Source organism: Opisthocomus hoazin, chromosome Z, assembly GCF_030867145.1.
Source record: "Opisthocomus hoazin isolate bOpiHoa1 chromosome Z, bOpiHoa1.hap1, whole genome shotgun sequence".
In the NCBI taxonomy this organism is placed as follows: Eukaryota; Metazoa; Chordata; class Aves; order Opisthocomiformes; family Opisthocomidae; genus Opisthocomus; species Opisthocomus hoazin.
In genome coordinates this window covers 74,328,143-74,472,321 of record NC_134454.1, presented here as the reverse complement: position 1 = coordinate 74,472,321, position 144,179 = coordinate 74,328,143, and the positions used below count along the sequence as shown (strand labels likewise).

The window sequence follows — 144,179 nt, the reverse complement described above, 5'->3', positions numbered from 1 at the left end:
CAAGGATCACATCCTCCAAGCTCAGGAGTGATGCATGCCAGCAAATAGGAAATTGGGCAAAAACACCAGGAGGCCTGCGTGGATAAACGAGGAGCTCCTGGACAAAGTCAAACACAAAAAGAAAGCCTACGAGGCTGGAAGCAAGGATGGGCAACCTGGGAGGAAGACAGAGAGATCATCCAAGCAACCAGGGATCAGGTTAGGAAGGCTAAAGACCCGATAGAGTTAAATCTGGCCAGGGATGTCAAGGGGAACAGGTAAAGCGTCTATAGGTATGTGGGTGATAGAAGGAAGACTAGGGAAAATGTGGGCCCTTTCTGGAAGGAAATGGGAGACCTGGTTACCCAGGGTATGCAGAACACTGAGTTACTCAACAACTTCTTTGCCTCAGTCTTCATCAGCAAATGCTCCAGCGACACTGCTCAAGTGGCAGAAGGCAAAGGCAGGGACTGGGAGAATGAAGAACGACCCACTGTAGCAGAAGATCGGGTTCAAGATCATCTAAGGAACCTGAAGATGCACAAGTCCAGGAGACCTGATCAGATGCATCCGCGGGTACTGAGGAAAATAGCAGTTGAAGTTGCTAAGCTACTATCCATCATATTTGAGAAGCTGTGCCAGTCTGTCAAAGTTCCCATTGACTGGAAAAGGGGAAACGTAACTACCATTTTCAAAAAGGGTAAAAAGGAACACCTGGGGAACTACAGGCCAGTCAGTGTCCCCTCTGTGCCTGTCATGGAGCCGATCCTCCTGGAAACTACGCTAAGGCACATGCAAAAAAAAGGAGGCGGCTGGTGACAGCCAGCATGGCTTCACTAAGGGCAAATCATGCCTGAGACATTTGGTGGCCTTTCACAACAAGGTTAGTGCATTGATGAGTAAGAGAAGAGCGACTGACAACAGTCAACAAGGCCAAGTGCGAGGTCCTGCACAAGGGTTGGGGCAATCCCAAGCACAAATACAGGCTGGGTGGAGAATGGATTGAGAGCAGCCCTGAGGAGAAGGACTTAGAGAAGTTGGTTGACAAGAAGCTCAACATGACCCGGCAACGTGCGCTCACAGCGCAGAAAGCCAGCCGTATCCTGGTCTGCATCAAAACAAGTGTGGCCAACAGGCTGAGGGAGGTGATGTGAGATCCCGCCTGGAATACAGTATCCAGCTCTGGAACCCTCAGCAGAGGAAAGACATGGACCTGTTGGAGCCAGTCCAGAGGAAGCCACAAAAATGATCTGAGGGCTGGAACACCTCTCCTATGAGGAAAGGCTGAGAGATTGGGCTCTTCAGCCTGCAGAAGAGAAGGCTCTGGAGCGACCTTACAGCAGCCTTCCAGTACCTGAAGAGGGCCTAGAAAGAAGCCTCCAAGAAACCTGGAGAGCGACTTTTTACAAGGGCTTGTAGTGATAGGATGAGGGGTAATGGCTTTAGCCTGAAAGACAGTAGATTTAGGTTAGATATTAGGAAGAAATTCTTTACTATGAGGGTGGTGAGGCATGGGAACAGGTTGCCCAGAGAAGCTGTGGCTGCCCCATCCCTGGCAGGTTGGATGGGTCTTTGAGCAGCCTGGTCTAGTGGAAGGTGTCCCTGCCCATGGCAGGAAGACTGGAACTAGGTGATCTTTAAGGTCCTTTCCAACCCAAACAATTCTGTGATTCTGCCTGGAGAAGAGAAGGCTTTGGGGGCTCCTCAGACCAGCCTTGTTCTGCCTATGGGCAGGTCACTGAGAAGTTGGACCCAGGCTCTCCGCAGAAGTGCAGGGCAGCAGGGTGAGAGACTGTGGGTGTAAGTTGAAACAGTAGAAGCCCACATTATATACAAAGGGACACCTTTTTGCCCATGGGTACACTTCAGCTTGTAGCAGGTTGCCATGAGAGGCAGTGGGGTCTGCGATCTTGGAGCTTTTCAAGACCGGGCTGGAGAAAGCCCCAAGGCACATGGTCTGACATTGTTGCTGCTGCTGTTTTGAGCATGCAGTTGCACTGGTGACCTCCTGTCATGCCCTCCAGACTGGGTTACCCAAGCCGCTTGGAAGAGTGTCCAGGGACATCTCTGTGCTGTGCTTATTTGTTTAAATTGTGGTGTGCTGAATTTGATAAGCCATGCAGTCTCTTCCAGTCCTATCCATGTAAGAGTTTTATCTATTTGTTCAGTCTATTTTTTAACCCAAGTTTATGATTTGAAACCCTTGCTAGCCCTTTTTCCACTCAATGTCTGACTCATGCTGTGACACACTCATGCCATACTTTTCTATATTTCAAAACTTCTTGTTTTAAGCAACGGTTCACTCTCTTAAGCTAAGAAGCTAACGTAAGATGATTTATCGAGTACTGCAGACAGTCATTCTTTTAATTTTTTTTTTCTGTACACCTCTGAATATCCAACATGGTCTCCCCTTCTTCAGGTGAATCAGTATGAGCAGTCTTTAAAAGTCAACTGGATCCCCGGGCACAACAGGGCTCACACCACATATGCAAGGTTGGTACAGTCTGTACTTGCATTTGTAGTTAGGTCAAGCGCATATTTCCTTCTGCGAATGAATTTGCTCAGTTTGGGGATTATCTCGGTGAGGATTCTGCTGTGCATATCTGCTCTTTGCTGATTTCTCAAATGCATTGTACCTTATTTACAGTCTCCTGCTGTTACCATGCAAACTTTCTGTATAATTGAGTTTGCTCCATGTTTTAGCTCATTGCTTATGTTATGAGCAAGCTGCTGTGCACTGGAGCTCTAGAAACTATAGCTGATGATGGTTTTTCAAATTTCAGGCAACATTTTTTGCCATTATCTTACAAGAAACATTCCAACTCATTAGCCAGTTCATGTGCTTTGAAGATATTTTAAAGCACTCATTTTTCAGTCATGACTTCATAAAGAACAAAGTCAAGTACATGTTACCACTGTTCAAGACTTAAAGCCAGTTATCTTCAGCCACTCAATAAATTACATCAGCTGTCTGGCAAGACTTTTATTCCATAAAGTCATATTGACGAAAGTTAATTATTGTCTTCCTCTAATTCTTTATCAATTAAACTCCTACGATAGATTAGGTAGACTCTACCCAATAGCAGCCAACAGAGGTTCAATGAAAAAGCTGTTTCTCCATTTACAACTAAAGAGCATTGACTCAGGAAAAAGGAAGAAGGAGGGCAGGGAGAACAGAAAAATCAGAAAGCCGGGGGTAAGGCCAAAAGGGCCTTAACCTTTGAGACTGGCTGCATCTTCTTCTTGCCTGCAGAGCAAAAACCTTCACTAAATGTTTGGGCAGAATAAAGAGCAGCAGTGGCAAATGTGTTTCCATGGCAGATGTAAGATGGCTCTTTTTCTGCAGGCTGAATCTCTTACAACTGATTATCTGAATTTGCACTCTTTTGCCTGAGACTGCTATCAAATTAAGCCACCATCTGTCACTCTGATTGCTCCTGCTGAAGTGTGGACAATCTTGCAGCTCTTCCAGTCATCAGGTATTTTCTCAGGCCTCTCCCATAATTTATTTTATAGAGAAAATCAACTGTCTAGAATCTTCCTCAGAAAATCTGTTTCATGGCTTGTGAAAAAGTTCTCTGGCCCTGTTGACTGAAGTGTTTATCCCTTATGTACAGCTTGGTGTGCTTTCTGGTTACTGCTGGCCTGGGAATCATGTCATCATTGTTGTGAAAATACTTCATGTAGTACATCATCTTGCCTTTTTCCAGATATAAAGCAGTAAATGATTATAGAATGGCTGCTACTAATGAGGTAGAGAGAGCTGCTCAGTAAATGCGTTCCCATCTTGCTTTCATTATTTTTTTTTCCTTAAAATGCTTAAATGGAAGTTGCTTTTTTCTTTGCCCTGCCTGCCATGGATTTTTATCTAGCATCGTTAACTTGTCTTCTTACACCTTCCTATACTTTGAGCTAGACATCATATTCATTTTACCTATTCCTCCTTGTTTCATGATTATACATCTAGCTTCTGTCTGGTCTCATTTACCCAATAGGAACTTTTGCTCAAAAAAAAGTTCTCTGCCTTGACTGTAGCTTTTTGACCATCTAAAACTTTTCTTAAAAGAACTATGATATTTATTCTTATTTCTTCTTTTTTGTCTGATCTTTTCTTTCTGAAGTTGCCTAAAACTTTCCTCATATATAGGAAAAGAACTGTCTCCTTTTTATCAGTACTGATGCTAATCCATGAATCTTACCTTACAGGACTCAGCAAGAACTGGAAAGGGTAAAAATTTGAGACTTTGAAAGATTTCTAAGTGAGAATGTAAACAAGGAAACTCTTGGGAGAAGAAAAACAACTTTGTTCAATGATCTTTTAACATTAATTTAAAATTAATGAATACTTACAGAAAGCTTAAAAAAACACCACAGAAACCAGTTAGGAGTCTGAAAGGATGAACAGACAAAGACAGGATCCAGCAGCATGCCAGGTAGCATTCAAGTCAAAGATGTAAATTTCAGAATAGCGACCTGACTAAGATAATAATCTTATTGTCTACATAGATAATCTTCTAATTAGTTTACTGTGTTCAATCTACTCATATAAATCAAACATGCAAAAAAACAACTGAAAAAAGAAAAGCAAACCAACTCGTATGTGGTATAACCAACTTTCAAGCTGCTCTCCAGAGTTTGGTTTTTTTTTTTAATTATTGTTATTTTTGTTATTTGTGCTCTGGACTGTATTTTCAAGTCACTAAAGTGAGCAATGGTGCCTGTGATACATAGTGTAATCCTTCCACCTATATTATGCATGCTTTGTTCCTCTTAACCAGGTTGAAAGCAATGTTTTCAACATCCCAGACATGCGAATCCTCCCACTAGATCTCTGTAATGTCAATTATATTAGATGTCTTCATGTAAATGAGAAAATTCCAATTATTTTTGCTTCTTACTGCAAGTTCTAGCAATTGGGAAGCTATTTCAACTTCTTCTGTCATTGTAGGTCAATTTGTTAATGATTTGCTGAGTTAATGTGTGTTTTACATTTGTTTCCTTTGCATAGTCCCTTATATTTTTAAAGTAATACCTTTCTCACTGCTCTTCTTGCCTCTATTTCCAAAAATTATTGCTGCAACATTGGAGATACTGGTCACCGAGTTTTTGAAACGACTCTTCTGTGTAAGGGTCTGCAAAAACAAAACCTGTCTCACTCTAGTAATATGACTAAAGATGGGTCTCCATTGTTTTTATCCTGTTCCCACATCACTCTTGGGGACAGACAAAATGGAGACAACTTTTTTCTCTCATCTATCTGGTTTTAATTGATATCATATTGATCCCAGGGTGTATCATCATTAGAGGCAGCTGTCTGGACGTCTTTATAATTCTATCCAGTTCCTGCAGTTCAAGAAAAAAGTCAGGAATTGTGCTTTTCTCCTCCAGAGAGGCAGCATGCTCTGTCCTGTTGTTCTTGCGCCATTGAAGAATGGTGTATCATCTCAGTATTGATAATGGTTGTCTATAATTTTGAGATGGCTGAAGTATTTCTCTTGATTGACGCTTACTTCATACTGCACGGATGCCTATCAGGTTATGTCCTGTTTAGCTGAGTCTTGCTTCTTCACAGACAGGTTTCTTGACAGCTGACTTGCCAACGACCCAGTAACCATCTGATGCCTCAGGCTGCATTGAAAGCTGTTTCTCTTTCTCATCTTTGACTTGCAGCCTCCAGTCTGGACTGTACATGAGTACAAGTACTGCAGTATGTAAGAGAACAGTGGCTTTTATCTGGTCTTGTAGAAAGTTCTGAATATCAACAAGAACGTGAAGTGACTTGATTTTGACATTTCAGATAGCTGGTTATTGAAAGGGTCTTTTGATCTGGACCAACATCCATATCTGTCTAGTTTTGTAGAGTGAAAGAGACTTTAAAACTGATCAAGGGCTCAGCTGAAGTTTCCTCAGTTGTATTGCTGAGGAAAAGAAGGTCACAATTTTTTCCTACAGCTTGAGAAACATAAGGTGCCAGTGGGGTTCCCCACACAAAACTGCAGAGCACATCTTTGTTCTTTATGCATATGCAAATACAGGGATGCTAGCAGAGTTAAAAATCAAACTGTATGAGGCTATGGTGATATTTTGTTCTTGCCAGTGCATAAACCAGCGCAAACATGGGTATGAGAAATGTTGGAAGTGCCTATATTTGGACAACATCTGCTAAATACACTTCAGATAAAATACTTCCTTCAGAGGAAGGGACTTGTGCTACGTATTTTGAGTGACAGTCTGTGTCCCCTTTCACACAGCGAAAGCGAGTATGTACACCTGGTGGTGTAACTCTTCTAAACTCTGAGTACCTTCCTCCTGAGCCATGCTGCTGTTCTGCCAGCTTCAGACAAAGTTATCAAAGGTTTTTGGGAAAAAAAAAAAGAAAAGAAAAAAAAAAAGACACAGGAACTCTCTAGGAACATGAAGCTTATCCCTACGTGCTGGTGTGAAGACTTCCTCAGATGCTTGCTTATGAACAGAGCAAGAGGCAGCCTCTGCCCCGTCTGGGGTTCCTCAAGGACTGCAAAGCTGAATAGTCACATCCCTCTGCTCCAGTCCATAAAGGAAACAGTAGTTCTCTTTCCTTGTATTCCTTAGGCAAACCAACTATAAAAGCAACTACATCGGGGAGAAAAACAATGAAGATGGGTCCAAATGAGTTTCTGACTGTTTTTACCAGGACACTGTGAACAGCAAGCTGGAGGCAGGATGCCTTGGTTTTACAATGTGGCCAAGGGACTGGATATTGATATGAACGAGAGAAAGGAAAGATTAAGAGAAGTTGCTAAGCAACCAGAGCAAATTATTCTTTGAAATGACATTTGGACTGAAAAGGGCCAATGTCTGATCTAAGCCTTTCTGCTGCAGAGGGGTTAACCTAATAAGAGCGCTATGCACAGTTATCTGCAGTGGGCTCTTCAGTGTCTTAAATGGAAGTTACTTAATAGCAAGAGAACTAATTTGAAGACGGAAAAGCTGTAACTCACAGAACTGAAATGGGCTAAGATAAAACCAAAGGAAAAAGGCAGAATAATAACTACTTGCAGCAAGACAGGTAAAGTCTTGCCACTGCTGCAGCTGAAGCACAGGCAGTGTTAGAGCACATAACTGTTCAGCACAGCAAGTTGCATGCAGGATGTTTACAAGTGGCATGTTCGGTAGTTTTTGTTTAAGAATACAATATGAAGTATAGTAATACAGAGTCAAAAAATCATAGAATGGTTTGGGTGGAAAGGATCTTAAAGGTCACCTAGTTCCAGTCGTCCTGCCATGGGCAGGGACACCTTCCACCAGACCAGGCTGCTCAAAGACCCATCCAACCTGGCCTTGCACACTGCCAGGGAGGGGGCAGCCACAGCTTCTCTGGGCAACCTGTTCCCATGCCTCACCACCCTCATAGTAAAGAATTTCTTCCTAATATCTAACCTAAATCTACTGTCTTTCAGGCTAAAGCCATTACCCCTCATCCTATCACTACAAGCCCTTGTAAAAAGTCGCTCTCCAGGTTTCTTGGAGGCTTCTTTCTAGGCCCTCTTCAGGTACTGGAAGGCTGCTGTAAGGTCGCTCCAGAGCCTTCTCTTCTGCAGGCTGAAGAGCCCAATCTCTCAGCCTTTCCTCATAGGAGAGGTGTTCCAGCCCTCAGATCATTTTTGTGGCTTCCTCTGGACTGGCTCCAACAGGTCCATGTCTTTCCTCTGCTGAGGGTTCCAGAGCTGGATACTGTATTCCAGGCGGGATCTCACATCACCTCCCTCAGCCTGTTGGCCACACTTGTTTTGATGCAGACCAGGATACGGCTGGCTTTCTGCGCTGTGAGCGCACGTTGCCGGGTCATGTTGAGCTTCTTGTCAACCAACTTCTCTAAGTCCTTCTCCTCAGGGCTGCTCTCAATCCATTCTCCACCCAGCCTGTATTTGTGCTTGGGATTGCCCCAACCCTTGTGCAGGACCACGCACTTGGCCTTGTTGAACTTCATGAGGTTTGCACGGGCCCACTTCTCAAGCCTGTCAAGGTCCCTCTGCATGGCATCCCTTCCATCCAGTGTGTCGACTGCACGACACAGCTTGGTGTGACCAGCAAACTTGCTGAGGGTGCACTCAATCCCACTGACAATTTCACCACCAACAACATTAAAGAGTGCCAGTCCCAATACTGACCCCTGAAGAACGGCACTTGTCACTGGTCTCCACTTTGACACAGAGCAGTTGACTGCAACTCTTGGAGTGTGGCCATCCAGCCAATTCTTTATCCACCAAGTGGCCCATCTGTCCAATCCGTGTCTCTCCAATTTAGAGACAAGGATGTTGTGCAAGACTGTTTCAAATGCTTTGCACAAGTCCAGGTAGATGATGTCAGTCGCTCTTCTCTTACCCATCAATGCACTAACCTTGTTGTAAAAGGCCACCAAATGTCTCAGGAATGATTTGCCCTTAGTGAAGCCATGCTGGCTGTCACCAGCCACCTCCTTTTTTTGCATGTGCCTTAGCGTAGTTTCCAGGAGGATTGGCTCCATGGTCCTGCCAGGCACAGAGGGGACACTGACTGGCCTGTAGTTGCCCGGGTGTTCCTTTTTACCCTTTTTGAAAATGGTAGTTACGTTTCCCCTTTTCCAGTCAATGGGAACTTTGACAGACTGGCACAGCTTCTCAAATATGATGGATAGTAGCTTAGCAACTTCATCTGCCATTTTCCTCAGTACCCGCGGATGCATCTGATCAGGTCTCCTGGACTTGTGCACCTTCAGGTTCCTTAGATGGTCTTGAACCCGATCTTCTGCTACAGTGGGTGGTTCTTCATTCTCCCAGAAGCAACCCGGTCCCTCAGGCTCCCCTTGTAGTTAAAGTAGTCCAGACCCTGAGCATCCTGGTGGTCCTCCCCTGGTCTCACTCTACCCAGTCATGATCTTCTTTGCATTTTGTTACACAATAAAAGGCCATTGGGCACATTTTTGTTCATTGCTTATATGAACCCAGAACAGCTCCATTGGTCACCAGTATCAGTAAGGTGGTCAGTATTCCCATTTTAGGATGCTGCAGACGGTATCTTTATCTTGAAAAAGACCCTTTTAATTATGAAGAAGATCAGGCTTCTAGGTGATCAGGAATTGAGACAATTTGTCTGGATTTGATTCTCACTATGTCTCTGGATGAGGACCTAAACTCATCAAACTTCCACAGAGAAATGGGAAGGCTTTGTTTTCTGACATGAGATGTTGATCAGTTAACCTGGGCCAAGTACTGCTGGGAAAAAAAAATAAACCCCAAAACCTATCTGTGACAATTTATTTAAGATTTTATAGTAATTTCACCTGACTACAACAAGGTCTCTTTGTATTTGTTTCTGGAAGTATTCTATTCAATTAATTTACTCTATGGTCTGACATGGATAGCACTAGTGTTAAGCTGTTCGAGTTCCAAAACCTTTGGCCTGGCAACTTATACTTCAATGCCATGCAACATTTGTATTATATTAAAACAGCTCAAGATAATTCGTTTTGAAGACTAGCTACTCTTCAAAGCAGTTATTTAAAAATTCCACTTAATAGTAAATAGTAATTTAATAGAAGATAGTAAATCAAACATCACTCCATTTCTGGACAACAGAAAGTGAAAATCTTGGTTGTTCAGACCATATGTCATCTTCTCCAAGTCACACATGCAAATACCTCTCTCTGAAATACCAGTTTCCCTCCTTCACCTCTACTTCCTATACCCAACACAAAACATTGTTTGCAATCTAAGTTGTTACTTAAAAATTTGCTTCAGATTAAAATAATTAATAATCATTGCTATCTTTTATTTTTGCAGCGTTAGAAACAACAGAAACATTACAACAGAGATATTAAGTTCCCAGAATACATCCTCTTAAATGAGAATCAGATTCATCCAGAATGAATAAACCATGATAGACACAATGCACATTGTGCTCAGAGAAAGCAGTTCTCTTCTGCTTTGAAAGGAGCTTTATTAACTAATTACACAGTGATAAGCAGAACATGCTGATCCCAGGGATTAATGACCAAAAGGGTGTGATTGTTTCTGTGCACACCTTGGCCCATTAGCTCCCAGCAAGCCCCTAGTTATTCATCCTCACAAAATTGCATAGTTCTTATTGTCATATTAAACTGCATATGAGAGCAGAGCTTTTGGTTTTATGGTTAGCATAATTTTATTGGCTAAGGTAGAAATATCTCATGTGTACAGCAAATGGAGTGAATGTCATGCATATTGAATTAATTTGGAATAATCCCTGAACTTTCTATTTGCTTGATAATCACAACAGATTTTCCAGTAGTAACATGATTGATTTAATTTCATACCATTGTACTTAGTACCGGTAACATTTTCATACTTCCACAACTTGTCTTGTTTTTTTTTTAAAGAGTGATATATAAATAATTTGACAACTTTGGAGCTTACTGATTTCAAAATAGTAATTGCAGTCATTCCTGAAATTACAAAAACATTGATGAAGGGACAAAAATAAGTAAGTTCAATTTTCGCTGCTGCCAGCAGGGCTTGCTTCCACACAGAGAAGAGACTCCCATTAATTAATACCATTGAGAACCGTGACATGAAATCTGCCAAACAGCGATGAAATGGCAAGTCCTCACAGCCGACAGCCCACTTTCCTGAGGGAAGCAACCACTGGAAAAGGGCACAGCCTCTTTCCTACTGAATTTGTTTATCGTTCAACATAATTTTCCACCACATAAAATATAATAGAACCGCTTTATTAAATCCCAGCTAGACTAAGTAATATCTTACAATATGATTTTCTAAGACAAAATAAAAGGAGCTGAACATCTCCCCAGACTTGAGATACACTGCTAGTGCTGCTACATGGAAAACTAGACCTAATGGCTTTGTTTTCTTATGAGCACTGTGAGGGGATGGTTTCTTCAGCTCAGCAGCTTTTTCAGCATCGGCTATTATTTGAGATTTAACCAGGGCGTGGACTGCTACTGGCAGCAATGGTGTGGTCACATCTGTAAGCACAGCATGGTACCAGATAAGAACAAGTGGGACATGTGCTCTGGACTTGTGCCATTTCGTAGAAACAATGCTCTTCTCATTTAAGCAAGAAGCATTATGAAAGCATTGAACATGCCTGCTAAAGAAGGGAAGTCTGAGTGAAAAAAAAATGGGAAACTTGCTAATCTTTAGTCCAGTGTAGAAAGATGATAATGAGCAATTTTATGGCGACTTTCACACAAGCTGCTGAAAGGGCTTTAATTAAAAAAATCTTGAATTCTTTATTTGTCTACCCTTTGTAATTTAGAAAACAATCAATGCTTCGTTGCTGGAAAAAAGAGAAAGTTTCTGGACCACTTGAAAGCTTCCTGACCGAAACACAAAGCATAAGCACAATGCTATACTCTGCTTTGGTAGCCTGCTTCGAGATGCCCAAAATACTGGTGAGACTGAAATGCAAAGTTGAACCTGAAAGTGTTTCCTAATGCTGGTACAAAATTGTTTATCCTCATGTCTTCTCTGGGTAAAACATTCATCAACTCCTCTCTGTCATCAGTTCAGATTTTCCAAGCCATAGAGTTTCTGCAAAAAGAAGGAAAAGAAGGGAAACCATTGCTATCTCTGCAGAAGTATAGCATACATGACTTGTCTCACAAGTTCTCTGAGAATGAACAATGGGAAGGAAGGAAGGTACAAAGGGGGAGAACAGAGCCTTGGTCATTCACTAATATACAGACCTACATAGCCAGAAGTAACTGCCTAACCAGTACCCAAAAAGTTATACCTCTGTGCATTGAGGTCCACAACTCCTCATATAAGGTCTGTAACATTTCTGGATATCAAAGTCCTGCCAGCAGCCTCTCAAAGCATCTGCTCTAGGTGCCTCCAACGTAAGGCCATCAGCAAGGTGCCCATGACACCAGCAGACCCTCACCCAAAGACGAGGGCTGGGACCCTGAAGATGAGCCCCCCTTCACACCAGGCTGTCCCTGTGGCAGGGATGGCAGCCTGGCTCTGGGCAGTGGCAGGAGGTCATTGGCACCAGCTGTATGTGGTGACAATTACAGGTTTGCAGATGGCGGATCAGTCACAGCTTTCCATGGAGGTGTTGGCACTCTTGGTCACTCACACCATGTGGCCTCCATGCTATGGACAAACTGAGATTCAGTAGACCATGAACAGTCTTCTGGGTTTCTGTTTGAGAGGGCAGATCTAAAATTCAATAAGGTCATTTCTTGGATTTTATTACCTGTAAGCAAAAATCACTCTAATTTTGTGCTAGAAACAAGAGGAGAACCCCTGAAAGTATAACTGACAGCCAGGACTAGTTACCCACATATCACACAGAGCTCTTACAGTAGCTGGGATCTGTCTGATACAGTTGTACCTGGGAGAGAGATTATTTATGTACCCGCTGTAATGGCAACACAGAAAGATGTCAAGAGTTTTCCGCTGTGCTTAGTTTGAGTCTGAATGAGTTTTGTGCAGGGATGGTGATCTCTGACATTTTTTTTTCCTCCTACTTTTAATATACTCATCACAAAACATGAAGAAATGTGGGGCCAGTGAAGAAGTGCAGCTAGGTTTGATCTGACATGGTCAGAATTTGTAGTATTTCATAAGTGTATCAATGTGCTAATCTCTCTGGTAGCAAATTTTCTTCTGTGTTGCTTGGAAATGCTCAGATAATGTTTTCCCAGCAACGTACTGTCTCAAGGCCTTCAAAGAAAAGGCCGGTTATTGGAACTGTCCTTTACTAGGTGATAGTTCTCCAGTTTCTGAGGTTTAATCCTCAGCCAAAGATAAGGGACAAACTTCTGACTGTGGCTACATAGTCTTAGTATAATATACTCCTGATATAATTAAAAGATTACTATATATTTTTTTGTTTGGATAAAGAAGTATAAAGCTTTCTAGAACTGTGGAGCTCAGAAAGTGAATAAGGGCTCCTTTTGCTGCCTGCTGAAGTACAATCATCAGCAAAGACAAGTCATCTCTTTCGCAGACGAAGAATAACAAGAACGGATGGCAGACATCTCCGCCTGAGAGATATGAGGACACAAAGTCTGGCAGGTGAGGATGCTGACAGCTGGAACAAAGCATCAAGAGACATAGATGTTCAGCTGTCACTTGGTCTCTCAAAATCAAGACTGGCTATCTTTCTGGAAAATAAATCATAGACCAATGGGCCAGGGTGAATCTTCATAGCATACTGCATATCGGTCAGACTAAATAATTAGAGCTATCTTCCAGCCTTAATATCCATTACCCAGCTGATCAGGGCAGCGAATGAAAAATCACACATTCAGTAAGAACCACAGGCAGGAACCAAGGCAGGCAGGGGATATAATGTCCTGACCTTCCAGTGGACAAAGCACTGCTGCTTAAATAAATAAAGCCACAACGTGTTTTATAGGAAGGTGCACAGAGCCTTGATTTCAGCCCTGTGTGATGGGGATTTTTTCCCTAGGAAACTCTGTTTCTCTCCACCCAATTTTTTTTTCCTGTTGTTTTATTATGAGGCAAAGGATAGGAACAGTACATGACTTTCTTTTGTAGCTCATGAGTTTATATCCTACATCTAAAAATGAAATGTAGCGTGAAATTTACTTTTTTGTCCTAATGTGAAATTGGATCAAGTAAAAGCAATTTCTGTACTCTTAGCAAGGAGAGCTCCTTAAAAGTGGCTGAAAAGGCCTCCATTCAGTTTGAAAAAAAATAACCATCAGATTCGTACCTTGGCTCACTATGATTTTATTACCATCTGATATAAGACTGATAATATTGAATTACAGATGGATCACTTATCAAGCAACAAAATTATGAGATTTTCCTTTTGCATCAATGTATTTTTCAAATCCCGGCTCTTTCTAACTCAATAAAAAGCACCAGGCTCTACGCAGTTTCAGCTAAGAGATCTTCTGCTGTAAAATGTTGGCTCTGTTTGCAGCAACTAGGACAATAGTTTTTATTTTAAGGACAGTGTTCAGGGACTCATGTTAACAAAAAATCCTCAAGAAATACAGGCCTGAAATGCTTGGATTTTTTTTTTCTTATTAATTATTCTCACATTTGAATGTGGCAGTACAGTTCAGAAAACTCTGGGAAAAAAAATCACATTATTACTATTACTGTTTTCCAGCCTCAGAGTAGCAGGACAGATCAGCTGCCTGGGAGGTTGCAGCAAAGTAGGGAGTAAGGATCAGGGCTCACAGCCTCTTCCCTGGTGGCTTCCCTACGCGCTTGGTCCTGCTGCAGGAGCCAGGTGACAAACACAAGAGCTGTCCCAGCACTGCCCAGCTGCCCCCACACAGCTGCCCTGCAGCACGACACACCAGCACATGCTCTGCCAGACCCCCCAGGGTACAGAGCAGCCCCAGCATGGCAGAGTGCAGCCTGTTTGGTGCAACAAGAGATGAGAAGATGCTCTCTACAGACCCCACCACAAAAAACAGACCTCATCAAATAAAACATCTCTGAGGCCAAACTGGTCCTTGGAAGTCCTCCAAAGTACCCTCTTCACAGTGAACATTAAATAGCATTAATACACATAAGTTCGCAGAATAAGCAAAATGTGGGTGCCTCCATGCATCCGTAATGCTGGCAGCCGTGTGGATGGGGAAAGCAAGCCCTCTTGCACAGCAACTCTCTTCTCTGCACTTCTCATTGCCTTGGAAAATACCCAGAAGTACTGGTGAAACACCATGGTTTAAGTAAATAAAGAGTCCCAGTTTGCAATTAATACAAAGCAGAATGATAAAATATAACGAAAAATGAGGCCTTCCCCAGGCCGGAAGTAGTTGTCTGTGTACAAGAACAGTGCAGGATGAACAGCAAACTTTGACAGCTTTTATACATCAGGAAATTAAAATGATCTAGGTGGAAATTAGACACACACACTCATATACATGCACAGAGATTTCACTGAGAAAATTACTCTGAAGCTGTTCCTCTGAAGCCACAGTGGTCGAATGACCAGACTCTCAAACAAGTACTGAGGTCTTTGGCTTCACCTGCCCCACCAGCCCTAGCGCAGGGAAGGGATTAGCCAAGACTAACAGCTTAAGCAGGTGCAGGAAGAGCTCCCAGACAGCAAAACTACTATTATTTTGGGGAAGACTGTTGCCATGGTTTCTACAAAAATATTCCAGGTAACACTGAACCCCTTGCTTATCCTATTTCAGCAATATTCCCCCCGCTGATGGTGATGGTGCAGCAAAAATCCTTGCCCGGCATCCATGCCTTTCAGCCAGAGAGTTTCCAGCCATGGGCTGAGCTCCCTGCACTTTGCCGTTTTGCAGAAGAGGTGAAGGTGCCCAGGTCACCATGGCTGGACTGGTGTCCACGAGCCAAGGGAATGGCCCAAGGTACAGCACATCACTGGAGCCCCAAAACTACCGACTCGCCACTCCAGGATGCAGAGTCACCAGTTTAAACCCTGTGACCCCTTCCTCACCTGCCACAGCCATTGAATAACATCCTGTGCCCCTGCTGTCCCCTGGAAAGTCCCTGTAGATCCCAAGGGTCTGCACAGATCCCCACAGCAAGGGTTTCCAAAAGGAGACTTCACCAGGTAGGGTCTGAGCACACAGCACGTGCCCAAACCACTAGCTGTGGGCTCTCCTGGAGCAAAACTCTATGACCACCACATTTCAAGGGATAATGAAATACTCCTGAGGAAGGAGAGCAGGTGAATGTGACCACACACCGAAGTGTGGTCAGAGCTCCCATCCACCAGGCTATGGGCTTACCTCATCCAGTGACTAATATTAAATTATATTATTAGAAAATATAGAAAATGAATTGCTAACATAATCTGATTTTTAAATGCAAGGGCATAAAATGAAAGCCATTTGTCTGCAGTATGAATGAATGTGGACTAGAGCAGGCACATATTGAGATGGGTAAGAGCAGCTGGCCAGTCCCTGCGAGAGCATGAAACATCCTGGAGAAGTTAGCTGTGGATACCATTGGCAAGGAGTACCAGGATTTTTCTCTTGAAATACAGTATGGATAAACTAAACACTGGAAAGAACCATTATTAAGACCGAGAGATGTGTTTGGCTCTACAGCAAAAGGTGCAAACTGCCACTAATAGTATCAGGCTGGAAGTGAGAGGAAAGTTCCCGGACACCAGGTTCTATGGAGCAGCCTCTCAGCCTGGACAATGGGTAATGCTGCTGTGGGGCTTGGCAGACATGTGAATGGGAAGAGGTGAAGTCACAGACAGGGATAGCGGGAGTCTAGGCTTGATGGCTCAGGAAGGCTTGGATCCTGTTTGCATATCAGTAGGCAGAAAAAGTTCAGTCTGAAATTTGCAGTTTTTTCATGGTGCTTTCATCATTGCTGTCTGTGCAAGAGGTTCATTCCTGTCCTCACAGATGACCCAGCCTTGGTTTCACGGCTTTTTATTATTGACACCAGACCTGCAGCCATGTAACAGTAATAGGACTTGAAACTCAAAAAAGGGTAAAATCTAAACAAAAATATTTCTGAAGGAAAATGTTCTTCTGCAACTACTTTTTCCCCTCCAAAGGCATATTACGGAATGGCCCATGCCTGACTAAAGTATGACAGTAACGCTTCAGATGCTGCAGTGATGGGGATTCTGTAAAAACCTGTACAATCCTGATTAGATATTTGTACACAGAAGGGAGAAGTAAAGTTAATGCCATGCATTACAGCCTCTGCAGAGGCACACTGTGGATTGCTTTATGTGGTGCCTTCTAAAGTTTGTTCACTGTTGTAAATCTAAATGTGATGAAGGAAATAACAATCTCTGTTCAGATCATCTGGGAAAAGATTATTTAATGTCATTAATATTGTATAAGAATGAATTACTAGCCCACCGTTTCTTGTATAAACCAGTCAGACTCTGTAGACGCAAGGGCTTTCTGAAACATTTTTGCAGCCATATCATTTGGAGAGACCATAGGCCTCTCAGCACCACCCTCACAGCCTGCTTTGGGCAGCACTGGGCACAATGTGATTTTTGCTACGTGGATGTTCACAAAGAATCAGGGTGTTCAATGGGTTGAGCAAAACCCAGGTATCTACAGTGAGTTAGAACACTGCTGTCCAGACACTGTTTCTAGGGCTCACAGCAGACAGCATGTGCCTTCATGCATGACTTGCGCATGAGAGACTAAACAGCCATGAACAGCAGGCGATTTTGCAGAACGAACAAGTAACCCTGGGCTGCATGCACTGCCTGGATAGTCTGGAGAAGCCTTCATTTTACACTAGTGACTCCAAAGTATTCGAGTGGTGGCGCTGATCTTGTTCTTCATAGTGCAACTGCTGCATATTCTGAGTAGAAGGAGGGCATTACAGTTTAAGGGTTACAAGCATACACATCTTAGCCCCTATGTGATGAAAGACTATTCTTAAAGGACAAGAAAATTGTTCTTCTTGTAGAGACAATGTGCAGGATTCCTGTAAACCAGAAAGAGTGACAAAAATATTCCTAACAATTCAGACTGATTTGAATTTGTATATAGACAATGACAAAGCTGTCCAGAAAAACCTCACCTGGCACAGCAAGTCCTGCTGTTTTCAGACACAAGAGCCCCACGCACACATGGAAGTGACTGCGTGCCCCCACAGAGGATGCTGATGTTACAGACCCACACGCTTCTCATGTAGACAGGGGGCAGATTGTGAAATGGGTGGCGTTCAACAATCTTTGGTCACAAATTCTGTTCAGACTCTACTTGTAAAGTGTCGCTAAATTATGTGCCAGGCTCCCGTGGCTAACATTAGAGACAGTCCTGTGCACATGTATAATTGTAGATAATTATTAGCTGTGGTTATGAACAATGTATTGACCTACTGGATTTCTTTATTAAGGGATCTGTGATTAATTCATTAGCTTGCTCATGGTAAAGTGCTTCAAAATAAAAGCATACTGTAAAGCAAGGCTAATGATTTCTAAACTGTGTTTTCCAAACAAAAAAATCTTCCTACTGAAAGACAAAAATCTCAGTAGGAAATATTGTTCTGAAAAAAGGACAACTACTGCCATTGACATACCATATGTACCTGCATGAACGTACACAGATATGTCTATATGGCTCCTGGCTTTGGAATAGTGGAATTGCCCAAAGACCATCTTCTTCAGACTTGTCTTCTTGATGAACACATTGCTCTCCCTTTCTACCTGACCCTGCTGGCATTTCCAAAAGAAATCTCCCTGACAGATGAGCTAGTTTGGTCTTTCATCTTCTATTAACTAAAACTGATCACTAGAGCTCTTCAGAACGTGCCTCTTCAGATACCCAGAAATTCTCTTCTAATTTACAGTATAAATTTATTCGTGACCAATATGTAGCTGTTTGATCCTGAGCTTATGTTATCCTTCAGCTCAAAGAGCTCTTTCCTCTGCACAGCATTTACCACCCAACATATTTATTAAGAGATATTACATCCCCTGTAACCTTTGTTTGACCTGGCCAAATGAGCTAAGCTCATCAGAGGAAATGTTATAATTATTTTAAAATACAATTACAAGTTCTGCTAATGAGAGAGAACAGAGAGACTGCAAAGTCAGGGGGACTTCAGTAGTAGTGATTAAAACATGAAGGTACCTGCCTCAGAGGTTTTAGCTGGAGACAGTCATTAATTTCCCAAATATTTATTTCCCCATGAGACACAGTAATGAAAAGTCTCCTACTGAAGATAAGGATAATTCACTTTACAGTCTCCAATACCAATCCTGCCCAGCACCCAGCCAGCCTCCAGCTGGAACAGCTCTTTGCACATTGTCTGGCCTTTGCCAGCGTGGGTGTCAGGAGGTCCCTCCAGCTGCAGGGGCGGGCAGGAGGCTGGCTGTGCTGGGAAGCAATCATTTCACACGTTATTACTGAATTTGTTTTCCACTGACATAGACTATCAGACCCTCTTGGTTCCATTTCCAATCAAGTCTTTTCCCAAACTTATTTTAAGAAAAAAAATCCCTTCTTTTCTTTAACCAACTTGTGATTTTAAAACATTTATGATTTTACTTTGACATGTCAGAGGTTGAATGGCAGGTAAATGAACTAGGAAATTTGGCCCCATGTTGGGAAAAAGCCCTGTCATTAAACCAGGTGCACTCAATATGCCAAACACTTAATCTCCGAGAAGGAATCGCAGGAAAAACATCTCTGATTTTAATGACAGTCTTCTGCAAGATGTCAGTGTTGAATGGACACGAAGCTGTGACCGGGACATGGCACCGCTCAGCCATGCCTGGGAATAGAGGCCCGGGGAGGGCACCCTTGAGGCATTTTTCTCCTCATCTGAATTAGAGTCCTGCAGGGGTGAGGGGCACTTCATTGATACAAACCTACTCCAGCAAGAAGAATTAATCAGCTGTTGAATCCTTTACTCGCTCTGGCTCACTGTGCTTAAATCCTCATGAGTCTTACAGAATCTCTAAGTGTCCAGGAATTGCATGAGAAGTAGATAGATATATGCGTCTGTAGAAAAGATGCTTCCATAAATGCTAGAGGAAACTGCTTCTGTTTGCATAGAGGAAGAGAAATGTTCTTGCCCTGCAGTCTGATAAAACTTGTAAAAGCTTTAGGAGAGGATTTCTCTTCCTTATCTGCAGTTCATTTTTCCCAAACCATTACATTTTCCTCCATGAGCAAAAACATGCTGATGGGATACTACCGCTGTTTGGTAGCAAATCACATGGTTTACATCCTGCATGCGTGGCCTCATGGGTGTTTGGTCCAGCCCTGGTGCACCTCATGAAGGTTAGAAGAGAGGACATGACTTGCAGCACTTGGCAGAAGCTGGAGGTGGGCAGATGGCACCAGATGACACGTAAGCTGACTGCAGGTGGTGCTGAGACACTTGAATAACTCAAGGAATTGGGGTATCTCCACAAATCTGCCCCTTTCATTACCCACCCCATCGCCCGCCCAGCTTGCACACCAGATGGGGGCAAGAAAAAAGGTCTTCTGCACCCATGGACGCTGCTTGCACTCATCTGCATCAGTGCTTTTCCCATTGCTCAGGCTGTTTTAAGCCTGGTCACAGAATCACAGAATCACAGAATCACAGAATCACAGAATCACAGAATCACAGAATCACAGAATGGTAGGGGTTGGAAGGGACCTCTGTGGGTCACTAGTCCAACCCTCCTGCCGAAGCAGGGTCACCTACAGCAGGCTGCACAGGACCTTGTCCAGGCGGGTCTTGAATATCTCCAGAGAAAGAGACTCCACAACCTCCCTGGGCAGCCTGTTCCAGTGCTCCGTCACCCTCAGAGGGAAGAAGTTCTTCCTCATGTTCAGACGGAACTTCCTGTGCTTCAGTTTGTGCCCATTGCCCCTTGTCCTGTCACTGGGCACCACTGAAAATAGTCTGGCCCCATCCTCATGACACCCACATTTATAAGCATTTATTAGGTCCCTTCTCAGCCTTCTCTTCTTCAGGCTGAACAAGCCCAGCTCCCTCAGCCTTTCCTCATAGGAGAGATGCTCCAGTCCCCTCACCATCCTCAGGACACTCTCCAAAGAGAGCTAGGTCTCTCCTAGCTCTCCAGAAAGCTGGCTTTGCAAAATATTGTACAAACACAACTCTTCTGTTTTGTAGCAGCTGATTTACAAAAGAGATGCAGAGGTGCTCAGGAATAGTGCCTCTTCCAGTGCTGGGGCTGCCAGCCACAGCTGAGGACACAGGTTTGCTCTGAACACGCGATGGAGAGCTTTACTGCATGGCATGGCATTGAGCAGTGTTCGAGGCAGCCTGCAGGGATGTTGCGCCCATCCTTCTGGCATCAACTGCCTCCTTTGTTGTAACTTCAAAAGACTCAGAAATTAAAATAATCTCATTGTTACTTTGCTACATGGTCGAAGCAGGTAGGGACAGCCTTAATTAGGGTAGATAATGCCACAAGAATAAAATCCTGACATAATTTAATGTCTCTTGGTGGTACATAAATGTCAAGACATTCATGGAAGACAAGTGTTGCAGCAAAACAAATGCCTGTATTTTCATTATGCCGAGTGACGGATGAAGATGCAAATATCACCATATGGCTGAAAGGTGCTGTGCAGATCAGTGGAGGTGGCTCGCTTGCCTGAGCTGCTGTGCACCACTGCTCCCACGGAGGGTCCAGCCCGGGCAATTTGAGATAGAGACACCCAGGAGGGCTTGGCAGGACCGGGCTTTGGCTATGTGCGTTATGGGGTACATCCCTGTAGCTCTTCCCTCACTGAATTAATCCTGGTTCCATCTACTGTGGTATCTGCCTTGTCCACAAAGCACACCCAAGCAAGAGAAAAACACAACTCCTTGGAGGAAGAGATGGGAAGACAGAGGCAGAGAGGACCATTTTCCATAAGCCCTTCACACAGTGAGGATTTGGGCTCAAAGATACATTGACAGTACAAGCAATAAAGAGTAACAGGATATAACGTGGACACAGGACTCAGTTTGGAGATAATAAGACTTCAAATAAAATTAGCCTTTATGTTCCATTCGAATAATAACTCTAATTTCACATACATTTTCAGAAATTTCCAACACTACACACAGCAAAAGTAATGTATTAAAAATGCAGATGAACAATGAGCTAATCAATGAAGAACAGGAATTGTTTTCTAAAAGGGAAAAACTCCTTTTTACCTTTGCCTGAATTTTACAGTTGGCTTTGAATCATATTTTGCCTTTCAGGGCTTTTAAACTCAGGGCTCATCAGCACTTGTAGCTCCAGCCACTGAACCCTGCGAGGCTCCCAGCTCCTGGGCATGGCCTCATGAGGCCTCCCAACACGCTGCCACAACAGGAGCAGCCCAGAGCCCCAGGCCCATGTGTGCCAGTCACAGCACAGGAAAAGGAGCGTAGAACTGTGCATAGTTTGTGTTGGAAGGGACCTTCAATGCTCATGTAGTCCAACCCCCCTGCAATCAGCACAGAGATCTTCAACTAGATCAGGTTGCTCAAAGCCCCGTGCAGCCTGGCGTTGATGTTTCCAGGGATGGGACATCGACCACCTCTCTGTGCAACCTGTGCCAGTGTATCACCACCCTCACTGTAAAGAATTTCTTCCTTATTTCTGGTCTAAATCTGCCCTCTTCTAGTTTGAAACCATCACCCCTTGTCCTGTTGCATCAGGCCCTGCTAAAAAGTTTGTTCCCATCTTTCTTATAAGCCCGCTTTAAGTGCTGGAAGGCCTCCATAGGGTCTCCCTGGAGCCTTCTCTTCTCCAGGCTGAACAGCCCCAACTCCCTCAACTTTTCCTCACAGGAGAGGTGTTCCATCACTGCATTATTTTTGTGGCCTTCTCTGGACCTGTTCCAACGTGAGCATTGGAGAAAAGGTTCATGTGCACCATTTACTGTTTGGTTGAGGCTGACTTTCCTGCCCTTTCCCTCCTGTTAAACAGGAGCCCAATAGGAGTATGAAGGGTCAACCAAGATCTTGCGGTTGGAAGATCTTGTGATTTTATACAGCTGCTGAATCACTCAGGAAATACCCTGAAGCAGGAAAAAAGCTATCAGTTTTCTTGAGCCACAAAGGAATTTACAAAGAGGTGCTACAACAGAAGAATATCCTCCTGATGATGCAAGGAAAAAAGTTGATATATAACTTCAAGAAGCAGACTACTACCCCAAGTTATTCAAAGCCAACTCCTGTGAAAAGCAGAGTTTCCATGAGCAGCCAGCTTAGGCAATAAATAAATCATTAAAAACATCAGCTGATTGTTTCCTTCTAAGAAATGACAGATCAGACTGGAAAACACTGTGATTTAGACATGTTAAAACAGACTCTAGAACAAATCAATCAAATCTTTTTTTACTACATGTTAATGACATCCATTCCTTTGGCAAAGGATTTTTACAGCAGTGTCCCACACTGTTGGGAAACTGCAATATATGAATCTATTTTCAAAGCAAGTGATTTAAAAGCAGTATTAAAGCAAGACAGAGACAAATAGTTAAATTTCTTTCCTCTAAAGGACCGGAGGTCAATCTTCCTTACTGTCAACATTTTAGTCTTTAATGCATTTATTTTCTTGAGATTTTTTTTCTTTTTAAATCAGATAAACCTTTAGATAGGACGGGCTGATTTTTGCAGCTAATGCTTCTCCAGAAAGCAAGGCTTTTCTACCGCTTTCCCCTGTCGCTGTAAGTCTCCCGCAGGGGCTGCAGCCAGAACCCTCCTGCAGCATCAGCACATGAACATGCCCATGAGCTGTGGGTGCAAGAAAGAAAAGTCGCTAAATAGTTCCAATGCAGTCCGTGTGCAAATGCACACACCCAGCCGGATGGGAATACAGCTCCAGTTTTGCCCACTTCCAAAACCTGAGTTTATCCGCAGACATGCCTGTGACATCCGTAGCAAAAATGGGTTTGTGAAGCTGATCATGCCCCATCAAAGAGAAGGGCATGCTGCATTTTGGGGATACAGCTGTTGGTCACTCAGGAGAACAGGAGGCTCTGGGAAACGAGCAAAGCCACTACAATGAGAGCAAAGCCTGAAAGGACCAGCCTGCACGGTGCAGTAGGGAGCAAAGGGATTTTCGTGGGTTTTGGGGTTTATTTTTTTTCAACTCTTCCTTCTCTCTGTCTCACTTTGAGGTTTTTTCTCCAATTTTCAGAGTTTGTTTTTCAAGCTCTGGTGTTCAAAGCCTTTTGGTGTCCTTGGCACCCATGGCATGGGAGAGGTTCTGTGACTGCCTTCAGAGATGTGTCTGGCTGGAGGCCAGAAATAGAAAGAATGCCAAAGCTTCTAAAAGCTCATAATTTGTAATGTCACAGCCTGGGTGAGGTGGGAAGGCACCTCTGGAGGTCATCTTGTCAGTCCCCCTGATCAAGTATGTCACCCAGAGCAGGTTGCTCAGGGCAGCATCCAGTAAGGATCTGAACCTCTCCAAGAATGGAGAATGCAGACTCCCACTGGGCTGCCCAAGGCATCAGGCATGACCCGATAGGCAAGACGTCCCTATTACAAGTATTTCAGTTTGAGCTTTTCTACCATGTGGTGACATAAAAAAGTAGCTTCTCTGTTTCTCTTCAGATATGTCTAATCAAATGTATTTCCCACTAAATTCAGGCATGAATCCTAGTCTCATAGAATCACTTAGTTTGGAAAAGACCTTTAAGATCATCAAGTCCAACCATAAGAGACATGGATGAAAGAATACACAGTACTAGAAAGTGCCTGCTGCTGTGTGCAATCCATAACTCTTCTTGCATGAAAGTACTTTCAGCAGCAGTCAAACCCTCTGCCCGTCCCTGGGGCGAGCAGGACAGGTTGTCCTTTGCATGCACAGGCTCTGCGGTGCCCGAGCACGTCACCATGACCTGTAGGTTTATTAGCACAAACACACTACACACACCACATCTTGCCTTATCCTCAGGCTTGCCCTTTCCAAATATTAATCCCTCTGTTATTCAGTGAATTCGTTACAATGAGACCTGAGGGCCAGAAAACACTGTACAAGGTACCAACCAGGGAGGACCAGCTTTTCCCCAGCACATGATGCCTTTCCACCCCAGGGACAAGCAGTAACACTCGAGCACTGTTGCATCCCATTGCCCTCACTGGCAGCAACGCTTGGTGACTGCAGCCTCACTGGTCTCCCCAGTAACTCTGCACCTGCAGTGGACCAAAGCCTGATGGCTTCCATGCGGTGCCCAGCCGTCCCTGGTGCCAACCAGAGCAGCCCGAGGGAGAACAGCCAGATGAGATGTCACAGCTTGTTGCAGCAGCACTCCTCCAAATACTGGGAAAGGCTCTCAGCGCTGTTCCTGGCAGGTGCCCACTGCTGCGCCGCATCCCCACCAGTTCAGCCCAGCCCTCGGAGCCAGCTGCTCAGACAGGGCAAGTCGTCAGCCTGGATGGCAGTGCAGATCCTGGACGTGGCCCTCGCAGTGGGCTAACACCCAGTAAAGGCAGAGCCCTTGGGCTGTGAGTTTAGGACAGTCTTTGCTTCTTTTTTCTTTGGCCTTTTCACCTGCAGTGGAAGGGATGCTTGAAGGAAGCACAACAGCGGCCAGCTCATCCATCTTTCTGCCGCTCTCCCCAGGGCTGTTCCAACCACACCAACCCTGCTGCACCCCATCAGTGCCATCACTACCCTTATATTACCTAATGCAAGCGGTCTGCTTAGAATCCCCTTTGGTGTTCATTAAATTCACTAATGACACTGTCTGAACTCCTGAGGCCCTTCTGTGAGCACCTCTAGGTGAATACTAGGGGAGAGCACAACCTTCTTGGTGTTTCACGGCTCACCAGCATATCTTTGCCACACCGGATGGACATGCAGGAGTGTGAGACTCCTGACTTAGAGAATTAAAGGTGCAGAGGTTTAGGTCTAAGTTAAAAGAAGGATCTTTCCTCTGCCCAACACGAAGGACAGGTGCCCTGTGAGGCACCGCTGTGTACTCACAAACATGCATTTTCCTGGGGCAGCTCCTGCTGGTTTAGCTTGCAGAACAGCCCCTTCCAGGGACTGGCGTGCAGAAGCTGGTGAGGAGCAACATCATTTGGGACCATTTGACCCCCACTTTGCAGGCCACTGAGGCAGGACCAGACACATCATTTCTGCCAGATTCCAGCACGCTTCAACCTCCAGCTGATGCCTTGACCTTTGCTATGGTTTTATTTGCCCCCCGGAGCTTTCAGGAATCTTTTAATTTAGTATTTTTACAAGGGCATGGGGAACAACAAAACAAAAAACATGGAAAGGAATTATGCCATTGCCTTCAGGTTTGGACAAGGCAGTACTTGAGCCTCAAGTTATTCATGTACCTGTCCTGACTCCTGCTTCCCTGAGACAGTCTATGGCATCCCTTTGGACTCACTAAAATAACAGGAGGATCTGCCCAATCCCTCCTGCTCTAACATCCAGCAATTACATTATAGGCTGGCATCCAGAGCTGTGTCTGAGTGCCCCCAGGATCCAAAAATCATGGTTTCACCTCCCACATTTGCAAACCTGCTGCCACAGGATTCTCTCACCGTGCAGTAATTCACCTTATGGATGACATTGCCCACATTTCTGTGAAGAAAAAAATCAAGATTTTTACTTGCTGCATGCAGACATGGAACACCACAGCCCTAGCTTGCTTCTCCTAGAAACATTTCTGAGAACACGAAGGGAGCGAAAGAACAGGCAACCCTTTTGACTGCTGGCTTTTATGAGCCAAAAAACAAGTAGCAGGAATCACCAATTACCCCAGAGATAAAGGCAGAGGCATGATTTAAAGAAGAGGGGCTGAAAATGCGTCATCTGGTCTTGTTCTAACTGCATAGTGCACAGCTGGGGTAAATACAGAGAAACTTGACTTTGGACCAAATAGCAGTGAGGGGCGGCAGATGAGTGCACCAGGGCCCTGTGGCAGGGGTGAGTCTCTCTTAGCAAATATTCAGTGGGAAGCAGCCAGTTACCTTCACCAGGTGTCTGAGAGGCTGTGCCTGTGGGGTCAGGATTATTGCCCTGCTCCTCGTGTGCCTCGGAGCGTCCTTACAACATCTCAGAGCTGAGCCCGACCTCCGGTGCGATTTTCAGAAACACAGAGCTCCCACAGCTATTATTTCTCTGGAGGCTGCACTGTGTTTCAAGTTCAGGTGCTCACCTGCACTCCTCAGCACAATCCCCGTTGCAGCCGGCCCCTTTCCCATTTTAAGTATGATCATCATTTGAAAATGCATGTGCTTTGGTTGTTTAGTTGCATAGAATGAACAAATCCAACCCTAATTAAAAGTGTGTGTAATGTTTTGAACTGAATTAATACTAAACAATGGCATGTTTTATATTTTAAACGTTCTGTGCATTCATTTCTGTTAACATTTGTAGCCCTGCCAATAATATACACATCTTAAAGTTTCACTTAAAATTTTCAGTGAGTTTTTTAATCCTTTTTATCACACTACTTTTTTTTTTTTCTTATATTTTGGTCACAGTAACACTGCTCAGAGGAGATTTTTATTCCACAAAGCCTATTGTGAATTTCTCTTACAGATTTGCGTGGTTTCTAGGAAGATTCTTGACACACAAAAAAAATGCTTTAAAAAAAAAATAGGCAAAACAGGTGTCCAGCCAGCCAAAACTTCAGCAAATCTTAATAACTGGGCAAAATTTTTTGCCATGCATTTTCTCACTGGTATTTCCTATTTTCTCTTAAAATATCTAAATCTGGATCATTGCGCCTTAGAAATGTAATGGGAAATGCAAATCCCACCGCCTTTGGATACACAGAAAATACATCTCAAAATCTAACAAAGAACAACTCTCCCAATTACTCGGAATAAATAGATCTCCCTCAGAAAACGAGAAAGAGCTGTTGCGGAGCCAGAGGGAAGAGCAGATGAAATTCAACAGCAAAAACTAGAAGAGAGTGAAACCAACACAGCAAAATTCACTCAGTATGACAAGGAATCACCTCATGGCAGGAAAGGAGCAGTTAAGAAAGCTATGAAAACTGCATAGAAATTTAATATGATACGATTGGCCATTGACATAGCAGATACCATCCTACACATCACCGGCACCTACGAGTTGAGATGGCAATTTCTGTGCTCTGGCTGTAGAGCGCATCACTGCAGGGCGGTGCCTGCCACCACGAGGTGCTGATAAGCTGTGCTGAACCCTGTCTACCTTCACATGAGAAACCAGGAGAGCAGGCATTTGCTGTGTTTTGCAGAGCTTCACACCCAGTACCGTAGCCCCCTCCATGGTGTCCATCAGCAGCCACAACCCTCCCAAATTCCACGTTTCTCCGAGTCCTGAGTCATGCTAACTTGACCTTCTGAAAGTGCACCAAGCTCCCCTGGGAAATCATGGCTCTGCTCAAGTTTTTTCTCTGGGCCTGAAATAAAAAGATTTCCTTGTTCTCCAGGCACCACCCACAAACAAGGTGTTCACAGACACTGGTGTCTCCTCAGCCATGGACATGTCCCCTCTCGATCCTGGTGGTGGTTTCCAACAAAACAAATCAATCTGTTCCTGTAAAAAAGTGATAACCATTACCACTGGTTAATATGTTAAGAGATGGACAAACACGAGCTCAGTGGCATATCTAGTGAAATGTAATGGCTTCCTCACGCCAGCGAGCAAATGGGTTGGCAGCATATTCCCAAGTCCTTGTCCCTCAGTGTCAGGTGATGACACTGCTCCCAGGAAGGAAAAAGTTAGAGGGAAAATCAAGTGTGGAAGAAAAAGGCAAAAAACCTGCCTGTGGGGTGTTTCCTGGCGACTAGAGAGCAGATGTCAGCGTGGCTAGGAAAAACCCTGAAAAAGGCAAACGGAGAAGTGATGGCATCTGCAGTGACACCAGTCGGTCACAGCGGTGGAGGTCACAGGGCCAAGCCCACCAAAGTGCTGGCCAAGCCCCGTCAGCCGCGGGGATTCAGCTGCACCGGTGGCAGCTGTGCCGGAGGGACGCGTTCTGGAGTGCCGTCAGCAGCAGAAGCCTTTGTCGGGTATGAAAGCGGACACATCTCCTTGAATAGCATTTGTGTAGAATCTGTCCTGCTTTAGGGGATGTATCCAGTGACTGGGGGAAGTTTAGGGGTCTCTCGGCAGGTTAGCACATGTTTATAGCCATTTCCATATACAAAATTTGGGGGGGGGGGGGGGGGGAAGTGGCACTATTTTAACAAAAATTGGTTTCAAAAAGCAACTTAAATCAGTGCAAAACCCCAACAGGCATGCTCTGATCGCAAATTAATCTGGATATATTAATTTAGCTGAAATGGGCTCCTTACCAAACTAAGCAAGGGATGTTACGGGTTTCATGCAGAAGTTACGGAAGAAACTGGAGTTCAGGCCAATGAGATTATGTCAACTTCTCTGGCTGTCCAAAAACTATCCATTGTGTTTAAACCTGATTTCAGAGTGCTCAGCTGGGACCTTGAGCCTCTGAACGCGTGACTTTTGACAGTGTTATAGTGAGTGGGATGCACACTTGCAGAGAGGCCAGGCAAAGCATCAGCGTCTCAGGGGACCAAGGGCTGGAGGGCAGTGGGGACCCCGAGTAGTTTGTCTGTCCCACCGCCTCGGGACACTGTTCAGGGTAGGCTCTGTCTGGAAAGCCCCTCTGTCCAAAACTAAGCTGTGCTTTTCAGCTTCAAAACCTCAGCTACCGAATAATCTTTTGTCCTCTGGTTTGCCCGCGAGGGAAGCCTGCAAGAAGGTGCCAGGAATTTCACTGGGGAGGAGGCAGCTCGAAAGCTGCTGCCTGGTCAGCCTGTGAAAACAAAACTTTCCAGACAATACTTAAAAGCTGCTGATTTTATTTTGCAGTGCATTGAAAATAAATGTTTCAGTTGCACTGTATTTTTTGTTCTTAAGTGGCTTTTCATTCTGAAGTGTTTTATTTTGTATTGCACCTTGCTGAAAATAGAAAATCTATTTCATTGAAACAAAATGTTCTAAATGGTTGATTTGAAATTAATTGCTTTTTATCTCATTTTGTAAAGGAAACTTTCATGCTTTGGGCTTTCTTTTCATTTTGCTATGAAAACAAATAGCAACATTTTGGAACTTTCCCAGGAAAAGGAATATTGAATTTCAACCACATCTTGTTAAAAATCTCAATAGTTATATTCACAAGCATAAGAATTGCAGAGTTTTGTCCGTATATTTACAAACAATGATTTTTTATTCCATTTTTCCTGGAGTTAACAAAGACTTGTGAGCTATGGGAAGAGGCTGTGGAAGAGTCTAATTTGTTGCTTCTTAATAGTACAGATGTAAAACATTATCTACATCCCTATTTACAGTTAATAGCAAGATAACCTACCCAAGAGACAAATCACAGGCTCTTCAAAGTGCACGTTAGCTCAGAAACACAGCAGTCCGCAGCATTCAGCAAATAACAAAGGCTTGCAAAGGCATTGTAAATTTTATTGTTAGAGAGTAAAGATGATGTGAGTGGACGCAGGACTATAAATAATATCGTTTCATGAAAGGCCACTGAGAGAACAGCTGAAACCTCAGCGGCATGGCCTTGGAAGCGAGCAGGGGTGAAGCCCTGCAGAGGGTGATGGAGGAGGGTCCTGGACCAGCTGCTCTGAAAGCCGGTGGGAGGATGCTCAACCCCTCCGGTGACCCTCACTGGAAGGAAAAAGCCGGTCTGAAATCCATTTGTTTGCCTTCAGTACTTGTTCCCAGGCTTTTCCCAGGGTCGCAGCTTCCCTGGGGAGTATTTCTTCGCTGCTGAGGTGTGTGCTGGAGAGGCACAAGGTGCTGGGGCAGAGGGGGTCCGGGCACGGCTGAGGCGGGTCGCTGCCCAAAATCAGGCAGTGCAGCTTTGGTGGGGCTAAAGGCTTAACGAAGGAAAAAATGGTGATTTTTTTTCTACATTTCCTCCTGAGAGCTGTCCTGGTTTACCAGTCCAGAGCATTTTCCTCTCGTGTTGTCTTGCGGCAGAGCGGGTCCCTTCCCTGCGAGGAAACCCCTTGCTGATAGCCCAGGAACACACCTCGCCCCGTGTGCCATGCAGCACTTCCCTCTGGCCCTGCAATACTCTATGCAGCACAGTCAGTCCCAAGAAATAGTCGTGTAATATCCTCATCTTTTTCCAGGGTTGCCTGAGGATGTCTGTCATGAGCAGGCTGGGAAATTGCCTTGAACAATGCTATGCTCTAAGTCCCTTTCACCACAAACATCAGAGAAACGAGCCCGTTGTAGGGACATGGGTGGAGGCGGCACCGTCCCTTGTGGCTGCTCTCCTGGAGAAGCTTTACTCTTATCAAAGGAATGATTGCACTGGAATAAACTGTTGTTGTGCCAGACTTACCACCCCTGGGAGAGTTACTGTATAATTTATTATGAAAAGAGCATTTAATATGGGGAGTGTACGGATGGTCAAACCTACTTTACACTTATTAAGAGCTGAAGCGAAGGTTGAGTGAGAGGATAAACTTTTAATGATGCTGTCAGATGGGAGTTAAAAATAACAACTTTTTTGGTAACAGGAAAACTACCATCACTGGCCAAAAGTTTCCTTTAAAACAAGTTTCACAAGACTTCTTCCAGGCATGGACAATGAACAAACTGTTCTCCTGGCCTTGGGAGTACAGGAACAGGTCCTCTCCAAAATGTCATCTGTATTTTAAAATGAGCTGGTTCTCCTGGATATTCTCATATTTTCCTTTGTTTTTTGTTGTACCAAGATCCTCTGGGGACTATTTCAGAGCCTGGTTAAAAGCCAAAGCCCCGACCGAGCGCGCACAGAGCGTCCTCGCCCCAAGCCCCAGGCTGCAGCAGGTCCCTGCCTGCAGGCTCAGCTTCCCCAAGGGCGGCGGTGGCCTCGGGCACACATCAGTACAGCCCGGGCATCACACACAGTCCCCATTTTGTAATCAGAAATAATTGCTTTCACCTGTCCAACAGTAATTGTGGGAAGTAATGCACTTCTCCATGACTGAAACCAGATCTTGCCCTGCCAGCACTTCATGTGCTCTGTCAGCTCTAGCGTTGTCCAAAATACTAATTGGCAAACGTTATGCTCTTCGGTTACCTAAAAAGCTCTGAGTCTCCGGAAGTTTAACATTTGCCTGCTGCCCCACTGTTCCCTCAATTTAAGTGGCTTCAACAGCAAACCGCAGGATTTTCAGCCATGATGGCTCATAATCTGACGCACACTCCCTTTTCCAAGACTGGCAACAATACCATGACCTAGCCAAAGAGATTTTAAATTATCCTTAAGACACAGCATTTCTAGCACCATGCCAGTTCGTATCATTGTTAACATGTTTGACTGCCATCTTCTCCCCTTTTATCTTACATTCTTACAGATGCACACGTACTGGGGATCCTGAGACTATCCTGTTAGCATCTGTGGAAGAAAAGGTAAAAAAAAAACAAAAAACAAACAAAAATCCCCCCTCTTGTTCCAAGAAAAAAATCTGCATTTATATTTTTTCCCCACACAGGGTAAAGGGTGAAAAACAAATATTGTATTCTACATGACTGAGAGGGAAAGAAAACTGTGGGGGGATGGCGTGGGAGAGCCAACTCTGCCGGTGCTTTCTGAAGATGGTTCTCAGCTGCAGGGATTTTTTTGTTTACTGGGATTAGCAAATATCTCTGCAATCTTACTTAGAACCACTCGAATAGAAGTAAGAGCCCTCTGCTTTGAATATTATCTCCGCCACAGCTCCATTTTGTGATTAAAGACCTCCATTGTTCTGTGATGCCTTAAAAAGTAGTAGTGGCAACAGAGCTGGTGGAAAAGTGCTGGTGGCAGGGAGCCAGCAGCCAGGAGCAGCAACAAAACCCCAGGACCCACACCGTGCCTTGAAGAGGAATTAGTGCTCATTTTAGACCACCAATTTAATTCACCTAAGAGGACACAGCAGCTTGCTTTCTCTGCGGTCCGGGGCTTTCATGGCAGACACCAGCTGAGAATTGACCTTTCCCTCTGTCATTTCAGCCCATTTGGATATTACTCTTCTGTGGGTGAGAACGTGCTGCGCGCGCCATTTCCAGCCGTGTTTGCAGCCCGCGCATCGCTCACCCGGGTGATTGCACAGTGCCTGGGCATGGGGCACCGACCTCCTCCTCCTGCCATAATGCAGGTAACCATGTTCCCCAGCAGAGACGACACTGCTGATTTATTCAGCAAGCCCAGTTATCTTTTTTTCATTTTTCACCTTTAAGTTTCAATACAACTGACCCAAGCTGTATTCACTTTTCTTTTTGAGGGCTTCACCTGCAAGTAGAGGTGGCGGAATTAGAGCTTATTTCCTCTTACCTGTCTCCCAGAAATTATGCAGATGAATGGGTGCTGCTGGGTTTGACTTGCCCAGGTCCTCTTAACCTGTGAAGCACTGTGTGAATGTATGAAGTTTTGAGTGCCAAGTAGCAAAAAAGTCACAGGAAAGCCCTTCTCCTGCACTCCTTCTTCACTAGATTTTACAGAACCTCACAAATTAAATATAGCTGTTAGATTATATTATTATTAGATTATTTCTACATTTTAGTGCAACCTGACTCAATACTTGAAAACCACAGGCTTAAAACATTTACTGTGACTCCATGGTGAGAGTCCGTACGTGGCAGCAGTAATCCTGGGATCCTTCGGCCACAACCTCACTAAGTTAATACATGTTTAGTACTTAAAGCTGAACTAGGTAAAACTGTGCTGGGCAACCTCCACACACACCCCCTGCCCCCGCCACGTCTGACCCAGCCGCAGCACCATGCTGTGCATAGGATTGTCATGTACTAAACTGGTCTCCTTTTGGGGTAAAACTGTCAGCTGCTGCCAAAATTTGTCATGTTGGAAGATCTGTTCTGTACACGGTAGCCCACAGATGTGCTCCATGCAAGCCAAGGTTCAGCAGTCAACATCTCAGGGAAAAGATGCAGTCTCTGCAAAACAGGGCTGAAGTGCCTCCCCCACTCACGCAGCTCTGCGCAGCACTGATCAGACTCTGAGACAGGGATTCAGAGCACGGGGCAGCCATTGCACCAGCAGCGGCATTGCGTGGCGCTCCGTCCCGCCGTCCCTTGCTCTGCCCTGAGGACGGCCCTACGTCCCGCACACACTGCAAGCCAGTGCCCTGGCTGCTGGCAGGTCTGCCCGGCCACGCTCTGCTGGAGCCAAAATGCCCGTTCAGGTCAGCACACCCATCACCTGCCTTCCTCTGGCCTTCGCCTCGAAGCCTGAGCTCCCGGAGGTCCCCAAGCACATGCTCAAATCTGAACAGATTTGAAGATATGCTTAAACTAAACACACACTTGTAGAGACCACCCAAAAGAGGATCCCACGCAAACCAACAGCCACGAGGCGTGACCTCCGGTGGCTGGGATCACTGCCCCAGGACCAGCGGCACCGTGATGCAACACGTGGGGCCGCTTGCCTACGAGCTCCCAGTCTGCTGCACCCGGCTTGCATCTGCTGCTCCCTGGTCCCTCTACCCCCTTCAGCTCCACCGTGAAAACAATCTGCCATGCAATTAAAATCCCCATAGAAACAAGCTCTCAGGTTGATGCGTTCTCAGAGAGATTGTTTTGAAAAGGGTCAGACAGCTTGTTAGGTAGAGACATACAACAGCAGTGATTCGGATAATTAATTACCAGCCATGACCTCTCAGCTGTCAGTGATTGTTAACCCTTTCTTGGTTTCTCTGTGACAATATACATTACCTCTAGGTTTTTGTCCTGGCTAACACATGGAGATTTTTTTCAGATTCGATGAGTTTTGCAGCTCCGCACCCAAACCAGTCTGTGACGTGTTCTTTGTAGCTGTTGCCCCACTGATGTACTGACGACGACTTTCCTGCATGACTGAGGGAAAGTACTTTGGAAATTATAAATGGGATTTTGTGAGGCTGTGGTTTATTTTATATTGATCTGCAGCATTTTCTCCTCGCTGCAGCAGTTAACATGTCCTAAAAATGCTGAATTGCTCTTAATGAGAACATGGATACGCTATTGCAGACTAATTTCACCATCCTTCAGTTTTATAGCTAGCAGATTTATGCAGCTAGGTTTTTCTTTTTTTTTTTTCTTCCAGGCTGTAGGTTGCCTGAAGAAGTGAAGAATCTGAAAATGTCAGTATTAATCGATACAGCAGCAGAGAATCAGCAAAAAACAGCCGGTAAGACTGAAGGAGAAGGAATTGTCAGCAAGACCGTGAGAAGCATCTCCTCATGGAACCGAAACCTTCAGCAACGGTTCTGCCATGCAGCACAGAGGAGAGTTTTTGTGCCATTTCAGTCCCAGATCTCAGCCCTGCCTTCTGCTCTGAAGAAGTCCTGAGCTGTTCTCAGCCAAGGCTGACCAACATGGCATAGCCCTGTCCCCTGCCATGCCCTGTGTAAGCACGGCCCATACGATGAGCCTCTAGGGTCTGAGAGCCACGTCCAAACCCGGTGCCTTCCTCCTTGCCCCAGCAGGCGTGGCAGCCGGGAGTGTGCCCAGGGCTTGGCCTAGCCAGCCCCTGGCTCCTCGCCAAGATGCATCCACTTCCCCGTGGTGCATTATTTTCATTTTTCAAACATGGGCATGCATGTGATCTCCAAGTTGAAACGAAACGTGTAACAGAGAGAACACACCATGCGTATATTTTTTTCTGGCAGGAGGTGCATGGGTAGCACCACATTAGACACAGGCGGCAAACCAGGGGTGCTGATGTTCAGCGGCAGCTCTGTGACGCCATTCCCCAGCACCATCTCTGCCCACACTGCCCGTGGCAGCCGTGTTTCGGCCAAGCGCAGCCAGAGCAGGCATGACACCTGCAGCCACCCAGCCGAGCACAGCACACATCAGCTCTGCTCTTCTGGCCTCGGTTCCCCTGCTGGTGTGGCTCGGTGGACACACACTTCTACCTTCTCTCCTTCACCAGAGAGTGAGCCCTGGCGAGCAGGAAGAACAATGAAATTTGAGCAGTTTTCCTTGGGAAAAGGGAGCTAATCTTTCAGGATCAGGAGGATGCCAGTAGGAGGAAAGCACAGGCGATGGATTTTACTGGAACACTGGATGATTGCCCAGAGAGGTAGTGGAGGCCCCATCCCTGGAAACCTTCAAGGCCAGGTTGGATGGGGCTCTGAGCAGCCTGGTCTGGTGGAAGATGTCCCTGCTCACTGCAGGGGGGTTGGGCTAGATGACCTCTAAAGGTCCCTTCCAACCCAAAGCATCCTATGATTCTGTGGTTCTAAAAGCAAGAAGGAACTACACAGAAACAACTGGCAAACTAGAGTGCCTAATCATAAAGTTTGTATTTTTAGGGATATTTATTGGACAAGACAGCTTTGCCTGCTATAGCCTTGCACAGCTTGCTTTCTTCTTGGACAGATCTGAGAGAAAGTGTTAATTGCTCTCACAGGCAGATTTTCCAAAGGGGTGGAGGAAGCACTGTTTTGCAGGATATGGGCATCAGATCCAATTTATAGTCTTTATTCACTTACCGCCTAAACAGATGAGGTTGAATTTGTCCTAGAATTAATGTATACTTTCTGTAGGTGGTACCAGCGTCCTCCTGTGGCTTGCATTTATTTTTTAGGGGTAACATGTAAGTCTGCTTTTCGTGTTGCTTTTGCTCAGTTTATGCAAACCAATTTTCCCAGCTTCAGTTTTTGTGTTTGTAATATGTTCTCCCTGCACTTGCAGGTTTTCAATTCCTTTTCTACCTATGCTTTATGTGGTTTCCAGCTGACAGAACCAAAAGGAATATTTAGGAACTTATCAGATAAAGAAAAGTAATAGACCTAGGCACCTACAAGAGAATTTGCTTAATTCAGGCAATCTAATCTTAAAAGGGAAAATCCTGCTCTGTACCCTGCCGAGGTGCCAGAGCACGATGCTGCTTGACCTGCCAGTTCAACAGGTCCTTTCAAGTTTTTCTTCTGCGCTTGCCTAGAAACACCGGGCTTCATGCAGGTATGTGCCTGCGCGCCGGGGAGAGGGAAAGGAGGGGAAGGGAGTTGCTTACACAGTTTAAAGCCCGTGTTGATAAAACAAAAGCCATTCTTCAAAGATAGTTCAGGCCTTGCCACTGCTGGGTGAGGGGCTCACATGCTAGATGCCCGTCTCCTGCTCCTTCTTCACGGCTCTGTGGACAGCCTCGTAGCCCTGGCAGTCCTCCCTGCAAGGCAGGCCGGTTTCCCCCACAGCAGCTCTCTCCCAGCTCACCCTGCGTTGTGGTGGGGTGCGTGCTTCCCTGGGATGAGCCAGATGTGCTTTGAATCCTCCTGGACAGAGCTGGGAACGGAACCTTCACAAACACTCTCCTTGCTGAGTTAACACAGGGCAAGAAGCATTGTCGCTGATTTTTAAAGGAGCTGGGCCTGCGCCACTTCTGCATTGAAAACTGAAAGCAGAAGGTGAGACCCTTCAGCAGTCAGGTGGATGGACACCACTGCCGCACCTCCGGCGGACGCAGGTTTGAGACAAACGCGATGATCTGCACTGCGCTGAAGGCAGCGCTTCTCACCCCGTGCAACAGCGGCCGGGGCAGTGCCCGGAAGCGTTGCAGCAGCTGCAGTCTAAGCACCTACCACAGCTTTACACAAATTTGACAGTTCTTCTCCAGACTGCATGCAGAGAGGACAGGTTTAAGAGCATGGAAACAGAAATTCTAGTTTTAGACTCTACTGCTCCCACAAATAAGCAGGGTGGTGAAACACTGGAACGGGCTGCCCACAGACGTGGCCAATGCCCCATCCCTGGAAACATTCCAGGTCAGGCTGGATGGGGCTCTGAGCAACCTGCTCCAGTTGAGGATGTCCCTGCTCACTGCAGGGGGATTGGGCTAGATGACCTCTAAAGGTCCCTTCCAACCCAAAGCATCCTATGATTCTGTAAGTAACGTCCTACTTGCTCTTGTAAGCCATTACAATAATACAATACAATAAATAAAATCCAGGCACCACTGGAGACAGACAGAAAACCCCATGGCCTTGAAGGCAAGAATTTCTTCCATGCTCTCACTTCTACTAAATATGTACGTAAATATGTGAACCAGGCACAGCAAGTTTCCGCAACACAAACAATAGCTACTTTCACCTTTGCTGGAACCTCAAAATCTGACATCACGTAAATACTTTCAGGAAAGGAATTTCTTCCTCCCCCCTCCCTTCCCCAAGGTGTCCCCTGAAGTTGTTCCGTTAAAAACTGCCACACAGACTGCGGGGCAGGTACACGCAGAGCTAAGACACTGGGACTATAGCAGCAGATGGATATGGGCAGGAGAGGGGCTCAGAATACTGCAGTACATCAAAGACATGATGGCATATTGTAAAACAGGCAACAACAGAAGATATACAAGGTGGCACAAAACGGCCCAGATATGCCTGTAACCAACCTTCTGCTCCTATCAGAGGAAAACTTTACCTCCTACATTTGCATGAGTGGATTTTCTGGTGTATTATCTCAGCGGTTTTGGCACTTACCTTGTACCCCCTTCACAGCCGTGACAGACTGTTGGGTTTTGACCCCACGTACAAATTACTGAAGAGTTTCATTTCAGAGCAAATCATCAAGGTTTTCTGCTGAGCCTAAACATTTTCCTTCACATTTATCAAACTGCTTTCTGATGATACTGAAGATAAAATGACACTATGACATATTTTCTCACGACCTTATGACATGTATGGAAGGATGACCCCACTATCCACAGACAAGCATTTTCATCACTTTGCAATCATCTGCTTTATCATTCATCAGGTGGTTAATGGAAACTGTCTTTATGTGTCACCTGGTACTGTTTTCAGAGTGCAGTCACACACCAACATCAATGATTAACATCTCAAATGCTATCATTTCTACAGCAGTTTTAATCAAAAGGTAAAAAATCATTCCTCCTAGGACTACATATGTAGTCCATAATTTGACTTGATTGAAAAACAAGTAATTACAAAAATAAATGCGGTACTTATGTTTGAGATTGACCCAGCAGAGACATCAGTGAGAAGACTGAAGACAGAGAATCTAGCTGGTAGATGAGCTTCGAGCTTCATTACTTCTGTTTATCAAATCCCTCCACCTTCAGCCAAGACCTTGAGGTTTTTGTGTGTGCTGAGGTGTGACAAGCTGGTGTGAATACAAGCTAATCCTTTACTGCCTCTAATGGCAGAACAGAACACCATGAAAAATGGTAGCAATAGATGAAACCTGAGATTTTTCATCTTTATTTTATTGATTGTTTTGCAAATACATAGGACTTTGACGCTTAGTTTGCAGAGCTTACAATATAACTACATTTTTTATAATATTTCATTTTTTTGCTTTTTCAGGGACAAAAGTCAATAAAATGTAAAGTGAAATAAGTCCAATGTGATCATATAGTAGAATCATCATCTTCTTCAGGACAAAGAGTATTAACTGTCCTTGTCTTGTGAAGTGCTGTCAAGCAGGATATGAACCCAGTGATGTCCCAATAAACCTGCATGCATACAGTCAACCACCAAAGAGGAACAAGAAGTTTTCATCCCTGTAATACCGATCATTGCAACTACTGCTCAGAGTATACATTACCTATGAACCACAGTTGCAACCACAGAGAAGGAAACATTTAGGAGTGCTTTTATCTCTAATTCTATTTTATAAATCAATTAAAAAAGTGGAGTCACAGCTTGTTGCAATTAGCTTGTGCAAACACATGACATTTTCACAACAATACCAATATTCTACCACAACATATTGTCCTGAAGATAAAAAAAATCAAGCGTGACATACAGGTATTTGCATCACTGTTGCATACGAAGAGAGCCTATTCTCCTTTCTTCCCCAGTTTTCAGCATCATATTGACTTTTGCCCTCTTGCATTAACACTGATACAAATAAAAGAAGACACAGAACTCAAATATCGAGCACGTACAAAAGTCTTTAAGTACGCTTCCACACTCTTGGTCAAGCGTGATCTCCAAGCTGAAAAGAAAAAAAAGCCTGTTGCACAGACCTTAGCTGGTTATTCCCCACAACATCCCTGTGAGATAGGAGGAAGAACATCTCCTTTTCCAACAACAGGAGACAAGGTAGAGAGCACAGATGACATTTCTCAAGGCAGCAAGTGGACAACTGGAAAAGCTGAAACTCAGGAGTCCTTGGCTCTGCGTTCTTTGCTTTAGGAAACCAAGGTGCTGAACTCCCAGACATCGTCAGGTCATTAGTCCTTTTATAGCCATATATTAATGACAACAATGGCTTCTGTGCGTATGCCAGCAAAGCATAGTACTATGGCAGAAGCAGCACACATCTGATGCTGCCCTCAGATACTTCTGTACTTTCTGTAAGTCAATAAATGTTTGCTGCAATTAACTAATTAATCCTACAACTAATGTAGCATAGGTAATCACAATAGATCAACATTTCATTTATAGATTTCTTTAAGACTTCTCCAGCCATTTAAATATGTGGGGTTTTTTTCCTCTGGAAAAGTTAATTGTAACTCCCTTTCCCTGTATAGCAGTTTTGATACTCATCCCCTAAAACTGGTGTCCATTCTGGGTACCCTCTACGAGAGCTCTGAGTGACGATGAACAAGACACCTTGACGGATCGCACCCATCCCCTCAGAGTAGCTTTTCACCCATCCCTGGCCCTGAAGGCAAAGATAGGCACCTTTTGCTGTGTACAGCACCACAAGGGTCAGAGTGTTACTGAAGTGTCTTTATGACCTGGGGAAGAGGCCTCCGGGCTGCTCTATCCAAAACCAAAACTGTTTCATATTGAGCTAAAATAGAGTCAACTTTTGTTATACAGAGACTTTTAATCTGCAAAACCACTGTGAACAGAACTTCAGTCCCTTCCACAGCAATAGAAATGGCCAAACTTTAAGAAAGTAACTTGTTTGGAATAAGTGAATAACACAGCAAATACAGCTATATAGAGAAGTCAGGTGAAAACTAAGTCTAGGTGAAAACTGCCTGGGTTAAGATATTCTGGAGCACTTTGATCAATGTGGTTTCAAGTCTTGCATGCAAATTACCTATCAACCCAATCACTTGTATATGTCTAATCATGAAATTGCCACTAGTCTTTGTACAAAATATTTCCTTCCATGGACTCAGCATCAGGTCTTGCCCACACATTCAGGCTATACAACAGCCTACCAGCCCTTAGCACCCATGAGTTCAAGTCATACAACTTAGTATTACAGGAGTACTTTTGTGCTAGCATAAAGGTGCGTACAAAGGAATTCTGTTTATTGCTTTGTGGGAAGAATGATAACCTATTTGGTTATCATAGAATCATGATTCTATGATTCTGTGATATTGACAGGAGATTATCAAAGAATTGTTTAGAGTAAGTGCAACAAAACAAAATAATCTCTCTAATGAAAACAGTTTTACTGCTATAAAACCCATACATGGATCAAGACAAAATTTAAAACTGTCCCATGAAAGAGAAGCATTTTGTATTTTAGAATGGAAAAATGCAATACAAGGCTAGTACAGGAGATACATATTGCAGGAATTTCATGTCTGGTTCCTTAGAAATCTTTTACATTCCTTCCACAGCACACACTGACTTTGGTCAATACCTCATCCATATAGTACTAGAATGCTGTTCTGTACTATATTCCAACACTGCTTAGTGCATATATGATAGGCATATTTATGTATTTATTTGTGCATCTACATTTTACATGTTTTTCAGTCACTGAATCTGCTCCAGTCCTGATGTCAAACATTATGTCAGGAAATATTTTAACTTTCTTTTTTAAATATATTTTAAACATTTTATTAACAAACTTTTTCTGTGTTCCTATTTATATAAATGACAGAAACCATTATACTTGGAGAGAACACTGTATTTTAGTAAATGTGGATTTCCAGTCAATTCATGCTCTATGTAATAAAGACATATTGCACTGATTTGGGATGTGAGATCCGGTGCTGTCATATTACCTATTTGCAAAAATAAAGGTCATTTTGTAACTAATAACAGGGAAAGTAAGATCTTTAACAAATAGCAGAACTAGTATGAGCGAATGGCTTTTTGTCATTTTGAATTTTGATTGTCTCATGGCGTTCATTCTAGTTATCATGAGTTTGGGTTACAAACTCTTTAGGTTTTGCTGATGCCTTGATTGGCAAGTGGTGCAAACTTATTGCTTTTACTCTTAACCAACTGTATTCCCTTCAGAAGAATCTTCCAAGTACCCACAACATTCTCTTCCCCTGTTTCTCTGTGTAACTCTGGAAGGACAGACCTCTCTCCAGAAACAATCTTCATTTGCCTTTGAATGGGGGCGGGGGAGAAGAATTACATCTGGAGAGTGAGAGCTGTTCACATGGAACAATTGTGCAGCTACCAGTTGTCTGCATGGGGATGGACACTTTTCAATCTTCCTCCTTCATACTAGCCCTACTCTAGTTTGTATGATTTAAACAGAAGGGGCCAGAGTTGGACTTTGGGAGGTGGAGGCTTCTTAATGCCAACGGACAAACACCGTGGAAAGAAGCAGATACATTCACAGCTAAGTACCCAGTTATTTCCACCTGTATAAACAGTTTTGTCACAGACTCATTGAAAGGTTCAGGAAAAGGGAAGTCCATATCCCCAATGTTTCTCTACAGCTGTGCATATTTGCTGTAGATCATTCCAGGAAAAAAAACTCCACACCTTTACAGGAGAATGGACGTGGTCAGTGCTGTAGTTCCAGAGCAACAGAGTGACTTATAAGTTTAGCGACATCAGGAAGAGCAGAGGCATTCATAAGTTTTGCATGGTCATTTTCTGAATCTGTGTAAAAAATGAAGTATTTGGCAGACAGACTACAAGGCATTTTTTTGACAATGTTCATTAACTTTTTAGTATAACGTTATTCAAAATTTAGGCAATAAATTCACCCTTGCATTAGAATTGGTAATGTTATGAAAGTAAAACATAATTTAGGCTGATAGTCACAGCCTGAGTTTAACTACCTGGGAACTACTCACAAAGCCCTTAAAAAAAAAAAAAAGTAGTAAAATTGCAAAACAGTCATCGATTTCTCTTCACTGAGCTCCCATTTGGAAACAAGCCTTCTGGCAAGTTAAGCCCAGTCTGTATTTCACATTTAAATCTGCCTCATTGGTATCAGTTTTGGCGAAACCTAGCAAAAAGAAGGGAAAAAAACACTTCAGTTGGTATATAGATATAGCAGTACAACACGCTGTTTGCTTCCACCTCTACCACCCACATGCCACTGAAGACCTGAGACACTGTATACCTAAACTGATACATTTATAGTATTTCAGAGATAAACACTCCCACAACTAAATTTTCTGATGTGGTATACACAATACACATGGTGCTAGTATCCAGCCTCTGAACTTCAGTTATTCTGAGTTGGGTTATTGATTTAAGAATGCAAGCAGATTAAATTTGGACAGCTGAACCTGCACGTGACCCTGCTAATGGCATGGTCTTCTCGGATGGCCTCCAGTGCCAGCAGAAGGGATAGCTGAACTCAGGTGAAGCAGCTCCTCAGTTATACAGGATACAGCATGGCGCATGAATGTAACCCAAAAATAGTCTGTGGGTCAGCTAATGCACTGGCCCATAAATGGTCAGAGTTTGTGTACACGGGGCTGCACTTGCCATGAACAGCAACAGGGAGATAGCTACAGACGGTCAATGGCTTCAGCCATCGCCTTCTAATTCACTTGCATTCACGCATCAATACACTGAATGATGCAGAGGCAACAAAGGAGTAGATACTATATACTATGTATACAGTTGATTTGATTACTTGTTTGATGATGACGTAATTCAATGCTTCTAATTTTACCTTTTTTTTAACTTTCCTTTTTCCATTCACATTCATTTTTGTGTGAGGACACACTTCTGTATTCTACTGCTTTAATTTCATATACTCATAAAAATCCATTAGTGACATTAGAAGATATCCAGCAGATCAAAAATAAAACACAGCAAGCCTAAATAGGAAACCAAATTAGGAAAGAAGGTGTAAATGGGAACGATACAGAGAAGACTTTGAAGAGCAGCAATGGTTAACATTTGGCTGAACCCTGACTGCAGCTCTACACAAATATCCTGAGGAAAAGCTCTCCACAGAATACCCAAGTTTCTAAACATCTCCTGTTGGAGTCCTACTCAAACAGGTGCCCCAGAACGAAGATCAAAAGTAACTCATGTGATCTTACTTGTTCAGGATTAAAAAGAGTTCCACACATAATCTGTCTCCTAGTTGATTAATGTGTCCCACTGAAACATCACATGGTGCATTCCTTATGCATCCTTATCCCATCTTTTTCACCTAACAGTACCGAACAAGCTAACTCATGAAAGAATGACACCTGAGGCCCTTTCCAGCAATTAAAGCCTCTTTCTTTTAGAGGTAAAGGGCTGTATTTCCTGTGCCAGTTAGATTTCTATGTTATCCTTGCTCCAGCCACTATATATCATCATTTACAACCTTATGAGAGTAGCCACCAAGGAAAGCTTAGTTCATGAAGAATGTGTTTACTATATCAAATGCTAATAAAACATTTTCAGTGGATGGAAACCGTTCATTGATTTTTCAAAGTTGTGCGTGAAATAGGATAATAAATAGATGTAATACGTGCAAGCACAGAGGAGCTGGAGAAACTCCCTGAGTGCACCAGCATTCCTGGACGAGTTCCAGAAATGTTTCAACATTGCTGATTCCAAGTGCCTGTATGCCTCACTTAATTTGGGCCTCTTCCTGCCTCACCAAGGGATGGTTCCACTGAAGTAAAGGCAAAAACCGGAGGATGAAGATAGCACCATTAAAATCTGGATTCTGCAACTAATGAAAAAAGGCAGTTACTGGAGCAGATTATTGGTTTTCTGCTGTCATAGATTCTGTCCCCATCAAAACCTCTAGTGCTTTACACTTGAATGAGCATACTACATTAAATGTAATGTCTGCACACCAGATGCTAACAGCTGTCATTTGTGTGTGCTACTATCTGCTCCAGAAAGGGTCTGATGCCCCATGAGTGCTGAAGTGCCACAATGCCTGCCGAATGTAACAGAGGTGGTGAGGGCCCAGCACCACTCAGGTCTGGACCCAAATACAACTGTTCGTTCTAAATAAAATGTGATTAAATAAGCAGAAAAATGCTAACGTAACAAAAGGGGTGGTTTGTGCTTGGAAAACAAGGAGCAATCAAATCTGAAATGCAGAAAGCCCCCCCCGAGTCCACTGCTTTAACTCCCAGTAGAGTCAGCCCATTTGGTAAGACCCTGTGCTCAGAGCAGAGCATTTGGTAAGGGCTAAATGTGCTTAATGAAGACTATTATACAGTACACCGCCGCACAGTTCCTACTTTCCTATAGTAACTCCTAAGCAACACATTCTTAATGTTACTTCTCTTACAAGAGCAGCTTCTCTTGGAATCTTCAAAATACTTTGCTAACGTTGAACAGCTAGGTGTACTGGGAGGAGCTGACCTGGGAAGTCCTGTATGCAGCCTCTGAACTGGTAGGAGGACACAGCCTCAGGGACTCCCTGCAGTTCAAGCTTGTTGACTCTGATTTCCAACACCAAACTACCCTTTTCAGCTACACAAACAGCCCTATGCTTATTTCATTATGTTTCTTTACAGCAGGCAGCTCTTTCAAGGTCTGATTCTGAATGATGTTAAGGTCATTAGAAGTTATGAGGACTCATCAGGTGTGCAAAAGCAAGATATTGTCCAAAAATGTAAAAATAGCCCCTCAAAAAAAAAAAGATGATCAGTGTTAGTATATTTGTTAAAATAATAAAAGTTGCTTGTCCCCTATTAATTCCTAATTTTTTGAAATTGCAGATAAAAGCAAACCCCAATTCCAGTACCAGCTGTTGTTCAAAAATCTGTTCCTAATGTGACTTTTGCAGTGGAGGTAATTGATCAGGAAAAACCACAACATCCACTTAAAAATTTACTTCAGTCCTGCAACCGCCTGTTTCCTCAAAGGAAAATCTATTTCCAGATAATAAAACCATATCCTCTTATTATTTTGTACTCACTGGCTTGAACTCGGACAATCAATTTCTTTTTAAACATACACCAGTCAATCGCTATTCAACTACCTAATGTCTCCTTGGCCGATGTACTTCCGAAATGCCATGTTATCTTTTAAGTTCATTTTGTAAAACTGAGCTTTTACATTAAGAAAAAAAAAAAAAAAAAGAGGGAGAATGGGGAATTTTCACTCAGACAGTCTTATCCTGATTATCTTTATAATGAAATACATCTCCAAAAGTATGGTTCTCAGTCTGTTCTCTCATGGTCTCATCAGTGGTATAAGCCAGTACAAGCCCAAACAGATTACCTGCCAAGGTGATCTATATGCTAGGCTACAGTAAATCTGATTTAAGCATGCAAGACAAGGCAACACTTTGTCTTCACAGCACAGTAACATCAAGAGTGAATTGTTTATTTTTGATACGATGCCAGCCCAAAACGAACATTGCTGATGCTAAATCACCTTTTCTTTAACATTTTGTTGTTGCAAAGGTTCTTTCGGAGATGTTTTTTCCAAATAAGTAAGCAGGCTGTGAAAATGGGACTGTACAGCCAAATGAGTCTCAAAAAAAGCCACATAGGCTATAAAGTTCTTCTCTCCAAAAAGGAGTAGTCTGCATGGAGAGAGATCCTTATATACAAAGGTACAGCAATCCCTTAAAATCTCACTTGTAACGAACCTAGAGAGCTGTTTATTTTAGTTTAGATCATTCACTGCACTCACTGAAAAAACTGCTAGAAAAGGGTCAACTCATCATTTTCCACACATTAGTTCTGTTTCAATCAGTAGCAATACAGTATCACTAAAGTTCCTGTCACCAATATAAACAAAACCAAGATGTCTCATTCAGTGAACATAAATAATCACAAGCACAATTGTTACTCTTGCAAGGAAGCCTGAGGCAGAGTCTTGAAATGTGGAAAAATGGACCAAGGGTGCTGCTTTCTGAACAAATGCCTATTGTGATGCTCAAATCTCTATTTTCTGAACTCCAAAACTAAGTGAAGGAGCTGTAGGTGTTCACTGTATATGAAAACACACATCAAGGGTCCAATATTATGCAACACATGTCAATAGACATTTTGGTAAGGATTTCAATGAGAGGAGGAGGACTGGGTCACTGTGACCTGGAAACATTCTTTAGATGAGGGAAAAAGGAGGGGGGAGAAAAAAAAAACAGAAAAAAAAAAGAGAGGGACAGGAAAAGCTAGTGCTCTTCCATGCCACAGCTTTAACAAACAAGTCATTGTGGTTCATCCTTTCCATCTGCAGCACTATAGAGATTTCCGGCACTTTTCAAACTACCAATCAGTAGGTAATGCTGACCCCCATGCATACCTTGGCAGAGGTACACGCTTTGCAAGCATTTATGCAAGCCGCATGCTTTCAAGATAAGTATATGAAAGTGCATAAACCAAGCAGCATCTACATTTTTCATGCCCACAGCTCCTTTAGTGCAGCTTGTGATTTCATGCATGACCACAGCAGCCATACAAAGTAGACTGGACTGGAATCTGCCTTCAGGAGAACTAGGAAATGGTGCCTGTGATGTCCCTTCCTGACCCGAGTGAGGCAGACCCCGGGGGCCTAGACGGTGGATCGCTGTAATACCTCTCATCAATTACTAACTTCAGAGTATCCTAAAGATTCAGAATTTATACCATTCCTTTACAACATTTACAGGAAAGTACTAAGGGACAGTGGGTGGTGCTAATCTTTTCTTTGGTCCAAACAGTCTTGCCCTATCATACCCATTGTGCTGATGCCAAGCTTAATCTCAGAGCCCATAGTTCTAAACTTATCAGTTCTTTCTCTGAATTCTTCGGTTGCTTCTGCTTTCATTGCCTCGAGCATAGGCTGCTTGACTTTACGTTCGGTAACACATGCTTAATTAAATACATATATGTTGGTCACCTGAGACAAAAAGAAACCAATTCCTTCCAAACAAGCAGGTTTGGAACACATAAGGACTGGTGTCTGCTGACAACAAAAGCCCTTTCCTGTAGTTTCAGTCTATTGAAATGCTTACTAAACATGGCACTTTCAAATTCAATATGAAGTTAATCCCCAAATTAAATATGCAAGAACAAAACAAAGTGATTGACTGCAATACATACAAACCTACAAGGTCATTTTTATGTTTTCATTTTGGATGCTAGCTGTTTGACAGGCTGATCAGCCAAAGAAAAAGACTTGACATCACGGACGTTTTAGAAAATTGACCATTTTTTTCCTAAATTAGTTAGAAGCCAAATGAATAATATCTTTTCCACACAGAATTGCTGAACGTGGAAGGTTGCTTCCTCTGTACATTAAAAAATAATAATGGCTTCTATAAAATGTTACATGGAAAATAAATAATGGAGCAAAGCAATTTTGCAGCAGTTTTCTGCACTCTGCAGTTGCAGCTCACTCATCTTTAACTGAACAATTTTTCTCAGACAAACGAATGTATTTTCAGAAATGAACAGCTCTTTATTTGAATATTTAAAGCTCCACAAGAAAAACATACACTATCATATGTAGTAATCAGAAATGCTCTCTTATGGACCCAGGAAATTAATAAAATTGCACAGACTTACTGCTCAGAAAGTTTTACTTACTGCCAACAGTATGCTCAAAGCCTTAATAACAAACTCTTTCACACACTAACTGTTCTACAGTCTTTCAGTTATGGTCTATACCCCTACCATGAAACTCTGCAGAGTATGGCACTTCATTACCAAGTATTCCCCAACTATTTTTACAGCACAGTTTGTATACTGTCATACTCACAGTCCTCACCACAGGAGGGCTGACATGCCCCAAAAGACTTCACAACAAAGAAGAAAAAAATCTCATTATGTGCATGTAGGAGAAGTCCATGAAGAAACTATATGTTATTAACCACACATATGCAATCAATTACAATCTAGTGTGGTACAGCTTTTCATTAGTAAACCAGTTTTGTGTTAGTATTAAGTGATACTTAAGAATGAATGTGAAGGTCAAAAGGCAGTGGCTTTCTGGATTAATGCAGAGCATAAGTTTCATTCATACAAGGCAATGGGAGAGAAAAAGCAAAGTATTAACAGTAGAGCATTTAATTGGTTGGCATTAGTAACAGAGTGGACATGTGTAGTCACCCCTGTTGAGAAGAATCACAACCTCACTTAAAGATGGTATGAAAACATAGAAACAGAGTTAGGTAAACTAACTTATACAGTGGAAAAATAAATATTCATCCACCTCTCAGATATGAATTAGCTCCTCTCTTCAAAGCACCATAAAAATTCCTTTAAACATTGTCCCTTTACTCAGTCATTTCTCTAGCTCTTCTGTTTTTCCTAGGTTCTAATGCTTCCAATACTAGATTAGCCCTAAATTATCCTCTTATTTGCACTGTAAACCCCACAGGTAATCTACCCAGCCTTCACCTATAAGGAGGAAACTTACTCTGTCTGCAAGTCTTCATGTGATGAGTATTTGCGGACAACATCTTGTTCTGACACTGGACTAACTATATTTGTTTGTAAAATGACTTACTGTGAAGTCACAGCCAGTACTTTTCTTGATATCATCCACTGACAGTCCTTCCCAGATTTCCACAAGGGTCAATCCCTTCTTCTTGTCCACATCAAACACAGCCTGTGAGGTTCAAATAGCACACAATTATTTTTTTATTATCAAAGTAGAAAATGAGGATGTAAGTAGCAATGTTGTACAAAATGGTGTGCTGAAGTAGGTAGCATTCCTTCAGTAACAAAAGATGCCATTATCAATTGGTTTCACTTTTCACTTTTCTGACTGACCAGTAAAGATTTCTGCTACATTTATTTGTATCTGAAAGAATCTAAAATATGAGATGTGTTAGTTTTATGGGAAAAACGTGCAACTGTTCTTCACTGCATGAAAGAAGGACCATGTCACCTCCTGCTCCAATCTGGTGAGAATTGGAAGGTCCAAAGAAAAGGGCTGAGATATTCTTTGCTGCAAGACAATGCTCACCAAGAAATCATGAAGGAAAACAATGTGTCTCTCATTCTTCTATTTCGTTTTAAGGCCAGTAGAGAGGTACAAAGTCATTGATCGGCTTTGCCAGATTATAAGCTTCTCCAAAAGCTATTGCACACCCTGTGCAAATTTTAGTATTTTCAGAAGCTAGCAATGAGAGACAAGATTTTTTGTAGTATTTTTAATAGAAAGCCTGGGAGGAAGTGGCTGAAAGAACAAAGGCTGTTCTTTCTTATGTCTTCATAAGATATGCTTTCCACTTCTAAGGGTCACAAATGCATCAAATAAAAACACCTGTAAAATGATGTGCACTTTAATAGTGCCTACCACAGGGAGATACACCGGTTGCAAGCTAGTTGCCAGGGAAACCATAAGGTCTATAGTCACTTTCCTTAGAAAAGAAAAAAAAAGTCAGTAGCAATAGGCTGGTGGAGATTGAACCTGAAATGAAAGTGAAGTCCTAAGCTCCTCACAGAAGTGTACTAAAGCTCAGCTGTCCTCTGGGCACATAAGACCAATTTATGGGACTGAAATGCAATAGCTCTTCTCAGTCTTAGAAGAGAAGCTGGTCATAAGGAACATAAACACCAAGAAGCCAGTTTGGAAACAGAATTTGATACACTAAGTACTGCTGTACATTTGTCTGTGGCCAGTTAGTAGAAGACTCACAAAAACTTCCATATTTTCATCTTTTTTCCCTTACTTGGCGGAGGAAAAAAACCCTTTAAATTACTGTAGCAATACACCACCTCGGAAAAGCAAATTCTACATCAGCACTTTTGATGCATTCTACTACGTACAATACATGGCTCACAGAGGGACTACTCTAAGTCCTTAAACATGTAAACACTGATAATAAAAGTAGTGTGATTACAGCAAAAACCTTAAGTCTCCTATCCTTTGCTGATAAGACCCACTACTGTACTTTGAACAGCAGCAATATCTGATGCTCACATGCACTTGCACTGGAGAGTAAATTGTTCACAAATGGAATCAAGCGAGGACAAAGAATTAAAGCCCCGCTACAGTTACTGGCTGTATTTCTCTGAAAGAAGGCAAGGAAGATGCCAATTGTCTGACACATATATGCTACACGGTTGTTGCTCTGCTGGAAAAAAACCCCACAGCTGTGATTACAGCTGTATTTGAGGATTTGCATCTCACACAGTAAATTTTCACAGTAAATTTTCAGGAATTCTTTGGTAAAAATAAGAAGATACACACTTTGCATACTTCTCATGTGTGGCACCTTTGTTCTGAAGGTGTCTCAGAGTATGGTCCAGTACGCTAGATGTCAATGGTGAAAGCTTTAAAAGGAAAAACATGAGCTCCCAGACCTCTGAAATTGAACTCCAAGGGAATCTTTGCCCTTCATTGGCAACAGATACCGAATATATTCTTCATTTTTACAAAGTTTTACTACTTTTACTGAGTGAACCTTAGATAGGGGAGGAAAAGTACAGACAAGGATTCAAGAAAAGTACTTTACCTTCTCTGTAATGATGCGGTTTACACACTGTTTCCCAGTAAGTGGTAAATTGCACTTCTCCAAAATTTTATGGACATTGCCCTGTGTTTAACAATATATTGACAAACATTAATTTTCAAACACAACACAACTTACTCAGAAATCAAATATGTGCATGAAAATCACAGCTGCAGCCATTCAGTGGCAGTGAAACATTCACTGTACTCAGAACACTCTTTGAATTCACTTCAATGGCAGATTACTTCTCTGGCAATTTGGGACAGTTATTACTTAAATCCCACATGTAGGCAGATGACTAATAAGAATCTCACTGTACCACTGAGTGGGCTGCTGAGTTTGGAAGTTCTGAATACTTCTGCTTAATAATTTGTCTTTCCTGCTGCAATGTGAGGATAAGAGATACTTAGAGGGGAACTCACTGATGATACACAAAGAACAAAAATTAGGGAAAGACATTGTGGGCATGACATTTCTCTGTCTTATATTTTATCATAAACAGCACGTGCAGAAGCAGCCATACACACAGGCATTTCAAAACCCCAGGGCTCAAGTACTGAAAATAGTAAATCCAGTTTCTTTACCCACATTGAATTCCCATTCCCTCCAAATCTCTCCGGGAAAGCCCAAAAGGAGACTATGAGATGAATGCAATATGCTCATCTTCAACTGCTACACAGAACTTACATTATCTCTGTTATATCAGAACAAACTAGCATGTATATATAGTAGAAAATAATGTATATAGAGAAAATAGTATTTACTTTAAGGCACTTCCTTTCCTGGGGCATCAAACGCCAACTGCTCTAAATCCTGGCAAAAATATTACCCAGTGAGAAGACATAGCTTCTGACATGAAGCTGGGCAGGTAAATTTTCAGTGGTGAGTTTTTTTGGGGGTTTTCCTTCTCTTTTTTCTTTCCTCCTTTCTTTTTCTTCAATTTTTTTTAATAGGAGTTCACAAATGGCTTTAGATCCTGCTAAATGAACGTAGGCTGCAAGAGCTCTGAATGGATATAAAAAAAGGTGGATCACTACATTTTTAGTCAGTATTTGTAGCTGTTTTACAGAGGTAGCGTAAGTGCACATTTCTCCTATTACCACAGGCTTTTATTTTTTCTCTAATTATCAATTTTCAGTTATGCATTTCAAAACTCTTGGAGTATTGCATGTCTCATTTAACCATCTGAAAGCAATACTTTTTAAAATTTACAATCATCAGTTTGCCTTAAAGCTTAATATATACTCAGGCACCATCTCTCAGCCAGTTTGACTCCTGAGTGATAATAAAATGAGCAATCCATGTGCATTTGAATTTGTCTTTTTCTGTGAAGAACTATTTCTTCACTTTAATTCTGCTTATACTGGCAAGATCCATATCTGGTACCAAGGCAACTGCCACAATGAAATTCACTCACTCTTAATGAAAATAATGACTTGTGACAGTGTTACTTTCAATTGATCGACTTTTATATTGTCCAACTCAAGGACCTTCCTGCAGACTTTGCCTTAAGAGCCAAGATTAATCTGTGCTGTTTGTAATATCTTCAGTAACATATCACATATACTTCTCAGCCATATGAAACGAAGTGTCTCTTCTTGGTACTCAGTTGAGATTGAAATGCATGGACTTGCAGAGGTGTCAGCTTGAATGGCTCCTGTGACCCTGAGAACTGACACATTCCAGCTTCTTAACACTTGAGCTGAAGATTATTGTATTACCAGTTAGCACTAAAGGCAACTTTTGGAAGTTATTCATCAGGGCACTACCAGAATAGGAATCCATACAGAACTGCATGAATTTTTACTGTCGGAATTCACAAGGAAATTGTTCAGACAAATGAAAATACTATTGTGTAGACACATAAAACCTTAAGGTGTTTCAGCCTGCTTTGAGTAAAAAATTCTGTGGCTGAAGAACAAAAATTCCTTTAATCTTCCACAACACATTAAAATCAACACTATTCACAATGACAGAAAGGAGTTTTCAATTCAGTGCTCCATGTTACAGTCACATCCAAATCAAGTGCTTAAAACTAAGTTCCATTCTTTTTTCTGAATCACGTAGACAACTCATTTCACAACATGGAGCAATTACCAGCCATTACTTTACTATGTATTGCAAAACATGTCAATGATGGTATGGGGGTAAGAACTTAACTTTTATTTCTGTTCTGCAGTATTTAGCGGATTAGGCATACCTGCACAGTGACTGTTTAGAGATTAAATAACAATCTTACATTCTATTATTTTTCTTCATAGATACAAACAAAAAAGTAATTTAGCAAAAAAATACACAAAGAAATACCATAACAAAGTATACTTAAGGTCCATTTGTCAAGTGTCTCACAGTGTTCTAAGCATATGGAGCAAAAAATGAGCCACCCTTCCACAGATATGCCCTCCTGGTTCCTGACATGCTGTGATGTACAGATTTCCTGGGCTAGAGACTGCTTCTGGGCAATGCTATTTAATTCTCACTGATTAACTTAACCTTATTAAACAGTTTAGTCCCTTTCATAAAGACTTAATTTTGAGTTCCTGCGTCATCCTGCCAATCCTCCACAACTTCATTAGCTGTCTGTGAAAAATGTTTCTTGTTGTTTTAAACATACTTGTTGTTAATTTCAGTTGGCTACCCCTACCTCTCTTATAAGGCAGTGACTAGCCATTCTGCATCCATTTTGTTCATGCGTTACTATTTTCTGGATTTCTATGTTACCCTTCCTCAATAGCATTTCTTAAGCTGAAGAGTCTTCTGCAAAACTCAGTTCATGTTCTGTCATCTTTCTTCTGTACCTTTTGGTTTTCATCACATGTGAAACTTTAAGTAGTTAAAAATGTAAATAATTTGGGGCAGAGCATATTTAGTTTTATTTGTAATATACTGCATATCAGAGTTTAAAAAGAGGAAAATCATTTGAGTATTTGAGTGTTAAGACAGATACTAGTTTCACCCTCATAATTAAGTGTAAATTAATTTTTGCCTGCACTGCAAGGACTCAGGCTATTGCTATGTTTAAAAATTGCAACACGTGTACTGAAAGGAGAATGAACTTTTAACCTCTTAGAAAACTTATTTTAAATTTTAACAAGCCATTACAAAAAAACTTGAAAAGGATTAGCAGATCTTTCATAAGATTACTAATCAGACAAAGCTGACTACAAGAACCACCTATTGCAGCAACTACTGAACACCTCCATTGAAGACACTGCATATATCCCATATATTTCCATATTTCTATGTTTTATCATCTTCACTTTTGAGCAAACAAGAAGCAACAGTATGAAGACCTCAAAAACAGGCTAGGTAAGAGCAAACAGTGGTAAGAATACCCTTCATTTTAAAGTAAAAATAAAATAAAAAATCATGCACACCGTTTAGTTTTGCAGTGCCTTCCCACAAAAGTAGAAATAAATTACGAAAGCCTATAACTGGCTCTCTAGAAGTGCACACCAGGCACCCATGTACATAAGCGCCCAAAATAAATAAATCTAAGTCTGGTCTGTTTGTAACAGTGAACCCACCTGTGTTTCCATCTTTTTTGGGTTTCTGTACTCCTACTGACAAAAAAAAACCTTATGCAAACAACTTCCAAACACTGTACCGAAAAAAGATTTTGGTAGTAGTACTTTTAAGACAAAAACTGGCATGAATAATTACACTGTGTGTGGACTCTGAGCCTTAACCAAATTCCACAGTAACTAGAAATTTAGCATAAATATTTATTGAGATCACATTAATACCTGATATATGTGTCTGAGCAAATGGATAATTACATATCCAGTTTTTGGGAAGCTGTGATAGGGATGTGAGTCATATAGATTAATTTGCTTTGTACTTTTGTTTACTTATTCACACAGATGCACATGAAAACTATTGGGTCATACTCAGACCTGTTACAGAAAATGTGCCCCTTGAGATAACAGCTTAGTATAAATTGTGAAACTACTACATTTTTCAACATTTTTTTTAAAGTGAAAATCCATTCTTCAAATCACATTTTAAAAACATACAACTGTTACTAAAGTTAACACTCTTATTTACATATTTACTGTAGTTTACCATGCAAATTCCTTATGCTTTCACTTATGCATTCTGAGAGGGATATTGTCTTGAACAACACACAACTAATTCTTATTGCAGACACATAACAAATTTGGAACAACAGAAACACAGAAACTAAACAAAAAATTCATTTTTAAACATTTGATGTAATTCCCTGAAAACAGATATTTTTGTCCTTCACCTCATTTTTCTCATAGTTTGAACAGTCCTGTTTTAGAAGTTTCAGATGACAAGTTTCCTATGACCTTCTGTGGGAGACTGTTTATATCTATAAAACTCCTCCCACAAAGAAGTCTCTAGACTAACCTCTGTCACAAAATGACGTAAGGCAGTCTGCATCTCAACATGCCAAAAGATCTGTTCTATTCAGCTGTCTGTACCAACATGAGTGACAACTTCAAAGGTAACTATCTTCCCCTCATAACAAGTATTTAACCATGGGGAATCTCATTTTTCAAATTATTCTGAAGTAAAGAGTAAAGCCTCTGGGGTAGCGTCTACCATAGCTCTGACAATAGTCACTCTCATTAAATTTGCATGAATTAACTAAAAAAAAATGTGTGCAGCTTTTAAACATCAAGTTAATCTTTCATTGTCTTCCATAGTGAATGATTCATTTACAAGAGGAAAGGAATCATATTAACCTAGCCGCCTGTAACACCTCCATAATAACTAACAGCAAAACTGTCAAATCCTCACAAAGCAGCATGAATGAATGTAAGACGTCTTTTCTTTTTATTTCTTCTTCTTTATTTTGCTACAGCACAAACCACTTATTTAGAAGGAACAGGCAGAGCCTTACCTTGGCCGAGTGCTCCATGGTGACAACCACTTTGGTCTGTGCACTGGATACCAGGTCCATGGCACCCCCCATTCCTTTCACCATCTTACCCTAAAATTAAATTTTTAATGGAAATGTAACACTTCTACTATTAAAAAAAATAAAAACAAAATCTATTGACTGCAATGACAGCCCACGATGTTCACTTTTTCCTGCACAGAAAGCCCGTCTTTTTCATCACCACTGTATTCAAACACTAACAGAACTTCACTGGAGCGAAAACAGCTGTTTCATTCTAGGCTTTATATGATGCAAATAGAAGAATGACGTGTAGAGTAAGGATCCACTGCCTTGGCTGGTGCCCTGGGGTGTAACTTAAATCTGAGTAGTACCACTAGCTTAATGGAAGCCCTGACACTGAGGAGTGATGAACGTAGTTCCAATAGTTCTGACATTAGAAAAGCAAAGTGTTCATTCTCCTATTGATAGAAACATAATTACTTCCTCAGAAGAAACCTCTGCTTATGAAACGTACCAGGAACATCTGACCACTGTCCACCTGCCAGTTTAGAAAGCCATGTCTTGTATCACTGTATCAGCACAAACCAATTTTATTGTTCTATTCCAGATGTCTGTGTATGTCATTTCAGAAATAGGGCAAATTAATGAATGCAGATCAGTATTCACTTGTTTGTCCCTCAAACCAAACAATGCCTCTGTGACTCATTCTTCCCTTAAGGAGTGTCAAAACTACACCTGTTATTACAGCTTATATAATAAACACAGATACTGTGGCTAGGTGTTCAGCTACCTCTATTTTTACTTTCTGTAATGCTATGGCATTCAAGCCCTGCCTGCTTCTACCACCTTAAACTGAACATATCTGATCTTGGAAGGTAAGAGTTCCAGACATGGCACTTCTGACCAGAAATGACTGTAAGTACAAAGTTCTATCAGTATGAGCAGGGTAGTCATTTTTGGACCACAAACACTAGACCCAAAAAAACCCCAGTAATTCAGTACCTTACTAGTGTCAGTATCTATGGCCCATGATATAAAATACATGCAAAAGATTTGTCTCATTAAGCTGCCAGGCGAGCAACTTATTGGTCTCTTAATCATAACAAGGAGAATGCACACCACACCCTCCAAAAAAACATATTTTCTTACTGTTTGCACAGTGAAGAACAAATTACATCTTCCTGTATCTATAAACACCCCCTCTGGAAATTCTCAGGCCAGATTAATACCTAATATTAATCGCATTAATTAACATTACTACTAAATATTTCTTTACAAATACAAACCTGAAAGGGATGAGAAGATCTATCTCTGTCCTTAACTTCCTGGCCCTGCTCAGATCATTCTTCATCTTACCCAGAAATACAGAGCTCTTACAGAGACTGCAGTGACCTCTCAGCCGCCTGCCAGAGGCTCACTGACCAGGTAAGGCAGAGTAGCTGAAGACGATGGGTTATCTCCCCAGTAACTCAGAATATGTTTGCATTGAGGATTATCCTATCAATATACTTGCCCTGACAATGCCATTAGTTAAGTTTCCAGGCCTTTTAATTTTATTAGCTAGTAAAGTCCTACAGCAGCTAGGAAATATCTGAGGAAATGAGTGCCAACGAGGGACAATGACAAATCCACTGCTGAAGAAGCTGTCATACAGGACTGAGAGAAGAGACTTCATCCATTTGTGTCTGCAGAAGCAGGAAAATGCAAGTTAAGTTAAAAAGCAGGACTTTGGGACCTTTAAATTGCTACATCTGCTCCTTCTCTTTAGGCAAACATACTCATCTCTGTAGGGTGCATGGTAAAGCAAATCAATGAAGCATTAACTCCAACTAGCCAAGTATGCTTTTATTTTGAGGAACATCCAAAGCGTAAGAGCCTTACAACGCTCTTAGTGCATCTACCAAAGTCCCACAACTTGCACTTTCCCCCACACCATACTGGCACAGGGCACAGTTGCATCCTAAATTTGAATTCAAATACTCGAGACTAAAAGGTGATTCCCAAAAGACATGCTGTTCCTTTTTGCCTAGGATAAGCACGCAGACCAAAACAGTTCTGATATAAACTCTGCACATTTATAAGCAACAAGCAATGTCTGTTTCTTTTAAATTTTGATAGCATATTTAATTGTATCTGACCTAAATCGGACTGTTTTATTTGAAAACTTTGCATGTAATATGCAGTCTGTCATAAAAATAAACATTTTCTCCTCCTGAACACCGCTTGTAACAGCCAACTCTGCTGTGAAATCTCTGAAAAAACCTGAATTGGGTTTATAGTGCTGGATACTAGCTGAAGTGGGAACTACACATTTCACTTCAATAAACTGTTTGTTTTTATTTATTTTTGATTAAACAGGGCAAATTGCAGACAGTAAAACTGTTCACTCTTAGTTACTTGATAAGGCATTTAAGTGTAATGTAATAACATGTACAAAGCTTAACTGTTTTAAACAAATCTTATACAAAAAAAAGGAGGTATTTCAAATAAGCACCTGCTAAAATACAGTTGCAGGTTTCCTGCTCCTTCTTACCATGCTGCTAGGGTCCAGAGTTTTTATGCCCTCTCCCCCCCCCCTCCCCTTTTATTTATTTAAGATGATTTTTCTTAGTTCCCAAATACATTGGTGCTGCTAGCTTAAGAAACCAGAAGCAAAGACTTGGTTCAGTGGTAGAGAACTGGTAGTTCGAAGCACTGTTATAAAGCCCACTTCATCAGCAAGAACTTGAAGAGGGAAGAAAACTTTTTTGAATGAGCCATCTGCATGCTGGGAGGTCCAATGTTGGCAACATTTATACAGAAGGTTAGGTAGAGCACAGAAGCAAGCTGACAGTTTCCTTGTAGTTTCTCCACTACCAGAAAAAGTCCATATTCCAGGGAGGAATTCTGCTTTTCCCACTGTGCTTCACCAGCAGTTCTTGCTAAGTCTCTCAAATAATTTTTGGATACAAGAGGTAGAAATTCATGGACCTGATGGATTTTTTGGGTTTTTTGGGTTTTTTTGTTTTTTTTTTTTTTTTTTTAATTAAGTTATTCAGCTCTTCTGCTTCTTCACAGCCAAACCACACAAAATTAGTGGAATTTCTTATAATGCCTACTTACTGCAAAATAAATTTTTTTGTTATAGTGGTGATGGGGCATCTTTAAGAAAATACGAAAGAAAGGTACATATTTTCTTATCCAATGTCTTCATAACTGAACATCATTTGAGTGATCAAAATACAACATTCAAGAGCCTGAGAAATAATTTAGTATAATAGTAATTCCTAAACAGAAACCTTCCTGTTTGTTTGGTCACCTGTGGTACTCCAGCAGAAGCTTGTGAGTACTCCAAGGTGGGGGAGACAGATATTTTTCAAGAGAACGTGAAGTTTTGTCACAATGGTACTTCAAGCTAGAAAGATGCTATAGCAAGCAGGAAACTATACCAGAAAACCCAAACAGACTAAAAAGAGGTAGTTGGCAGAAAAGAGCAAGACTCAGGAGCCTCCAAACACTGTTGAGGTCTTGAATCCATGCTGGTGTCGTACACCTTTCCTCTATATTCCCAAGGGAAAGGACTTTTCTTCCATAACTGAATTTTATAGCTACTCCCAACATCATAGGATAAAATGCATTTGAACTGATCTGGTTCTATTAAAAGAACACAATATTTTGAGACAAACACATATCACATCAACAGTACAGCAAAGCAGATGCTAATAACGGGTTCAAGAAACACTGAAAACCTACCAGTGGTAAATGTAGAGTTTGAAAGATTAGAATGCAGATGGAAATAAAAGCTTGAATAATTCCATTTTAAATTGAATATCAAAAGACAGACAAGGTGAAAATGTATACCCATTTGAAAACGAACTGAGTAACTTCCCTGTTAAGAGTCCTTGTCCATGTTGCCAACTGACCTAATACTGTATTAAATAAAGAGCATCTAGTCTGAAATTATTTTTTTCCTTCCATTAAATAAAAGAAAGAATACATATGCCTCACACTATGCTCAAAGTTAGTAAAACCACTATTTCAAAAATTCTTACAGAAGATAATGAATGCTTCCAGTCTAAACTACAGTCCTCACACACGCTTCCCATTCAATCAGAATTTTCAGGCATCCCCCAGAAAACCTTGAACAGACCACCTAGGATAAAAGAGTAAAGATTTTAAGAATATCAGTATGTCTCTGATGGCCATGGACACAGACTAGGTGGCAGGTACAGAATCCATCACCAGTCTCAGCTTCCTTATGAAAGGAAATAATTATATCATGCTAGGGACAGCTGCCAAAATTCAGACCAACTGGAACAGTATGAACTCCACAGAGAAAAGCAGAAATGAAGACACTTGCATCACCACCACGAATGGTGCTAACGATGCAGTCAAAAGGATAAAGTTAGGACCCCTTCAAAGTTTTCTGCTCTGTCCCTCTCAGCAGTGGTATGGATGCACTACTAACATACATTAGTCACACAGGCCTTCCTCTCCATATAGGTACTGTCTGTCTTCACAGATGTGTCATCTTCAGGTCATAAGAGCCATATATAACAAACAAAAATGTCTCGTCAGTTGTTGTGGAGTTAGATGTGGTTGATTTGGGGTTTTTCTGTGTGTTTGAGGGGGTGCACATTAGCACCAACCTTAGCTTTGCACTAAAATGATACCAATCAGAAGGTAATATTAAAAAAATACATATGCATAAATCTACTCTAACGACATAAAAATGTAGATGACAATCCTTTGCCCATTGCTAACAGTCCCTTCCAGTGTTTAAAGGAAAAGTATGTTTATAATTGATTTTAAAATGAAAGCCACAACTCTTCCAGATTTCACTTTCTGTTTCTTCAATGAAAAAGACTGGATGAAGACTGTATCAAAAAAGACTGATAAGGCTGAAGATCAGGTGTTCTGAAATATACTTCCTTGTCCTATTGTCCACTGATTTTGTGTCCTTATATGGCACAATTACAGAACTATTGTAATTACAGTGTCAACTATGACAGCTAGATTACATTTTACTCTGAGAATATGAGTGAATAAACATTACTAAGAAACACTGGGAAATCATTAATTTGATTTTTGAATCAGTAGAGTTGATAATGCAATGACACAAGAAAGAGTTAATACCAGTTGAATGCAACAAAGCTGAGCACACTTCACATGCACAACAGGGTGAAGATATTCTTTAAAGCACGTCCAAAGTAAAAATTTAGTTGTATGGCTTAGCCATGCAGAAAATGACCTGATTTTCAAGAACGCTAATCATATATCTCCTAACACACACATAATGAAAAGCAAAATTAAAAAGTAAGCACCATTTTTTAAACAATGGAACATAAGTTCTTGAGTGACTGATACATCTTAGTAAAATTATTAATAACTTTTCCCTAAAATGTAGCATACACAAATATGTGCACTAAATATATTTATATTTTTACTTTCCATAACCAGAAAATTACGGCAGCATAAATATATGCAAATAAAGTTGGTCAAATTTTGTTCCTTTATTATCCCATAAAACCAACTGGAAATAACCATTGGCAACAGATTTGAATGACTGAGTGAAATTCAAATGAATAGACTGAGAAACTGCATCTCAGGAGCAACTCAGAACAGTCTGTGACACGCTTCATTGAAATGGATTTACTCTACAGCAATGAATGTTATATCAGTGTAGTGGTACAGTTAAGCCTTCCATTTACTTTTGCATACTGTATCCAAAACACAGCATGGCATGCTGTAATTAAATATTACTGCCGACATAATTCTAGCCTCACTTGAAAGTGATGGTTCCATATCATAGTCACAATTGTTACCACTAACCCACAGATCATGAGTCTTTTGACATACGCTTGTATTTTTGAGACAGGCAGAATTTCTTCAGCTGCTCTCATTATACAGATGCCTAATGCATAGCTGCCACTTCTCACGTTGAAAATCTAAGAGACTACGAATAAAATACCAACAGTGAGTTCCCACAATCCTTCCATGCAGTCTGAAGAGAAATAACACAAACAAAACTGATAGAAAAAGCCCTCAATAAGGTGGAAGAAGCAGAGCTAACACCACACGCTCCATTTCTCCTTTGAGGCTCCAGGAGTATTCCAATGGTAGCAATTATGTGTTGCAAGGGCTCTGCAGGGCTTTCGGGCACATGTTTGTTGGAAGAGAAGCAGCAAGCTGGTAGTACTACTGTAGGCTTCATTCCAAGACATGTGCCTGCAAAACCTAGTATCTCTTCATATTACAGTAGTATACCATTGAAATGTAGATTTCCAAGGAGAGTCTAGGTAACTGCAGGTCCCGTCCTTCTCCTTTGTTCAACTGCTCCTGTATAAGCCCTACTCAGCCATGTCCTAGACATCAAACAACTTCACGTTACTACTAAGAGAAACTCAGTCACCGAACATAATTGACCTGCATATTTTCTATTCGTACAGAATTTAGCTAATTTGTGGTGCCTCATCATTTTACTGTTAATAGTTAAAACACGTTTCTCAAAATTTCTTGCAATGCTGTAAAACTTAAAACACTGACAGTTTGATGCAGTCAGTGCAACAGAAATACTAGAAGAGAGTTACTAGACAGTGAGTATGGATTCAAAATTAAAATAAGCCTTGTGCCAAGACACTCCTATTCAAGGAAAGTGGCAAATAGCCTGCAACGGGGCTCTTTGGAGAAGACCTACAGTGCTCTCAGGCATTCAGGGATACGTGTCCTTTCCCCCATCATTAAAAATGGTAATTTCAAGTCAGAAAAGCTCTCACTGTGGAGCCCTCGGCATTCAGGTTTGGCACTACTACCACTACTATTACTACTACTACTACTACTACTACTACAACCCTTCTACAGTCACATACTCAGCTGACCTCTGCCAGTTTACCTCCATTTTTAAAATGTCTGTACCAACGAACATGCAGTTCACCTCACAGTCAAACTGTCCAAAACTGTGCAAAAGATGTACTTTGCAGCTCCGTTGAAAAACTACCAATAATGTATAAAATTGTATTACTAACTCAGGTTCTACTGACCTCTACAGATGGTAAACTAAAAGATTTATTACTAAATTTGAATTGGGTTTCCTCATGTCTTCTTTTCAGATAATCTTCTTTGATAAAACTTAGAATTTTTGTATCATTTTCTTACAAATTATTTCATTATTACTGCTTTAATCCTTTAGGTTTGTCTACTCCAAGACAGAACATTACAAATTAAGGCTGTTGCTTCTATAATTCAAGGATTATTTATTTTTTTCCAAGAATGATCTAGATTTATGTATCCAAACTGCATAACCTGTACAAATTACATCACCCTCTTCCTCAGCCCCCTGACTGTATTACCTTAGCTATCAAAACATGAATTCTATACTCCAGCAGAAGAATACACCAAGCTAGAGTTAATTTTCTTGCTCAAAATTGTATTTGGTTTATACTGTTTGTAGGGAATAGAGATGTTAAATAGTATCAGTCCTGGGATCATCCCTGAGGCTGCTGCTCATTAACTGAACTGGTGGCCCCTAGGCTTTGAGTCTGGTCGATTGCCAGCTTCCTTGGTACCTTTGAATGTATACTATCAGCCCTCGTGGACTTGCACATGTCCAGTTTAATTAACCAGCCTTCAGTCCTCTTCTACACTACTTCCCATCTACTCTGGCCTGCCCGCCCTGCTCCATGACCATGTCCTCAGTGATTCCCTTCCACCTCTCTTGGCCATCTTCTCCTAGCTGTGCTCTGTCCCCAGGGGTGCTTCAGAAATCTGCCACCTCCTTCTCCTTCCCTTCCCCAGAAACCCTCTTGTTAGTTGGAGAAATACCAAAGGGAGCAAGACAAAAAGCCATTAAGTAATACTGCTTAACGGAATAAAACAAATGTGTTTAGTAAGTAACTTCCGCCTAAGCAAATAGCATTGTTTATTGCATGTACTTAAAATATTCTCACCCTCTTCTTCCTGTACTCATGGGGCTTTCCTCCACATTAGAAATTAGCAGGTAAGAGCGAAGAAAGGGCTGTAATTATTGCAATGAGCCTTCCTTAGCTCAGTTCCTAATAATAAATTAAAGTAAATACACACATGCATGCACCACGGCTCAAGTGTTATCAGTCTCTTATGGGACAAAAAGGATAGCTTCATGATGGTATTCAAAACAAGACATTTAGAGTTATTACTTGCCTCTCAAATAATGGCAAACACTATAAATACAAGAACTCAAAAGCTATAGCACATAAGAAATACTTAAATCAAGCCTAAACACAAAGCTAAAAATGTTGCAATAAAATACAGCATAAAGCTTCCTTACACTATGAGCTTCCAGCAAAGTCGATCTTTGTATCACCCCACACAAATTTTGTGACCAAAAAAAGATGCATCTCGCTGATAATCCAACTTAACTGATAATAACATATCATCTTATTTACAAGAAAAGCAGGAAATCTGAATGCCTACGAGCAGGTTAATCCCATTTTTAAAAACTGTACCGTAGAATAGCAATAACGCATCAGTAAAGCAGATTAAGAATCATCTGACCAACAAATCTCAAAACAAAGTAACCAAAGGGAAATGACTGCTGATTGGAAAGGCTCCTGGCTGGATTTATGGAGTGTAAACAGGCATATTTACTAATAAGTAAATACAAATTTACTGCAAAACAAATTTGCAGACAGCCAAAGGTTAGTAAGAGTGACAAATGAGGACAGTAAAAAGTCACAGGGACCCACGTGGTGTACGCCAGTAAAAACGTACACCTCAAAGGTAACAAGACGACAAATAAAAGCTACCTGAAGTTGTATTTTATAATTTCTTGTTTTGAAAACATACCTGTTATTAATAAATTTGGGTCTGAATAGAATGGAGAGGCATCTTCATAAGCAAAATAAGCAATTCCAGATATGGAAAATAATGCCCTTGGTATAGATGCAAAACTAAAATTAGCATTTTCTAGACAACATAAAACACTGAAGGAAGGAACATGTAAGTCTGAACAGTTTTGAGAAAAATACAGAATACAATCAAAGTTGGAACAGATCACTGGCACAGGGTGCCCAGCAAGGCAGTGGAGGCCCCATCCCTGGAAACCTTCAAGGCCAGGCTGGACGGGGCTCTGAGCAACCTGGTCTGGTTGAAGATGTCCCTGCTCACTGCAGAGGGGCTGGGCTAGCTGACTTCTAAATGACCCTTCCAACCCAAACCATTCTATGATTCTGTGCTTCTATGAAGCTTCAATGTTTCAAGAAATATGTTTGTAAATCAATCTGTTTTATTAATGCAAAAGTGCTGGCTTCATCTTTTGGTACTTCAGATACTGAAAGACGTCACAAAAAAGGTCAGTGAAAGAATTTCAACATCATGATCAGAAAAATAAACTTTAACTTCTATATGGCAAAAAATATTCTGAAAGAAAGTAAAAAGTGCACAAATCTACTGGAAAAGTGAGTATTACTTAGTCCCTGAAAGCATTGTGTGGTACCGTATGTATCATATGTGCCTGCAGTGTCTGTGAATGCTGTACTTTTATTCAGTCTAAGTCTAGGACAACAGTTAAAGTTGAGTTTTTAGAAGCGGTTTAGACTGTTAATGTTTTGCTTCAACACAGATGTTACTCGCAAGTTGAAAACACCACAAAAAAAAATACTGATAGTGTCCAACTGCGACATATCTTTGGAAACTCATGCTAACAGGGATCAAACAGGCTCTGCACAGTCAACTAAATATATTGGGAAAATATCTGTGGAAAATATCTTGATCTTGAAATTTATCTAAATACAGCAAAAGTTGATTTTTTACCTCTTTCTTTAAAGATAACTGTATATGTACCCTGAGCAAAGATTTATTTTGATTCAATACTTAAACAACACCCAAACATACTTTGTTGTATGAAATAAATACATGTACTCTAAAAAGTATAGGAACTGCTTGTTAGGAATGACTAACTTTGTCAAACATAGAAAAGACAAAACTATGAAAAATAACAAAAGTTGTTGTCCATTGAGAAAATGTGTTGATTTTAACTGCAAGTTTTAATTTAAAAAGTCCTGCAGCTCTATTTACAAATGCTATAATGAACAACAACCCCTAACACTGCTCGCTAAGAAGCTTTGGAACACAGCAGGGAAGTCCTAGGAAAAGACAATGGGAGTGGAGGTCAAAACAAAACTAAAACTGGAAATACAGGGCAATGGTCTTTATAAAAAAAAAAACAACAAAAACCCACAAAAACCAAAAACCCACCCCAAGTGAAACTAAACCAAGCAAGAAAACAAGTGGTGAATTGCTGTGGCTCATCACGTTGCTTTTCAAGAATGAACACTCTAGGAAATAGCTTTTAGATTCAGCACAGATGTAACTGTATGAAATTTCATGTCCTGAGATCCCAGTAATTTCAGCTGACCATACTGGCATTTTTGGACACTAAAATCTATCAACTGATGATTGAGGAGTGCCTTTTTTCAAATATTTCAGCTTTGTGAGCTATCACTAAAGGTGCATTTTTGCTGGTTTACTAGGAATACTTTAAAGCAGGAATATTTATTACTTGTTTGCTTGGGTCTGTGAAGAATAATTCTCTTGTCACTTCTATCAAAGGTAACAAAAAAAGCAAACAAAGCAATTCTTCCCACCTAAAATTCAACCCACCTGCTTTCTAATCAGCCTTTCAGAAACAGCTTGAGTAAACAGAAGGCTTTACTAGGTGCAGGAATATTTAACACTCCTTTTGCAGCACTAAAGTATTGTCGAAGAAGAAAATCTCAGGAGTTAAGTAATCTTGAATATAAAGGATAGTCTCAGGAAACATTTATCTAGTGACTTTCATGTTGCAAAAGTATAAAGAGTCAGTCTAAGGCAACCCAGCTAAACAAAACCTAGAATTCATCTGACAATTCAAATTTTATGGTTGGACTTGATGATCTTAAAGGTCTTTTCCAACTTCTGATTCTATGATTCTAAGAAATAAAAAGATACACAGATTAAACTCATCCTGAAGTGTGCCTATAAGAAAATCTCTAAATAATCTATGAAGAAAAAAGGAGTTTATACTGTAACAACTTACCTTTAAATATTTTTTCTAGTCTATCATCAAAATTTTGACTGAGAATGTAATAATTCATAATCATTTTTAAAAACCACTATGTAAGCAAGTAATTTCTACTTGTATAAGATGTCGCCACCATAGTTTAATGTGAAGGAATTGCTTTCACTGACATGAAGGAACAAATATCCCACTCAGCTTCTCAGTGACATATACCCACAGTACTGGACTGACAGTGTAGATTACTTACATTTATTTACGTCAATCATCTGAAAAAAAAAACAGTTTACTAAATCTACATATTTTTAAGTTACATATGATTAGGTTTGCATGACTTATCACACCTTTGACATACAGAGCCATAGATAAATCAGAAGATCACAAATTTTAGTTAACCAAGGTTTCAACTCCTTGAAAACTTCCACTATCATACTTTCACCTTGGCTCAAGCAGCACACCTGGGGTTAAAAACATTATTTAATTTATCCCTTACATTTCAAAGTGTATGTGCATTCCTCTGTGGAGGCTTGTTTCATTATTTTGGATTCTAGTGAGAAGCTCTTGTAACTCAAGAAAAAAAAAGAAATTGGAATTGGACAATGCAAAGCTAACCAGTATTGCCTGAATGCACATCATACTTGGACTCCTGCAGTGTATCTGACCATCAGATTATGTTTAAATCACAGAGTTCTACCGAAAGACATAAAACAGCAATAGAAGAGCACACACAAGATCCCAGAGTGAAGCACTAACAGCAGTATTAATTTTCCGACTCCACTTTTCACTGTATTAACTGGATGACACTGCAAATAGAAAAGAGTCTTGAAAAAGCTAGCATTTGTACCAGTGGGGTCTGAAAAGATCTAGCCAGCACTAGTCCATCTGTTCTCAGTTGCGTGACCATAAAACCAGGTTGTGTTGTGAGAACATCTAAGGAAGATTGTTCTCTTATGAATTTTTCTCCTATATGCCATATTCCAACCTAGCCATAACCCCTTCACATCCCCTACAATCGTTCACACAGACACCTTGAATAGCACTCTCTCACACATCTGCCTGTACAGCCTTATCTTTGTCCCCACTCACTAAAAGCAGCTTATGCTCCAGCCACTGCTCTATGACTTGTGCGCTCATAGGCCTGCTGGAGAAGTCACACAGACTTCTGGGCTCAGCTAACGCTTCTCCAAGAGACAGGACATTCGTAAGAGGTAGGACATTCATTTGGGGTTTTTTCCTCTTCTGTGCAGCTTTCAGTTTTCAAAGCCTTCCTGAGACCTTTAGCACGGCTCAGGCAGGCAGAAATATGCCTCATTACCTTAAATCAGGCTAAAAGAAAATTTGTTTACAGGTATCTCTGATACAAACCTATCAGAAAGTACCATATTGAAAGCCATTGAAAATACAAATTTGTAAACCATGTAAAAGATGAGTATGTTGTTTAATGTCAAAACATACACTGTGTTCAAAGAATGGCTTAATGTCATCAGCTGCTTAAATAATACTGGGATAAGTTTTTATTTCTGTGGTTGAAACCTGTAGGACTATTTGGGTAAACACAATAGTATTGCTTCCTTCTAGATGTATTTAAAATGGCAATGCTGTGATACTTTGACAGGAGCACTAAGAAAAATAATGCAGGCTGTTTTTATAATTTTATGATGTACTGCATGCTATTTTACACATTTTATAATTCTACGATGCACTACATGCTTATTCAAGTTCTTGTTCCAGGTACAACGATACAAGAGCCGTCACTCTCAAGAAAAAGCATCAGTCCTCAGCAAAAATCCATGACGTTTCAAAGACGTAGATCCAGAAGGAAGGAAAAAGGCTTACATAAATCATGTTTAGCTTTTCACAATGCTTAGCACAAGCATAATTTTAGAGGCCTGACTCCTGATAATTGATTGCTTGGTGCCAACAGTACACAAGAAAACCTGTTAACCTTACAGCTGTATATGTCCTCTATTTTAATGCTTTGAGCTTCACAACCCTCATTGTTCTTTAGCCTTTTTCTGCTTTGCCTGACCCTCAGCTACATTTATATTACCCTAAATATAGTGCACTGACAGTAGTACAAAAATCTACTTACAGGAATCATCCAGTTGGCCAGGTCACCGTACTTAGACACCTGCATAGCTCCAAGCATTGTCAAATCAACATGGCCTCTGGCAACAGAAAGTGTGTAATTAGCATATCACGTTCAAGTAACAGCCCACAAATCTTAACAAGCTTTTGTTCACATTCTCATTAGATCAATGCAAAAATGGTGGCATACCACAGAGGTAGAAACCATTTTATCACACACATAGTTGGCTTTTTCCCCCCTCTAGATGTATTGCTGATGAAAATTTTTCTGTCTGCCTACTGAGCCTCAAAAATGTTATTACTTTTGTCTGGTTTTGGTTAATTGCACACACAGTCAATCAGCTCTGAACTCATACTTTTAAGTGCACTCCTTCACGTATTTACATGCACTCATTATCTTTTTCAGAGCCATTAGGATTTTATGTTTGTTTGCATCCAGCCTCCTTCCCGAAAAACAAACAAAAAACAGGTGCAGATGGTGAATTTCCATTAAGGAGGTGGAATGAGGATCACAGTTACAAGCTGAGCAAAGAGAATAGACTGAGTGCAAGTACAGATTAGATACTTGGAAATGGCCAAAATGTAGTTGCTAAAACATAGTTATTAAATGTGTTCATATATGGCCAGGTGGTGGTAGACATGAACATCACTACGGTATCCATTAGTTACAGTGTTTTTCTGGTTCCAACAGCTACACCTAATCCTCTGTAAACTATCACTGATCAAGTCCCTGATCATTTTACAGTTTGTTCAATGCTAACTACATTTCAAAGAATTACTAATGAGTTCAGTCACTGACTCAGTTTATTCTTTTCATGTTTCAAAAGACCAGGGTTTGTGTTGTTACATACCCTCTTATCATTGCAAATGATTCATCGCTAGAGAAATATGAAGAACCTGGAAGAACAGTGACTGTCTCCTTACCTGTAAAAGAAATAAGCTGTAGTATGTATGTATTTTCTCTCTTTGACAAATGAAGTCACAGCTATTAACCAAGAAATAAGAGGGTTTTATCAAATTCCTTTGGATTTTTTACAACTACAGACCTGATTACACTTACTATGTACATGTAAACGTAATCAATCGTAATGAATTCTGAAGCAGTTTGTTACAGTTTTTAATGATAGGATTGCCCGCTCTGTGACCATCAGCAGTTCCAGGCAAAACATCACTGACATCAGAGGCTAAGAAAACTACGTGGACTTCAGCTTTCTGCTCTATCCACAGAAGCTGCGAGAGGTAACTCTCTTTTGAAACAAACAGCATTTTCAGGAGACAGGGAGGCTGCAAGGAAGAGCAAGCAGACCAGATGATTGAACAGTCTAGAGTGATAATGATGCAGAATGCTGAAAAATAAATGACAGATCTAGTGAACTCTTGTTTTGTTAAAAGTGCACAAGAAAATACGCTTCTGTGTGTTGTACTGTTCTCTGCACAGTGCTTGGGTCAAGCAATGGAGTGCACATGGAAGTGTCTGATTTTGACTCTGTCTAGAGCCCTCTTTCCTCTCCTGACAGCACTTTGAACCAGTCTAAGCAACACCCATGTGAACAGAGTGCCTCTGCAAAGGCATAAGAAACACAGCCAAAGGTGCAATTATAAATCATGGGAAACTTGAGAGAAAAAAAAGCAAACAGAATACTTCAGCACCAGATAACATTGTGAAGAAAAAGTGTAACAACAAAAGGGAAGAGGAATGAGACATCATTAAACAGTTCCAGAAAACAGGGAAAAAGAGACAATGAGATTAACTACAAGGATGGGAAAACAGAAGCAAACACTGCAGGAAAGTTAAAATAGAGACATTACCTGCTTTAATTTATTGAGTTCACTTGATGTATCTGATTTGCCAAGACATTGTATGGAAATTAAATTTTGACACACAAAATAGTATAGAAGTAAGGTCATACAAGTAGTCTTGCAGTCAGATCATAAGAATTCACCATGCTAACATCCAGACCTGCTAAGACCGCCTGACGTGTTGTCTTTCCCTACCAGGCACCCACCCAGGGCAGTGGGAGAGACAACATGGCCTGCAAGCAGCAACATAGAGCAAGAACCCTAGGATAAAGTGACAAACAAGGCAATGCTGAGAAGAAAGAGACACAGGCTGAGGACCACACAATACTGTAGCAAGAGTGCCATATTACACACTTCTTGAAAATTCTCTCAGGAAGTCAGTACTTGTAAATATTTTTGCTGTAAGTCAGAAGTCTACCTTTGAATTACAGTGAAGACAAACTTCACGTGAGAGATTCGGAAAACGGGACAAGAACCCCATACATATTTGAGAGAAATATAATTAACTTTGCTGATAAAAATTTGGTAAAAGCCCAAATGGGCAGTATGTTTTGAAAATGTGGACTTTGGGGGCTGATACTGGACCATTCCAGCCAAAAAATGTGAACAGAATTAAATTCTATTGCTTTGACATTTAGCTTGTTTTCTTTACCTGGTTTTATAAATTTGGCTGGAAAGCACCTAGAATGGTCTTAATTGAAGTATGTATCAGTGGGATTTAGCAGCTTCTGAATGTTTCAGCAATGATAACTATAATAATTTTGGTGGTCGACCTGAGGTTCATCTATCCTGTGTCCTGTCTACTTCAGCTTCAGAGGAAAATGTGAAGGTACTTAACACTAAGCCACAAATACTAGAATAGTCCGGTTTCCATGTTGCATTCTGACCTGTTATGTTAGCTTCATCCCTGCAAGATTATCTCTTAAAAAATATTTATCAACCATAAATAACAATTCAATATCATCCTGATATCCATACAAAAGCACAATAATTTTTCATAGTATTTATCATGTTCTTGGATACTTTTTTTCATTGTCACTCTGTTAATGAGTTCATTTCTAATGAACTTTAGTTCTAACGTGTGTGCATAAAATTTCACCTTTTATAGTAAATTGGATTTATTCTAAACAGTTTTTTTCTTTCCAGTGACAACTTCAATAATTTATTTAAAAAAAAAAACCGCCTCAGTTTCCGTTCAACCACTAACACAGCTCTCATGCCTCTGACATTTTCCTTCATACAGTGTATCACAACAGTAGCCTGCTGGTGAAATGCTGGACTCCATTCCTTTATAATCTCTTACTATTTCAAATAAAGAAGATCTCCTTAAATAACTCCTTATTTAAAACATAATACTAAAACAGGGGCAATGACATACCAGTATGTTAATAGTATCAATTAGTTAAGCCAGGCAGCAAATGTTCCAAGTCAGTGAACAGTTCCTGGACTGCACCCTGATACTAAATTAAAAGCTTGTTTGATGTCAGTGCTTTATCTCCTTCAACTTTTCAGAGTTTAATTGTACCTGTCAACTGCTGCTGAGAAAGGTACGTTTTGTATCAACACATGTACACACCTTTACATGTATGTATACGCATGTATATGTATACCTCAATAAAAAAACATAAAATGCCTAGGTTTTCCATATGAAAACACAATTTGGAGATGTCAGCTATCGGTCCGTGACCCACACCATTCACTTCAAACAGAATTTATAAGGTGCCAAGGCCCACTTCTGTTTGTCGCAATGCAATACATAGGTGTAATTTCACATGGAAACAGAGAACGGACACAGGCACTGCTTTCCATGAAGAGAACAGAAATCAGAGAGATGCACTAAACTGTAAAAAGTTTGAGTATTCACATCGCATGGCTGCTTCAGAGGTGAAATGCCCCAAAACAGCTGGGCAAATACAGCAGGTGAGGACCAGCATTCCCCTCCTAAAGCGGCAAAAGCAGCCACCCGCAGCACAGCCCTCCGCTGTGCCAGGTCCCACCTGGGGAGCTCTCTCCCCATGCCCTGGCTACCGCTCCTGCTCCAAACGCAAGTGAGTTGCATTCCTGGCAACTCACTAGTCAGGAATAAACCAGGCCATCACACACTGGACATTTTAAAACAGTTCCAAACAAGAATCATTGAAAACCATTTTCTAGAAGACCCAAGGTGAAAAGTAGCATGCAAATAAATCCATATTAATATAAAGGCTTCATAAAACAATCTCATTTCTGATAAAAAAGATTTGACCCTATACTGCCTGGCCTGGAAGACAGTTTGTTTCAGTAGCTACTAAAATGCATCAAAGCATAAGCTCTCTAACTAGAATATTAAACATCTCCATTGATCAAAACCAATGATCAGAAGACAAATACATTCATATTTATAAGTAAATAAAAGAGGAGTCTGAGTTCAAATACTGAATCAAAAGAAAATTTTTAGATTAACAATGAATAATCCTTTTCCAGAAATGAAATTTATTTAAAAGAGTTTACCTGCATTAATCAGGTCTGGATCTACTTCATTTTCAAGTGGATAAGGACCCTGACAACAACACAGACATATGTCAGCTTTATATTAAAATACCTCTGAGATACAATTCATAACCTCTTTATTATTTCTAATGGTTATTACAGCAAACAGATCATCACAGACACACTTTTATTTTTTTTATCTTTAGCAGAATAACATCTCTGACGATACAAGCCACAATTTATATCAACTAACATACCAGGACTGATGGACATACTGTTAGGGACCATTAGAATTACTAAATAACCACAAAGAGGGAGTTTGTTTGGTTTGGTTTGGTTTTGGGGGGTTTTTTGTTTTTAACCAAAGTGACAGATTACATAAGTGCAACTTCATAAAGCCATATGACAATGAAAATAATATTCACTTTAAGCTTTATTTTAAATTATATTTGATAAGGTTTACAAGGCTTGGTCTTGCAAACTACAGATGATTCTGACTCCTTCCAGCAAAACATGTAGTTAAGAACATACTGCACAAAGTAGCACTATAATCCTGAAATAAGCATTTCCTTAAAAACTTCTGTGCACTAAAATTAGAATTTGATCATCATGCAATATGGGATATATTTTAACATGATTTTTAGTAAAATTATAATCAAGTTGGAGGTGGGTGGGGAATAAAAACCAGCCACTGCCAGGTAAGTACACTGCAAAAAGTGACCAAGATAGATTCTTACCAAACCCAGGACTCCATTCTCACTCTGTAAGTGAACAGTTATGTCTGGACTGATGAAGTTACTGGCCAACAGTGGGATTCCAATACCCAGATTAGCTGAAGAGAATTGGTTAAGGCACAAACAGGAACACACTTACTGCAAACTAGTAACTTAAAAAAAGTTATCACTGGACTACGATCAGATTAGAACTGTTCTCTTCACAAACGCTTCCATATTTAGTTAGATGCCTTGTATTTGTGATGAACGGTTTTGCCTTTTGGACTGTCTAATTGTATTTTGTCAAATGCTTTACATGACAAAAAACACACAGTGCAAGTAAGCTGCATTTCCAATGTACATAACTTTTTCAAAAAAACTTGCAAAACATTCAATTGCTAACAAACTCTCCAGATATGCCTGGACAAAAACTCCGGGTACCCTAGGTCTTAACATCACATCTATTTCAATGGAGTGTTAATAAAGTGAGAGAATTCCAGGCTCTTGGAAAGACAACCAGCACGGTAATTAACCCGTCTTAAACAAAACAGCTGTCACTGAAGGATACCATACATGCCATCTTCAAACTCTAAAGCAGCCCGTCTGATGATCCTCTCCCTCACATTGTCTCCTTGTTTTTGTTTGGCTTTTGAGTCTTCAGGCTTTCGGATTGATAAGCGCTACAAAAGAAGTAATCATAAGTAAAGATTAGAATCCAGATTCTTGCTTCTCAAGACACAAAAGCCTGATGTGTAATTGCACTGAGATACTTGGTCTAAGAATAACATTATTTACCCATCTTCTACAAAAAACCCAATCTTTTATTCTGTCAGTTCAAGCTTATCTAAGCCAATGGAGTCATCAAACATCCCCAATGATAGCCTTAGAGCTAAACATTGTTTCTTCGTCTGTATTGTCAAGACTGAGAGAGTACGTGATATGGGCAACTGGTTAAGAAGACACCAAGCATTAGGGCAAATACTAGCAAGTCTGAGATCATTACCCCAGAGATAGCTGAATAGATTTGTAAAATGCCACCTAAAATACAAATACTGCTCTCTTTCTGCGTTCATTCAATTTAATGGTGATCTTCTAGACTTATATGCATGAGATAGACAAATGCCAGTTGTCTGAAGATACTGGGAGCTAAGCAACCAAGTTTTCAAACATAAATCTGTATAATCTCACATAAATCTGCCTGAAGTTCTTTCCTGAGATTTCCTGTCCTTAAGTTGATGCTTTCTAAACCGCATGTAGGTGACAATGCCATGACATTCAAGAACTTTCTAAGACCTTTTTTGTAAATTATTGTTTACACAGACTGTGTTCTTGGCGTATTTCTCCCACGCATATACAACTGCTCTGGGCAACATCATGTCCTGCACCCCCATATGTCTTCACATCCTCTCCTACTTCGTAAGCATAACGAACACATCAGGCAAAATTATCCTGTGTTCCTTTTCATCGCCATAAAAGAACTTCTGCCATGTCTTTCTTCCCCATGTTGGGAGTCGATTTCCTCTTAGGCTCCTGAACTTTCCAGCAACTTGGTTTTTATGTCTTTGCCATTTTCCCCAGAATTGCTTCACTTCAGAGTTAGGGAAAACCAAGAACAACCACGAAGGGTTTATCCACAGTAAAGAGAAGGCTGGATAGAAAGTATGACTTGCACTAGAGGGACCACATCTGAGCCAAATCAGGCTGTAACTGCTGTTTAAAGCCAGTAGGAATTACGACAGACTACCTTATTTTTATACTCTTTACTCCTCATGTCTCCTTTTAACGCTTGTCATACTCCACACTTGCATATGTACAGCCACTTCCTTCATATGTATTTTATGGAATAGTAAATAAATCTGCCATTTCCTTCCTATACTTCTATTAATGAAAGGCACCAATGCCAGAATTACAAAATTACAAAAAATTAATCTCTATTACAACTTTGATGTGCAGTTTATAGTGGCTTTTTTCCCCCCCTCTCATATCCTTTTTTTCTTAAGCATATAGGGAAGGGGGCAGTTGACTAGGTAGGTGTATTCACTGATGCAGCCAAACCAAAGACAATCAGGTGTTTGTATAAAGGTCTTCTTTCCTGGACAGAGAGTAAGCTCCTTATCCACTGCTAAACTGCAATAGGAACAGCAGTTTAATAAACGCAGAATGGATTTCTCTCATGAAAGGGAAAAGCTTTTCTGTGAGATATTACATCCATTCAGAAGAAGGAAACAGGCCATTAATTGCAATCTAACACAACATGCCCAGAGAAAGAAAAGAGGTGAAAAAAGAGGTTTGACACATCTGTTTCCAGTCAAATACTCAATAACATGCAACATGCTTTTGCAGAATGAACAGATGGAAGGGAAAAAAAATGCTTTTTAAACTTAACATTCAAAAACGAGTTTACTCAGACAAAAGCCCTTATATGACTTTCTGGACTTTGTGAATTGATTTTAATAATAAAAGTTTAATTATTACAATTCCTTTCTACACCTTTTTTTTTTTTCCCAAGATTTTTTTTCCTTGTGTCATATATCTCCCCCTCCACCAGCTCTTCTGATGACATTCTGAATAATTCCCACCTCCAGAGTATGGAGACACAGGAGAAATACAGAATTTTCAATTGCACTTCAAGAGCATTGTCACATATCCAAAATAAATATAGGAACATAGCTTGAGTGAGGCAAAGCCATAGAAACAATGAAGAACAATTACATAATCACCATTTTCTTTGATGTTTAATACAATCACTGCCATTTTTCATAGCTCTTGACATCTCTTATTCAGACCAGAAATGCCACTGGCTAAAAAACTTTCTAATCAAATAAAAGGAAACAAAGGTTGCAGGACCTTTGTAATGTAACGTGATACAATACACAGCACAAAAGGGGCTGAGACAGGCCCTATGTGACCACGTCAAAAGCTCTCCAGTAGAATAGAAAGTATCTAATTGTCAAAGCCAGCTCCTAGTCTAGGTGTTTCCTTTGTTACAACCGAAGGTGAATTGAGGCAGGGAAAGAGAATGAAGTAGCATTTTCCATTAGATTTTCAACTGCATTAAAGCCGTCCAGGACTACAGGCAGTTGCTCTAAACTATTCAGGGACTGAACCAGAGAGGCTGAGGTATAAGAAACAAGATTCAATTCTCAAGCCCCCACCTAACCACCAAGTACCTAAGTAGCCACCAGTACTTCGCAAAACTTGACAGGTCTTTCTCACACTAATTTCTCAGCTCTAAGACTTGGTGGCTAGAGTAACAGCCCTGTAATGGCTAAAATACACCCCAAGCTGAAATATGTTGTGACCAAGAGGCTCAGCTACTCACTTCAATTCTCTTCTCAAACTTCTCTCCTTGTATCAGACGATCAACATAGATTTTGGGAACATGAATGTCTTCTGGGGCAAATGCTCCTATATCAACAATTTCTTCTACCTACAGAGAGAAAAGGGAAAGTGAAAATATTTAGAAAGAAGTGTTCAATGAGAGATTTTATTTGCAATGAAGTTTCAAATATTAAATACACAGTGGATCAAATCAAGAAAATTAAGGAATGGAACAAAACAGACATACTCTTTAAAATGGGCTATTTCAGATGCTTATCTTCTTCTTACAAAGGACATTTCTACACACATATTGGAATTAATTTATGTTTTAGTAGCCTCATTTGTACGACCACCTTGAAGAAATATACCATGTACACTGCATCAGAGTTGTTTGTACCTGCTAGTAATTTCCATCCAAACAGAAGGAAACAATGTGCTAGTAACAAAACGTCAGAGTACAATGCAGAAGTATGAACTTTAATGATATAAACACAGAAGCTGAGTTAAAGTTTCTCCATAGTGTACTCAAAAATAAAATTGAAAACATCTGAACTGTAATAACCAATTGCAAGAAAGATGTGAAGATCTAGAAGTCTCTACAGTTAATGAAACAGAGACTCAGCACAAAATGGCACTGATCTCACACAGTACATTTGAAATGTCACCTATCTGGAGCACCACAGACAACAGGATTTTCCTTCCTTGTACGTCTAAGTTCAGGGTGGTGTAGCTGGTGACCCTGCTATGGTCAAGCACCTGCAGAACAGACCGTCAGCCATGGCTGGTGCTTTCCCTGACAAGTCTCAGGTGCAGAGAGCACACTTCACTCTGCCACACAACAGACACTACTGTCATGACTGTACTTGCATCCAACCACAGAGATAATGTATTAAGCTAAAGCAACAGGTCAAAGACAACATCTGAAACAATTTACTCAAAAAGAAATCAAGTAAATATTCAAACTGCTTTATCACCAGGAACTAGTTAGGAATATCCAAAGTCTAAGAATCCCAAAACAAGACTCATGGTATGACAATATCAGTAAGGGGTACGTCACTTAGCAGGCATTACCAGTGAAGCAACCTTACAGAGCTTAAAATTCAATTTGACATCCTACTGTTACTGCACAATGTAATCAATAGTAAAATCTATAGTACATCTGATAGACAATTACCTTCCTACTGTGCCTTGGAGTGTGACAATAAACAAACGAATCCACCCTAAAAGCAGCAGAGGCAGAAGAATAATGAGGAAAAATTAACAAACTAAACACCAGAAGATCAATTTCAGATGATCCCTAAAGAAAGCCCTGGGGTAAACAGACAGGAAGAGACAAATTGTGAAATCTGCAAGGCAAAGGTGGTACGGAATAGGCAATAACATCCACAGCGACACCAGCCTCAGGGTTCATGGAGAGCAGAATCACACATCCAGAAAGTCCCTATCCACAAGATAAGGAGAAACAATCAAATCAATATTTTCAAAATTCAGACTACTGTATTCATGAAAATACAGTCCAATGGCATCCATGCCCTATCTCACCTGAAGTTTATTATTTTATACAGTAATTTTAAAATTAATACGGAGACCAATTCAAACACAGGGTAAAATGAAAAAAATCCTGAAGGATGCAGCTGAAGCACACTGCACTCTCGGTGCAGTGACTACTGTGAGAACATGCTCATAAGGGAGGAGAAGCAGGACACAAGACTTTTCAGTGAAGCCATATGTAATCAGATGATTTGCTACCAGCAGAATTCCCAAATTCACCTTTTCTAACTAAATTTGTCTTCATTTATCAAGTAAAAAATTAGGCCTGGGGAATACTAATTGCTACTGATTTGAACTTTCTCAAAAAAGAACCAAATTTATTTGCTGCAGTAGCTGAGATTCTAAAGCTAAAATCTTTGATGGGACAATTCAACCAACTTCAACAGAATTAACACTGTCAGAAAACGTGACACACTGTATCTGTCCCTCCATAGCATACACAGAATAAATAATTTATCCAGCAATAAATTGTGGGATTTGTTATTAGTCACCCTACCCACTTTACTGGTTAGCATTTTGTCTCTTTGGAAACAGCAGTCAGCATGATAGCTTTTCCTCACAAGAACCATCAACATAATAATTTATTATTTCTGTATATTATCCTAAATTAACATAACACAGACAAACTGTATTTTGTCCTAGGGATTTCAAACGAGCCTAAGCATCCCTGTAGACTGGAACACCTTTCTGTTCATAGGCAGCCTCCCACTATTCTTCCTGGTGTTTTGCAATTTCCATGTTCTACCACCATGTGAAATAAGCACCAAAAGTAATTAAAATTAAGTAGATTAAAATAACCATATAGCAACAAAATGGAATTTTGAAAAGGGATTAAAAATTTGGATGTAATATCTGCAAGTGAAATTAACAAGCATGTTTATCTGAAAAAGAAAGAATGCACGCAGGGAAAGTAAAAATGTCATATGGTTGCTCCAACTCTCTCTCCCAACTTGCTCACAGAGAACTAGATGACACTCCAGCTGAGACACTGTAGATGGGCTGCCAGCAGCCTCCATCAGTATTGCCAGCACTGCTACCACAGATGAAGCTGTGCCAGTGAAAGTGAAACCAGCAAATCTGATGGCTATGGGAATCAGCAACTTAACTTTCTGTGACCACTGCAAGACACAATCCAAGCACCTTTCTAGATAGGAATAATTATGCAAAAATAAATAGTTGCATAGCTGGGCATATCCATTTCCCTTTTAGGTTTTACACTCCTTTATGAGTCTTTTCAGTAGCACATCCACAGCCTAAGCCTCAATGAGACATGCAGCACAGCATTCATATTAAAAATTAGAAGGATGTGCATGAGTTTTCTTCCTGTTCTGCTCTCCATTTTCTGTTCTTTCTTCTCGCTAGTGACCATGCCTCAGGCTTTATTTTGTCATGTACAGAAGCATCCCTCTAAACATCAAAAATAATTGTATGGCATCCCACCCAAGAAACACAAAGCCTGGGAAAGCATAAAAAGGGAACTAATCACGGCAGACCATCTCCTGCATTTTTCTTAATTAGCAGATCAAAATACTTTGGTACCATTTAGATTGCCTTGATTACATGTGTTCATTTTAAATCTTAACTTCATCAGTGTGCTAGAAGATAGAAAATGTTTACATCTTTGCTACACAGGTAAAGCTAAAGAGTAGCTTCAAGAGACCATATGGGCTGAGTTCCCTCTTCTGGGAAGGGTCTGATGCGTGATTCAAAAACCCTTTCATTGTTTCAATAGTTTCACAGTATTGGTTCTCTTCCTGGGTATAAATGTTCTTGCAAATTTTGTTTGATTGCTGACAATGAATGCAGAATGAATAAAATCAATCATTTCTGAATACTGGTTTATCTGCAAGTACACCCAGAACATAAAAGCTGTTCTCCGCTATGATTCACAAGAGCCTTCTGCCATTCTTTTTGGTATCAGCACTCATAGAATCAATGGTCATTTGTTTCACAATATCACTTCCTTCTGTAATTTACATCTACTTCTCCCTTTTAAAAGTAGTTTGATTTATTTTTGCTTACGGAAATTCAGCTACTCTTCTACTGTTTTATCTCAGAATTTCTGAAGGCTTCCAGAGAGACGAAAGGAACCTCAAAGGTTATGGACTTCCAGTAAGCAAGACAATGAACTCCGGTTCTTGACCAAAAGTTGGCAAGGAAATTACAATGGCACAACTATTCATGCCAAAACACTTGAAAATAAAAAGGCCTTTACTTTGAGTATGTACCTTTTAATCTATTTCTGCAGCCTAATTAGGACCTTTAAGATACATGAAATGTTTTCAACTGTTTTAGTTTTAAATCTCAGTTTTCATAAAACTAAGCTATAACAAGAAATGACAATATAATCCCTTATTACAGGAAAAAAATCAAAACCGTGCCTGTGTGGGTGGGTGAGAGAGAGAAAAAGATGGGGGGGGGGGGAGAGAGAGCTTAACAAAACCTATGCATTTTTAAGTAGCTTATTTTTACACTGGCTTTATTAAATCTCTCTATCACTAGCTTCATTATCCTAGTACACTTCAGTTCTTCAAGCTGAAATAATAAAAATATCCAGCAGAACATAAGTAGAATAAAACATTACAGTTGGTCAAATGTCCACAACATCAGAAGAATGAAATAAAATTTAGCCCCCCAGAGGCTCAAGACAAACTCATTAGTGCACTTCTTCAGTTCACTACTGGAAGAGTCACGATGTCACTGCAAAATCTTATGTTTTTATAAACATTGCAGTAGAAGTTAAAAAAAATTTAAAATACACACTAAGGGCTATGAGGAAAAATTACATGTGTCTGGTTCACTCAAGATCACTGAAACTGTGCTCAACCATTCCCCATGGCTAATGATAAACAATGAAAAAAAAAAAGTCACTCTTAATTTTAATTGTTCAGACTGAAATTCACAAAAAGCTTTGATATGGTAAAACAGTGGAATACATTCTGAAAATAAGTACTGGAAATTAAATACACACTATACAAACTTACTGGGCTACCAGAAAGAGCAAAGCAGGTTAATATTCACTCAGTTCTGCCTGCATACAAGGAGATGAAACAGAGAATCTTCTGAGTTCAGTTCTATTCCTTTCTGACCCTAAACATCTGCCAGACTGGGAATATTTCTACTCCTGCCAAACTCCTAAAGTAATGAAATGACAGTCAGTCAACAGCTATCCTGAAGAAGAGACTTTTACAACAAATTTAACCAGTAAGCAAGTACCAAGTAGTCTAATAAAGGCACATACTGGTCAATAATCAGCATTGTATGCTCACACCAGACTTGGAATAAATGTCTTCATAAGCATACTGAGGGGCACAGGAACAGTAAAAATCTGCAAAGTTCAGATTTATCAGAGAACCTTTAGACTAATGAGACTGATCTGGGTCACACTGAAGGTCCATTCAACCCAGTAACCCTTCTTGGCAAAGATCAGGAGCATAAAAGACAGCATAGCACTTCTGGTGATATTCTTCCAGCTTCTAGCAACGTGCAGTTTAAGGATGTCCTTAGTCAGAGGCTGGGCATAGACCACCTTGCTTCACAGCTTCTGATGGGCCATCAACTTGTCTAATAGTTTTCCTGGAACCTGAAAGACTCTATCGTTGCATTTCTGCAATTTAATTAGCATGAAAAACATTTCTCATTCACTGTGTGCCTCCTTCTCTTTGCATTACAGGAATAGCACGCAGCTGTTCTTTTTTTGCCTGTTCTATACGAATGAAGATCCTATGTACCTTCATATTTTTTCACGGTTTCTGGTAGACTGCTATCCCCTGTGAACACCACAGAGAAAAACGGTGAGCTGTGTTGCCAGTATGTCATATCTGATCATTAGGGAAGCAAAGCTGATGTAAATCTCCTAGGTTTATCTCCAGGTTTTTCATCATGTGGCTACAGATCCTCATAAATTAGGAGCTCCTGCTAGATTACACTCTTTCCACCTCTGTTTTCTTTGTTCTAAATCTCCTCAATTACCTGCACTTCTAGTTGCCTCAGGCTTCATCTCTTCTCTCACACTTTTCTGCACCTGCTGCCTGTTTCTTTCAACTGCCCCTTTTCGTTCCACACATTTAAACTCTTCCTCCATGCTGTACTGCTGACAGCAAAGAAGAAAAGACTGCACTAAATTACCTGCTCTAGGTACTCACACATAGCAGTTCTGGAATAACAACCACGAAGAAAAGATGAAGCATACTATCTATATGTAAAGCTGTACGCATGCATGAAAGAATATGAAAAATTTAACCACCAGCCTCTGAAAAGGTTCTACCGTGTAGATCGAAATATGCTTCTTCAGAAATTTTTAAGCTAGTCATATTTTAGCACAGCCAGGATAGATGATACTCTTAAGTTTCAAGAACATGTTCAAAGTCAAAAGATACTGAAATGTCTCAAAGGAATAAACCGAAGACAGTAACATTCTCAAAACAATGTATTTCACCTTCTTTTTTTTTTTCTTATAACTGGGCAGGAGACTAACTTAAATCACAACAGAATTGATTTTATAAGAGTGGCTACTTCAATAATAAATGCCTGCTATCAACCATGCATATAAATATGTACTGTAAAAATGTATTGTGTAAGTATAAACTGAAACCTGCAGGTTTTTCCTCCAGATGTTCACAAAGTAGATAATGAAGAAAAAAAGTCTGCTAATTATTATTGGTGACTGACATTATTTCATGAAATTGACAGAATGATTTGTTTGACGATTTGCACAAGTAGGTCTATATAATGCTGTATGCATGAAAAATTGAAGGTGATAAACGATAGCCGTTTTCTTGCTTTCTTAAATGCATTCATTTGGATTTACATTATTTTTCTATGGTAAAATTACCTGAATTAAAAGTATGACGGGTTACTTTAACATCCAGCAATCTACCAGCCCCAGTATTACCAACCTACCCAGCCTCCTGCAGCACACACACCTAAGCAGTGATTCCTCCCTAAACCCTTGTTAAAATCTGGTTGTTTTGATATAAGCCATGAATGAACTCAAGCTGGTTGTGATCATGTTCTGTAACTTGCGCTTTCTTGATGAAATGAGGTGATTTCATAGTGCTCAGTGCTTATTTTTACTAGACTCAACTGGATGACAGCAGGGACAACAAAAACAGGAACATAATTATGTTCTCACATTTTAATTACAAAGTGCCCAATTTATATTCAGTAGCTAAGATCTTAACACAAAATGAAATGTAACCATCCATATGGAATACACACAAGCTTGCCTTCTCAGATCTGGAAAAGTCAATTTTGGAAAATTTTTTTTAAGATTACAGTATTTAATTATTTTTCAATCAAATAATTAAAATAACAGGAGAAGAGCCAGAAGAATACAACCCCACCACCACCAATAGGTGAACATAGTCTTAATTTATTAAGAGCTAGCTAACAGCAAAAAAAACCTGCTTAACCTGTGCTAGGTATCTCTGCTGAATAAGGTAACTGACCACATCCCAAATCCTTCCACTCCACAACAGAATAGCTGCTAACAATATTAACTCAACTGGAATGATACTATTTAACTTTTTTGGAAACAAAATGTACGTTGCTTTAAATACATTAATACTGCAATTCACGGTTTATTTTCAAAATACAATAGAATAAAGCCTTTGAACTGATTAGAAGGTAAAAATAAGTAACTAACATTTTTTCTTAAAATTATTCATGTATTATCAAGAAGAATAGAAAACTAAAAAAAAAAAAGCTTTAATCACAACAAAAAAATTTATTTTCTTACTGGTATCAGAGAAATGACAAACTAGAAGACACTGAAAGAGATCCCACCTCCTACGCATTTAAAGAAATGTAACTTAAAGGTCAGGAGATAAATTTAAACTTTACTTTCAAAAACGAACTAAGAGGAATTTAACCACTGAAGCGCGAGGCAAAAAAGTAAAAACAAATAAAAAAAAATATATATTTAATTGCACCACCCAAGAACGAATTATTTGTATTTTCCAGGCTATGCAAGTCCAACTAAACTCCCCTCAAATTCAAGGAACACTCCTAACTAAGGATCAGACCAGAGCAAGCTAAGCAGGACACATGTAGAAGACAATGTATTAGTAGCTATTTTGTAACAAATTATGTTGCTGGTTCTCTCTCTCAAGAAAAAGAAAGCCCGCAGGTATTTCAATAAAAGTGACGAAAAGACAGATTATCTCAAAATGGCACTTTATGGGCACACATGTATTAGTAACCCTCCTTATTTCAGATATTCATTATATGCAGGGGTAGTTTACAAAGATTTCTGAAAACTACTTTACGTGCTTCTTTCTCAATGAAGGATCAGTGTGGTCCATTTCACCTTCAAAATCATAGCAGACATTACAAAACACCAAAATATTCAACATCAATAAAACTGTTCCACAGTGTTAAGGAAGAAGGTAGAGTATTCTTCAAGGAAAGGATTGGAAGAAAGAAAACAACTGATGGTAGTATGTCATGCAGCTTAGACACTTTCAACAGATTAATCAGAAACCGGAGGAATGTGGGTATCAAGAGACCGCAAGTAACAAATTTTAAGAAAAACAAAACTTTTCTCACAATTCATCATTACCCTTCCTGAAAACTGCCTGGAAAGAAGAGCACTAGACATGAAACGAAATAAAGAACAAGAACAAAGTGCCTCACAGAACCAAAACTATTCTCTAACGCGGAAGCTGGTAGAAACGTGTTAAATCAGCCCTTCACACCATAAAAAGAAAAGTTGTTGCTTCTCATAACCTAATAATAAAATTCTGATTTCTTTCCCTCTAGCAATGGTGAAAAATTGTCTTTAGCGCATCTGATATTCAAAGTCACAAGAGGTATGACCTCTGATCTCCTGATCATATCAAGTTTTCTATTCTGTCTTTGCATTTATTAATCATGTGGAATAACCATTGAAGCACATCAAGCCAATACCAATTGGCTTAAAATTCCCAATAGAATTCTTAGGCAACTTCTTTAAACTGTGTTTTATGCAAATTGTTTGTTTGCTTTTTTAACCCTTACCTCCCCAGCTCCCTCAAAACTGAAACATGTTAATGATAGGTTTCATTGCTATCTCTGATTCCCCTGAATTGCTGAAACAAAAATTCAGTGCTCTCAGAAACCTTCACATTCATTTAGTAATTTTTGTTCTTCTTGTGCCTGAAAGTCACAAGAAACCCCTGTTATTATACATTTGACTTCTTCCAAAGGTTAACAAAAAAGTTAAATGTGCCTGATTTTCTATAATAAAAAAACCGAAACACCAGTTTGAACATGAAGTTGTATTTAGGTTTGTTTAGCTATTGCTTTCTCCAGCTTAATCACAAAGTGGCAAGTAAGGAACTTTGTATCTAATTCATGGGAATATCAGTGGAAGTGCATTTCCACACACTGGACTTCATGAGTGCAAGTTTTCTATAAAGCAATTTAACACAGTTTTGGAAAAAAAACGGATGATTAGGCAACTTTCAAATAAACACCGGGAAACTGCTTGGAAGGCAGAAATAGAAAAATACTCTGTGGTCCTCATCTATTCTTTTACCTTCTCTTCAGCCTGAAAAATCAGCATGATTTGAAGTCCAGACAGTCTTGGTATCTCAGTGCTTTACTTCTCTTCATAGCCTCACTTTCTTCACCGAATAATTCTATCCCATTGCATTTACAGGGAATGATGCTGCAAGAGCAGACTAAAATCTAAGGTAGTGATTCAGACGATTACTTCAAAATTCTCCCTACAGCATTGGTTACAAGGCTGCAGCTTTTCAAATCTCAATATTTTGACCACATGAAAAAATGTATTTGTTTCATGTCAGTAGGCAATTACACTGTGAACTTTTTGGGTTTTTTTTCATTTTAAATCTTTCTCATTTTGTACTAGAAATCTCCATCAGAGATGTTAATAGCACGGAAAACAAATTATTGCTTGAAGACACATAAATAAAAGTATATATGCACATAAATTTCTTGAATCATGCCTGCACGATCTTTTCAGGGATATAATCATGTGTGATTCAAAATGCAAAGACTAATAAATCAATTGATCGATTAACACATCTTACACACAGAGCAGGGCATAAGAATCATCATTAATTTATTGTACATATTAGTACTTATGACGAAAAGTTAAGTCTAGAGTATTTTAAATACTATTTTCAAATTTGCATGATACAGGACATGAGTTCTGTTAATGAAATATACTTCAAATGCACAGTATATCAAGTTTTCTACAATTTTCCATCCTTTTCCACAGCACACTGACTTCCTGGCAATCTGCAGTATCTACTGATCAACCATGGACCTGCTTTAGCTTGTTCTTTTTGAATGTCATATTTGTTCTTAACATATGTGACAAGGATAAAAGGATTTCTTTTTATCAAAGATTATATTCACATCTGCAAGAAACTTCTAAAGCTGAAAGCTGAGAAAGCTCATGATACTCATTCAAAAAAGTATCAATTTAGAAAGGAATAAAATATATGAGACAGATAAAAGAAAAACAAATGCAAATCTTCCAGCACAATGTCATGTGTAGTAAAGCTATCTGAACAGCAGTCAGCACAATTTGATCTGCTATGAATTTTAACCACTCAACATTCACTACTCCAACAATGAAATCCCAAATCTGAACTCACATAATTAGAGGTTATATATAAAAGAAAAGCAACCGGGGCAGGTGGGGGGGAGGGGCGGGAAACACCACAAAATAACACAGCTAAATTAACTATTAAAGAAGTTTATTCCTCTAAAAATCAGAAGCATGTTAACTAAATGTAAAAAGAACTACCTTCTGAACTCCTTTCTAGCCCGGTCTATTCCAGTGCTTCTCAAATCATAGTATGATGGTCTGCACAACAGCTGTAAAAATGCTTTGTCTTTGTTTTCTGTCTTTTAATAAACACGTGCACACAGAGAAGCAAAGAATCAAATACAATGAAGAGAAACAGAAACAACAAAAGAGCATTAAAGTCTGAGGCTGGGCTTCTTTTTGGCAAACTAAAATTACTGTGGCAATGGTGTGCAAATGTTTCTAGGACCTGCTTTTCCAAATCAGTACTAGTAGACCCTGGATTTCAATTCCAATCCTCCTCTGACTTCTTCTTCAACCATCTGTGACTGACACCATAATAGTCAACAAACTGATTTTTAACATTGCTGAATACCAAAGCAGAAAAGGCATTAAACACTTCAGCCTTCTTTGTACTCTGCATTGGTAATTTTACTTTCGTCACTGAGCAGTGAAGTATCAGGGTCCCTGGACTCCCAGCCCACTATGTATGTACTCCTAGAAACATTTCTTGCTACTTTCAAGTCTGCTTTATTTTGTACTGGGCTAGAGATTTGAGTTTGATCCTAGGTGCTTAAGCTTTTTTGTTTGTTTGGGTTTTGTAATGCTTAGTCTCAAACATCTGACCTTTCTCTTGCTTTCTGTCATTTTTCTCTTCTGTGTTTGAGATTGCAATGATTGTGATCAAGGTCAAATTCCTACTGCTCTTCCAATGCTTTCTCTATGCTGCACAAGTTTATTCTCCAACTCTTAGCACAGTCTTTCTCTAACTTCACTTCTTTTTACGTATACCTCCCAGAAGCCTTCATCCACCAAGTCTTTGATCTCACAAAATCAGTCTTCCTAAGAGGCATTCCTGATATTTTGCTGTTCTCACTTCAATGCTTTCTAAGGATCTTGAGCTGGCATTTCGTTGTTACTCTCCCACAAGTGTTCACTCAAATATTTCAGCTAAGGTTCCCTTCAGAAAGGATATTGTAATGTCTATACTCTGTAGCTGGGTTATCTAAATTCAGATCCACAGCCACCTCTGATTCAGCATTTAGCCAAAACCTAGGCATGTAAATACAATCGTGGAGTCAAAAGCCCCGACTAACAAAGCCTGCCACCCCTCCACCCAGCACCCTTCACAGCATCATAGAATTCCTCAAATCATTTTGGTTGGAAAAGACTTTTGAGATCATCAGGTCCAACCGTCAATGTAACACAGCCAAGACCACGTCTAAATCATGTTCCTAAGTAGCACGTCTCCAGGTCTTCTAAATCCCTCCAGGGATGGTGACTTAACCATTTCCCTGGGCAGGCTGTTGCAATGCTTGACAACCCTTTTGGTGCAGTGTTCACCCTGTGCCAAATGGGATTCTCAAATAAAACATTCTCCCACTGCAGATCCCTGGGACACCCCGTCAGCAACCATTCCCTGAGTGCAGACAGAGTCATCACTTAGCAATTAAACAATATCGAAAAAGGCTACAGCAACATAGCAGCTCAGTTGTTACAGCATTTGCACAGGAGGACCTCAGTTCTGTAGCCTTCTTGACCTCAAATCCTGATCTGTGGTTTCCTAGAAACGCATGCTAATACAAAGTCTGTGCTCATCCCAAATCCAGAACCGCTTCCTGTACCAGGGCTCAGTTTCGAGCTCTACAGCTGGGACATGCAGGCAAGGAAAAGGGTAGATCATTTTTCCACTTTAAAATAATACTTACAAGCTTTTTACAGTAAACTGTGACTATGCAAAAACCTTGAAGAATTCCTCAGAACAGAGCTGTGCATCTGAGGAAAGTTTTGCCACTGTTACATCACTTCGAGGAATGGACACCAAAAAAAAGGTTCATTTTCCAGTTTCCTCAATAAAACACAATGTCATGATTTAGCACAGATAACAGGATACAAATAGCTTATTTCAGTCTGCTTCTGGCACTTAGTGCAGCGCAGTTCATTGCACCTGAGATAATGGCGCTTGCTGACGTGGCTGTGTTGTTACTAGGCAACAAGAGATAAAATGCAGGGTTTAATGATTTTTATTTAATGCATTTTTATGAGAAAGTACATTCTCTTTTTTCCTCTCCTGGTATTATTTGAGGTGGAAATGCTATTTACACAGGGAGATATATTCAGCCATCCTCTGCAATCTGAACATTATTCCAACTGCATATTCAAACAGCCAGTCAATAAATATTTCTAAACATATGGACTATTACCACTTACACCATGGCAGCGGCTGAGATCTCAAACCACTTCACCAGGGACAAACACTTGGTAGGTCTCACAGCACAGAATAACATTGGCAAGAAAACAAACAGCTTAGGGACATTTGGGACTGTTACAGATGTTTATGTACTCCTCCATGGCAGCGAGCAAGAGCCCAAGAGCTAGAGTATCACCCCTCAGCTCTTCCATGCTGTCATGACACCCACACCTGGCAAGGTCACACGATGTTTTTTCCTGGGGCTTTGGGTTGCCTCAATTCTCTCCAGAAACGAAGCATTATCACCAAAAGCTGTCCCTCCCAGTGGTGCTCTGCTCACAGGAGCCTCTACAGGAAGACACACATCTTAGGAAGCATCCTAATGTCACAGCCCTTGCCCGCACAGTCTAGGCGCACATGCAGGAGGACTCGCTGTAACTCCAAGCTGCTACACATTCCGTCTCCATCACACACTTCACTGGGTCTGCTGAAGGGCCTGATAGCAGTGCCGCCTGCTAAAATCGGCAGATGTGTCCTTCATTCAACAGAGAATGTTGGAAATGTTACAACATATATAAGACCACACAAGCCCTCAAGTTTCCTCACATGCCAAGCCCTTCCTGTGCACCTTTACAAGGGCTGGTGGCTCATATATACCTTCCGACTCCTGAGTTCCTTTTAGCTGATTTCTGACCTTCCCATCTTTGCAAGAGGGGCATTAAAGTGTTTATAAACCTAAAAATCAACTGCAAGCCTCAGGGTAAGTGCATGAGTGAGGACAAACAAAGCCACAGCTATGACTGCATACATAACTCCTGCAAGTTCTGCAGGATGAAGTGAGTCGCAGATGATCAGAGAACTTTTTGTAAATCTAAAACTGTCAAAGAACTAAAAAACAAATAAACACCTGCATCACTTTGCTTTTGTATATAGATAAAGCCAAACTAACTACTCCTGCCAATACTGGATTACCTAACATTTTTCTCTGCAAAGGTTACCTTCCAAATAAAAAGAATCATACAATTCAGTTGAAAACTTCTTCTTGACCACTAATATCGGTCATCTTTAAATTAAAGTAGAAATTCCACTGGGCTCAGCGCAGTTAGATCTTTACAGACAGTTACCTGTCCCTCAGCGTACATTCTTATTACCATGAATGTTATCAGTTTCTACTTCCTATCACTTAGATAAGCAAAAGAAATGCAGGTAATGGTCCAAAATATTTGCGCAGGTCAGTAAATACCTCTTGTATTTCATTAGAAGTTTACAATCAGTGTATTTCTGATCCCAAAAAGGGTACTGAACAGCTGCTTCTGACCATCAGTCTTGTCAAAATAAAGACAGCTAAGAGTCAGACACTCTAATCTGAAATTCGTTCTAGGGGAATTTTAAAAATCAGTAGCTCTCTACTGTATGGCACAGACATAACGAGTAATATCACAGAATATCACAGAATAGTAGGGGTTGGAAGGGACCTCTGTGGGTCATCTAGTCCAACCCCCCTGCCGAAGCAGGGTCACCTACAGCAGGCTGCACAGGACCTTGTCCAGGCGGGTCTTGAATATCTCCAGAGAAGGAGACTCCACAACCTCCCTGGGCAGCCTGTTCCAGGGCTCCGTCAGCCTCAGAGGGAAGAAGTTCTTCCTCATGTTCAGACGGAACTTCCTGTGCCTCAGTTTGTGCCCATTGCCCCTTGTCCTGTCACTGGGCACCACTGAAAAGAGCTTGGCCCCATCCTCCTGACACCCAGCCTTCAGATATTTGTAGGCATTTATAAGGTCCCCTCGCAGCCTTCTCTTCTTCAGGCTGAACAAGCCCAGTTCCCTCAACCTCTCCTCGTAGGGGAGATGCTCCAGTCCCCTCACCATCCTTGTAGCCCTCCGCTGGACTCTCTCCAGTAGCTCTTCATCTTTCTTGAACTGGGGAGCCCAGAACTGGACACTGCCTGCTTAAACGGTCAGTGGGTTAAGTTAAACGGTCAGTGGGTGAAAAACAGGAACGGAGCTGGGAACAGATACCAGAATTCAGAATTCCCTGCTGCGGAGAGAGTAGACAAATTACTACTCCACACAAACTTCTTTCTTCTTCCTGTAAGTGAGATTGGGAATTTCACCCTTCAACCTTGAATGGCATTAACTAAGGAGGTAAGGCAAAACTCCTTCCAGTTGCCTCAGTTCCCTAGTGACTAGGTCTACATAGCTGCAAGCTGACAGTGCTCAGTACTGAGGATGTACTAGATGCCATAGTGAGTCATGTCCTTCTTATTCCCTGGGTTTGAACTCTTAAATCCAAACATAACATGCTTGAATTCCACTTTGGAAGAAAGACACTTAAAAGTTAAGCCAATGAGGCATTGCATTTGGCTCAAAATATCTACTTGCCCTAAATCTTTGGTTATGTCTCTTCATCCATTAATTTGTCCACAAAAAACTAGAGTTGTAAAGTAATATTAATGTGCCATCTTGCAAAAAGCTTGTCAGTTTTTAAATGGTATTGAAATTGCAACAAGACTCACGGTGGACACTGATCACACCATATCTACTAAAGACTGTTACGTGGAATTATAGCAAGAAGGATGTCACATAATTGCTGCTCACTGACAAGAAAATTCTACCCTATCACATGTGGATAGAAGAGCAGAAAGAGAGAATGCGCTGGAATGTAGGTGGAAGCTTTCATCTACTTAAATTCTCTAAACACCAGAATGAACAAAGTATGAAAGGCAAGTGACTAGAAGTAAAGGGAACAATGCAAGATTCCTGATTTCATTTTTAAACAGAAAAATATTTTAAAACTTTCTTGAAAACCAACTGTGAAAATTCATGTAGTGTTGCTGAATTGCCACTTTAAGTCATGTGACAAATTCTCTGGTATTTTTTGCCATATTTCTATAAAACACAAAGAAACTACTTAAGTTCTCAAATGCATTATCCAGAGATGTTTATATAACAAATGTATTTTCCAGATAAGAATTTGCAAAAACTCCAAAAAATCCAAAACAAAACCCAACCCCCAAACCAAAAAACAAAATAAAACAAAAACCCTGAAGAAACACAAACCTTTTCCATTTAGAATTTATTAGAAATAGTCTAGAAGAGTTTGTTTTGATCTTACTACCAAATCATACTTAGCTTTTATTAGGCATACAAAAAAATAACCTACCAGAGAGTGATGAAAAAGTTAATAGAGCTGTCTATCTTTCAGATATTGCTATGCCTTAGCAACTCTCCAGTCACCGATGTATTGCCAGTGTAGGCTGCTCCACAGTTTTAAACAGTATCATTTTAGACAACAAGAAAAAAGGACAAAAAGACTGGAAGAAATTTCTAGGTCATCCAGTCTATCCTCTTTCTCAAGGCTTAACCAGATGACTGGATCTCATTCTGGACTGATATTTACGTAATTTATTAAATTTTAGAGGCCACTCCTGTGATAGCTCCATGATGTGCCCAATTTATGTTGTTACGTACTTCTTTTATCTTGAGAATAGGATGCCATCCAGAGGGACCTGGACAAGCTTGAGAAGGGGGCCTGTGAGAATCTCTTGAGGTTCAACAAGGCCAAGTGCAGGGTCCTGAACGTGGGTCAGGGCAACCCTAGTATCAATACAGGCTGGGGGATGAAGTGATTGAAAGCAGCCCTGCTGAGAAGGACTTGGGGGTACTGGTGGACGAAAAGCTGGACAGGAGTTGGCAATGTGCACTCGCAGCCCAGAAGGCCAACCGTATCCTGGGCTGCATCACAAGCAGCGTGGCCAGCAGGTCGAGGGAGAGGATTCTGCCCCTCTGCTCTGTTCTGGTGAGACCCCACCTGGAGTCCTGCATCCAGCTCTGGAGCCCTCAGCAGAGGACAGACATTAACCTGTTGGAGCGGGTCCAGAGGAGGCCACAGAAACGATCCAAGGGCTGGAACACCTCTGCTGTGAGGAAAGGCTGAGAGAGTTGGGGCTGTTCAGCCTTGAGACGAGAAGGCTCAATGGAGACCCTATTGCGGCCTTTCAGTACTTAAAGGGGGCTTATAAGAATGATGGGAACAAACTTTTTAGCAGGGCCTGATGCAACAGGACAAGGGGTGATGATTTTTAAAGAGGGTAAATTTAGACTGGATATTAGGAAGAAATTTTTTACAATGAGGGTTGTGAAACACTGGAGCAGGTTGCCTGGACAGGTGGTCGATTCCCCATGCCTGGAAACATTCAAGGCCAGGTTGGATGGTGTTCTGAGCAACCTGATCTAGTTGGAGATGTGCCTGCTCATTGCAGAGGGATTGGACTAGATGACCTTTAAATATCTCTTCCAACCCAAACCACTCTATGATTCTATGATCTTATGATTCTATGATCCTTATTATCAGGAAGTTTTGCATAAGGTTTTATGTGAATCTTCCCAAGCACAGCCTAAGCCTACTGTTTCTTCTTTCATCCACCTATTGTCTTATTTAGAAAATTTGAAGGCTATTGCCATGTTTCCCTTTCAAAGACTGATCATAGTGAACTCGAAGTTCTGACCAGGATTCGACAAACAGCAATAAACTGAGGAACCATGGTGAACTAATCACTAAAATGGAGCATAGTGTTACAGGTAGGCAATCTAATGAGACAGGTTAGAGCACTGTCCTTGGTGTGAAATACACCAATGAGTCAAGAAAATGAGAACTCTGTCCCCAGAATACAATCCAAACAAAGGGGTTTGTTGACTACAGGAGTATAGGGCTTACTATGTTTCAATTCCCTACCTCTACCACTGTTGTCTTGGCCGCTTTGCACATGGGTTGGTTGAAGTTTCTTGCAGTTTTCCTGCAAAAGAAAATAAAATTAATAAATATTGAAACCTGCAATAGTACAAGAAAAGACTTTTCAGAGATAAGCTACAAGTATCTCTGTAATATAAACGTCATAGATCTTTTCGCCAAAGGAAAGTCCTTTGCTAGAGGACTAATAAAAAAACAGGAGGGAGAAAAAGGTATTATGGAATTGTGTAGGATGCATACGAAATTAAATCATATTTTGCTGCATTAGAAAATATTTATTACAGCTCTTATGACTTTAAATCAGCACACTGTTTAATTGAAATTGGGTATGCTACTGATATCTTCATTTATTAGACCCAAGAGAAGCAGCAAGCTGGGCTTTGTACAATGTACCTTCCCATTATTTCACTGCACATAGAATGAAATTAATCTCTACAGGGGGGCCAGCACAGGGCTTAACAACCTCTCAAGTCCAACATCTGCCTTCATAATTCAGACTAGGACTTGGGATAGCACTTTGCACAGTAGTAAATTTAATCCAATTCTCCTGATTAAAAAAGCTGCGCTAGTCTTGGCATTCACTGCAAGACCCTGGCATTCATCCTAAGTATTCCCACGCAGTATTTCTGTAACAAGGAAAAAGAACCCCTAGGGAATAAAAGTAAAACGTGACACATATAACCATACTGGGCTCTGCACTGAGATCCTGCCAGGCACAAAGAAAACCAAAGTGACCTGTGTCAGCCCCTCTCTATGTTCTTCAGAAAGCTAACAAAACTATGTGGCATAATATTTAAGAAAAATAATGTTGATTTTAGTGGGGTTCCACTGATAGCTTCTCATCATTTTTCTCTTTTAAAAGGCAGAATTCTTGAAAAATTTTCATCAAAATGCATGAAACTAGGGATCTAAACAAGTCAAAACCTCCCTTCCTCCCGTCCCCTTTCCACAGAAGCTTTTTTTTTTTTTTCTGACCATCCTCATTTTCCAACGCCCTCTCCTCCTTTCTTCAACCTTTTGTGCGATGACCATGCCTAGGGCTATAGACATGTTGAACTTTAGGATGCTGCTGCCACCTCGTGGCTTTAGGGGAGGGAGGGAATCGAAATGGCCAAGTCTGGAGACCACCATGCAATTTTAACTGGATTTCTAGTGCAGAGATCTACAGAATTAAAGCTACACCCAAAGACACATATCTTGGGGAAATCCTGTTTTATTGGCAATATACAGCAGCTGTGAACCCTCTAACAGAGGCTGTAGAAGGGACAATATCTTTTGTCCCTGCGTCTCTGTTGTGGCTGTGTAAACACAAAAGGACGTAAGGAGATATCATAAAGAAAACAAATAAACAAAAAAACAAACAAACTTGAATTTATATTCTTCTCTTAGTGCATGAATACAATACTAGCTAGCAGTGACTTAGGCAAAAGAACCCAAGTAGAACATGAGAAGAAAAACAGAGTTAAAAAAGCTGAATTAAAATAGCAGGGGAATGCAAACAGATGGAGGAAGGCAGATGTGGAAACAAGGAATTCAGTATTTCAACCCAAGCTACTACTTTTCTGAGGCAGAGACTATCTCAAGATCATAATGGCTGCTCTGCCAGTAAAAGAAACTGATAGAAAATCATTTTTACATATGGGAAAAAGCTACAAGAAAACATTTCAATGTCAAATGAAGTAAAGTTAATGAGCTTGATTCCAACTCTACTTATCAAAGCTCAACAATTTAGGATGTTCTTGGATTAACAACGTTGTTTGAGAAGCAGCAGTCTTTTACAAGACTGAAAGCCTTAATTCTAAAGCACTTCTCATCCAGAAGAAGAGAAAACAGAAACACTGCTTATTTTTCAGCACAGAATAATATTCAGGTTTTTGGAGTAGGAAATCCAGAAACTAGCTAGCCAAGTTTGCATTTTTATTTTAATAAAGCTTTCTGGACATCTAGACTCAGCAACGTCTACAAAGTCCACTGTTCCAATAATGGATTCCTAAGTTGACCCAAAGGCATGATAACAGCTTTTCTCCCAAAGGCATAAGATCATGAAATAGTTCATAGTAGGCTAAACCAACAAACTACATCCACTACATACCTAATGGTGCAGAGGTGAAGGGACATCTCAGATATAAGCTGAATTTATATACTGCAGAACCACTTGAAGCATGAAGAGATGACCTGACATCACTGTCTGTGACAGCAGGGGCCCCGACTCAGGTTACCCCTTCAACATCCCTGTTCCTTTGACAAGCGTGTACTTTCATCTGCACCAAACCACACCTTTGCTTGTAAAGTGAAAATGTATTGGAGTGCAACAACTCCAAAGCAGAACAGTACCAGATGAAAATGGCCGGGGGGGAGGACCCAAAGGAGCTAGAATATCCACAAAAGCAGTGGCACTCCCTGCTGTTGTCCCTAATGAGCAAAGCTCCAAGGAGCTTAAGACCTGGAGATGCTCTGTTCTGCTAAGCAGAACCAGTACCAGCATCAGACTAACAAAGCAAAATGCCCATTCCTTACATTTGAGGGAGTCTTGGATTATTTGTCTTGGCAACGGTGCACTATACCTAAGTATTATTAACTACTGGGCCAGACACAGGTCTTGTTAGGCAAGAGCTGTGGTGCAGAATAGCCTACTCAGCATACAGATGCCTGGAAGCAAAGGAGCGACAGCATGCTGTATGGAACAGAAGAGCTAGGCGACATGATGTATCATGTAGAAAACCCTGCCTAAAAAATTGCTTTCTAAAGGAGCTGCTGCCATTCTGGATCCCCAAGAAAACAGCATAGCTTCATGTATGAGAATAGACAAAAATCTCTTGCTGGCCTGACAAGTACATTCTCTAGATTCAAAAAAGCTCTTAGCTTGAGGGTGATTAACTGTTTGGCAGACACTTCATTCCTATAGGTTCCACAGATACCAGAGTTGTAGGACACACATTACGAACAGTACCACACTGCTGTGACAGCAGTGGCAGATGTGAGTAAACACAGAGCTTGTGTCTATCTAGGCATGTTTCAGCAAACAAAAACAGAAGTCACATAATAAAAAAAAAAAGTATAGAAAGGTCACACTGGCAGTGAATACATACTCAGTATGTAGCAAGATGTCAAAAATACATCTTCCTTTTTATCCTGTAGATCACAGAAATATTGCTGTTATATTCTTATCTATTACAATTTTCTCCTCTGTTGTCTCCCGCAGGCTATGAGATGAGCCTATGCAGGCCACAAGGTAATCTGTGTCTCGACAAAAACCAGAATGAATCACTGCTTATCATGAGAAAATTCTTTTAAGCTAGCAATATTCTACATGGAACAAAACACTGGATGATGATCTTTCCATCTTTGATTGGGTTGTGTGAATGTGGAAGACAGATGAAGGCTTCTGAAAGGAACAGGAGGGAGAGGGAAAGGCACAAAAAGAGACCACGGGACATAAAGGAAGAAGGGAAAAAGGGCGAACGCAGCCAGTCTGTTTCTGTGGAAAGGATTTTTCATAGGTAAGTAAGAATCAGTAGATAGACATGGGATAAAAGCAGAGACAGTAGAGACTCCAGATCTAACCAAGATAAGCCCAAGGCAGAAGACTGTTTCCTATACTCCCTATCCCAGATCCTAAGGAAAGCAGTTGAGCAGCCATCAAATTCATGTGCACGCACACAAGAAAGTTCAGTTTTCAATCAGAAACCGTCTTGCCAGAGGGCAAGACAGGATGTAAAAAGTTGGGTAAAATAAAAAAGTATTTCTTAATTTTCAAGTATTTTACCTTGATACTGTTATTATATTTATAAGATAGATAAAAATTTATGTAAATACAGCTGTACATAAACATATATACACAAAATAGCACTAGTTTATTGGTATTATTTTATCTGTAAAATCTTCAGTTGCTTTTTCAAATCCTTGTTTGTTTTGATACATACAAAGACAGACTGCAGCATTCAGCATCCTCTTGTAGTAAACTACAACTGATTACCATAACACTTACCTTTTCATCTGGTAGCCGTAAAACAAACAAATGAAAACCAGACGTTAACATAAGCAAACCTCTCCTACTTCAGTTCTGGACAAACCAGAGCACAAATACAGCAACTCAAACACTACAAAAGATGTTTAAATTCCTGTGATGCCTCTCCCTACATTACTGAGATCAAATCGACTTTAAACACACTTTTCTGGGGATGGAATCAAGTTTTCCCCATCACTAACTGGCCAGAAGACTGACTCAGTTCCCTTCTCTTCTGACATCCATAAGCCTGCACTTCTTGGGACAGCCTTCAGTTGTACAAGGAAAAGGACCCAAACATGAAAATTGAAATGAACAGAATGTCACAACATTCCTCCCCTCCACAGTCATCATAATGACTTTGGTCTGCTATGTCTCATTTTTAACTACTAATGTTTTATTTCACAGCTATGTTTGAATTCTCAAAAGTCATTAGAAAAAGCAATTACATTTTGTTTTTTATAGCAGTATAATTTGTCAGTAGGGAAAGGCAATACGAAGAAAGTGAAACCAGTAAAACATTCTTTTGCTATCACACAAGAGACAGGATTCTCCTTCTCTTTCATGATACAAACCATTAAAAAAATCTTTTCCCACTGGTAAACAAGTCTTACCTGAAAATGATGTTTCCTGCACGATCAGCCTTCCATGCCTTCACAAGAGCAAAATCTCCTGTAATTGACTTCTCCAGAATAAAGTGACGGCCGTCAAACTCTCGCACCTACAGAGAAAAGTACACTATTGAGATGCAGGTTTCTTCAAACAGATGTCCCATGTAATAGTTATTTTATGGGTTTAACTTTACAGACTGTTATATTTTGACTTCTTTTCATACTACATAGTTTTATCTGAAAAACTGTAGCTCAACTGTAGAACACCAGAGAAGCACAGAAAGGCTGTAAACCCCAGTTTTATCGTAGTGTCTCTGTTTAGCAAAACAGAACAAGAATCAGATCCATGTTCCTGTTGCTCCACCTACTGGAATTACACATGCTTTTTCCTGCACATCTACCAGCTAACAAAAAACTAAAAAGTGCTAAACCAGAACCACTGAAAAAGTTCGTAATCACTGTCTACTACCAGAAACCTCAAATCTACAACGAAGTGGATTTGAGACAGAGTACTCCAATCACATCATCTGACAGGTTGAATTTCATCTGGTTTTCTCAGCATTTATGGTCAATATTTGTAATGTTATTGTGCCTGAAGCCAGAATATGTAACTGACAAAGAGCTAGCATTTTAATCCTATATAGAAACATGAAACAGCATTTCTCTTAACAACATAGAAGGTTAGAGCATACACAACTACTATTTGAGAGCGATTTAAAATGTCTGAGGTGGGGGGAAGTATAACAAACGTGCATCAGAAGTTAGGTTTTCACTCCTGTAAAAGGACATCTGAGCTTTTATCAAATGACACTTACATTCAAAATGGATTTGGAGAATGGATTTGATTAAATCATGTGAGCCAGGTTATTAGCTCCCCAAAAGACTGAGAAGAGTAAGACAGACTTTTCTACAGATGTTAAAAGTAGAAGAAAACTGTTATCAAAATTGTAAGTTCTTTAATAAACAAAATATTCCTTCAAATGGTAAAACATCTGAAGGACATATTCAGTAAGAAAAATATGGAAAAAAACAGACTAGGTTAGTGATTAGCTACTGAAAATAGCCATGTATAAAACACACTAAAACCACGGTGGGGCAAAAATTAGCTTTACCCCAGAGACATTCCTGAGGTAGTATTTAATGCCATTTTCAGCCTAATTGGAACATACAGCATTATCCCCATGCATTTCTTCAAGGACAGTTATGGCACTGAGAAATCTCTTCCCTTCTCCAAATTCTATATGCAATTTCAGTACGAAGCCCTTGTTTCTCACCTGGAAGCCAAACTCTTTTTAGTCCTTTGCAATCTCAAATACTCAGACTAAATTGCATTTCAACTGTTCACAAATGCATTTCCTGAAAGTTTGTGCCACTTGAGCTCTTCCCTGTTTAACAGGAAAACATCCAATCTCTTCTAATGCTACAGCTTCACATAAAGCTGCACGGCTACTTATTCCACACCACAGTATTTAAGGAGAACCTGCCCCACTAATAGAAGGTTGTTCTCAATCTGTTCCATGCACTGCAGTGGTCTGATACAAGCTTTTGTTTGAATACACAGGAAACCTGGTCAGAGAACTGTCACATGAAGAGTAACTCTGTGAGGCAGGTTTTCACTTGGACCTGTTCTTGATGCTAAGCCACCCTAAAGCTGTAAAAACTTTTCTAACAACACATCAAAGAGGACAGAAATGAGTAGTGGGAGGAAAACTAACATGTCTTGTACCACAGCCATCCTGTTAATCCAATATACCAAGGTTAAACTTGGCCAGGAGGTGCTTAAACTACTGATTATATTGGAAACATGTAAGAAATTCGTATTTCAAAGCAAAAGGCTTCCTAATAACAAACTGACATCTTACCTCTCTTGGCTGGCTGGCAATGGCAATGGTGCCATCAGTGTTGTATTTGATAGGCGCACCCCCTTCCTGCACCAATGTCCCATAGCCGGTACTGGTGTAAAACGCTGGGATTCCTGCTCCTCCTGCTCTAATACGTTCAGCGAGCGTACCCTATGGGAAAACACATTTAAGAAACAGTGATTTGGGAACAACAAATCAAACTTTGATGAATGGCTTGCATGAACTTATTTTTATACCCTGTCATTTGCAGCTCTTCCTTCCGAATTCAGCAGACCGTCACATCTACTTCTTCCTCCCTTTGTGGGACTAGTACTGGGTATGGCAAGAAATGCTTCACATACGGCCATAAATGGCTCAGGAGCACACCATCACACAATTCCCTGTCACCTCCCAAGCTCCAGCACTTTGCTGTGCCTCCTCTCCTTCATCTTGTTTCCCAATCCATTACTCTGAGTACAGAGTTCTTTTTCTCATTCCCACCTGACTACATACGCTAGAAGGCTTTTCTTTTGTATTTGCCAGAAGGTTTCTCTTTCTTAACAGTCCTACATATTTATCTTTTATTCTCCAGCATCTTAAGAAAAACTTCATACCTCACTCCAAATTGAAACAGCCACACACAGCAGATTAAGAAAGGAAGATCAAGTCTGGCGATCTTGGTTGCTTGTGCTAAGAATACCAAGAAGCTGACAGAACAGTATTTCTACTCTATTTGACCATCTCATCTGCATTCTGCTCAATGTCCAGCTGTACCACGGATATTAACAGCCCACATTTCTCATCAGCCTTAATTATGGACTTATGGCCAAAGACATGTCTGCCTGCTTTTCATTCCTTTCCCAATTTTTTTTTTATATTTTTCTTGATTGAAAGCAAGACAAGACTGTCATGGTCAATTATCTAGCTTGATGGCGTTCAAAGCATAGGTTGCACTTTCCCCAGTTACCCTGCAAGAAACACAATGCCTTCCAGTAGATTTACAAAATGGTAGCAAGAGGTGGATGCAAACCACGTGATGACACAATGCCCTGTGTTCCAAACAGCCTTAGCATTTGAAGATCTCACCACGACCTCTCCCTTACCATGCAACAAGGACACAACAGTCCCCCATATTGGCTAAAGTCATACCAAACTTCAAGAGATTTTCCAAAGGGCTATTTTATCTTGACACAAGCATTTCAAATCCCTGCATCTCCCAGCAAGTCACTAACTCATCTTACTGTTTACCATTACACACTGCAGACCCCATTTTTTCATGCTGGATCTACATAACTTGTCTGTGCAGTCCACAAAGTCAATTACACATCTAAAGGAGTTCAAGGTCTTCTAGATAAAAGCACTGAATATTAAGTAGGAAGAAAGAAAAAAATGAATTGTGAGGTGATAGAAAGGTAAGATTTGCAACTTTTGAAATATGAGAAGTGGCAAATGCCTGGTTATTTCCGTGTCAGCTGACTGGGTATAAAAGAAGCTTTTCTGCCTATCTCTGGGATTCTAAGAGACATTACCAAGAGATGGAGCTCAAGACTCTCTTCTCCATAAAAACTTAAGACAATTGCTTTTCCCAGAGACTTAAATCAATAGCTGTTTAAAGCCCAAAGCTTATGTGTCACGTTTGGAAATGCCACACACTAACATGCTGTAGGTTTGAAAAGTAGAGTAATTTCACAGAACTGGATGTCAATAGAATGTAACTGCTACTCATGACTGTAGGATTTCATTGCATTCAGGCTACTTGGGTAGCTAGGCAGTGCTAAAATAGTTAAAACTATGGTGCTAAAAAGTAAAGTTGTAAATATTGGCTCATAACACTATGTAGAGATTAATTTAGTTAAGATTTAATGAACAAGGCCAAGACACATCTCACGAAGAACTGAAATCTCCTAATTTGATTCTTGCCCACTAGATGGCAGGCACTGAACACACAATATCCTCAAAAGCACACAGGCGCTGCCACCAACACCGGCATTCAGCAACTCCCTGGCGTTTTTTCTCCTTACATGGGCCACAGGAGTGAGCATACTTCGTGGGGTTTTTCCCTACAGTCTGGGAGGAACTACCAAAAATCAAGCACTGTGCGATAAAATATACATATATATACACTTGAAATAAATATAATGTAACAAACCATAAAAGGAATCCACACAATATGACCAGTCAGTTTTTAACAGGCCAGTTGCAGCCTACAGCCCACAGTCCTAACATAGCAAGTGCCATCTGTCTTCACTGCACATCTGCACACAAGCTAAACATTTGGACTGCAAAGTAACTTTATCAGAGCTCTTCAGCATTATTCTATGCAGTATTTTAGATTAAAAGAAATCACTAGTCTCATAGAGACGCTCCTTACCTGAGGTGTAAGCTCAACTTCAAGCTCGCCAGCTAAATACTGGCGTTCAAATTCTGCATTCTCTCCAACATATGATGACACCATGCGTTTTATCTGCTTAGTCTGAAGCAGAAGACCAAGTCCAAAATTGTCAACACTGTGTACAAAAAGCCAGACAATACTTAGCATTTAAAATACAGTTTTGTTGTATTCAAAGCACTTGATAAACTTTAACGACATAACAAGATAGGACAAAGTTATCTCCCCTATCCTTTAGGCATAAGAAATTTGAGACAAAAATCAACTTCCAGTTTTTAGGAGGGAGAACATCAAAGCTACAGTTAGAATTTAGGAGTTCAGTGCTCAGACCTCATCTCTTTCAAGGCACTGAATACATGCAAAACTTTATTTTAAAGACATATCACATGCAACAGCTACAAATACCAGCTTAACAAATGGTGTTATTTTATATATCTGTTCCTTTGAAAAGCCTTGCTAAAGGTACATTCACTTTTATAGTGCTGGTTTGCATACAAGGCAAGAGAATATTTGTATTTAAATTTTCTTATTACAGTAAGTAATTCATTTTCTTATTAAGAAACTCCCTACTCCAGCAAAAGGTAGTAACACTGCAGTCAAGATTTTCCTGTCTGTGTCATAATACCAGCTTAAACTGAATGCCAAAGATAACACAACATTTTTCTTGTGCCAGTGTTTCTAAATTCTGATATCCTAAAGACATTACTCTCTAATAGTCTTCGGTATTTTCGAGATATTGGTCACCCTACAGTGTGTACTGATGGGACAAGAACATATTTCAGGAGTTACTGTAATAAAAGGATCTGTAAAAAAAAGCTATTTCAATTTGAAAAAACATAAGGTTAAAATAGAAAACTGGAAATAAACAGAGATGATATCCCAAAGGTATGTTTTCTTCACATTTACAACATATTATGCAGAATATTGGCAGACTGGTAGATGTGTGTGAAGCTTCTCTACATTTATGCTGGTTTCTGCAACATACAAGTGGACAATTCAGACCTTCCAGTCCCACTATGGGAAAGACGCCATGATCCGGAAGCACCTCACAAGAAGTCACACATATTTGCCACTTGTTGTTTCAGTTCAGTATTACTTCATTATCCACACAATGGCTTGAGATTTCAGGATGAGAAATATTGAAAAATGCTAAAAGAATCCTTTAAGAAACCAAACCCAGTATGCTGTAATTAACATGCACCTGTGCTAAAATATATGCATCCTACTGGAAACACCACTCCAGAAGTGCTCAAAAAAGGTTGTCTGTATTTTCTAATTCTACTAATTGCTTTAATGGAGTATATCACTTTCCTGTATAAATCTTACCCTCTTGGTACTCTTACACCACAATGTCTACAACACTGTTTCCTTCTTTAGGTACTGTCAGAAATGAACTCATTCCACTAGTGACCGGATGGAGAAAGTAATGCATCAGACTGCTTTCCTTTTATTCTCCCTCCTTACACCTTACCCAAATGATCAGTAAGTACATCCCCTAACCCTGGCTTTATAAGCTATGGTGATGGGGAAAAAATGTAAAGGGGACATGTATAACTACTGTAATATAAATCTATACTGATGATACAAAAAAATACTAACCTAAAAAAAAGGAAAAAAACAAGAACTTAGAAATCAAGATATGATGCTGAGTGAGCTGAGAGGTATTTGTTTTGCACAATAAATCAGTGTAGATTAGAGGAAAGAACCCACTGAGCCACAACCAAACCTCACTAAATGTACATTAGTACTCCACCACCTTAGGATCCATGTCAGACATCCCAGCTGCAACCTCCTGGCATGCTTTCAAAAGGCCAGATTCAAAAAGTTTGCTTTGATACAGTACTCGTTTTCAAACATAAAACTGGTAATGACGAACCCACTTTTACAACAGCACCACAGTCCTCTTCCTTCCAGTGCTGATGTACAGTAGCATGTGCTGCGTGCGAAGGGAGAGGGGCTGAGCAGAGCAGTACCAGCGCCAGCTCTTCACCTCCTGCTACAATACTCACAACAGCTGCATGGACAGACATGCAGTCAGAAAGACCTTTCATCTGCATGCACAACGATGTCTGTTTTAAAGCTAGAACTATTTTAAGAAGATAGCCCACTTCTATGCATAGTCAAGCATTTTGGAAACTGCGTGACAGGAAGTGAAACCAGCTTCTCTGATCTAGTTGTCTGAATTTATCCCATGTTCTCTACATGTAAAGAACTTCACTCCGCAAAGCTTTCTCCAATCCCCAACTTTGATCTATTAAAAAAAAATTAAAAAATAAAAACCTGATGCAATGTTAAAAGTGTTGCAGTGCCAAAGTCTCAAGAATAAAATGTGTGCTGCCTGGAAACAACCTATATTTCTAACTTGCCACAGAAAAAATTTCCAGCAGTTTGAAACTAAAAGAGCTGGGAATAGAACAGAAAGAGGAGTCTTGTGCGCAAAGGGATTAAAAAAAAGAACAAAAATACAAATGCCAGAATTTCACGTATGGTGTTACTCAAAGCAGGACAATCCTTCTCACAAGAAAACCATCAAACCCTGACCTCTTGCTATAACAGGTAATAGGCAAATGCAACAGAGCTAGAAGTTAAACAAAACTGTGCAATGCTTTGTAGTGCAAGAACCAGCAGGGGCAGCTTGAACTGCTAAAAAACCAGTTTGCTACTCTGCATATCATTCAGGTGGTTAACACTGTGCTTATCATTGCAAAATTTGCAAGCTATCAAATGGAAACTAGCAGACACAAGCTTTCTGCATGCAGACACAAAATTCTGAGTGCACGTTCACATGAGAAAGGGATGGCAACAGTGGGTCAGCAACAGATTTGTAATGGTTAAATAAATATCTGCCTCATTTCACCAAGATCTGTAAACCTTCCTCCTAGTCTCAGAAGCTGGACTGAAGCACATTGTCCTTAACAGCATTCTGCATATCGTCCTGCAGGATCCCATATGGATACCCTTGATTCCCTCATCCACTACAGGAAGGTATCCTCCCTGAAAAAAAACTTTGTAGTTACAAATTTCCCTACAGAAATTAAACAGAAAATCGCAAAAAAATATTCTCTGCCACACTCATCCCAAGTTGTTCCTCACTTCTTAAGTCATTCTTTGTCCTCACCTCACAGGCAATCAATTCATTAAAAAATAAAATGCCATGAAGATCAGTCACTGAGCACACAGGTCATACAACCTTCTTTCCCTAGCACAATGAGTAAAGGAATTTTACCTTCAGCAGGTCATGCACTAAGAGGTTCTGCCTGCCTGATAACACAAAACTACTTCAATGCCCAGCCACATTTCATCTTCGGAGCAGCATCACAAAATCCAATTGCTGTTACTCATCTTCTATGTTTATTTAACATACAAATTTTTTAAAAGAAATATAGTACTATCCATCTTTTTTAAAGATTATATCTGCATTCCAGTTTCCAGCTGAAATAACCCTTTTGCTTTCCATGCATATCAGTTTTCTTTATCTCCCTCCAAAAACTCATTTTGAGCACTTCAGCATATTTTACTTTTCCTATGTTTTTTTCTTATATTTGAATGTCCTAAGAAACCAACATTTCACATGGCAGTGAAAATGCTGTTCTCGCTCCTATTCTCCCTACTCTTTGCTCTTTAATTGACACCTCTATCCCAAAATAAAAATAAAAAACTACTTCTGCTTCATGGAAATTTCTTTTAATATAATATTTCAACACAACATTTTTTATGTCACTTACTTGTTCTCCTTTTTCATATTTTGCTGCTTTCTTGGTTGTTTTGTTTTAGGCACAAAAGCCTGTTCAAACTTTACAGCTTAAGTCATGTTTATAATGTAAATGTTACCCCTAAAATACCTGTCTTGAAGGCAATGCCCTTTCTATCAAACAGTAACCATAAAAAGAAAAAAAGATCCTTTACTGAGTGCATGGGAAGAATACATTCTGTACACCTCTTAAAAGGTGGGTTCAGTCCTTTAAAAATTTAAACAAAGGTGAGTGCAACAAAAATGTGTTGTCCTAGATAGGAAGGAAAAAGGCATAGTGGAAGTTGATACAGTTGTTCTGTAGGCTGGCAGTTGTTCTGTAGAGGGGAAGTACACACTAATGCTAGACAAAGAATGTGTTCTTTTGTTTCAAAATTGTTAAGATCTGTAGCAGTTTTCCCATTCCATATTAGGATGAAATCTGAATCAACAGAATACATGAAACACAGATAGGAAAGATCTAACTTGGCACTCATCAAGAATGCAGGTGACGCAAGTTCCCCATACTACAGATACAGATGAGAAAATGCAATGACAATTAAGTAGATCTGGTTGTTCAGCAACACATTCCTTCATATTGTTTTTTCCCCTCTCAGACCTATGAAACCTTCCTGTCAAAAACTAACGTCACACTTTTCTAATAAAAAAATTAGTGAAAGACTACTCCCAGCCAGGTCTAGCTCACGTATCTGCAGCGCACTGGAAGCAGCCAGAGGCAACGTGCCAGTGTCGCACCCCCAATGATCGGTATTGCAGGTCTCAAAACTTTTCTCTTGGGCAGCTCAAGCAAAACACACTCCACAGCACCGCAGGGCAGAGGTGTCCCGGGTTCGGCCGGGAGAGGGTTACCTTTCACCAGAAGCCGGGTGGGGACATGGCCGGTCAGGCTGACCCAGGCCACCGGGTATTCAACACCATGCGATGTCAGACCGGGTCAGGGGAGGAACAGCGGCTGTGGTGGTGATGCTATGCGCTCCCTCGCACTTGTCATTATCGTTGTTGTAATTACTGTTCGCTTCCCCTGCTGCCCTGTCAAACCGCCCTCATCCCGACCCACGAGGTTTGCCTTTTTCTTCCCATTCTGCCCCCCACCCCGCAGGGGGAGGGCTGATGGAGTGGTCTCTTGGCCCTTTGTCGTCGACCGGGGCCAAGCTGTGACAGGAGGTATTACCAAAATTTCCAAGCTGACAAAATCTTCACACATTAACAAGCCCTGCACAGCCTGATGGAGTAGGGAATAGAAAATTGTATTCTTATGCAGAAAAAAAAGGAGACTTAGAATGTCACACTACTCTCGCAAGACACACAAGATGGCTTTTGGGTTGGGTGTTTTTTTTTTTAGTAAAAGGAGATAATAACACTCCCCTCTCTCTCTCTGACTTTGTAAAGACATTTATAGGTGTCTAAGGAAAGCGGAGGTGGTCAGGACAGACTGGCTGCCCTTACTGGGAATGCCGGAAACCGCTGGTAAGCAGCACCAATTAGTATGAGGGCTTCATTCCACATCTCTTAAAGGTAAGTCTTCCCCTGTACTTGTTCAAAGGTTCTCAAGGACCTGTGGTGCATATTCCTGGGAGACCCCGCCACGACCAGGAGTCACTGGTTATGAAAGATTAACATGAATATTTGAGTTTTGGAGAAATAAAACATGTTGACCAAAGAGGAGCTAACACGATGCCCTACCTGACCTGTCTCCTCTCGTAATTTGGGGACTAGAAGAATGGGAGGACAGCTACACCATTCCTGAAGACAGAGGATTGAGAAAGAAACACATGTAGTAAGAATCCTGTGGCAAGGCTCCACCTCAGGCAGAAACCAGTTTCTGGCAGCCTGCTGTTGCTGCAAAAAAGCATATTTATGGATGGTCCTACTCCTGGAGAATGCTTTATGTAAAGGCACTAGTCAGCTTCTGAAGAGACATGAGCAGTTGCTCTATGCATTTGGCAGGTCCAAGCGTTGCATAACTATGCATGAAGCTTGATAACAAATGGACCTGTTCCAGAGCTAGAAATTTTCCTGGCAAGAGGCTTGGAGTGGGAGAGGGAAACAACTTCCTGTATCATTCTCCCCTTAAAAGAGGTTTCATCTCGTCTGTTTTACTTTGTTACATCAGCTTTTTAGTCCTCAAAAGCATCTGCTCCAAGATACATGCAATTAACTTCTCCCGACAGGTCCACATTTTCTAGAGAAGTCCACATATGCTCTCCAGCTAAAAGGAATGCATCAATCACCACCTGTTTGGCACGTCTTAGTAACACAGCCTTAAGCTTTCAGGCTCAGAGGGAAAAGAGCATTTGCCAGAAGACGCCAAACAAAAATGCAGGCACACCAAGAATAAAATATATGTGGACAATCACTCACATAACAGTTCTCGATGACTCATCGTCCCCAGTCATCTAGGTAGCTCTTAACAGTAGGACTATGACCCATAATAATCCCCCATGTGTTACCCTGGAAGATTACGAAGGAGCTAGCTCAGATGATATTCTGTTTCTCCTCCTTTTCTGCCCCCCACTTCCAGCAGAGTACACAGAAGCAGGGCTAGATGAGGTTTGGGAGTCAGCTAACAAGGAGAGGAAAACACATGCGCCTCATAGGAAGGTAAATCAGACAGAGGCATAATGTTGAATGCCCTGTTGATTCTTGAGCCATCATCTTCAGCCACCTTTTTTCTTTCCTTTTTTCTAGGACATTTTCCCATCCATCCTAATTGGAACCGCTTAAAAGAAAGCAGAAAAGAGAGGTAGAAGGTCTCTGAGGGAAGGCGACCAAGAAAAGAGAAGGAAGAGAGAAGTATGGATGCTGCCATATGCTAAGACAGTCCTGGTCAGGAGAAGGAAGAAGTAGGACAGAAAACAGGGCAGTGGGTCACAGCTCCCAGAAACCACAGGAACTGTCTCACCACCTTTTCAGCCCATGGCAAAGGACGAAATAAACTGCACTTAATCCCTCTCAGCTCAGCAGCCTGGGACTTCTTCCACCTTGAGGGGAGAAAAACTTCAACTTTTAAAATTTACCATATTTTTCCTTCATAGTGAAGTTATATGGTATAGACTCAATCCGATAAATACTTGAATTTCAGCATGAATGCATCATACTTCAAAAGTCTCCTGGCTGAAAGCTAGGTTTAACTTCTACTGTCACTTTTCTAAACCCAAGCTGACACAGCTCCTAGACCGTGCTGACTTCTGTATCTGTTTTGTCTTCCTTGTTTGTAATGACAACCAGAAAGTCATCTGCACAGCTGATTTCTCAATAGTTCCATGTAGTGCAGAGTTCAGTACAATTCACCCTGTCAAAAGCCTAAATAACCTCCACACTAAAATTAGCAAGATGACCTGGTCAGATTTTCAGGGATTTGCAGTTCACAGAGCGTCACCAATTTAAGAGCTGTAATAAAGCATCTGATACGTTTCTTTACAAAGAGTGGAGATGATTACAGAAAAAACAACTAAATTGCTTCAAATAATAAACTTAACACTAAAAATATCCTATATGCCTTGCCTCATTATTTTGGCAACTTGCCACGCACAGGATTTTACCTAACTTCACTCTTATCTCTCCACCAAGAGAGATAAACACCATTGGTGACCTTGTATTTCACTTCTGAAAGTATATTTAATTTGGAATATTTGAAGAATTTCTTATGCATATACAAAAATGACACAGACAGTATAAAATACTCTGAGCATCACCCTGTTCATCTTTGTGTACATACAAGCTTTTTTCCCAGTCCCTCACAGACCTTTTCAGTTACATTTTAGCTCTCTGAGCCAACGAATTGCTAAATTCATGCCATTAAAACCACTTGACACCTTATTCCATGTGAAAAACCTTCTCAACTTTCTGTGAATTTGGAATGCAACTTCCACCTGATGGTATTTTAAAACCTATTTTTAAATCTATTTTTAACACAGATAAATAATATAAATACATATGTAAGTGTATATAACATACTTATGTATATAACAGCAATAACAAGGATGGAATTAAGCCATAGGAGTTATATATGCGAGAACAAACCAGGAGTCTGTGGCAAAAATGGCAGACATTTTGTTTATAACAGAAACATACAATTTAAAGCAATGGCTGAAAAATTAGATAACCTTAAACATTTATCAATCCTGCCTTAAATTTGAAATATTTAATTGCTGAGAACATAAAAATACCTTTTGTGCTTTAGAATATGGGGTGCAGCAAATTTACCATTTCATCTCACATCATAAAGTAGTGTCTGATCTAGAGATTTGGCAACTGCAAATAGTCCATTAGGAAAACAAGGGTATTAAGTTCAACGGAACTAAGTAACAGCGCACTCAGGCATCAGGACCAACAGTTCACATGTGTATCTCCAGGCTATTTTCTGCTTACTAATGCACAACATTGTAACATAAAAATAACTTCTTCAAAAAGAGCACAGAGACCAAAGGTTTGAAAAGCTGATAATGGCTTTTAAGCAGCCAGTCTGAATCTGCGATAATCTGACAGCATGCTATCAATCTCCTTTTAGATGATCACCCTAGTGATTAGTAATTAAGACATTAACTATGACTTCTCTATTTTTACTGTAAGTGAAACGCTACTGTTCAACACTATTGCATTGAAAAAGAATGCATATTTACATCTCAAAAGCAAAGCCCAGAGCGAAGAAGCTCATTTGATACAATCCTCAGACCAAATGTGCAGCGACTACAAGTAAGGGACTTCATTTCCACCAAGCACAAATTCAGCCTACTGAGGTGGCAGAGTCAGACACTTTTGTTCTATCTCAGAATGTGATTACACCCAAACTTAGTTACCAATTTCATTAAGCAAAATTAATTAAAAAGAATAATTTGGTGCAAATTTCCTAAACTTTCATTTTAAATATTTGGCTGTGTTGACAAGACAGCGTTTGTGGACAAAGGGCAGGCAACTGACATCGTCTGCCTGGACTTGTGCAAGGCATTCGACACTGTCCCGCATGATGTCCTTGTCTCTAAATTGGAAGGACATGGATCTGACAGATGGACCACTCGCTGGATAAGGAACTGGCTCGACGGACACACACACAGAGTTACAGTCAACGGCTCGATGTCCAGGTGGAGACCAGTGACGAGTGGTGTGCCTCAGGGGTCGGTACTGGGGCTGGTGCTGTTTAATATCTTTGTCGGTGACATGGACAGTGGGACTGAGTGCACCCTCAGCAAGTTTGCCGACATCACCAAACTGTGTGATGTGGTTGACACGCTGGAGGGAAGGGATGTCATTCAGAGGGACCTTGACAGGCTGGTGAGGTGGGCCTGCGTGAACCACATGAAGTTCAACAAGGCCAAGTGCAAAGTCCTGCACATGGGTCGGGGTAATCCCAAACACAAGTACAGGCTGGGTAGACAGTGGCTCGAGAGCAGCCCTGAGGAGGAGGACTTGGGGGTACCGGTGGATGAGAAGCTCAACATGAGCTGGCAGTGTGTGCTTGCAGCCCAGAAAGCCAACCGTATCCTGGGCTGCATCAAGAGAAGCGTGGCCAGCAGGATGAGGGAGGTGATTCTGCCCCTCTACTCCGCTCTGGTGAGACCCCACCTGGAGTCCTGCGTCCAGTTCTGGAGCCCCCAACATAAGAAGGACACGGATGTGTTGGAGCGGGTCAGAGGAGGGCCACGAAGATGATCAGAGGGCTGGAGCACCTCTCCTATAAGGACAGGCTGAGGGAGTTGGGGCTGTTCAGTCTGAGGAAGAGAAGGCTCTGGGGTGACCTTAGAGCAGCCTTCCAGTACCTGAAGAGGCCTACAGGAAGGATGGAGAGGGACTTTTCACAAGGGTGTGCAGTGATAGGACAAGGCTGTAAACTACAAGCGGGCAGTTTTAGATTAGATATTAGGAAGAAATTCTTCACCATGAGGGTGGTGAAACACTGGACCAGGTTGCCCAGAGAAGCTGTGGCTGCCCCCTCCCTGCAAGTGTCCAAGGCCAGGTTGGATGGAGCTCTGAGCAACCTGGTCTGGTGGAAGGTGTCCCTGCTCATGGCAGGGGCTTGGAACCAGATGATCTTTAAGGTCCCTTCCAACCCAAACCATTCTATGATTCTATGATTTGTTGCAACAGGGATCCTGAAACAATAGGTCTGAGAGCCTGCATCAGGCAAGTCTTAGCACAAGCTGACCTGAAACTTCCAAGTCCACTGTAACTTGAAATCAGTATGCAACAAGACACCATGAAGTCAAAAGCAGATGAAAAAACAGCCACATGCAAGAAGGTACTGTATACTAATTACAACTACTTTGGGAATTTACTGAATCGTCATCTAAAATAAGGATCTACTGACATATGTGGAGTGAACCAAATTGAAAAAATAATGCAGCAAAAATTTAATAAAATGGATTTTAGTAGCTTACAGAGACAGAATTCTCTAAATTTAAAGGGTTTATAATAACATAGTGTAAATATTTAAAATATGAAAAGCATAGGCAAAACAAGCTATAAGGGAAGGTGTGAAAGGTTGTATTTTAGAAGCATACCCACCTACCATGGTACCTCTCACTATCTCCCCTTGTTCACAGTCTCCAGTTTCCCTTGCAGCAAGTTCTGTAAATACCAGAGATACTGGATATTTGTACTGCTTCCCTTTCAAACACTTTGCCTTGTTTGGCTTGGCAAAAGAGTAACTACTCTTAAAGGTGCTGTTTCACTAGCTAGCACACAGCCTATGCACTGGCATGAAGCACAGCAACAGACAGTATATTTAGTAGTACAATGTTTCTAACTAGAGTGCCTAAGAATTCCCCATACACTACTGTACAGCCTGTCCTTGGCAAGCCTTTCAAAGGCCGACACAAGGACTTTACCTGCCAGCAACCACGTGATTCAAACAAGAATTTGCAGGAGGAATCTCCTCCCTATTACACCGCAGCACAGAACAGCAGGGTGTGAGCTTGTGAATATTCTACTCCTCCAAAGATGTTTCCAGACACTGCCAAGCATTTCTAGGCTTTGCTGGACCTTCCTTCCAGCTAGAAAAAAGTTGGTACGAGCACTTCAGGACCTCCTAAATACTGCTTTCCCTTACATGCAAGTGAGGATCTGTCTCCATTGCTGCTATTTTAGTTATAAACAGGTAGCGCTTTAACACATTTTGTGGTTCATGCACATTGAAAGACATGTGACTCAATCCATGTAGCTGCACCATTCTCCAGAACAGGTTGTCTGTCTACGTACTTGGCTCCCACCCTGCTCCAATTACAAGCCGCCTGCTAACCCTGCTGCAGGATGAGAAAACCTAACCACAGGCAATTACCTCCTGTTTACTGGAGAAGAGAAAGTAGCTGCAGTCAGGAAAACAAAAACACAACAAGGCATCAACTGCAGCACAACAGCACTAAAGCCAAACACACCGAATCCGGAGGCATCTTGGAAAGCGCCAAATTACTCATCCCACAAAGCTCCTGACATCTTGAGACTGCAGGAACAATTCACACTTTCAGTACCACTGTAGCAGGGTATGTGATTGCTGTGCTACTTCAGTTTTAAAACCCACTTATTAGTATTTCAATATTTGATAACATCACTACACTTTTTGATGTGGTATTAGAACACACTTAAATTCTATCAATTGCTGTAATAAGGATTCTGATGACAACACCTATGCTTTAACCTGGTTCCCATAACCTACCAAACAACAGCAGGCTAAGTTCCATATAATAGTAATACAATAAATAAGAACAATAGATTACACTGTATTTTGTTATTAATTAATTGCAAAATAAACAATACTGTTCAACATGAGAGCAAAACCAGGATTTTTACAAACTAGACTTTATGAAAAGCCTAGATGCTGTCCAGCATTTTCAAATCATCACAGTGTTCTGTGAGGAGCTTAGCAGACTTCTGTGAATGCTCACGGAAAACTTGTTTCAAGAAAAAAGGAATTAAATCTCACTTTCCTCCCAGCAATCAAATGTTTCACAGTAATCACTCCAGCCTCAAAGTCCAAAGCATTTTCAGGGAAGTTTGCACTATTTCAAGCCAAATTAATTCTAATCTGTAACACCACCAACTATATGCAGAATACAGTACAAAATGTCTGTTTCTCCATTCTATTCCACAACGCTTCTCTTTTCACTTTTCCTCACATTCAAACCCTCACATCCCTCGCAGACGCATCTGTGCAGTGTCTCTATCTACATATATGTGTGTCATGCAGAAATACGAGTATGAGGAAAGTGAATGATCGCTACTCTACGTGACTGATCTTTCCCCTCAAAATGATTTCTGACTTATTCTCTCTCCTTTTTATCAGCTGGTAGAAATTGTTTCCCACAAGACACACTTTTTAGCAGGGCCTGTTGCGACAGGACAAGCGGCAATGGTTTTGAACTAAAAGAATGTTGATTCAGGTTAGACATAAGGAAGAAAATTTTTACAATTAGGGTGGTGAAACACTGGAACAGATTGCCCAGAGCAGTGGCTGATGTACCATCCCTGGAAACATTCAAGGTCAGGCTGGACGGGGCTCTGAGCCACCTGATCCAGTTGAAGATGTCCCTGCTCACTGCAGTAGGGTTGCAACTAGATGACCCTTAAGGTCCCTTCCAACCCAGAGCATTCTGTGACTCTGTGAAGAGTCTAAGAAGCTTAACTTTGACTGTGTACGTGCCAAATACCAACACAAATCACACCTATTATACAATGAATGTGCAATGGCAAGCATGAAGCACTGGAAAAAAAAAAATCAAGCTCAACATATTGTGAACTTCAGCGTCAAAAGCCTGGAAAAAATATATATAAAAGCTAAATCTGTGTTTTTTGAATGGTATTCTGGTTTCAACTTCTGTTAAATACAGTCAAGTTAAAAATAAAACAGACTGGGATACAAATCTATAGAAAAAGTATATGGGAGATGTAAAGATGCAGCTGAAAATAGCACAAAGCATTATTACATAAATCCCACCTAATTCACTTCTTTGGCAGCGCTGGAGGTATTGAATGGGCAGGGTTTGACATTTCCATTTTTATGAAGAACAAAGTACTTTCTATACAAACAAACTTTCTGGCTCACATAAACTTGTCTTTTTTTTATTCTAACACAGGTACAGAAGAAAAGTGCCCAATGTGGGGGTTTGTTTTGGTTGTTTTTTTTTTCCTTACACCTCTTGTTCTGTAATTGGATAAAAGCTGAGCTTCTACAGAACAGATGGGAGACTTCCAACCCAAGGAAAGGGCTCATAACTGCAAGCATTAATGAAGTTCCATGAAAACAATACTAAATTTTCATTATTATTTCACCACAAATACCTCATTCAAAAGTAGAAGGTTCACGGGTAATAACACAGATATTACCATTTGCTGAAAGTAAGCAACATTATAAAAAATCTAAAAAAAAAGAAAACAAAACACCCCAAACAGAAACAATGCTCACAAATTATCTTCCTCATCAGCTGGGGTGTGTAATCCAGTACATCCAGCTGTGAGAAGACTCTTCTTTCACAAGACTGCTAAAAGAGTTTAGGATGAGCTCCCTTATCAACACAAATTTGCTAAAGAAAGCACAATGTCACTAGGAGACATCAGTGTTCCAATATTCTTCAAATCTCCAATGAACTAAATTACACTGGAATTATTATGTTGCTGAAGGTGACATTTAATAGGATAAGTCACTGAGCCAAGGTTAGGGTCTCCTGCAGATGCTAGCCATCCAACACTGCAAGGAACAGAGTATCAGTCGTACTGACCAGGCTGATTTCAAATACAAACCATTATACTCTGCGTAACAACATTTTTATTTACTTTTGTTTCTATTTTATCAATGCACTTCAGCAGAAGTGGCTGTAGTTATTTCTCTATATGAAGATCATTAGGTATTGTGGAGTCCACTACAACGAACAGCTTGTGTAAAAATTAGCCCTAATGAGAAGCTGAGAAATTATATGTAAAAGACTTATTTTCACTGTCAATCTCACAGGAATTTCTTAACAGGCAAACATTTAAAAAACGAACAAAAAATTCCAAGACCCATCAAAGAGACTCTCCATTATTTCATCATAAACATTCTCCACTGTTGTTGTGGTTTTTCTGAAGTAGCAGAATTACAAAAAGGTCAGAATGCACCAAAATATAGTAAAAAAAAAAATCCCTATTTAGAACTTTACATACACACAAAACAAGCCACTGATACTACATCTAAAGCATCTAAGTCAGAAATTTCCGTTACAGTCATCCACTTAAGTGTATACAAATATACATCATTGCAACTGTCTACAACAGTCACAACAGATGCCTGACAAAGCTGAGTATATTTTCTGGGCTCGTTTCAGAATTAACACTTTCAAACAAAGCTGTGTGTTTAATACAAAAATTCTTATGATGAAATTAAGACTTTTTCATACATACCAGCCTTTTCACATGAACGGAATATTTAGTCTGTACTTATTAAACCACAGACATAAGAATACCTACCCTGCATTATTACTGACTGCTGTTATTCCCTTTACTCCAGTCTTCAGCAAACCCCCAATGAGATTTTCAGGAATCCCACACAACCCAAAACCTAAGTAAAATAAAAGAAAATAAAATATGCAACATGCATTTGATAGAAAAGATTAATCAGAAGTCTGAGAACAGGCACTGTTTAATCAAAAATCTTTTTTGCTTAGAACAAGTATCTTAGCTGACTAAATAAACCAACACTTCTGGAAAGAGTTGCACCATAGTACCGGAATCTCCGAGTCACTAGATGCTTCCCAGTATGGACAAGGGCCATTTAACCATCAGAGGCCTGCTCACACACGAATGGCCTTTGGAGAAGGGCTCCAGGACCTTGCCTATCCTGATGTGTGTCCTAACAACCATACTCACCATTCCTCCTGCTCCTCCTACCCAGCTGTGGTGGTGCAGCCCCTCCCCATGGCAATCCCAGAACCAGCCAACACTGTGCTCCAACTCGCACTACAGGCATGGCTGGCTGGTGTGCAGGGAATGGCGACAGCTTGGCACCTCCCTTGTCTTTGCACAAGAGCAGCAGCTGGGCCGACCAGGCACTCCCTGACCGCACCAGCAACTCCTGATGCCTGGAGTCGCACCCGCCTGGTGAGTGTCACAGCTGCACGGTCTAGGTACTGCTGGAGCTGTATAGCTGCTGTCTAAACGTCAGGACTGCATCCTCTGGATGGCGACCAGGATGGAAAATTACTGATGCCTGAAGTCAGTCATCGTGAGACCCTACACACAGCGGTACCAAGGAAGGCCCCCTGAGCTCTCCCAGTCCGCAGCGGGCTGCACCCAGTAACTCCCTCTGAGCGCGACGCTTCTCAGAGCAACTCGCAAACTACCCGGGCTGATCTCCTCCAGACACAGCCTTCGCCCCTTGGGAAATCGTTTGATTTGAAGTGAGTATTGCACTGAACTCCAGGGGAATTTTTATGATGGTGTGTGTGTATGTGTGTGCGTGTCTGGATCGATTCAAAGTATAATATTCCAGTACTGTGACTGTGATAGCAAATTCTTTCTAATCACTCTCTAAATGCTAAGTTAACCAGTGATTAATAGCTTCTAAATCCCTGTGATTCTCTTTCTCCTTTAACTGTCAGCACACCCTGAATGGCTGCTAAACATATCCTTCAGGCACAGACCGTTGTGGCCTAAGGCCGGTTCTGGATCCAGCCGCACCCAGGCTCCTCTCTGAGAAGGAGTTTAGAAAGCAAGGGGGTCCAGTCCGAACCTGGTGACACAGCAAGGGAGGGTCTCCCTATCCCCTTACACTTTTCTTCTACTCTGTATAAATCACTTTCTACTCAAAACCCCCTTTCGATCCTGTATTCCATTCATTTAATAACCTTGCCAACAAACTCTGTAGGATCACATTTTCTAAATTTTCAGTAAAATCTTTTCTTGCAAAACTTCTGAATGATCACTTCAGTGACCTAACCACTCACTGGCGACACCAGCTAACCTTCAGTTCTTTGCTACACATAACCATGTCAATTAGGAGGAGCGAGGAGTTCTCCCACACACTTAGCCTATAATTAGGTGGTAAAAATCTGGGAATCTTAACGCATTTGGGAAGATGTGTAACTGGAAGAACAGTAACCCAGATCTCCACTCAGACTGATGTGGCCTCAGGCTCCTACCTATTGTGCAACAACGCAGCAGGCCTAAAACAAAATATCATGCCACATTTGAGGCACTAAGTCTTAGGCCAGGCTCTAAGACTACAATTACTACCATTTCCTTCCCAACTACTTGGCCTCAGATCTTCTTTTGTAACAATAACAACAACAAAAATACAGTAATTCTTCCTAGCAAGCATTTTGCTTCATTACACATTTCCAGTGAGGTTTACCATGTTTTACAACATTACACTTCTTACTTCTTCAATACTAAAAATCGCTTATAACCTACTAAACCGAGAGATTGCTTTTTTTTCAGTAGATTGAACACCATGAAATTGCGGAAATTATCTAAGGTATTCAAAAGTTCAAATCACAGTGAAAGTCAGTATGACACAACTTCTTGACTCTTCTGCAAATGCTACACGTAGCCATTTAGTGTAACATAGATAAGTATTATCTTCACTTCCTACGGCCAGAAACAGGTTAGGCGATTTCTTCAAGGTCACAGAGACCCAGGGATTAGGCAGATACAGAATTCAGAGAATGCTACCATAAAAATAATCAAACCAAATTTTATTTCTTCACCATCTGAAATAACAATGCTAACATGAAAAAGCCCAAGCTGATTTGCTGCATTCAAACTGGCACAAGTAAAGTCTAACACTTCACTAGTAAGGAAAAAAATGAATGATTTTTCTGAGCCTTTTTCCCCTCCCCTAAGAAATAAACTCGGATTTTCTCACTGGCAGAGTCTGCCCCTCATTAACAGAGTAGGAAGTCACTTGGTTAAAATACCCATACAAGTATATGGAGCCTCAGATTAGTTAATATTAAAAGAAACATTGTAAAACGGTGAAAAGTATATCATTAACAGAACATGTCATTGCATCCATAAAGAATTTAAATAATTACCACCAACAAGTATAGTTGCTCCATTGGGTATATCTTTCACAGCTTCAACAGGATCAGTATAAAATTTGGTGTTGCGATGACAGCTGGTAGAAAAATAGCATCCATAAATCTGGAACAACATTAAAAGAAACAAGTGAAGGAATAAAAAGCACTATATAGCAGCTTTATAATCATGACCATCCCTCTGGCTAGACAAGGGGGGAAATATATAAAAAAAGATATTGCTACTCTAAACACTAAACATTCGGGGGGACAGAAGGGTTCAGGTCTCCAAAGGAAGGACTCTATTTTCTTTCTATCCCACATATTTTATGTCTTTCACAAGTATTATGAAGGCTTTAGCCTTAATACGAGCTGCATCAATCTGACAATATCCAAACAGATTTTAAATTTCTGAATTCCATCCTAAACTGCTGACAAATTGTAACTTATTGTGAACAGATTCACAAATGCAGTTCCTCAGCATGAGTTAGAGCAACCCAAAGACTGCTCTAAACTACACATTGCTACCTGTAGCTTCAAAGATATGTAGACACTAAACATAAGCAAAAATTGCTGAAGCAGAGAGACAGCATGACCACAAAATCTGAGTGGAGGCCAAGGAACCATATGAAGTATAGTGCTGGGTTTGCGGTATGGTAAGTAGGGACTCCCTTCAACAGAGTGAACCTTTCCCCAGCTTCCTAATGCAGTCTTACAGCTCTTTGTGTTGTTGAAGAACAGTCCAGAACCAGGGAGACTCCAACAAACCGATGAAATATGGAGGGCAAGCAGGAAATCGATATAAATTCCACCCCCAAAACTAGACTTTAAAGTGCAAAGCCATTACACAGTAACCATCATAACTTACATAATAACCGTCATAACTCATCTATTATATTCTTAGGTCACAGTTACCCCAACCTTTATTTTTTCTTCTGCAAGTATCTCCCAATAACACTACCATCATTAATACTAATTAAGTACTATCAAGACATCAGGAGCAACTGACATTTAAGTCACTACATTCACAATCTCCACAAATTGAAAGTATTTTGAAGTTAAAATACTACCCACTGGTGTTCACACTTCTAATTTGGTAGTAGAAATGAGAAATTTTGAACTGTGAAAGCAGAATAATAAGTCAATAAACAATAAACAAGCTAGTCCACACATGTTTTAAATACAATAGCCTAATTCTGCCCTAAAGAGTTGCCTTAACATGCAGTTGCAGCCAGGGCAATAATTTTTGGCTCAGTTTCATGATTACACAAACTGCCTTCTTTATAATATTACGGCTGCAATAGTTTACACTGACTATTAAGAAAATCATTCTGAACAGAGGCTTATCTCCTTTCCACTGGAAACACTGATGTTCCTCTGCTTTCATGGGCTCAAAAAAAAAAAAAATCAGTACATGGGTCATAAGGAACGGTGCCAGCTGAGAAAGTGTCAAAAACCCTTCCCCATGCTCAATTACACCATCACTATTTCTTTCAGAAGTATTTTGTCATAACGACAGTAAGGCTGCAAAGAGCATCTCTTCTGGTCACCTTCGGCAGGCATGTGACAAAATGAGTTTTGCATGCTGGCAGCCTCGGAAGCCCCGGTACAACAGGGCTGCAAGCAGGCATGAGGGCCAGGGCTGGAGGGAGGCCAGGCTGCTGCCATGTCCCTGTACCCACACACAGGAAAATACTTTAACAAGACCACATGGTACCTTTTCTTTGATCTTCCCAACTGCCTGTAACAGCGGGAAGCAACAGAGCAGCATGTGTTACCTATGCATGCATTCCCAGGTTGGATGTCTCTAACAAGGGTATCTGCCTTGCTTCACTAAATATGTTCTTTTCAGTCCCTTTCCCACCCACTCTGCCGTTTGGGAGCAACGGGCTTCAAGCGAGCCGAGGTGCCAGGGATCACCCACTCTCCCCTGCACACCGGTGCAGCAAGCCAAGACCTCAGGAGCTGGCTGCAATTCTGGCAGCCCAGGTTTAAGAGAGAAGTGACGTGGGGACAGATGAGCTCCTAGAATGATCAACAAAATAGAATTAAATTTTATATAGAAGAGCAAAATATAACTCAGCAAAACAAAGGCTGAAAGAGCTATGATTACTTGTCCACAAGAACACCAGGAAGACTAAACACAGGCACAAGAAAGAGAGTAGATGAGGTGTTTCGACTAAAATAAGGCAAGAAAAGCCACAGAAACAATTCTGAAGAGACAAAAAACATTAGCTGGGCGATGGTTACACGTGGGCTGGAAACCATTAGATCAGTGAGGTTTGGCGGGGGCTCCCCGCTGGAAGAGCAAAGCGAGCGAGCCGAGCCCCACGCCTGTACGGAGGGCGGCACACGGCGGGGCTGCCCTCGGCCACCTGCACCCTCCCCGCTGACACCTGCAGCCTACCCCCGGGGAGGGTCGGCGGGGCGACAGCAAGGCTGGAACGCACAGGAGCGGCCTGCAAGTGCAGGGCGAGTTCGAATGCAGGGGAAATTGCAGAAAAAAAAAAAAAAAAAAAAAAAAAAAAGAAAAAAAAATTAAAGCCTCAAAGCCAAACCTCCGGGCCCGGTCCCCCAAGGTCACCGCATCCCAACCCGCCGCCTGGGCCAGGCCTGCCCGGGGCCGCGCTCTGCCGCCCTCCCGCCGCCCGCGGGCCTCCCTCAGGGCCAGACCCGCCGCGCTGACAGGAAAAAAACCAAGCCCAAGCCCACCGCCTCCCCGCGACGCGGCCCCGCCAAGGTCACAGCGGCGAAGGCCCGGGGGGCGCGGAGGGAGGGCGGCTGGGCGACGGCCCGGGGGTCCGGCTGCCCCCCCCCGCCGCCCCCTCGCCTCACCTCAGCCCCGGCGGCCCGGGCGGCGGGAAGGAGGATGCGGCGGCCGAGCGGCTGCAGCAGGAATTTGTGCGCCGCCATCTTCGCGCTGCGCGGCTCTCGGGGTGGGGTGCGGAGGGGCGGCGGGCCGGGCCGGGCCGAGGCGGCGGCTGCTGCTGCTGCTGCTGTCCAACGCCGGGCGAGGAGAGCGGCAGCGGGCGGGAACGGCGGGTGCGGCGGGCAGAGGGAGGGAGGGAGCGTGGGGGGCTCGGCCCTGACGCTCATTGACGTCGGCTGCGACCGAGGCGGGGCCGCCGGAGGGACGAGGGGACGTCGGCTTAGGGGAGCCGGCAGCCGCGCCGCCGGGGCCGCGGCGGCTGCCGGCTCCCGTCAGCCGACATCCCCTCTCAGGCCGCGGCCCAGGCCGGGAGGCGGGAGAGCTGTCCAGCCGGCCCGCGCCTGCCGAGCCCGGGGAACCGGACCGGGCAGGGGGAAGCAGCAGCTCCCGCATGCCTCAGCGGTTTTATTCTTAAAAATCCCCCCAGACCCGCGGAAGACACGCGTGGACAAACGTCTGGGTGTTAAGTTGTAAAGGGGGAGGGGGTGTGTCGGTTTTCTTCCTGATGCTCCTTTAGTTTCCACAGATGGACGGCTCGGGCGCGCCATGACAGATGTCACCCCGTCAAGTTGAGGTGGTTTAAATTTCTGTCCTATCTTTACGACCCAGAACTAAACACCACGATAGTTAAAGCAAGCGAGAGAAGGCTCTGAGGGGTTAAGTTTCCGGCACGTAGCCCTCGGGGTGAGCTTGCCGGCCCCCACCGGGCGCTCGGATGCTATGTTTGGGTGGGAAAATATTACCAAAATAGATGTATACTTGTTTAAGCAGCCATGTGATGCAGGCTGCTGGCATGTCTGCTGCTGCTAGAAGGAAAATTCAAAGCATGCCTCCGCCGCTATTCATGCTTTCTAAAAATACCCCAGATGATCAGTGCGTGCACTAATGGTGCCCGATGGAGCAGAAGGATTCACAGAAAAATGTGATAAGCCGTTTAGATGCAGGAAAAGAGAAATTCACCCCCCACGTGACACTTCTTGCAGGTCACACTGCTCCTCGTCTTGTTTCCAGGCTGTCTCCAACGCAGCTGCCAGCCTCGCTGTACTTAGCCATCGTGGTATGAACACGTGGCAGGATAATTTGCGACAAGGAAGCCGAGGTTTTAGGAGCATGCTGCCAGTCTCCAAAGTGTTTGAGCAGACCCAGTCCATTTTATTCAGAGTGCTGGTCCAGCCTTGCAGGTGCTGGTCCGTGGCCTCTGCCATGCCACCCTCTTAGACATTGCAACAGGTGGTGGTACCTGTAGTTACAGTTCATGTAACAGACAAACCTTTCAGAAGCCAGTGAGGCGTGGTGGAGACTTCCCTGCTGAAAAAGTTTCGGGTTGTTTTTCAACAAAGTCTGGGGCAGTTCCAGGTGTAAAAAGCTACAAATTACCGGGACTTAGTGAAGTGAAAAAGTAACAGCACAGCAGGCCTAAGCACCAGCAGAAAAGTTTTACAGCACTGGATTTCTGAACCTCGGTTCTACCTAAATTTCATATAGACATATAAATTCCTTCAGTCACATTTCCTGTCATAAAAAAATAAATCCCTAAGCATTGAAAAACTTGTGTAAAAGAAGTTTATTCTCTTCAGTTCAATAAATACCTTCCTTTAAAGGAACAGCATGCTTTCTCAAACTTGTCAAAGCATTCACTCCGGAGCAGTTGTTACCTGCCCAGCCAGCATTTGTTTTGCATGGGGTTTGGACTGTTTGGGACTTCAGCAGCGTTCCTCCTTGCAGGCTGGAGAAAGGGGGGTAACTGCATGCAGGAGGTATAGTGCATGAGTATTAATACCTCCTTGGAACATCCATTATGGAAAGCTTGCAATTCTTCTTACAGAAATTACAGTTGCTGAACTAGGAAATTAGGAGGATATAACTTCTTTATCAAGTGCTCTGGATTATCTAAAACCAAAATTATTACAAAAAAATTGTGCAAAGTCCACATGCTTTGGACTGCAAGCCTCTTATTTTGGCTTAGACAAGCTCCAAATGTAACAATACATAAAAGAATTTGTTCTGGAGCAGTTTATAAAGGGTAGTAGATCATGTACTTGTTCTTAACTTTTTAAGATGTTTCAAAGCTCTTCACACAACAAGGACTACAACTAAGCAATCAACATGACACAAGTCTCTAAAATGATCAAGAATGTTTTTAGTATAATCTTACTTTGTTCACTGAACTAAATCACGTAACAGTGGTAGCATGCAAGTCAAACACTTTTCAAGTTCAACGGCATTTACAAATGAGCAGTGGGAGAGTTTTGAGCCCTTGGCATCAAAAGCAAGTCAGCAGGTACACATTCTGGAGCTACCACAGGTTAATCATTATATACACCATATAACACCAGCTTACTTATCGTACTACCAAGCATAATAAAACATCCAAGTCAGCACTCCAATACAGTGAAACAATATTTCCCAAAGGAGCCACCAAACAGTTAGCAGATAGAGATGCTATTTTTATATGTTTGCTTTACCTGTACAAGAGGAAGAACCAAAACTCTGAGACTAACAACTTTGTTTCTAAAAAAATTTCTTAAAATTTTTTTTATACTTAACCCAGATTTCAGCTAATTAAAATTTAGCATTTTACTTTTCTTTCAGATCCACTGGAATTTGGCACGAAAATTCAGTTACTTACACATGAAAATCACATATGGAGCCACACAGAAGGGAAAGCTCATTAAACTATGCAGCAACCAGATCACACAGAGAACACCTAAACTTACCTCCAACACATTAATAGGTCGCAGTTCTGAAACAAGAGGTTGGTGTTTAAGTACCTTTGAGTATTACTCAAAATATTAAAGTATATTTATGTTAATCATTTAAGAGCATGTGAAACTCATCTTTGGATGAAGTGGAATGAACCTGATTCCCTTGATATGGGATGGAAAGTCAAAGAAAACTGCAAGATTATTTCACAGCCTCTACATTGTCCTGCAAGAATGGAGTATCACAGAATCACAGAATCTCAAAATGTTCGGGGTTGGAAGGGACCTCTGTGGCTCATCTAGTCCAACCCCCCTGCCAAAGCAGAGCAACCTACAGCAGGCTGCACAGGACCGCGTCCAGGTGGGTCTTGAATATCTCCAGAGAAGGAGACTCCACAACCTCCCTGGGCAGCCTGCTCCAGTGCTCCATCACCCTCAGAGTGAATAAGTTCTTCCTCATGTTCACATGGAACTTCCTTATGCTTCAGTTTGTGCCCATTGCCCCTTGTCCTGTCACTGGGCACCACTGAAAAGAGTCTGGCCCCATCCTCCTGACACCCACCCTTCAGATATTTAGAAGAATTTATTAGGTCCCCTCACAGCCTTCTCTTTTTCAGGCTGAACAAGCCCAGCTCCTTCAGCCTTCCCTCGTTGGAGAGAAGTTTCAGTCCCCTCATCATCCTCGCGGCCCTCCGCTGGATACTCTCCAGTAGCTCCTCATCTTTCTTGAAGTGGGGAGCCCAGAACTGGACAGAGTACTCCACATGGGGCCTCACTAGGGCAGAGTAGAGGGGAAGAAGAACCTCCCTCGACCTGCTGGCCACACTCCTCCTAATGCACCCCAGGATCCCATTGGCTTTCTTGGCAGCCAGGGCACACTGCTGGCTCATGGTCAACCTGTTGTCCACCAGGACACCCAGGTCCCTCTCCACAGAGCTGCTCTGCAGCAGGTCCACCCCAAGCCTGTACTGATGAATGGGGTTGTTCCTCCCCAGCTGCAGGACCCTGCACTTGCACTTGTTGAACCTCATCAGGTTCCTCTCTGCCCAACTTTCCAGCCTGTCCAGGTCTCGCTGAATGGCAGCACAGCCTGCTGGTGTATCCACCACTCCTCCCAGTTTTGTCTCATCAGCAAACTTGCTGAGGGTACATTCTAACTCTTCATCCAGGTCGTTGATGAAGAAGTTGCACAAGACTGGGCCCAGTACTGACCCCTGGGGGCACCACTAGTTACCAGCCTCCAACTAGACTCAGCGCTGCTGATGACAACCCTCTGAGTTCTGCCATTCAGCCAGTTCTCAATCCACCTCACTGACCACTCATCCAGACCACACTTGCTGAGCTTCCATAGGAGGCTGTTATGGGAGACAGTGTCAAAAGCCTTGCTGAGTACTACAAGGAAAACAAATAAAGGAAGGATATAAAACTTACCATACAGACCTAACAGCATTAGATAATTATAAATATATTCCAGCTGAGAATGCAAAAATAATTACAAGCTCCTGTGCAATACATTCAATAATCTTAAAACGAACTCCAAGCTTCTACAGGAAATACATTTAACTACAGGAAGACAAAAGGGCTGTCACCTGCATCACCAATGATTACACTAGTAAGCCACGTGAACTTAAATACTCAACTTATTAACAGGGCTCAGGTGAAAGGAAGGTTGTTACAAAGAAAAATTGATATTTACAGGTCTAGTGAAAACTATACACATTAAAAATCAGCAGGGATTTGGCAAATGAAAGTTCATACATAATTAAACATAAATACCAAAGGCAAAATTAAATGGGCAAACAAATGAAAAAAAAAAACCCAGAAAAATCTTCTAGATAGTTATGGAAATGTAAAGCAACTGAGATGATGTGGCCCAGGACACGGTTGGCCCTCTGGGCTGCCAGCGCACATTGCCGGCTCATGTCCAGCCTTTCGTCTATCAGTACCCCCAAGTCCCTCTCAGCAGAGCTGCTCTCGATCCTTTCATCCCCCAGCCTGTATTGATACCGGGGATTACCCCGACCCAGGTGTAGGACCTTGCACTTGGCCTTGTTGAACCTCATGAGGTTCACACAGGCCCACCACTCCAGCTTGTCCAGGTCCCTCTGGATGGCATCCTGTCCTTCTGGTGTATCAACCGTACCACTCAGCTTGGTGTCATCTGCAAACTTGCTGAGGGTACACTCAATGTCACTGTCCATGTCATTGATAAATATATTGAACAGCACTGGTTCCAGTACGGACCCCTGAGGGACTCCACTTGTCACTGGTCTCCATCTGGACATTGAGCTGTTGACCACTACCCTTTGGCTGCAACCATCCAACCAATTCCTTATCCACCAAACAGTCCACCCATCAAATCCATGGCTCTTATGTTTCTTTATATTGCATATTTAGTACCTATCATCAACACTGTCTAAATTAGTTAAGTAATAGCCTTCAACAGTGACAGTCAGTATGTCTACTAGCTCGGGAGAAATGATAAGTGACTTATCATTCCTTTACAGCAGGAGTGAGGAAAAAACAAAATGTCTATTCAGCAGATATTTGCAGACATCAGCTGCACAAGTTCCATTTATGGAGCCTGGTTTAAATTCTTATTCAGAAAACTCTACTAATCTCTTACTCCTCATTTTTGCCAAGAATTTTTTGCTGCAAGAATGCAACAGAACAGGAAAGTCTTCCCCTTCCCCTCCAATCCCCCCAGCCAAGCTGAAAGAATGGGGTTATTTTACACTCCATACCAACAGTGTTGTAAAAGAGTAAAGGTAAAAGTAACAAAATGGGCTACAGAAACAATAAACTGTAAACAAGAATCCTGAGCAGCTGTCACACTGCATGTCAGTTCATGTTTGGTAGTACTACTGTAACAGGCTTTTCTGGATTCTGCAATGCAATGTTACATTAATAAGCTGCACGGGGTGCTTTCAAACAAAGCTCATCAGCAACAGAACGTACTTTAAACTCAGAACCTAGGAGGACTCTGTAAAACTACTAGTGAAGAAGTCTTTTTGCGTGTATTTGATACACACCTTACAGAACCAAATACAGAGCCTGAGGATGGTAACGCAGAACTGTGCTTGGAGACGTTGTACCCAGCAAACAGAACACACACCCGCACAGTCCCCACCCCGCGCCTCACTGCAGCTAGGGATGTATGGTAGGACCACAGGACAGCCGCCGGAATTGGACACGAAGAAAAGCAACACCTGCCTGCTCTGAAAGTTTCACCTGTAACTCTGGTTTCCTCTTCGAAACTTGGACTTTGCCATCCATTTCACAGGCGTGGAGCTTAATTGGCAGGCACCATTTCACGGCTACAAGAATTTAGCATGCAAACTCACGCATGCCATCCAAGCTCTTGTAATTGTTTTATCACCCACTCACTAGGGAGCCAGTTCCCTGCCTGCGCTGGCAAAACTGAGTGCCAATCCATTCTCATCTGAATTGTTCTGCCCAATTCTTCTAGCCCATCCAGCTGCTGGAGGAACAGCTGTGTGGAGTTCAGAACGGCTTCCCCCCTACAGTGCGCAGCTCATCAGTGGCTTGACTAATATTCTCAATGTTCAAAAACTTACACTTCCAATAGGAAAAAGCATACTGTCATTTCCTGTGACATTTCATTTCTCAGTCACAATCAAACGAACAGAAAAACTAGTTAGGAAGGTAACTTCACTTTCACACAGGATATATGCCAAAATCTGAAACATTTGTTGTCATATTTTTTATAAGGTGCTTTAAAATGAACCCCTACCATTCACTTGCCCATCTTTTTAAAAGGCCTCTTAGAATCAATTAGTCTTAATTAGGTTTAATTAGTTAGTCTTAATTAGGTTTTCCTTCCCCCAGTTTCACTAAAGTATGTCTGTCTGATTTTAAACCTGGTTCTACAGACACATCCTCAAAAGGAGCTCAGAAGCCTGCTAAGCCTAAGCGGCAGGTTCCCTGCGTTTATAAACGCATAGCTGCTTGCTGCAAAGGTCTTGGGCCTCTTGCTCTCCATTTCTCCAGCTCCAAACATCTCGTCAAAGATCCAGATGGTTTGTTTCAGGAGCCATTTTGAAGCCATACCTTAACAGTTGACTGAAGACTTCCGTACTCTGCTATTGGGGTTTTGCAGAGTTTCAGGAAACACAATCATTTCAGATTAACATCACCACCACGAAACATCCCCGTTAAAAGCTGGAGTACGCTGAGCGCGCTGGTGACACCCCGTGGCATCCTGCTGAACTCTCAAACAGAAAGGACTTCAAGGTGTTCGACATTTGTCTTCCTGCAGCACCAATCCCGGTCCTCAGTTAAGACTAGCATGTCCCAATGAGGTGCTACCTCTGCCGCAAATTTGGCAGAGACATCTTTAAGTACCGATGGTTACCCAAAAGACTAGGTTGAAACTAATAACTATGGGAATGGCAAAAAGGGTCTCACATTCCCATATAACTTTAAAGCACCTTTAGAATGTATAATTCACATGACTAGATTATTTGCACAAGTGATAAACATGACACTTTTTGGTTGTAGTGCCTTTAAATTGCTAATAAATTCAAGTAAGCACTTCCAGAATTTCACTTAGCTTGGTAGTCATCCACAACAGGAACCAGAAAATTTGTCAACAATCTTGGATTTCCCATTTACCTCACAGGGTAAAACCTTGATTACCATTATCATGGTTTGCCACTCCAGCAGCTGTGCACCATAACAGAGGAATTACCTGTAGCAAGAACAAATCTTCAAAATTAGTATACTCACATTTATTTTCTTACGCCTTTGAAAGATAGGGTATTTGGTTGAACACAGGTTCATGAGGGTACTCTCGGCAGTCACACTCCTGGGTAGCAGACTTCCAGCAAGCCAACCAGAACACCACAGACACTTCACATCCTACTCCACACTGCATGTACAAGAAACGTGGACTTCTTGCCCTAGCATGGACAGTGCATGTATTTGCATGGTTGAACATTCAACTGTAGTACAGGAAAAGGGGTGGAGAGGCTTTTAACACAGATGCACTTCCCAGTCGTGCTCACCTGAAAGACACACTGCATGAGCACAACTTAAAAGGCAGCATCACAAAGAGTGGGAAGCGGGGGCAAGAGAGCAGAGTGGCTGTTTAAACTAGTATTCATCAAAGAGAAATGTTTGCCAAACTAAGGCACGAGAACTCTGTTTTGCATTCTCAAGTACACATGGCTTCTTATCCATCCCATGATCCTTTCACAAATGGTTGTTTTTTTTTTCTCTAGAGAAACCCCAGAAGAACTGGAAAAGCTTTAATGCTAAGTGCTACACAGATTAATACAATATCCCAATTAGTAGATTTAATTTGCTATGATCCAAGGGAATTAACTGTATAAAACCTTTTATGGTGGCACAAAACTTTACTAAAAGCGAGACAAAGGTTCTCTGAGGGTACATTACATTACACATTACAGTTTCAGAAGAAAGCTAGAGTCTCATCTTACAACCATCCAGATCCGCTTGGTGATCCCAGTGCAGACTAGATCTGTGGAAAAAATCAGCAGTATTCAGACAAGTGAGGTGACCTTACACACCAAACTGCCACATAACTCCAGAATTCATACAATTAAAGACGGGAATATGCAGTTAGGGACATGAGTCTGGTCACTTGTTTGACCAAATGACATTACTGCTGCATCAGCTAGAAGACGACTGTGAATACCATAAATTACATGCAGAGTAATCTGTAACAGCTGGAGACTGGGGTGAAGATTGCTGTAAGCAAGTTCTCCCAGACCAGCACATACAGAAGCCCATAAACAAGATGCGGCAGGCACAAGCATTCTTCTGGATGAAAGCATCCACAGTACACACTGTTCTTTGATCTTTAACCATATAACAGAAAAACACAGGTTTCCTTGCCTATTGCTAGTAGACTCTTTCCTTCCACTACAGAAGCTTGTACACATTATAATTGCTTTTTAAAAAGCAGCTACGTCAGCTCTCCCTCGAGCAGCAAGAAGTTCCTATTTGTCCGTCTCCACTGTTCCTTTCCTCCAGGGAGGTAGCTTCAGAAGAGAGCGGTTCCAACACCAAAGCTCAGTGCATGCCACTTCCAATAACTGAAAACCAAACTGCTAAATCATCTTGTATGTTCACAACCTATTTAAATGTGAATCAGGTACCATGTGGTCCTGGTTGCAGGTGACCACATTGTAAGAAAGCAGCAGGTTTATATTTCGTCAGGGCACCACGTGAACTATGTGCAGAGTAGAAAGCAGGCAGAACAAAGAACGGTCATGCAAGCGTAAGCAAACAAAAATATGACACACCTACAATGTCTACTAATAGTTGGCACTCACATGACTCTCCAGAACAAATATATTTCACATCTATTGACACAAAGGTAAAATTCCATTACAGATCACACTTTTGCCCTGATTTCACATTTGGCATCAATAGTACAAATATCAGATGCTCTGACTTGGATATATTTCAGAATTAATACATAGCTTTATTTTAAGAGGACAGACTGAATTTGATACTTCCTTATTCAATGCCATGATATTATCCACCATGACACTGAACTCTGGAAATCATTTCATAGTGCTTAATCCCACGAACATGGAGGAATGGTTTGGTAACTATCTTCCACTTTCTTAGCATTATTCTGAATAAATTCCAGTTTTACACCTCTTCCCTGGTAATTGCAAAGCCACACAGTGAAAGAGAAAGAGAATGTGCATCTCCCCTTGTGAATCCAAGAAGCACTTGAAAGGTGATACCATAATATTGACCATCTTTCTTACAGATATTATTAGATACAACAAACTCATGAAACTCACAAACAATAAAGAAAGATTCTTGTTTAACAGTTCTTGTGCATATATACAATCTTTTTTTTTCTTATTTTCAATAGCATAAATATTTGCTTTAAAGAATACGGTGATGAAAGACACGTGAAGGATCAAATATTCTAGAACATGTTTTAAAAGTTCAGTTTCCCTCAAGTATTTATATAAACAACATTTCTTATAATCCTCAACTAACAGAATTTATGCTGCAAGTCTGACATCTAAGACTGAGTGCAACAATCCAGCTGTTACTGAAGCAGCTCTGACCAGGTGCGACACAAAACAGCGTCTGATGCTGGCACATCCCTTCACCTTTTTGCTCACTACAGCTCACCTGCTAATGCAAAATGAAACAAGACAGACCTGAACCTAACTTCAGACTTACTTTGAACAAATTTCTATTACTCAAATCCATGGGAGACAAGTATGACTAAATGTCATTAATACATATAAATAAGTAAAAAGAGCAAGCACCTTTGATTAATTTTTATAAAGTGCTCCTTACTTACTAGAGGTATACCATAACAGCAAAGCCTCATTTCTCAGACAGCTAAGTCAGCATAATGCCCACCACATGCACACAAATTCTGATCAAATCATGCATTCACGCTAACACCCAATAAAACAGAATTTGTCCTTGATTTAAGTAGTTATGCTTTTGTATGCTATCAAAGTTTGTAATTTTCTTCAGCAAAAAACTACCAAATAAAATAGGTTGCTTCTCATCTCTTTACTTACAAAAATACAGCACTACTACTTAACATTTTACAAATATACCCCTAATTTAATTTACCAGAGATCAAATACAATTGTGAAATCTATTGCACAGTTGAATAAGCATTTCTCATCTTTCCTAAGGCAACTCACATGTGTCAGTTATAATTACCATATTAAATTCAGAGACATACTAATACTTAAATTACCTATAAAAATTTACAAGGATCACACATTATTCATGCCTGAAAAATAAGGGCATACATTTATTCTTGAAATCATAGTAATTCAGTGTCATTCTAAGATGCTGTTCCAAATACACTATTATAGCTTCTCCCAGGTTCTACAGTACTTGAAGCGTGCTGCTATAAATTCAAGTTCGCCAAGTGCATCTGTATTAATAGCCTTGATGTCTTCTCCATTCATTTCAAAGACAAATTTTTACCAGTCTAAAACTGTTAGGAATCTGCTAGATACAGGATAATGCCTGACATCTTTTGAGTCTTCTTTGATCAGGTCTAATCTAGTTTTTCCATCTCTGCCTTTCCATTCAGTTTTTCCACTACTAACTACTTCCACCTCCACACATACCCTTTTTTTCCCCCTTCTATTTTAAACTTTTTTTTTTTAAACATTAAGAGTCAGTTCATAATCAAAGCAAGCAGTAAGTAATCCAGTAATCATCACCAGGCTTTGTAATCTCTGGTCAGAGGTTTTTGCTGAAAGGAAAGCCTCTTTTTTCCATCTTTATTTCCAGAGATCAAAACAGCACACAGTCAGAAGGCTGAGGGGTACGCCCATGGCAGTCTGCACCTTCCTCATGGGGGGCCACGGAGGGGAAGTGCGGATCTCCTCTCCCTGGTGACCAGCCACAAGAGGACATGAGGAAAAGGAATGAAACTGTGTCTGGGAAGTTCAGGTTGGACATTAGGAAAAGGTTCTTCATCGAGAGGGTGGTCGGGCCCTGGAACAGGCTCCGAGGGAAGCAATCATGGCACCAAGCCTGTCAGAGTTCAAGGAGTGTCTGGACAACGCTTTTAGTCTCATTTCAGGCGGTCCTGTGAGGAGCAGGGAGTTGGACTTGATAATCCTGATGTGTCCCTTCCAGCCTAAGACACTGTGTGATTCTTCTCAAGGTCAAACTTCTTACCTTCAAAGTCTACTTTTCTCTTCCCTGAGATTCTATGAACATATACAATCCACTTGAACGCAACAAAATTTCTCTCTCAGCTACTTTCTCCAAGAATTAGTATGCGTTCATTACCCCACTTAGGGGCCATAGTTCAAGAAAATTTGCAAAACCTGCACAACTTAAAATCTCTTGAAGCTGCGAATAATGATAAAAGTGTACCAAACGTTTCTGTGCAAAGCTGCTTTCTCTAGATAATTCTATGTTTTTAATTAAAACTAATAATTTTCCTAGTTTGGATAATACTTAATATACAGAGGAACAACACACTTGCATTTAAGTATTGTTTCTTTAACTTCCAGAAATAAATGATGCCACGGAACTTCTAAAGCAAGGCAGATTTTGTATATCCACAACATTAGTTGTTCTAGTACATTCAAAGTTTTCAGGTATTCAGAGATGTCAGGCTAGTCCAGTTTCACAGTCACATATATCAGGACAGTTAGTAAGTGCTGATGGAATACCATAAGACAAAAATAATTCCAACGTCTATAGTTACAACCAATCTGTTCTCTAGCAGCATACACGTTCACATACACAGATCTCAGGACAGAAAAGGTACGTGATTTGGAAGGAAGAAGCAGCAGAATCTACTGTAGCAACCTACAGAATCTACTTTACATTCACACCATATATACATATATGCACTTACACACACACAGATGTATTTATATACAAACCCAAAATAACAGGAGAACAGTTGTGGCAATGCCCTGTTCTTGGCTCTGAAGGACAAAATCGTGACAGCTTTCCCTCTTCCATCAACCACAACTGTCTACACACCACACACTGTTCTGTAGCGCTTCCACCACTTTCGGAACAGAGCCCATCTCTAAACAGCCAACAACTTACGCGTTCCCTTGTTAGTAACAGCAGCCTTAAAAACAGGCAGTGCTGCCCACTGAAAGATCACAAATCCCACAAGATTCTCTTCACCTGAGATCATTTTACCAGACTGCAACTATCCCCTAAAGTAACTCTATGGAGCAACACTTTTTTTTGCTTAAACATAATTTATGTTTAGTGTCACCCAGAAAGAGTGTTTAATCCTGAACATGGAAAATTTTCAGAAAAATACTGGATGCAACTTCATCTTTGTGTGAAGCTCTGAGAATCTGAATTTTAAGATTTCCTGGCCCTGAAAAGGACAGTGAGAAGCAGCAAACCCCAATCCAGGCCATTCTCTTTCAAATACCTGGCACAGATGTTATCTAAACAGGTTCTAAGCAAAAACCAAACATAAGGCAAACTGAAGTCACTGTTCTCTCAAATAATCACAGATCTAGCCTTTCACCCGTCTTCAGAACTTTGCAAGGTGGGGTGAGAAGGCTAGCACAGGAGCCCCATGAACTACAAAACGTAGTGTGGGGGTTCAGCGCTGCAGAAAACACAGCTTGAGGAAGGGACGGACACAGGGCTGCTGGAAGGCGACTCCAGCGGGGAGCGAGGCAGAGCCTGGGGGTGGCGAGGGCTCGCTCCGCACTGGGAGACAGCAGCACGTATCCGGGCTCAGCCCAGCACCCTTCCAGCCCCGCAGCATCTCAGGGGTCTGCCCAGAAGTCCTGCCACCCCCCCGTCCCTTGCAGGCCAGCTCCAACAGGGAGCATGTAGGGTGTAAGACAAGTAAGCCACTATAGGCATCTTCCACTCCATCACAGATGACAGACTATACCACATTTCATGGCAAAACCAGGTGGGGGGGAAACAAATAAAAAAACCTGAAAATCTTCCATCACCTCTTTTTTTCAACACCTCTATCAGCTTCTACTTCATCAGCTGTGGTGGTGCAGCCCCCCCCCATGGCAATCCCAGAACCAGCCAACACTGTGCTCCAACTCGCACTACAGGCATGGCTGGCTGGTGTGCAGGGAATGGCGACAGCTTGGCACCTCCCTTGTCTTTGCACAAGAGCAGCAGCTGGGCCGACCAGGCACTCCCTGACCGCACCAGCAACTCCTGATGCCTGGAGTCGCACCCGCCTGGTGAGTGTCACAGCTGCACGGTCTAGGTACTGCTGGAGCTGTATAGCTGCTGTCTAAACGTCAGGACTGCATCCTCTGGATGGCGACCAGGATGGAAAATTACTGATGCCTGAAGTCAGTCATCGTGAGACCCTACACACAGCGGTACCAAGGAAGGCCCCCTGAGCTCTCCCAGTCCGCAGCGGGCTGCGCCCAGTAACTCCCTCTGAGCGCGACGCTTCTCAGAGCAACTCGCAAACTACCCGGGCTGATCTCCTCCAGACACAGCCTTCGCCCCTTGGGAAATCGTTTGATTTGAAGTGAGTATTGCACTGAACTCCAGGGGAATTTTTATGATGGTGTGTGTGTATGTGTGTGCGTGTCTGAATCGATTCAAAGTATAATATTCCAGTACTGTGACTGTGATAGCAAATTCTTTCTAATCACTCTCTAAATGCTAAGTTAACCAGTGATTAATAGCTTCTAAATCCCTGTGATTCTCTTTCTCCTTTAACTGTCAGCACACCCTGAATGGCTGCTAAACATATCCTTCAGGCACAGACCGTTGTGGCCTAAGGCCGGTTCTGGATCCAGCCGCACCCAGGCTCCTCTCTGAGAAGGAGTTTAGAAAGCAAGGGGGTCCAGTCCGAACCTGGTGACACAGCAAGGGAGGGTCTCCCTATCCCCTTACACTTTTCTTCTACTCTGTATAAATCACTTTCTACTCAACACCCCCTTTCGATCCTGTATTCCATTCATTTAATAAGTAATAGAGTGAACCTTGCCAACAAACTTTTTGTAAGATCACATTTTCTAAGCTTGCAGTAAAATCTTTTCTTGCAAAACTTTTGAGTGATCATTTAAGCGACCCAACTGCTCATCCACGACATCAGCTTGGCATTAACAGAAACACACCTCTTCCACCTCACACACTGATGAGAAGGGTCAAAATCAGATTTCACCGTAGATCTAAAGAGTGGATAACAATCTCTGGAGAAAAAGTCATTGCATATACATCTAGCTTTCAAAATAGAAACAGCTGAAGTAAGCTGCAGCTGCGCCTGAAGCACAGGAAGAAATACCACTTCCTTCATGAAATGAGTCAGCACACAAGCATTTTGTGGTTTTGTTTTGTTTTGTTTCTTTGATTTTTTTTATAAGAGACATCTTGAAAGCTGGATGTCATCTCCCTCACTGTTAAGGGCTGACCCACCAGCCCACTTGACTAGTTACGAAGAAAGGAACTAAGAAAGCAACACGGAATCACAGCTGGGTATTGGAACAGAGAAGTAAGGGCAGGACCAAGCAAGCAAAGGATCTGAAGACAGGAACTTACCAAGGCACAGCCGTTCTTTAGTCCCAAAACTGACAACACAGAGAGTGTCATGTTTCACTTAAAACATGAAGCACCATCTCCTCTACTCTCAGGTAAGATACGGTTAACTACCATAATACTTCTGGTTTTAACACAGCTGGTCCTCAGGAGAAAAATTGTATCTGGCTATGAACTCTGCAGGAACAAATGACAATAGATCTCCAACCAAAACATTAAGAGATTTTTTCTAGAAATCAAGCCATTTCTGGAAGCAAACACAATTTTGCCTTTTAGGTTTTACTTTTTTGTTGTATTTGGACTTACTTGGTTTTACTTTTTTGTTGTATTTTTTGTATTTGGCCTGTTTGGCAGTTCTTTCATAAGACAGGCAACAGCAAAAACACCCGGTGTCTCTAAGTAGACAACTTTGCACCACCTAAAGCACCCCAGTAAATGGCACTTTTTTATATTTTTTTTCTTTTTAAGTACTTTTGTGGGATACAGACACTTACAGAATGAACACGACATGACTTGAAAAGGGAAAAATGTCTTTCATCAATTATTCTTTTAAAATATTCAAGCTAACAAAATCCAGAATATTGTGTGAGGACATGGCACATTACTCCAATGCACACCAAGCTATTAGATTTTTCCAGGCAGGTAAAGAGATGGAGAAAGCTAGAGAGGCAATATAGTGAAACACAGTGTTTTTATAGCTACACAATATAAAATATTTGACGGTTTACTGTGGAATAGTAGAAAGTTTTGTTAAAAGGAAAACTTACTGTTTTCCCCTCATAACACGGAAGCTGTTTAGCACTTCTGAAGTTCACGAAGCGTTCTGTTCAAAGCTGGACAACAAACTGGAGCTGAATCTCATTCCTCTAACCAAAGGTATACTGTTTCAAGGTGATTTAACTGTACTTTCACAGTTGTAACCCCACGTCTTAAGTAATCCAATAGTAAAATGTAAGTGGAAAAAAAAGATTATTCATTGACAAAAAATATGGGTTTGGTCTTAAAACACCTCGCTGCCTTTCAGCATTCGTTTCAGCTGGCTCATGGACAAGCCCTGTCCCGCCGCGGGGCTGGAGAGCGCCGCCTGACGGTGGCAACACAGGGGCACGCCAGGGACCCTCCCGGGGACCCCGACCCGCAGCAGCCACCAACGCCTGCGACAAAAGCGCTCCGCAGCCCACACCAAACTCGGACCGAAGCCCCCGCCTCCCGGGCGCACAGGGCCGGCCCGGCTGCCGCCCCGCCGCCCGCCCGCTCAGCCCGAGCCGGACCCGCGAAGGCCCGAGGCGCCGGGGCCCTCCCGCCGCCTCAGCCCGCAGGTCCGACCACGCTGCGCCGCGGCTGGGGCAGTCCCGGCCGCCCGGAGAGCCCAGGGCACCCGCGCGCACCTCTACTCGCCCACGGGCCGCCCCGCCCCACCCCCGCGGAGGCGCGGCCCTTCAGCGCCCGGCGCCGCCGCGCCTGCGCGCCTCGCCCCGCCCCTCAGCGGCGCCGCGGCGGACGCAGCGGGTCGGCCGATGGCGGAGGCGGGGGGCGCGGTCCCGGCGCTGCGGCCGCGGCTGGCGGCGCTGGGCCGGCGGCTGGCGGCGCTCAGGGGAGCGGGCGAGGGTGAGAGGCCGCGGGAGGGCGGGGCCGGGCCCGCAGAGCCGCGGGGCCGGAGGCCCGGACCCCCAGCTCCGGGGCGGCGGCGGCGGGCTCCGCTGCACGCCCGGCGGCAGGAGGCTCGCCCCGGGGGAGCGGCCCGGGCCGGAGGCCGTTCCCCGGGGCGGGGCGGCTGAGGGCCGGGGTGTGGACGCGCGGCGGTGCGAGCGGGGCGTGTGGCGGCGGCCGTCCCCGCGCACTGCCCTGAGCGCCGTCCGGGGGGGAGCGGCGGGACGGGGCCTGTCGGACGCCGCCCGGCTCAGCTGCCGCCCTGGCTGCCGCAGTGGTGGACGGAACCCGCGAGGCTCCTGCCGAGGGGTTTCCAGCGCTGAGGGAGCGTTGTCTCCTCCCTGCAGACAGCTTCTTCGCCAGGGGCTCTGCTGCCGTGGACAGGCTGAACGACCTCTGTGGCCAAGGGAAGGAACGTGCTGTCACGCTTTCGCAGCTCTACACGCAGGTGGTGTGTTCGGAGCATGGAGAGCTCCCTTTCGGGAAGATCTGCTGCGCGGGGTGTGGGACGGGGCTGTGCGTGGGGAAGGGGGCGCGGCGGGAAGGAGCCTCGGAGGCTCGGTGTGTGCGGTGGGCGTCCGCGAGGTGCGGAGCTGCGCCTGGCTGGATTGGAGGTGGCTGGAGTCGGCAGTAACAGTGCCGGTACTGCGGGGAGGGAAAGGGGTTTGAGTGTGTGTTTACTGTCAGCGATCCTGCGGTACATTTAACTGGCAGCTTTCGTGAGCTAAATGTGAAAAATTACCATGGAGTGGTAACGTTTTTATAAACTGTAAGATGACCCACAGAGGTTCCTTCCAACCCCTACTATTCTGTGATTCTGTTTGCCTGTTGCTGCAGACCATCATCTGATCATGTTGCCGGTAGCATTTTTACCTTGTGTATCTTCTTGTTTTCACAGGCTGTCCTAGACATAACATATTTTGAGGAAAACCAGCTTGTGGATGAAGATTTTCCAGAAGAATCTTCCATGCAGAAAATTAAAGAACTAATTTGCATTCTTTCAGAACCAGAAGCCCTAGTGAGGGAGTGCAATATAAATGAAGAAGTGAGTACTAACATTATTCAGCCAGAGAATTAATTATTTCATTTGTTTAAAAAAAAAAATCTGAAACAGGATAGTAGTATTTTTGATGGACAATATTTAAGATCTAGTGAAAAGTTTTCTAGTCTTTTTTTGTGTATCAATAGTAGTCCCTGAAAATATTTTTTTCAGAGAACTTATTGCGTGCTCAGAATTTTTCTGACTAACATTTCGTGATTCCAGATGCTTTCAGCAGTTTACATCCAAAGTGTTAGGCTTGTGTCTGTCACCATTCCTGTTAAGTACAGCCTCTAAAGTTAGAGACCTGATATCACACTGTTTGCATGTGTGAGTAGTGTGTATATGACTAGTTCAGATGGTTTACTTCTGGGTTAGCCCAGTTTGTTGGACTTTATTTCAGCCCATCAACATCCTTGGTGCAGAGTTGTTAGAATGTCTTTACTGGAGAAAAGGAGCCCTGCTTTACATGTATTGTCATACAGCAAAAGAAAGGAATGAATGGCTACGAGAAAACATTGCCATATTTAAAAAGGTAAAGGAGATTACAAAGTTCTATGAGCATGTGAATACGGTTTTAAAGTTTGACTCTTCTCTTTTAAAATACATATTTTTCTTTTTTTCCTTTTAAATAGGGTTTTGAAAAATTCATAGCTGGAAGTATTTCTGACTGTCATTAAATTAATCACAACTAATCTAAAAGGATCTTTTTTTCTTCATTTTTTAACTGTACTCAGTGTCTTAATGATGGAGTTCATTACTTAATGAAGATGCTTAGCTTTAGATGCCCTCATCAGCTAAATGAAGATGTCTCACTTCAAGATAAAGACACAGCTAGATTACTCAGTGAAGGTAAAAAAAAAAAAACCCAAACAACTCCAAAAATCCCACAACCCTCTCACCTTAATAACTGCTCCACTTTATGAAGTACTTTATTGCATATTTTTTTGTTTTACTTCATTTATATTCCAAAGGTGTCACTTTTTAGAACAATAACAACAAAAACTACACGCAGCAGCAGTACTATCCCTCCCTCCCCCCCCCCCCCCCCGCCCTTTCTTTTTGACTCATGGATTTTGGGAGGTGGCAGTGCTCGTCTTCTCTGTGTTTTGGGGTGCACTGGAGGAAAGTGAACTGAGGCAATGGGTGTTTTATGCACAGCATGTGTGTTTTACAACCATCCCGTTGTCAGCTGACAAGTGTTGAAAGCACAAATACGACTGCAGAGGGTGCTAGATGTTCACATATTGATCTTCCTCTTCAGATCTAGCAGAACACAGGTACAAACACAGAATTACTGACTTCACACAGGCAGAAAGTACACGCACACAATCGATTAAATTTGGCAAAATTTTATTCTTTGTCTCCACTTTATGTAGCTTTATGTAAGTTGCATTACTGTGGTGCATTTACATGAGGATCTGAGGCTGCATCAGTGTGATGCAGGTAGGGTGGCGCAGCAGGAGGGGATTCGTAAGGTGAAACAGCTGGTGCTGATGACCTGGTGTCCACGTTGTACACACTCAAAACCAGCCCTGCTCTGGCTGTGGGGAGATGGAGCACCATCTTGCTTGGTTTCAGCTGAAAGCGGGGTTGATGCAGTTCAGCTCCGCAATGTAAAGCCAAGTTCAGTAACTGATCTCTACAGTTATTTAGCAGGATTTTTTCTTTCCAGTGAGCATGGACACATATGTGGCTTTCTGTTCGAATGCTAAAGGTGCTGCTGGTTAACCTGAGTTAAGATGATGCTCAGATAGCATCTTCTTTTAGGCTTAAATTGTGGGAGGCACAGAAGTGTTCTAAAATAAATGTGCATAGTCATATCTGTACTTAATAGATTGTAAGGAAGTACTGAAATTCTCTAAGACAAATAGGCAGACACAGTTATCAGAGTAATATTCATATGGCAATCTTAAAGATTTTAGCATTATAGAGGGGCAGAATGGGTGGAGAAATGAGCAAGGCCTTGATCCAGGTTCTCTTCTGGGCAGTGTCAGTCATCTCATGGTTAAAATTTGCTTTTTTGGTGTACCTCTTTAATAGGCTTATAGTGGCTTTTTGCATTTTTTTTCTGGTGTTACTGAAAAATAAAAATTTGAAGTTAACAAGCCACGTACTTGCTTGTAACAGAGCAATAAAATACTTGATGTAAATTATTTTTGCAGGTGTATTTAGTGACACTCACTTACTGGCAATGATGTACAGTGGAGAAATGTGCTACTGGGGTCTGCAGCACTGTGGAGAAGAGAAGCAGGAAAGCCTTGAGGCGACAGATCCTGTCTGTAGCAGTGGCCCGAGCTGCAGATCACAGAGCGTGTCGCTGGATTTCAGAGAAACGGGCAAAAACATGTTAACGAAGTATGTGGCTGTATGTGAGGGACCTTTAAAAGGCCAAGGGTGGAACACAACAGCTGCAAAACAAATGCTGCGTTGCTTCGTGAAATCACACGACTAAAATACGCTGCTTTGGCTGTGCTGGAAGAAACTTTGTGCCCGAAGAGTGCGCTTGGGGAGGTGATCCCTGCTTCGGTGTCTGACCGTTCTTCTTATTAAAATGTATACCTTTTGCTGCATTAAAAATATGCGTTTAGAGAACTCCTGGAATACAGGTCCAAAGTCTAATCAAGTCTTTCTGAAAAAAAAACAAAACTGATTGTGTCATGAGCTGGCACAGGAGGATGACTGCGTGTCCCTCCACGCCGCATCACCCGCCGGCGCCGGCGCACTCGGTTCGAGAGGCGGTGAGGCTCAGCGCCATGGCCGACGGCGGAGTGGGGGAGCGCGGTGGTTTGGAGGCTGCCGTGCGGGGTCGTCTCCGCATCCTCCGGGAGCGTTGGGCGCGGGGGACCCGCGAACGCGGCGATACCGCCGCGTTCGCGGGTCCCCCGCGCCCAACGCTCCCGGAAGATGAGGAGGTGAGCGCACTGCAGACGCTGCCGGTGAGTGGGGCCCAGTCGGGGTGGGGAAGCTCGTCATCCCGTCCCTTGCAGTTCCTGGGTCGTTAAACCGCCGCTCTCCACGGTTTTCAGATCGACGTGCAGCTGAACATCATGTCCTTCCTCTCACCCCAAGATCTGTGCCATTTAGGAAGCACGAGTTGTTACTGGAGGGCGGCTGTGCAAGATCCTTTGTTGTGGAGGTATTTTCTCCTGAGGGATCTCCCTTTCTGGACATCCGTTGATTGGAAATCGCTCCCAGATGTGGAGATTTTTAATAAAGCCTTTTCAGAAGTCAGCGATAATGTGCTGCACGATTACATGGCAGTGTAAGTACCTTCATCTTCTCTTATGTGACTTACAGTCTCTCTACAGCATTAATATTCAGCCCACAAGCATGGTTCATATTTACAGCAGTAAAGCTGTGCTGTAAGCTGCTGCTTACATTTTGATGTGTTGCAAGTCCGTTGTTTATTTTGGAAATACAGTTTTCTGTTGTCTGACAGTTTGGTCAGCTCTTTCTGTCTGGAATTCAACAAGAATGTAAAATGTTGCAAAAAAGTCAAAGCTAACGTTATAAAAAAAAGCTTTTTATAAACTGCATGTCTGCTATGCCACAGAAATACAGTCATCTGAGAAGCTGTGCATACGGTTGATCTTGATTAAAAGTGTGTTCTTTGCTCTTAGTACAATGACAAATGATTTCTTATTTTAATAAAAGTATGAACAAGTTTTCAAACTACAGCAAATGGACTGAATCTTCATTTTTTTTCATCTTACCTGGAAGACCTAGGGGGTTTTAGCTAGTACAGTTGAAACACATAGCTACACTTCTAATGTGTTTGGATGACTCAGTAAACTCTGAAGCAGATTATTCTGTGTTTTGTTTTTTTTTTTTCTAAAACTTCATTCAATTCCCTCAACTAATTTGCAGTTTGGTTTTTTTTTAATTTGCTGTTAAATTTTCCAGAGGTGATTTCATGAAACACTTTCTTCATGATAAGTGCACT

General features: G+C 41.5%; 3 protein-coding genes across 3 annotated transcripts in view; 2 read left to right on the top strand and 1 right to left on the bottom strand.

Moving 5' to 3' along the window:
- Nucleotides 1-38,508: 38,508 nt before the first annotated feature.
- OXCT1 (3-oxoacid CoA-transferase 1) lies at nt 38,509-122,999 on the bottom strand. The gene is made up of 17 exons (XM_075410889.1): nt 122,740-122,999; nt 119,923-120,031; nt 117,359-117,449; nt 103,159-103,294; nt 100,809-100,958; nt 98,950-99,056; nt 94,315-94,375; nt 77,079-77,186; nt 74,325-74,436; nt 73,781-73,875; nt 73,065-73,113; nt 69,626-69,698; nt 68,779-68,854; nt 55,676-55,765; nt 50,809-50,889; nt 48,852-48,953; nt 38,509-42,441 (listed from the first exon to the last, which is right to left on the bottom strand). Exons 1-17 carry the CDS (start codon nt 122,815-122,817, stop codon nt 42,406-42,408), a joined length of 1,554 nt encoding a protein of 517 aa, XP_075267004.1. The 5' UTR covers nt 122,818-122,999; the 3' UTR covers nt 38,509-42,405.
- A 16,062-nt stretch (nt 123,000-139,061) lies between these two features.
- Nucleotides 139,062-142,832, top strand: RIMOC1 (RAB7A interacting MON1-CCZ1 complex subunit 1). The gene is made up of 6 exons (XM_075411060.1): nt 139,062-139,152; nt 139,542-139,642; nt 140,093-140,239; nt 140,637-140,768; nt 140,971-141,085; nt 142,399-142,832. Exons 1-6 carry the CDS (start codon nt 139,062-139,064, stop codon nt 142,686-142,688), a joined length of 876 nt encoding a protein of 291 aa, XP_075267175.1. The 3' UTR covers nt 142,689-142,832.
- A 61-nt stretch (nt 142,833-142,893) lies between these two features.
- The window catches only part of FBXO4 (F-box protein 4), an 8,040-nt gene continuing 6,754 nt past the window's right edge, over nt 142,894-144,179 (top strand). The window contains exons 1-2 of the mRNA XM_009943752.2: nt 142,894-143,172; nt 143,263-143,498. Of these exons, the coding sequence (XP_009942054.2) occupies nt 142,894-143,172; nt 143,263-143,498 (515 nt within the window). The remainder of the gene's footprint in view (nt 143,173-143,262; nt 143,499-144,179) is intronic.

Bases quoted from the DNA above. Each gene is read 5' to 3' on its own strand.
- OXCT1 (XM_075410889.1), bottom strand. From the start codon at position 122,817: ATGGCGGCGCACAAATTCCTGCTGCAGCCGCTCGGCCGCCGCATCCTC. The intron at 99,057-100,808 runs GTAAGATGTCAG...TTTTCTCTGTAG, and splicing joins TTGCCAGCCAGCCAAGAGAG to GTGCGAGAGTTTGACGGCCG. The intron at 42,442-48,851 runs GTAAGTCATTTT...TCTTTTTGCTAG, and splicing joins GTACTGGCTGTGACTTCACA to GTTTCGCCAAAACTGATACC.
- RIMOC1 (XM_075411060.1), top strand. From the start codon at position 139,062: ATGGCGGAGGCGGGGGGCGCGGTCCCGGCGCTGCGGCCGCGGCTGGCG. The intron at 140,240-140,636 runs GTGAGTACTAAC...ACTTTATTTCAG, and splicing joins AGTGCAATATAAATGAAGAA to CCCATCAACATCCTTGGTGC. The intron at 140,769-140,970 runs GTAAAGGAGATT...AACTGTACTCAG, and splicing joins ACATTGCCATATTTAAAAAG to TGTCTTAATGATGGAGTTCA.